This window comes from Malus domestica, chromosome 14 (assembly GCF_042453785.1).
Source record: "Malus domestica chromosome 14, GDT2T_hap1".
NCBI classification, from domain to species: domain Eukaryota; kingdom Viridiplantae; phylum Streptophyta; class Magnoliopsida; order Rosales; family Rosaceae; genus Malus; species Malus domestica.
Window position 1 is genome coordinate 20156737 of NC_091674.1, and position 140140 is coordinate 20296876.

At 38.6% G+C, this 140140-nt stretch overlaps 15 protein-coding genes, 1 long non-coding RNA gene and 2 other non-coding genes across 27 annotated transcripts in view; 11 read left to right on the plus strand and 7 right to left on the minus strand.

Moving 5' to 3' along the window:
- Positions 1 to 4905: 4905 nt before the first annotated feature.
- Positions 4906 to 8756, plus strand: LOC103404486 (UDP-glucose 4-epimerase GEPI48). 2 transcript variants are annotated; one of them, XM_008343407.4, is made up of 9 exons: positions 4906 to 5366; positions 5864 to 5913; positions 6014 to 6149; positions 6332 to 6433; positions 6564 to 6791; positions 7071 to 7149; positions 7405 to 7487; positions 8067 to 8158; positions 8237 to 8756. In XM_008343407.4, the coding sequence occupies exons 1-9, from the start codon at positions 5184 to 5186 to the stop codon at positions 8328 to 8330; spliced, it is 1047 nt and encodes a 348-aa protein (XP_008341629.1). In that variant the 5' UTR covers positions 4906 to 5183; the 3' UTR covers positions 8331 to 8756. The 2 variants fall into 2 exon arrangements, with proteins under 2 accessions (XP_008341629.1, XP_017180472.1); XM_017324983.3 differs by having other exon boundaries at positions 4919 to 5366; positions 5867 to 5913.
- Positions 8757 to 19929: 11173 nt separating this feature from the next.
- Positions 19930 to 25270, plus strand: LOC103404493 (dynamin-related protein 5A). Its single transcript, XM_008343420.4, has 16 exons — positions 19930 to 20288; positions 20676 to 20739; positions 20911 to 21018; positions 21194 to 21295; positions 21828 to 21878; positions 21964 to 22025; positions 22109 to 22199; positions 22392 to 22456; positions 23079 to 23273; positions 23409 to 23528; positions 23662 to 23732; positions 23850 to 24075; positions 24177 to 24227; positions 24355 to 24583; positions 24712 to 24851; positions 24961 to 25270. Exons 1-16 carry the CDS (start codon positions 20160 to 20162, stop codon positions 25087 to 25089), a joined length of 1833 nt encoding a protein of 610 aa, XP_008341642.1. The 5' UTR covers positions 19930 to 20159; the 3' UTR covers positions 25090 to 25270.
- An 823-nt stretch (positions 25271 to 26093) lies between these two features.
- LOC103404503 (GDSL esterase/lipase At4g10955) lies at positions 26094 to 28945 on the plus strand. Of its 4 annotated transcripts, none has more exons than XM_008343439.4 (3): positions 26094 to 26419; positions 26787 to 26891; positions 27629 to 28945. In XM_008343439.4, the coding sequence occupies exons 2-3, from the start codon at positions 26830 to 26832 to the stop codon at positions 28623 to 28625; spliced, it is 1059 nt and encodes a 352-aa protein (XP_008341661.1). In that variant the 5' UTR covers positions 26094 to 26419; positions 26787 to 26829; the 3' UTR covers positions 28626 to 28945. The 4 variants fall into 4 exon arrangements, with proteins under 4 accessions (XP_008341661.1, XP_008341651.1, XP_008341668.1 ...); XM_008343429.4 differs by having other exon boundaries at positions 26259 to 26536; XM_008343446.4 differs by having other exon boundaries at positions 26273 to 26411.
- A 262-nt stretch (positions 28946 to 29207) lies between these two features.
- LOC103404529 (uncharacterized) lies at positions 29208 to 32496 on the minus strand. 4 transcript variants are annotated; one of them, XM_070812523.1, is made up of 2 exons: positions 31730 to 32496; positions 29208 to 29483 (listed from the first exon to the last, which is right to left on the minus strand). In XM_070812523.1, exons 1-2 carry the CDS (start codon positions 32333 to 32335, stop codon positions 29406 to 29408), a joined length of 684 nt encoding a protein of 227 aa, XP_070668624.1. In that variant the 5' UTR covers positions 32336 to 32496; the 3' UTR covers positions 29208 to 29405. The 4 variants fall into 4 exon arrangements, with proteins under 4 accessions (XP_070668624.1, XP_070668625.1, XP_028948786.1 ...); XM_070812524.1 differs by lacking the exon at positions 29208 to 29483 and adding an exon at positions 30216 to 30266; XM_029092953.2 differs by lacking the exon at positions 29208 to 29483 and adding an exon at positions 30793 to 31312.
- A 3489-nt stretch (positions 32497 to 35985) lies between these two features.
- On the minus strand, positions 35986 to 39283 carry LOC103404540 (phosphatidylinositol 4-kinase gamma 2-like). The gene is made up of 2 exons (XM_008343473.4): positions 37069 to 39283; positions 35986 to 36586 (listed from the first exon to the last, which is right to left on the minus strand). The coding sequence occupies exons 1-2, from the start codon at positions 38428 to 38430 to the stop codon at positions 36209 to 36211; spliced, it is 1740 nt and encodes a 579-aa protein (XP_008341695.1). The 5' UTR covers positions 38431 to 39283; the 3' UTR covers positions 35986 to 36208.
- A 17932-nt stretch (positions 39284 to 57215) lies between these two features.
- Positions 57216 to 62089, plus strand: LOC103404813 (GDSL esterase/lipase 7). The gene is given in 7 exon segments (XM_029093187.2): positions 57216 to 57463; positions 57465 to 57589; positions 60622 to 60749; positions 60878 to 60981; positions 60983 to 61043; positions 61130 to 61385; positions 61488 to 62089. Coding segments are annotated over 7 exon segments (1119 nt in total). The 5' UTR covers positions 57216 to 57251; the 3' UTR covers positions 61721 to 62089.
- LOC103404551 (calcineurin B-like protein 7) lies at positions 61783 to 63466 on the minus strand. 2 transcript variants are annotated; one of them, XM_008343483.4, is made up of 8 exons: positions 63201 to 63466; positions 63037 to 63119; positions 62888 to 62947; positions 62666 to 62774; positions 62512 to 62564; positions 62291 to 62371; positions 62101 to 62213; positions 61783 to 61989 (listed from the first exon to the last, which is right to left on the minus strand). In XM_008343483.4, exons 1-8 carry the CDS (start codon positions 63271 to 63273, stop codon positions 61917 to 61919), a joined length of 645 nt encoding a protein of 214 aa, XP_008341705.1. In that variant the 5' UTR covers positions 63274 to 63466; the 3' UTR covers positions 61783 to 61916. The 2 variants fall into 2 exon arrangements, with proteins under 2 accessions (XP_008341705.1, XP_028949021.1); XM_029093188.2 differs by having other exon boundaries at positions 61783 to 62213; positions 63201 to 63414.
- A 2475-nt stretch (positions 63467 to 65941) lies between these two features.
- On the plus strand, positions 65942 to 79334 carry LOC103404561 (uncharacterized protein At4g10930). Its single transcript, XM_008343490.4, has 15 exons — positions 65942 to 66075; positions 66228 to 66333; positions 66619 to 66704; positions 66814 to 66904; positions 67192 to 67241; positions 67492 to 67561; positions 68246 to 68355; positions 68457 to 68522; positions 69039 to 69574; positions 69755 to 69829; positions 69955 to 70033; positions 70801 to 72082; positions 72172 to 72246; positions 77563 to 78684; positions 78855 to 79334. The coding sequence occupies exons 2-15, from the start codon at positions 66262 to 66264 to the stop codon at positions 79077 to 79079; spliced, it is 3939 nt and encodes a 1312-aa protein (XP_008341712.3). The 5' UTR covers positions 65942 to 66075; positions 66228 to 66261; the 3' UTR covers positions 79080 to 79334.
- Positions 79335 to 87352: 8018 nt separating this feature from the next.
- LOC103404576 (E3 ubiquitin-protein ligase SINAT5-like) lies at positions 87353 to 90144 on the minus strand. Of its 2 annotated transcripts, none has more exons than XM_070812564.1 (3): positions 89790 to 90144; positions 88577 to 88927; positions 87353 to 87927 (listed from the first exon to the last, which is right to left on the minus strand). In XM_070812564.1, exons 1-3 carry the CDS (start codon positions 90003 to 90005, stop codon positions 87601 to 87603), a joined length of 894 nt encoding a protein of 297 aa, XP_070668665.1. In that variant the 5' UTR covers positions 90006 to 90144; the 3' UTR covers positions 87353 to 87600. The 2 variants fall into 2 exon arrangements, with proteins under 2 accessions (XP_070668665.1, XP_017192557.1); XM_017337068.3 differs by having other exon boundaries at positions 88577 to 88963.
- Positions 90145 to 103206: 13062 nt separating this feature from the next.
- LOC103404607 (probable inactive ATP-dependent zinc metalloprotease FTSHI 1, chloroplastic) lies at positions 103207 to 109171 on the plus strand. Its single transcript, XM_008343534.4, has 15 exons — positions 103207 to 104197; positions 104291 to 104375; positions 104841 to 105275; positions 105362 to 105415; positions 105513 to 105578; positions 105717 to 105812; positions 105939 to 106067; positions 106444 to 106496; positions 106646 to 106841; positions 107142 to 107256; positions 107327 to 107601; positions 107918 to 108001; positions 108086 to 108198; positions 108293 to 108542; positions 108682 to 109171. Exons 1-15 carry the CDS (start codon positions 103503 to 103505, stop codon positions 108880 to 108882), a joined length of 2847 nt encoding a protein of 948 aa, XP_008341756.1. The 5' UTR covers positions 103207 to 103502; the 3' UTR covers positions 108883 to 109171.
- Positions 109172 to 109417: 246 nt separating this feature from the next.
- LOC103404822 (SUN domain-containing protein 5-like) lies at positions 109418 to 111936 on the plus strand. The gene is made up of 2 exons (XM_070812525.1): positions 109418 to 109592; positions 110430 to 111936. The coding sequence occupies exon 2, from the start codon at positions 110543 to 110545 to the stop codon at positions 111377 to 111379; it is 837 nt and encodes a 278-aa protein (XP_070668626.1). The 5' UTR covers positions 109418 to 109592; positions 110430 to 110542; the 3' UTR covers positions 111380 to 111936.
- Positions 111937 to 124733: 12797 nt separating this feature from the next.
- On the plus strand, positions 124734 to 127030 carry LOC103404599 (F-box protein SKIP8). The gene is made up of 3 exons (XM_008343527.4): positions 124734 to 125545; positions 126198 to 126394; positions 126597 to 127030. The coding sequence occupies exons 1-3, from the start codon at positions 125087 to 125089 to the stop codon at positions 126847 to 126849; spliced, it is 909 nt and encodes a 302-aa protein (XP_008341749.1). The 5' UTR covers positions 124734 to 125086; the 3' UTR covers positions 126850 to 127030.
- Positions 127031 to 127673: 643 nt separating this feature from the next.
- On the plus strand, positions 127674 to 127745 carry TRNAQ-CUG (transfer RNA glutamine (anticodon CUG)). The gene has a single exon. It is a non-coding gene; the product is annotated as a tRNA-Gln (tRNA).
- Positions 127746 to 130083: 2338 nt separating this feature from the next.
- LOC103404616 (RNA polymerase II transcriptional coactivator KELP) lies at positions 130084 to 131749 on the plus strand. Its single transcript, XM_008343544.4, has 3 exons — positions 130084 to 130524; positions 130653 to 130758; positions 131377 to 131749. The coding sequence occupies exons 1-3, from the start codon at positions 130237 to 130239 to the stop codon at positions 131466 to 131468; spliced, it is 486 nt and encodes a 161-aa protein (XP_008341766.1). The 5' UTR covers positions 130084 to 130236; the 3' UTR covers positions 131469 to 131749.
- Positions 131750 to 132165: 416 nt separating this feature from the next.
- On the minus strand, positions 132166 to 132909 carry LOC139191218 (uncharacterized). The gene has a single exon (XM_070811791.1). The coding sequence runs from the start codon at positions 132907 to 132909 to the stop codon at positions 132166 to 132168; it is 744 nt and encodes a 247-aa protein (XP_070667892.1).
- A 2997-nt stretch (positions 132910 to 135906) lies between these two features.
- Positions 135907 to 136940, plus strand: LOC139191523 (uncharacterized). The gene is made up of 2 exons (XR_011575580.1): positions 135907 to 136172; positions 136660 to 136940. It is a non-coding gene; the product is annotated as an uncharacterized lncRNA (long non-coding RNA).
- Positions 136941 to 137114: 174 nt separating this feature from the next.
- On the minus strand, positions 137115 to 137186 carry TRNAC-GCA (transfer RNA cysteine (anticodon GCA)). The gene has a single exon. It is a non-coding gene; the product is annotated as a tRNA-Cys (tRNA).
- A 1774-nt stretch (positions 137187 to 138960) lies between these two features.
- LOC103404624 (B2 protein-like) overlaps positions 138961 to 140140 on the minus strand; it is a 2663-nt gene continuing 1483 nt past the window's right edge. Inside the window, exons 2-4 of the mRNA XM_008343550.4 lie at positions 139994 to 140094; positions 139589 to 139783; positions 138961 to 139348 (exon numbers count right to left, since the gene is read on the minus strand). Of these exons, the coding sequence (XP_008341772.1) occupies positions 139307 to 139348; positions 139589 to 139783; positions 139994 to 140094 (338 nt within the window). The 3' untranslated portion in view covers positions 138961 to 139306. The remainder of the gene's footprint in view (positions 139349 to 139588; positions 139784 to 139993; positions 140095 to 140140) is intronic.

Sequence of the window (140140 nt, forward strand, 5' to 3'; positions counted from 1 at the left end):
GAGAGAGATGGTAGCAAAATCTTTGAGCACACCACACTCAAGCCAGTTGTCTTTCCAAAAATGAATTTGGCTTCCAGATCCGACTCTCCATCTCATACCATTAGGAAGGATTTGGGCACCAAAGAGGATTCCACGCCAAGTATGAGAACAGTTAGTGTACTTAGCAGAGCAAGCACTCACCATGTCATAGTGTTTGAGGTACTTTCCCTTTAAAACTTGCGCCCAAAGGCCCGAATCTCTTTGCATAAGTTTCCAGCCAGTTTTAGCAAGGAGGGCTTGGTTCATAACATGTGTATCTTTCAATCCTAAACCACCCATGAATTTAGGCGTGCATACTGTCTCCCACTTAACAAGGTGAACCTTGGAATTTTCCTCAGTGTGTCCCCATAAGAAATTCCTGTTCAACTTATCAATTTTATCACATATGGAAATTGGGAGGCGAGTAGATTGCATTGAGTAGATTGGAATGGCAGAGGCGACTGATTGGAGGTAAACAAGCCTACCTGCCATAGAGAGGGTATTGCTCTTCCAAGCAGAGAGTCGCCGTTGAACTTTTTCCACAATGTTGCCATAAGTCTCTTTGTTGACTCTAGAATGCAGTAACGGCACACCCAAGTAGTGACCTAAATCAGAAGTGAGAGGAGAACCACAGATGTTGGCAATTTCAATAGCCTTACTTCGAGAGATATTAGGTGAGCAATAGATACATGATTTATCAAAATTCACCTGCTGACCGGACACATCACAAAAAATATCAAGACAATCCTTCAATATTCTGGCTTGAGTTGAAGAGGCTTCCGCAAACAAAATAAGATCATCCGCAAAAAAGAGATGAGAGACAGAAGGCCCATTTCTAGATAGCTTAACTGGCTTCCATTTCTTAGTGGTGATGCATCCAGTAATGATATGAGAGAGTTTTTCCATGCAGAGCACAAATAAATAGGGAGAAAGGGGATCTCCTTGTCTGATTCCACAATGTGGGGAGAAAGAATCAGTGATCTCACCATTAACAATAGCTTGGTATTTGACTGTGGTAACGCATTGCATGATAAGTTCCAAGACTTTCCCTCTTAGCCCAATCTCCCATAGAACATCTCTAATAAAACTCCACTGAAGCCGATCATAAGCTTTGGAAAGGTCAATTTTCCAAGCAATGAACCCTTTTTTACCTTTGGTGTTTCTGTACTTATGGAGGATTTCTTGAGCAACAATGACATTATCAATAATTTGCCTACCTGGGACGAAGCTCACTTGAGTAGGGCTAACAAGTTTATGGAGAAGCGGTCGCAATTTACCCACCAAAATTTTAGAGATGACCTTGTAAAGAGTAGAACACAGACTAATAGGCCTCAACTGAGTCATGCTTGTAGGATTATCAACCTTAGGAATCAATGAGATGAAGGTATTATTGATATTGTCAGGGAGTTGGGTTGAATTGAAACAAACCTTAACCATATCGCTAATATCCTTGCCACAAAGATGCCAAAATTTTTGATAGAATCGAGCAGGGATACCATCAGGTCCAGGGGCCTTGAGACCACCAATAGCAAACATACAATCTTTAATCTCATCATCAGTGACTTCCCCATTCAGGATAGCTAAGTCTTCACCACTAAGACAAGGGAAAAGATGGGGCAAACTCTCCATATTTGTCGTCGTTATGCGAAAGGAAAAAAGATCTTTGAAGTAATTGACAACAATCGACTTTAAATTCTCTTTTTCATTTGTCCAAACTCCTTCAGAATTATTAAAGCCTTCAAGTTTATTTTTCCTTCTCCGCACCACCGCAGAGAGATGGAAAAACTTGGTATTTTTATCTCCTTCTCTAAGCCAAGTATTTCTTGATTTTTGAAGCCAAAAGAGTTCTTCTTGCTCAAGGATAGTATTATACTCATTGGTGAGCTGATTTTCTAAAGCAAACAAATACGGCACATGACGAACGCAGAGAGCCTTTTGAATTCCGCATATACGAGCTAGGAGCCTTCTTTTCTTTTGAAAAATACATCCAAATACATTGTGGTTCCAGCTTTGAAGAGCAGAAGAAAGAGTGATAGATTTGCAACTAGCATCACCTTGAGCACTATTCCAAGTATCATTAACAAAAGGTTCAAATTCCTGGTGAAGCATCCACATAGCTTGGAATCTGAAAGCTTTCAAATCAGGGTTAGGAATATGTTTAGAATGAAGGCCGATAAGCAAGGGGCAATGATCAGAATTCACTTTAGCAAGATGCCTAACATAAGCCTCAGAGTATAGGTGTCTCCAAGCTATATTACAAAGGCCTCTATCAAGTCTTTCCCAAACAATATCACCATACTCGTTTTTCTTGCTCCAAGTAAATTTAGCACCAATGAACCCAAGGTCTACCAAGCTATTCCTAGAGATCCAATTACCAAGACCACTATTTTTATTAACAGGCCTACCCCCCTTTTTCTCTGAGCTATGAATCAATTCATTGAAATCACCTGCAATAAGCCAAGGCATATTAGAGGCAGCAGAAACCCCATCTAGATAAGGCCATAAGTGGCTCCTCACTCGAGGGCAGGGAGAGGCATACACCACCGTTAACATCCACTGAGTCTGACCATCCAAAACAACAGCAGTGATTGTTTGGGAGGAGCAAGCCACAACTGTCAACTTCACAACCTCATTATTCCATAGAAGCCAAACACCACCAGAGAAACCATTGGCATCAACAACATAATAATTTGAAAAACCCAAACCTTTTATGACTTCAATTGCCCTCTCACCACTGATCCTGGGTTCTAAGATAGCAAAGATGTTCACTTTGTTCAATCTGACGAGATCTTTAGCAGTAACAGAGAAAGGTTTCCCTCCAGCACCTCTTACATTCCATACCATAATCATCATAAAATAAGTAAAGATGTAGGATACCTGGGGGATGGACCCAATCAAAATGGGGATATTGACTCCTCTACCAGAGGAGATGGGGCACCCACCAAACCAGTTTGAGCATCAATCATGGCTTCTTGAATCCTATCTTTCTCCAAGGACACAAAACCATCATTAACGAGGCTTCCATTCTCCAGCGAATTCACAACTGACATATCCGTATCATTTTGATCAATATCTGGCGGTTCATGTCCATAAATTTGAATGCTTTTGTCTGCTGCATCATAGGCAGCTTGAGGATCAGCAACATTAAAGTTAAAGCTCCCCAACTCACTTTCTTGAAAGTCCATGCCATTAACTTGGACGCCGTTGGAAGAAGTTGTGGCAAGCCTAGACTTGGCATTGATTTTCCTCAGCGAGGATTTTGGTGACTGGGATGAGGTGTTTCCAAGCTTTAAATTGGCACTAGCCGCCCCCATACTAAAACCACTAGAGCCTTCCTTCTCCTCGTTAGAGATGTCCCCTAGAGCCTTCCTAGGTCTACCTCTTTTTTGTTTCTTCTTTTCAAGCCCCTCCATTGTATGTTCCTTGCCATGTACAGACTTAGCTTTGTCAGTAGTATTCGGATCAACATCCTCCAGACCTAGCGAACAGAATCTAGAGCCAGAATTACTCAACTTCGTGGCATTTTGATCCAATTCAGATTTCTTGCTTGGCTTGGCTCGACGATTATATGTCACAATGCTCCAGGGCCCGATCAAGGGAGAATCATGAATCTTCATATCCTTCCCAACCTCAGTAGGGCAGCTCTTATCTGATTTACCAACATTTGAACTCATAACTTGGTCTTGGACTGAGACCTCATCCATAGGTTGGTTGGTCTCTATATCTGGATCCAGAGTTGTGGATTGTTTCCTGATCAGAGAGGGGCACTGTTCACGACGATGGCCATAGCAACCACAGTTGAAGCAAACAAGGTGTAACCCCTCATACTCCACAGCATACCAACAGTTCTCAACTTTGACATTAGCAATTAGGGGCTTTGTTAAGTCCAATTCAACACAAACTCTAGCATATTTGCCTCTAACTTGGGAGGCAGTGTGCGCATCAACCCGAAGAGTTGTGCCAATAAGATCCCCAATTCTTTTCATGGCTTCCGGATTGAACCACTCAATGTGTAGCCCAACAATTCTCACCCAAACAGCCATACGGTTGATCGACTCACTATGAGGGTCAAACCCAGCTCTCCATTTTTGCATAACCAAATATTGTCCTGCAATAATCCAAGGTCCTCCGCACAAAATATTTTTCATATCACTTTCTAGAGCAAATTTCACAATAAAGAAATTATTTTCCAAATCAATTAGAGAGAACCGCCCTTGGAGCATGCTCCACCGTTGTTGCAGACGACCAAGGACGAAATTGTGAGTGTGAGACTTACCCATGATCTTGATAATAATGGCATTTCTCCATGGACGAAGGAGTCGAGATTTGACTGGATCCGTGAACTTGATGCAAGGTCCACGTGGTTCCTCATAGATTTCAAAATCCCCATTACCAATTTTAAATTGGTCAGTCTCCTCACCTGGGATCCCTTCCATCTGTGGGTTAGCATCTACAAGACCCATCAATTTGGCCTTGAAGTCCATTTTTGGAAGTGGTTCCAAAGGATAGTTGATCTCAGGACCCATCGCGGACCCCTCTCTCTCAAGCTGGTTGTCGGTTCGAATTCGTTTCATACCAATCGAATCAGGTTTTTCTCTGCTACCCGAAAGACCCAGAGCAGAGAAAATAAAACTTGGGTCAAGATTCGCCACCGCAGAAGGCGGTAACGACGCACGGAGAAGAGAAGAGAGAGGGTCGGTAACGACGCACGGAGCTCTCACACTACGTTCTCTTTGTCAAATTAGAGGTTTCTCATGGTTACATGTGAGTCTTCGAACCTTCACAAATCACCACCCCACACGAGATCGCTCCACGTGTCAGATCTGGTCCACCCCAAAACTTTACGTTGTTTATTCAATTAATTATTCCAAAGTTTCAGTTACTTCCTCACTCGGGAGGAGAGAGAGAGAGAGACGTTAAACTGCTTTTGCTTCTTCTTCCTCCTTTTGGAAAATTAATTAACTAAATTAATTGGTTAATTAAAGTAACCGCTGGCGACTGGTACCATCAGCGGTTTCTATATATTGGCCTTCTTTCCATGCTTTTGCCGCGGCACCCAAAAATCTTCACACTTTCCAGGAATCCCACCACTACTTCTTATTCCTCGCCCTCCTCTGCCTCGTGTACTGCGCTGTCGTTTTGACAGCCGCATTTCGCTTGCTTCCATGGCCAAGAGCATACTAGTCACCGGCGGAGCCGGGTACGTCGGCAGCCACACCGTGCTTCAGCTTTTACTCGGCGGCTTCAAAACCGTTGTCGTTGACAATCTCGACAACTCATCTGAAGTCGCCATTAACCGTGTCAGGGAACTCGCTCGTGATTTTGGCAAAAACCTCTCCTTCCACAAGGTCTGGATTTTGGTTTTTGTGGTTAATTTTTTGTTTCATTTGCTAATTGGGTGATTATTTGTTAAATTTGATCAGTTGTAGTTTCTAATTTTTAGGGGCAGAGACCGACACTCTTGGTTTTTGAACTGAATATTTATACCCAACTCTCAGAAATTGGTATTTTAATTAGTCCAAAACAACAAAAAGTATATACAAATTGGGTTTTTTTTTTTTTGGTGGGCGTTTTTGGAGAACTGTAATTCTGCTTTCTGGGTTCCCAAGTTTGTGTTTTTATATTTTAAAATTTGGGAAATTTATGCAATTTCTTGATTTTTGTGCCTTAATAGTCATATAACGGCTGAAAAAAGTTATGCAGAATTGATGGCTGAAGTTTTGCACCCTTTTTTAGTGATGGCTGAAATTTGTTATGGGGTTGAGTTTTTCCAGTGTGTTCACTGTTTCATTGATTCATGGATGATCATGATTTCTCACAATTCTGTTTCCAATTCCACCTGCAGCAGGACCTCCGGGACAAAGCTGGACTCGATAATCTCTTTTCTTCAACACCGTAAGCATCTTCACTCGAAAAGCGCCCCCAATCATGACTTTGCCATCCAATGTATCATGTTCCAGATATAACATTTCTTGTTCATACCTCCAAATTGCAGATTTGATGCTGTCATACACTTTGGTGGACTCAAAGCGGTTGGTGAAAGTGTTCAGAAACCGTTGCTCTACTATAACAACAATATAATTGGGACAATTACTCTGTTGGAAGTCATGGCTGCCCATGGATGCAAAAAGGTTCTCTCTAATGTTCCTTCAACTTTGTTTGATATAATGTTGATTGCGCATCAGTGGTTTCTCATTTTCAAGTTCCCAAAATCTTATATGATAGTACTTCTTGGGAGAATTTTTTAAATTCAGATGTTGAATGTATCTGATCTTTCATTGACATGGGTTTCACATACTTTGAATACTTTCAGCTTGTGTTCTCATCGTCAGCAACTGTTTATGGTTGGCCGAAGGTGGTCCCATGTACAGAAGATTTCCCACTTGTTGCAGCCAATCCTTATGGACGAACTAAGGTAGAATATGGCCATAATTAGGTGTATCTAGTTCTAAATGTCTGGTTATCTTCTCAGTAAAGGTATCACTATGCATCTTCTTGGTTCAGATGATTTACCTTTTATTCATCTCCTTTATCTTCTTTTTCAGCTTTTCATTGAAGAAATTGTTCGTGATCTTTACCGCTCAGACTCTGACTGGAAAATCATATTGCTGAGATATTTTAATCCAGTTGGTGCACATCCTAGCGGCCTTATTGGTGAGGATCCTCGTGGGGTACCAAACAATCTCATGCCGTTTGTGCAGCAAGTTGCTGTAGGCAGGCGTCAAGCACTGACGGTGTTTGGAACTGACTATAATACCAAAGATGGTACTGGGGTATGTATTCATTGTAGCCTTTTTCTGTAAGCAAATTTTTTCATGTCCGCACTAACTTGTTTGGGCCCTATGCAAATTTATATAGATGCTCAGTTTACTTGATTACTTGAGATTTTCATTAATGTTTTGGTATCTGTGTTCATTAATATTTTACCTTTGTTATTGTATGGATTAATCACGAATTTTTGGGGATTTAGGTGACATCATTTGTTTTTCCTTTTCTCTTAAGCTTATAATATTGCTGGAGGATTAATTTTGATGCTGTTTATCCCATTTCAGGTACGTGATTATATTCATGTATGTGATTTAGCAGATGGGCACATCGCTGCATTGCACAAGCTAGACGAGGGTACCATAGGTAGGGGTCCTAATATCGCCATTTTCTTTGTCTGTGATACTTGACCTGTTTCTGTTAGTTTGATACGGAGATTATTTTATGCCAGACCACACCCTCAAACTATCTAATACGTCTTGCCTCACATGTGATGCTTTGGTGTTTATATATTTCATGCTAATGTGGTTCAGACAAAGTTTAATCTAGAACTTTCCCATTTTATTTTGCCTTTGTTCCACAGAGATGTTGAATGTATTTACACTCTGTATTAATTGACAGGTTGCGAGGTGTACAATTTAGGAACAGGTAAAGGAACATCAGTCTTGGAGATGGTTGCAGCATTTGAAAAGGCATCTGGAAAGGTTTGTTTTTGCAAATATTTCTATATTTTTAGTTGTTGTATTGGTTACCGGACCCTAATTCTCTGTTATGATACATCGTGCTAAATGTAAAATTGGGGTCTCATTCTGCGAAATGTTGTCTGTACATCACTTTAATTTCAGTTGTTAGGATAGAGGTGACTCCTATTTGCATAGTCAAATATTTTATATCAAATTTGGACAGAAGTGTGGATAACGTTTCAGAATTTGGACATGGTTGGAACAAGATGTTTACCACAGTGGTTTTAGCTTGGCTCATCTGACAAGAACTTTTTCATTTTCCTTTATTAGAAAGGGTCAAACCTAAGACATACCAAGTCCACGCACTAGATCACTTAACCACCCCCAGCGGCTAAAGAATGACTATTCTAATTAAGCGAATACTAGGATTTCTGTAGTTGGAGAATATTGTGTTCAATTCTGTTGATTAACTCACTAATGGAAGAATCTTGGACCTTGTTCCACTTCCACAATATATGTTCTGTTCAACATTTGCCAGTCTTTCTCTTTGACAATTTGTTATTTTGGTTAAGCTTATTTGTTTACTTGTTACTATTTCAGAAAATTCCTCTTGTCACGTCTGGGAGGCGTCCTGGTGATGCTGAAGTTGTATACGCATCAACAGAAAAGGCAGAGAGGGAACTGAACTGGAAGTGAGTACTGAGTTTTTATGAAAAATTTATGCGGTCTGACATCAAGCCTTAAATCTTACATTTGTAATTTCCTTGCAGGACAAAATATTGCATTGATGACATGTGCCGGGATCAGTGGAACTGGGCTAGCAAAAATCCATATGGCTATGAAACTTCAGACTCTAGCAGCTGAGAGCTGATAGTTTCATATGCTTTATATGTTAGTTTAGCGTTTATTGACAGTGAAACTAGACTAGCCAAATCCGTATAGCTTTGGACGTGCAGACTAAGCAACTGTAAGGTGATAGTTTCATATGCTTTATATTTAGGTTTAGTGATCGTCACCTCTCACCCTCGATGTAAAGCTTTAGCGGCCTTGCAGAGATTAGGTTCGTTCTCATGAGCTTCGTTGGCAGATCCTTAACCAGTTAGTCACTGTGGTGTTAAGATTCTGGCCAATTAATGTTATGTTTTGGTTTTACAGTTTTACTCAATCATCACAGTTTTAGTAGTACAGTTCTAACCAATTGCTGTTACTTATGCCTCCTCCATGTATTTTGAGATCAGACCGCTTTAGACCATTATTTGCAATACAGGAATTCGGAATGTCCAGAAGAAACTTTGTTGTTGGAAACATATATGCTTTTGATTTGCAGTCTGCACTTTGTTGTGTAATGGATTCCATGGGAGAAATTCTTGGTTGCGGCCGAACGTGCAACGTCGTCAGTGCCCGAGAATCTATCATGGCGCCCAAGGCCCCAGGCAGTTTGGAGCCATTGCATGTTGCGAGGCCCGAAATAGTAACTCTTGGGCTGCGTTTCACTTATAGTCTCATTCAATGTCAATTTTTGTTGTTTAGAAATATTTTATTAGAAATTTAAACTACGAAAGATATTATATCTTCCAGATTTAGGAATATAAATTCGGATAATAAGCTAGACTTTATATTTTTAAAAGAATTGATTCGGAATGCAAGAAAAGAAACTACTTCATGGGGCAGAGTCTACTATTGTCCCTTCACTTAGGGCTATGAATCAGGGCCATGCCAATTCAGTCGATCCGAAATGGATCGGTTCAACATTCTATTAGGGAGCCCGATCTTGACTCTTATGTGTAGTATTCATTCTCATTCGGCTCTTGGAATCACATCCAAATCAATATAGGGAGATTATTCTAGCATCGGACAACTCGCTTGAGTCCACCTTTCTTGGATGGAATCAGATACATATTCAAAATCAAATGGATCGGGCTTGAGTCCGATTAACAACGGCAGTGCATAAATTGGAAAAAGACTATTTTTGGTAGTACAATTCCAACCAACTGCTGTTACTGCCCATTCCTTCCAATGGGGATCGGCCTGTTTCATGATGGCACTCCCAGAGGCAACGAGACCGCAATTAACTGGCGTGTGTATTCATACACGTACTAATGGGTTGCATTCGTGGTACCCAAGTTTCTAAAAGATGTTAATCGCTAGTCGGCGGTGGGCTGAGGCTTTGCGCCTAGGCGACGGATATTATATATCATGTAAATAAGTGAATAATTATATACATAGAAAATACATAATTGCAATGGTATACATAAATTACAAAATATAATGACATCTAGATTATCAAGTATTAGAACATAATGAAAAACATGGGAACAAATATAATGTGTGCTCATCCAAGTATTCAACAAGTCTCTTACAATTTATTGAAAAAATAAAATGCAAATGATTTTCTGTCTAAGTAAGAGTCGCAAATTAAGCAGATGCCTAGGCGGGTTTGGGCAGGTTAGGTGGCCGCCTTGATGGTCTAGGCGGAGATTTTTATAACAGTGGTGCTGCCTATGCATGTGGCATCATGAACTTGTGTATGCTACATCTAATATACTAAATTTGTATTATATTTGAGTGTACATATATATATATATATCAAATTAGGATTTAGAGTTTGAGATTAATTAAAGTAATATCGCTTGTACTTCAAAAGAAACAGAGAAGCATGAACGAAAAAAACTTGAAATTATTTTTGGATTTTGGTTTGTAACTTTGTTTTGTTATACCCATCTTTATAACTTTTTTAATACAATCATTTAGTCATCTATGAAATAAAAATGAATCAAATTAAAGGTCATTTAGTCACCTTGGCATACTTATATTGATTGATTTATTTATTTTATACATATAAAGGATTATACAGTCGTTAGTTTGATTTTTCTATAGGCACAGAGGATTAAGAAAATTACCAATTTTGATTACAATATTTACACGGTCAAAATATATAAATAATCAAAATTGTGTCGAGAAGGTGGACGCAGGTATTGTCCTTTACATTATTGCTAGGAAATATTAGAGACCTGTAAACCACGTCTAAATCATTTCTTTAATAAAAATCTAACTTGTCCAGTGTTGAGTCTTACATGGTTGTCATGCATACGATGATGATGATCCCAATGTTGCCAAGACAAAAACTGAAAGAGATGTATAATGTATTTGGCTGGTCATTACCCAAATATTAAAAATTAAACTTGATCATTACCTCCTTGTCTCCTTTTCTCCATGCTTCCTGGCATAACCCCAAAAAAATAGTGAACCTTCCTTCTTTGTTGAGTGAGGATTCTCGCTGGATCCTCAAATCACATTCGTTCATCGTATATTGTAAGGTCATAAATTATTGTAATTTTTTTATTTAAAATTGAATATAAATAGTATTTGACGAAAATTGATTGCACAGTGTACGATGAATATATGTGATTAGGATCATTTCTCTTCTTTGTTGTCCAATAAGTTAACAGCCGCACTGCATGAATTGGAAAGTCAAAAGCATTCTTTCAAATTTACTCTTCTTGTACTAAGATTTTTCGACCCGCTCTATAAGTTTGATTATTATATTATTAAACCCTTTATACAAAGAGATTCCTACTTTTAAAAAAAATAGGAATTAGTTGTAAGGCCGCTTTCATATCGAACTTCAATGATCTAAATCATCAATTTTATAAGTCTCGATTCATAGATCATCCTTTCAAAAATTCAATTCAATTTGAAACCATTTGTCTATTTAATTATCACGATGAAATTTCATTGTTTCTTATATAACAAAGTATTCGTTAATTTCTTTGAACTCAATTAGATGTTTTAAATATTTTCCAAATATTTTGCAAAGATGATCTATAAGGTGCAACTTGAAAAATAAATTTGATATGGTATGGGCCTCATTACTAATCTCCATTTAAAAAAGGGAACTTTAACGAAAAGCACCCGGTACTATTCACTTTAACGAAAAACCGCATTTTTACACTAAAAAGTCAATCATGTTACTATTCACTTTACCCTTTATTTTGTCATTATCATTAAAACTCAAAGTTTTCAAGCCATTTTCATTAGTTTTCCTTTTTAAAAAAAATAGAATTCCCTTCCCTTAAAGGCCTCCGTTATATTATTAGTATATTCAAACCCATTGTGTCAACATGACAACAGAATTTAAAAAACATATAAGTATTACAAGGCTTAATTGCAATGGTCCTTGACCTTTGTCCCTAGTTTAATTTTGTTCTTGATTTCTAATATTAGGTTCTTTAGTCCTCGAACTTAACAATATGTAGTATCATTAGTCCTTTTCACTAACACAGTCTATTTTTTCCTTAAATTTAAGGATATATTAGGAATTTGATGCCACATCACTAAAAATGAATTTGAAAATGAGAAATGAGAAAGGAATTTAAAAAAAAATATATCACAACAAAAAATTGTGTAAGAAAATTGAATACATCTGAATTCTTTTTTCGTAGCTCAATATATGAGTTGTTAGCTGTTTAAGTCCAACCACAGTTTGATCTCCTACCAACTTTGAAATCACATTGTCTATTTTAAAAGTTAAAGTCCAACCATTTTCATTTTGTATTTCTAATTCAAACTTCATTTTGTTTGAAGTTTGAACAATATTTGGCTACTCAAAGATGAGTAGTAACTCCTACTCAAAACTCTTAGTGTTTTAATCACAAAACTTTGTGCTTATGATTACAATTGTTCATATTATGAATTACACTGTAAAGATCATCTCTGCAAAAATAAATAAATAAAACTAAGGTTGTTTGGTCAATCTATTATAACGAATACATAAACAGTTCGTAATACTTTTACAAATACCGTTCATTTGTTTTAAACAGTTTGATGACTAAACGACATTAGTTTAATTGATTTTTTACAGAGGCGATCTTTATAGGGTGATTTATAATATGAATGGTTCTGATTATAAACACGAAATTCTATAAATTGACCACGAACAATTTTGAGAAATTTTGGGTAGAAGTTCCTACTCATCTTTGAGTAATCAAGTATTGTCCCTTAAGCTTTAGATACAATGGTTTTTAACTTTTTTCTATTATTTTTTTAAATTTTAAGTTGAAGTTCCTAATATAGCAACTAGATCTTATTTTTTCCAACATAAGCCACATCACTAAGAGTCAAAGAGTAAATGCCAAGTGCAAGATGCGCTCCAGCTACACTTAAAAAGTCGAAGAAATTAAACTCAACACTTTATTTTGTGACTTGCTTACTTTAACGTCAATGTTTAAGCAAGGAGAAATTCTTAAAAGCGGGGAGCCGTGCCATGCCACCAGTACCTGAGTATCATGGTCACCAGTGCATGAATCGGAGATTTCAAATTTACTTTTCAACTTATTGTGTTCCGAGTTTAAATTTTGCTCTCTTCTCTAGTGTAAATTAAAATACTGATATCTCTTGTATTCAAGAAAACGAAAAAGAGACGAATGAACAAAAAAAACACTTGAAATAATTTTTTGTTTTTTATTTATAATTTTCTTTCCTTATACCCATCTTTATAAATTTTTAACACAATCATTTTAGCCATCTCATGAAAAAAAAATCAATCAAATTAGAGATGGTTTAACCATCTTGACATACTTATAACATTTAGTCATTCAATCATTTAATCATTTAATCATCTCATTAACTATCTATTTGTTTTATAATATAAACGATTATATCGTAGCTAGTTTGATTTTTCTTTTGTACGTTAGAGGATTAAGAAAATTACCAATTATGATCACAATATTTGCGTGGTCAAAACATATGTAATCAAAATTGTGTCAAGAAATTAAACTCGTGAGATGGACACATGAATTACGTTATTGCTAGAAAATATTAGGGACTTGTGTAAACCACATCTAAATCGCTTCTTTAATAAAAATGTAACTTGTCTAGAGCTGAGTCATATACAGTTGTCATGCGTACGATAATCACAAAGTTACCAAGACAAAGACTCGTAGAGATATATAATGTATTTTGGTTGGTCATTACCCAAATATTAAAAATTAATTTTGATCATTACCTCCTTGTCTCCTATTTTCCATCCTGGCATAACCCCCAAAAAAGCTGGACACCTATTCACATAGATAGAGGTGTTGTCAAATAAGTTAACGGCCGCACTGCAGAATTGGAAAGTTTTTATTTTTAAAACAAATAAGATTATTTATACTAACGAGATAGGAAAGTAAATTAAGCCTTACACTAGACTAGCCATAATAATGTAGTTCAAAATCGCCTTTGATGAGAATCGTATCTAGGTTCTCTCATTTACAAGTGAAGATGAATACTACTAGATCATAATATTAAGTGGTTGGATGAATTGGAAAGTTAAAAGTATTCTTTCAAATTTACCTTGCATTCAAATTTTTCGACCCGCTGCTAGAGTTTAAAATATTATTAGTTTAATTGTAGCAATGGTCATTGAATTTTATCCCTAGTTTAATTTTGTTCCTGAATTCTCATATTAGATTCTTTAGTCTTATAACTTAACAATGTGTTCTATCATTAGTCATTTTCACCAACACCGTCTATTTTTTTCGTAAAACTTGTGGGTATATTAGGAACTTAATCCCACATCACTAAAAATGATTTGAAAATGAGAAATGAGAAGGCAAAAAAAAAAACCTTCAAGGAAATTAACTATTGAATATTTGAGGAAAGACACAACTATTCTGAAAAGTCACTTATACATATATACAAGGGCCTCATCATGTTGAGTCATACATGTTCATGTGAGTCATATCATATCCTTGTCTCCGCCGTTATTTTTAAGTTTTTCTAATTCATTATGTCATATTCATTTACCATTGGTTGATCATTTGCACACATTACATTTGGTATTTACGTGCATGATAAATTTTGAACTTTTTTATGTAAATAATATAGCAACTAGACCCTTTTTTTTTTTTTTTTTCCAACATAAGCCACATCACAAAGAGTCCAAGAGCTAAATGCCAAGTGCACAATGTGCTGTGCTACAGCTACACTTTAAAAAGTCAAAGAAATTAAACTCAACGCCTGATAGGAGCATATTTATGCGCCTTAGTTAGCTAGTTCTTATGCATTTTCTTTATGTTTTCTAAGTTAAAATAGACTTTTAAGTTACTTTCATGTGTTTTCAGGTTTTAAGGGCATATTACATGAAAAGATGCAATTTGGAGCCTTTTGGAGCAAAATGGAGCTTGGAATGGATGTCACATATTTGGAGCCAAGGGTTTGGACGAAAATGAAGATTTGAAGATGATGATTCCTACTTGAGCAAGGATTCCTAGTTGAAGTAGGAAAGAGCCAAATTGAAGATGAAATCTTAGTCCAAGAAGGAGTCCTAATCAATCAAGGATTCCTAATTGAAGATGGATTCCTAGACGAATGAAGTTTCCTACTCAAACAAGGTTTCCTACTTGCAGTAGGAAAGTTAAATCCAAATGGCATCAAGTTTCAGCAACAAAGAAGTTTTCCAAGTCCAAGAAGGAAAAGGAATCCAAGATGATGAAGGATTGACAAAGACAAACTTTCCTAATCCTAATGTACAAAGATTTCAGCTCCAAAGAGGAGTCCTAAACACTTTAGGACACCTTATCCCTTCACAATCAGCCTTATCCCTTAGTGCCGCACCTATTCCCTTCTAGAAATCTGATTTCCTTGCCTTGCAAGGCTTTTTAGAAGCCTTATCCACCTTATCCCTTACCTGCCGCACCTAGGAGGCCTTTTCCCATTAAAAATCTGATTGTTTTAAGCCTTTTCCTGATGGGTTTTAATTATACAAGTCCATATCTGATTCCCCTAGGGTTTTAAGTGCCTATATATACTCATATTAACCCTTTGGCTGAATTCACCACCTCCCATATACATCATTCACGCCAGAAATCTGTCCCACATCTCTGCCTCAGCTTCCCACCACCATTCACCATAATTCCTACCTAAAAACAACCCTAGCCGCACCACCCATCAACCCTAAACCCTTCCATACCATTCCCCATCCATTCTACACCATAAATCCACCCAAAAACCTGTCCACAAGCTTCATGCCGTAGCAAGGAGGAAGGGAGATCCATTGATGCACCTGCTGTCCAAGTTGGAGCATTTTAGGTGTTTTCTTTCCTTTGATTTTAATGTCTAATTTTATGTATCTTTGCTTTGCAAGTATGAGGAACTAAACCCCCCTTGGCTAGGGGGGGATTCAAAACCATGTTTATGCTTGCTATATGATTTGATTACTTCTAATTGCGTTTCATAAGTTGTGAATTCAATTTGCTTATCTATGTGAATTAAAACTGATTTGTGTATGTTGGTTAAGAGGGCCCGCTTAGTTTGCATGCATGAATTTGATGCTAGGATATAAGGGAATTTCAATTAATTGTTATGAACTTATATTCACAAGTAGTAAAGGTTGTTGATCACAATCGCGTTAAGTAAATTCTTGGCATAAGTATCATGCGCTTTCATAGTTACGAGTGCCTCGTCAATGCTTATGATTTTCATAGAACTTAATGATCATTGCTTGAATCTCTATTATGCGCTTTCATGTAGGGAACTTGTGGGGAATGCTTTGGGTTGTCGTATGCAATTCATCCAATTCAATAACTTAAGGAAAATTTAAGGGTTAATTTAAGCGGACCTAATTAACTTGGGGCGTTGAGAATTCATGGTTTATTGAGAAGCAATTGGAAATCGTTTTGTATGCAAGTGTGACATGTGTGGAGAAGAGAAGAACCCCTTAGCTAGCCTTCCATCCATTCACTTTAACCAAATTCGTTTTAGAATCTGTTCAATTTACAAAGTTTTGTTTTGTTTTCAATTTTCGTCAAAACCAAATCCCCCTTTACTTTGTTAAGTCATATTAGTTAGAAATCAATTTAGTTTGTGTTTTTAAGTGTCTTGAGTCAAGTTAAAACCAATTTTCGCCCATATTCTTCCTTAGTGTTCAAAACTGCCCAGAAAGTGTTTTTAAGGTAGTTTTGAGTGTTTGTTTGCTGTTTTGAGTCTTTTGGTTTATTTTGATGTTTTATAGTTTAGTTTTGCATTCTTTGAGTCTAGTTTAGTATTTTAAACTTGTTTTTACGTATTTGAGTCAGTTTTCAAGTGATTTAGCAATCCCTCCTAATCCCCGGCCTAGAACGATCCCTACTTACATACTTTGCTACAATTGATAAAAAGAGGTTTAATTTGTGTGTCAACTTAATTTTCACATCAACGCCTTGTTTTGTCACTTGCTTACATTAACGCCAATGTTTAAACGAGAAGAAATTCTTATGAGCGGGCAGTAGGGGTGGGTTCAAAAAACCGAAAACCGAAAAAAACCGAAAACCAAACCGAACCGAAACCGAAAAAACCGAACCGAACGAAAAAACCGAACCGAATTGAAAAAACCGAACCGAACGGAATTCTTTTGGTTCGGTTCGGTTTTAGTGATCTAGAAACCGAACCAAACCGAACCAAACCGAATTAATTAAATTAGTTTTTTTATTTAATTATTTGTTTTGGGTATTATTTTCTAAACCCAATTTGTAAGTTAAAATGTGCTAACCCAATGTGTTGCCAAACTTTAAGCTCAAAATATTAAAAAAAAGCCTATAAAAACTCTAAACCCTAACCTATTATTTCTCCCCCATATAAGGTTCCGGAACCAAACCTCTTCCCGAAGTACCTACATCCATCTCCATAGCACTGTCTACTTCTGCGCCAGCTTTCTTTTCCAAATCTACTCTCATATAACATGTAACATAATCCATAAACATTTATTTCGGGTAGATTACTTGGGTAATTTGTGATGGAAAAGAATCCAACACACACTAAATAAATCCACCCACGCATTACCTTTACTAATCAAGTTGTCAACATGCAGTTACAAGCAAACAACACTGATCTTTGAACAACATCATACAAGTTAAATTTTCTAAGTCATTTGTACGATTTTTGTGTGATTTTTGTGTTGTGAGGTTGTTAGTTTGGACTTTGAAAGACTTGATTGATGATTTTAGTTCAACTTTAAATGTTTATTTTCATTATCTTTGATTCTAGTTAGAATGTTTATGTTATGATTGTGTTGGATATGTTAAAATTTAAAATTTCAATGTTTTTCATTTTTTGAAAAAAAATAAAAACAAAAAACCGAAACTGAACCGGAAAAAACCGAACCGAAAAAAACCGAAAAAAAATTGAACCAAACCGAACCGAACCGAAATTTCGGTTTGGTTTCGGTTTTAGCAAAAAACCGAACCGATTTAAACCGAACCCACCCCTAGCGGGCAGTCGTCCCATGTCACCAGAATCCGAGAATCTCCCACGTCATGGTCACCAGTGCATGAATAGAAGATTTCAAACTTAGAAAGAATCATCATTTTAAATAAACAAATTAAATTAGAGAAAGCAAATGATTGTCCGTACAAAAGTTATCCCCAACGGTTCAACGATAATATGATTAGGATACGATTCAAACTTCAAAAATGGTTTTAGCGCACTTCAATTGAAATCCTTCTTTCTTTCTTTTTTAGTGTTTGATAACCTTATAAACCTAGTAGGGATTTTGGTAGGGCAACTAAATTTCAATGTTCTTCTTCGTTATCAGTTTAAGACCTCAAGATTGTTCCGATAAAAACGACTTAAGTCCACACACATTGTTGGAAAAAAAATATGTTTAACAAAATATGAATCGAATTTAAGATCTCTCATTTCAAGTTGAATATTAAGATCCAAAAACATTTTTGGTAGGCAATAATAGTTGTTTTCAAACTTTAATATTTAAAAGGGAAAGAAGAAGACCAATCGAAGTTGACGGACAAGATGCCAAGGATGAGGCTACAAGACACCCTTCCCCCTTCTATTGAGTACCATTTTCCTCTTGTCATGACCTCCATTTGCATAAAAAAGAATGAGAGAGAGAGAGAGAAGAGAGGAGAGGATCGATTCCGATAGGTAGGAGGTGGGATAGTTCTTAGGTTTGAATATTGTGGATGTCGAGTTCGATACGAATTTATTTCAATCACCTTCATATCGTTGTATAAAAGATTATATGTAGACCGGCCTTTATTGTCCTTAGGCCTTCCAACGTCATTTAGGTAAGTTTGATTCTTATATATATAAACACTTTGAGTTTGATTCCTATAATACTATTGCTATAATGGTGTGAATTTGATAGAGTTGAGTTCTATCCATTAATTGTGCGGCTGATCTATTTATTCTTTTTACTTAATATTTTTTATTGGTTTATTCACTCTTATTTCTCTCTAATAGTTAGTCATTTGTGGTATAAGAATCAAACTCATATATTTAATATATTGAGGTATTTATCAACATCCCTCGAACCTGTAAGGAGCTACTAATTTTCTTTCTGAACTTTAATTTTAGCTGATTACCCCTTGAACTTTTATTCCCCCTGAATTTTAATTTTAGGCGATTATCCCTTTGAACTTTTATAATTAGCCAATTTCCCTCTAAACTCTAAACTCTAAAATTCAAACACAAAGTGTACGGAATGAATTAGTGGAAGATAAGAAGAAGGAAAAAAAAAACTATATGTTGTCCACATTATGGATAAAATTACCTTTTGTAATTATAAAATTAAAGTTCAGGGGGGAAATTGGCAAATTATAAATATTCAAGGGGTTATCGACTAAACTTAAAGTTCAGAGGGGCAACTGGGGGAGGGGGGGGAATTGGTCAATTATAAACGTTTAGGGAGTAATTGGCAAAAATTAAAGTTTATGAAAAAATTGACAGCTCCTTATAAGTTCGGAAAGAAAATCCACAAATACTTCTAATATATTAAACTCAAGAATTGAAATTGCTATTGTAAAACTCAATATTTTCAACTCACCTTACAATTTCTATAAAATTAGAATCACAATCACTTTTCAAACCTTATAAAAAGAGAGTTTTAACGTAACACTCTTGATATTATTCACTTTTAACGAAAAACCACATTTTTACCTTTCTCTGGTACTATTCACTATACATTTATTCATCATTTTTCATGAAAACTAAAGTTTTTTTTGGACTTTTCGTTAGTTTTCCTTATAAAAAAAAACATGAATTCCAGAAAATAAATAAAAACAAGAAGACTTTTTAGCCAAAAAGGTTTTCTGTGATTGACATAGTTCTTCATTTTGGTTCATGCCAATTAAAATCGATAGAAGTGATCCCTGAGTTTGTTCATCTTAAAATATTTTGATCATTTCGTTAAAAATCGGTCAGTATCCTCATGAAATTGTCATGTGGATGATCACGTGTCCACCTTTTTCAAAGTATTTTTACCAAACTAACCCTTGACTTAAGGAGAATAATAACAAATTTTCACTTAATGACTAACATGATTTGCAGTGGACAAACTAGAATAAAATGTCCCCGGGCACAGCAGCACGCAAGTATTGGAGAGTGACACGGAAACGCAAATCTAGCGAGTCGAGTCGAGTCGAGTCGATTCGCATCGCGTCGCGTCGAGTTCAGGTTCAATTTAAGTTTCAACGCAAGTCGTTTTGTTTCCACTCTCAAACTGCTCTTTCACCGCGTCGCACTAGCAAACATTTAACGCTCCCTTCAAAACGCAAACGCATTTCGAAATTTCAAAGCAGCTCTCCTCTCTCTCTCTCTCTCTCTCCTCTTCTCTCTGGCCGGCCCGTCGTCATCGTCTCTACGCTTCGAGGCTCGCCTCATATCCTGGCGACCTGAGTCCGAAGCCGTAGTCGCCGCCGCCACCGATAGCCGAAGCCAAGAATGGAGAACCTGATATCATTGGTGAACAAAATCCAGAGAGCTTGCACTGCTCTAGGTGACCACGGCGAAGATAGCGCATTACCGACTCTTTGGGACTCTCTTCCCGCCATCGCCGTTGTCGGTGGCCAGGTCCGCTCCCGGTCCCTCACCTTCCATCTTATCTCTACGATTGATTCATGCATATGAGTTTTGCTTGCGTTCATCGTTGTGTAGCTTAGTTATTGATTATGTACTTTCCAGTGTTAGTTATGGCGGTTCGGTTTAATTACTTTAACTCTGTTGCACAAATTGGTGCCAAATTGTAAATTCGTTTGATTTTCCACAGTTCACAAAAATTTGGATTCAAAGTTTGAAACTTTAAAGTAGCTCAATTTGGAAGGAGCCAAAATGAAAAACAAGAAAATATGACATGTCGAATACAAAAGTAAATTCGAGAAGAAAAAGTAGAGGGAATGGATATATTTTCATGTGATGGTGTTATATAATGTATGCTTATGATTTTGTTCTGTCCTTCAGAGTTCTGGCAAGTCTTCGGTTTTGGAGAGCATTGTTGGGAAGGATTTCTTACCACGCGGTTCTGGTATGTTTATTGAATCCTGGGCAATCTTAGTTGTTTGTGTGGTTTAGTTTTTCAGTATAGTGACTTCAGTTTCATAGCTATTTGTGCGGTATTTTTTTCGTGTATGTACTTGTTAATATTGATTCTTGTTCTTAGATGTTTGGGAAATAATACATGGGGAAATATTTGTAGGAATTGTTACTAGGCGTCCTCTTGTCTTGCAACTTATTAAGATTGACGAAGGAAGCAGAGAATATGCGGAGTTTCTCCACCTTCCAAGGAAGAGGTTCACTGATTTTGGTAGGTTTCTTTCTCTTCATTCTATCTTGTTTGCATTTTTGTGCAATGTTACAGTGCCACTAAATTTTATTGATATCCAGATTTTGCATTTTTGTGCAATGTTACAATGCCACTAAATTTACACACAGAACTATCTGTATTTTTATTTCATTTTAAATGTTTGTCAACTGTGCAGCTGCTGTGAGAAAGGAGATTGCAGACGAGACAGATCGAGAAACCGGCCTCAGCAAACAAATCTCTAGCGTTCCAATTCATCTTAGCATATATTCTCCTAATGGTAAGATGAGCAATCTTTGACTTGTATGCTTCTATTTATTCAAATTGGCGGTTCATAGTAACTAAAACTTGGAGCATCATGATTTTGGGAATGGGAATGAGAATGTGGTACTGCCATGTATCTTGGAACATGGACCAGTTGGGGTAGACTCAAATGAAGTTTCATAGACTGTTTGATTACTAGTTTTAATGTGATAAGACAAATCTTGGGTCAAATGTCTTTTTATGAGCCTTTCTCCCCACTAAATATAAACATCAGTCTGCTAAAGTCTTGTACATAATAGTTTCACGTTTCTTTTCAAAACGATAGACAACAGATAAAGTGGAAAGATGTTTTTACTTGGACTGCGTTTAAAATATAAAGGCCTTTGGCCTCAGCTAATAAAATTTGAATATCTAGGACTAGGGTCCAGAATTTTCCCTTCTTTAATATGTCCGCACTATAACATTTTCATGTAATGTAGTTGTCTGTATGCATATTTTGATCTTCTCTTTCACTGATGTACCAAACTTATATTGTTAATTCTTGGCAGTTGTTAACTTGACACTTGTTGACCTTCCCGGGCTTACAAAAGTGGCTGTTGGTAAGTGTCATGGATCTCATAGATTTGGCAACCATTATGCAGGCACTTGATATGCAGTTTCTAACAAGCTTTCTTGGGAATGTAGAGGGTCAGTCGGATAATATTGTGCAAGACATTGAAAATATGGTTCGCTCCTTCATTGAGAAGGTAATATCCACTGGAATCTTGTTTTCCTTCTCATTTTTCTTTTACTATTCTGAACCATATTGTCTGATCAACATTTGATGCAGCCCAACTGTATTATTCTAGCTATTTCACCTGCCAATCAAGATCTTGCCACATCTGATGCAATTAGGATCTCTCGCGAAGTGGATCCAACAGGTGAACATAATACTGTTTTCTACACATTGGAAATATTCTCTTGCCATTTTTAAGTCAAGGAATCATTATATCGATATACTGAAATGTGATATCTTGTAGTCCTGGCCACAATTGGCTACTTTATCTTGAAAAAGCACATCGGAAAACTGTAGATGTTGATGGATTCAGTATATTCCCAATTTTTTTTTGCAGGGGACAGGACACTTGGAGTTTTGACAAAGATTGATCTAATGGACAAGGGTACGGATGCAGTTGAAGTAAGTTGGCCTAGCATCTTCTTGTTTTGAGTGTTTGAGACTGGATGATTTGGTAATCAACCATTAAGCTAGAAAGTATAAAGTAGTATTCTTGGTTGAGCGCCCAAAACATCTTTCTTTGACTTTTTTTATGGTTAAGAAAAGGCGGAAGAAGGTTTAGAAAGACATTTACGTACATTGTATCATCTGATGTTATTTAAACCTACATATTTCAAGAATTGCTAATAGGATATAAGTATCTAGGCTGATTCATATCCATTGATATGAAAAGTTTTATTTAGTCATACATTTTTTTGGTTTGGTTATGAGTATTTAAATATACCATAAGTCTTTAAACTCTACCTCTCCAATTAGTCACCCTTGTTTTGGGATATTCTTTAAATGTTTTTATGGAGTAGATACTAAATTATGACATACATTCAGTAGTGTTCACTCCAGATCAGGCATGTATGTTCACATACACATGTAATCTCTTTTCAAGTCACAATGAGTAGCAAATCTTATATTTTAGTGGTCGCTTGGCAATACATACATTTTGGATACCCTTATTTTGTAGATTGAAGTTGCATAAAGTTTGCATTTTTTTTATCCTGATTTTCTTCTCCTATTTTGGGTTACTTAGATATTGGCAGGAAAGTCATACCGGCTTAAGTTTCCTTGGGTTGGGGTCGTGAATCGCTCACAAGCCGATATTAACAAGAATGTTGATATGATTGCTGCCAGGCTTAGAGAACGTGAGTATTTTTCTACCACCCCAGAATACAAGCACCTTGCTCCCAGAATGGGTTCTGAACATCTAGCTCGAATGCTTTCTAAGGTAGGCAACTGATACCCTACTTCAATCTGATTTCAGTATATTATAACAAGAAATCAAGTTAGTAACTCTTTTGTATTTACCATTGGGTTAATCTTGGTCGCTTTCACCAAATTCTTGTGATGGTTACTGTCTCAGCATTTGGAAACTGTAATTAAGTCAAAAATTCCGGGCATCCAGTCCCTAATTAGCAAGACTGTTGCTGAACTTGAAACTGAACTGAGTCTTCTTGGAAAGCCTATTTCTGCAGATGCTGGAGTAAGTTTGCTTTGTTTTTCATTGTATCCTTTTGAAATGTCTTGCTTTTTTAAAATCAAAGTGATAATGAAGATTGACCACTATTTTTAACCTTTACAAGAGTTGCTACTGATTGATTGATCTGGACTTGCAGGGTAAACTGTATATAGTCATGGAGATTTGTCGTCTTTTTGATGGGATATATAAAGAACATCTTGATGGCTTGTATGTATCAACCACAATCATCTTTTACAATATTGAACAGTGCCTCTGAGGTGCTTGGCTTTTGTCTGTTACTCTATTGATTTAGTAGTTTTAAACTATGTTCTTCGCTGTCCACAGGCGTTCAGGTGGTGATAAGATTTACAATATTTTTGATAATCAGCTTCCTGCTGCTCTGAAAAGATTGCAATTTGACAAGCAACTTTCAATGGAAAATATACGAAAGCTCATTACTGAAGCTGATGGATATCAACCTCATCTTATAGCTCCCGAACAAGGGTACCGTCGGCTCATCGAATCCTCTATAGTTAGTATGAGAGGTCCGGCTGAGGCAGCTGTTGATGCGGTATTATTATAGCTTACCTTTCCTTCTGTGCAAAATTTAGGTAATTATTTTGTCATGCTGCTTGTACTAGATGAGTTATTTTGAATTTTCCGTAATTCCAGGTTCATATCATTTTGAAGGATCTGGTTCGCAAGGCTATCAGTGAGACTCCAGTATGTTCACAACCATGTTTGATTAGTTGCTTTGTTATCTTTTGGTGTTATTCTTGTTTCACCGTCCATTTCCTCGTTTTTGTCATCTTTTTCGTCTTGGATAAACACCGCCCTTGTCGTCTCGCAGGAGCTAAAGCAGTATCCTGCTCTCAGAGTAGAGGTGACAAATGCAGCTACTGAGTCACTCGAGAGAATGAGAGAACAGAGCAAGAAGGCAACACTACAGCTAGTTGATATGGAATGTAGTTACCTGACGGCTGATTTCTTCCGTAATCTTCCCCAAGATGTTGAGAAGGGTGGAAACCCATCACATTCAATTTTTGACAGATACAACGATTCATACCTCAGGCGGATTGGTGAGTCTCGTGAATGAAAAATTAGCCTTGCATGTATTCTATGTAGGTTAAACTTTGCTTTCTCTTCTATTGAACCAATATCTAGACACCTTATTCTCTTGGTACATTCTTTTCTCTTAATAAAACAGGGACCACGGTTTTGGCTTATGTCAATATGGTATGTGTAAGTTTGCGTAACTCAATTCCTAAGTCTGTGGTCTATTGTCAAGTCCGAGAGGCAAAACGAGTCTTACTTGACCAATTCTTCATCGAATTGGGAAAACTGGAGGTAAGTACAACTTCTCCAACCCATCATTTCTTATTGTGTGGTGAAAATTGATCATTCTCGTAGAGAGCAACTGTTAGACTGTAGATTGACTCTGAATTTTTCTGCACAGACAAAGCAGTTGTCGTCATTACTGAATGAGGACCCCGCAGTAATGGAGAGGCGTGCTGCCCTCGCAAGGAGGCTGGAGCTATACAGGAGTGCGCAAGCAGAAATTGATTCAGTTGCTTGGGCGAAGTAGATGTGCAGCACATCAGTAATTTACGATTCAGTTGTAATGGCGGGAAGGAGTTTCCTGTTTATTTTTGTTCATGTAGTAACGAATTGGCGAGAGGTGATGCAATCTTTCACCTGATGTCGCTCTACTTGTTTTTGAACTGCAACATTTCTATAGTAATATATGATCTGCTTCTGATGTGCCATTTTTTTCAACTTGTTTCCGCTTGGAGCATGCTTGTGAGTTACAAATTAATCCATGCTTTTAGGTGCCAAAAATCATAAGATTGCATGTTGGGCTTTTTAGGGGATATTCATCGACAAAATGCTTTCACAAGCAAGCTAAGTTATAAGGCAGAGTTGGGCCATAAGCAGGGCCTAGAGACTAGGCGGTTTTTTTTTTTTTTTTAATTTTTTTTATAATTAATTTAGTATATAACATATAAATAAATGTTCAACTATATTTAAAAAAATACATAATTATACATACATTGCAAAATTAATTTGGTTGAAGAACTTCCGATACCGAAGTTAGAATTTAGAGAGAAAAGTATTTAGAAAATTTTTGGAGTTTTGCAAGAGTGTGGACCTAGGTTTTTAGAGAAAATGAAGTTCAATATATAGAGCATGGCCGGCCCTCTTGGGAGAGAGTGGCTGGCCTTTTGGGTAATTTTTGAGTGTAATGGGTGATTTATTTGGCAATTAATGGATTAATTAGGTAATTAATCCATTAATTGGCCAATTAACTCAATTTATATGGAATGTTTTGAAGGTTATGGAATAATTACCTTGTAGGGAATATAAGATGAGGATGAATGAAATAATTTTGAATTTGTTACCTTTTTTGGGTACTTTTGACTTGATTGAGGGATGATTGTCCACTGTTCGCGCGTAGGAAATCTGATGTGTCTCAAGGGTAATTTTGTCCTTTTCACCCAAAAATCCACACGTCGCCTTATGATTATTTTTTGCTCCATAATTTCTAACCACACGATATATAATAAACGGATGTGATTTGAGGATATTCAGAATTGTCACAAAGAGGATCGGAGAGGATTCTCATTCCATGAAAAATGCGAAAAGTCTTCGTTGGCCGTTGGGGGAGGGGGAGCGAACGACACACCGTTGAGAACATAACGGGTAGGCCCAATAGCCTAGAATCCCATAAAACATGGTTAGAAGGTAGAAAGTAGAGAGGGGATCAAGACTTCCAAAGCGGGTCGTTTTTAACAGTTTGAGGATCCAAAACCGACCCAAAGTAGTTGGGATCTCAAATTCCGATAAGCAAGAGACGCAGACGCTTTAACGTTCGAATTCACCAACCCCTCACCCTATTTAGCAACACAGGTCACCTGGTCGGATCAGCCTCTCTCATTTCTTCAACCTACTTTTTTTTCTTTTTTTCTTTTTTTAATTTCTCATTTTCCAATTATTTATCTGCCCATTTGAGTTTTAGCACATTTTGATTGAACGTAAGTTTACCTCTCTGCTTTTTTTTTCAGTCTTGCATTTTCTGGGTTTCTTTGAGAAATTGCGACAGATTTTTGTGTATATATCTTTTGAGTTTATGGCTTAGTTGATGGTTTTCATTGTCCCTAATCAGTATTAATCTCGAAATTATGAAGGTTAATGGATTGTGGTCAGATCTCAAAATTATGGGTTCATACTGTTTTTGCATCTCAATTTCTTTGGCTGACTTCCTTGTGGAATTGCGGAATGCAGAAGTGCTTTGGAGGATTATCGGGGAGAGTAGCGTATGGTGTAAATGGCGTCGGGGAGGGAAAGTTTCGACCTTTCAGGACCATTGCTCCTAACGTCCATTGACTGGTGAGACCTTAAACCCCCTCCCCCCCAACAAACACACACGCAATTTCTTTCGATAGATGAAGGTTTTTTTTTTTTTTTTACCAAAATGTTATGGAGGAAGTTAAACTAAGAAAAAAGGCGTATGAGGAATGGGTGGTGTGGAGCTGTTTCCTTGTTCTGTGGCGTTATATGCTTGTTACATTATGCAGTCATCGATTCAAGGGTTTTGTATTCCTTGTAATTTGACACAAGGTTTTTATTGGCCAAATTCGAGGGAACTTGTTTAGAAAAACACTTCCAGCATGAATCGATTGCGTCGTTATATGAATTGTGTCCCTTGCGTTATGTCTTTTCTAATTTGAATAATTGACTATGCAGTTCATATGCAGACTTGTGCAAACCAGGTTGAGACTTATCTGTTGTTCTTTTATATTCCGTTAAGTATATCTTTACGAGCTCTGCAACTAGACTCTTAGATGCACTAGTGTCAAATCTAGCAGTTATTCACATTTCCATGTGGTACGTAATATCTCGAAGTTTCTTTCTAACTTGCACGATAAACGTTACTTGTACAAAGTTCATTCACGAAATTTAAGTTGATTGTGTACTTGTCTATCCTTTGTCAATGTTGGTCAAGTTGGGAATTGTTTCTATCTGGAATTCCACTGCTTCCACTACTGTCTCTCAGCGGCTACCTTTTCCTTCTTTTTGAACTTGAAAGATGATATGGGATTTAAACTGTGTGCCATCCTATGCAGGCAGAATACTCAGCATCAAAGATCTGTTGCTGCCTGTTTGGTTCAGGGTGTCTACGTTCTTGAACGGGACCGCCAAGAGGAACGAGAAGGGCCCCAGGCCCTTGCTCCTCCTTGGTGGGAGTTCTTCCATTTTAAGCTGCTCCGTAAGCTTGTGGATGATGTTGGTTTCTCCATCTTTGGTGCCGTATATGAGTTTAAACCTCCACCCTCTCTTTGTAACCATCCATCGGAAGGAAGCCCTTGTTATGTAATTGCTTTCCGAGGCACCATAACGAAGTATGACTCAGTCTCACGAGATCTTGAGCTGGATGTTGAGGTGATCCGAAATGGACTGCACAGGACATCTCGCTTCGAGATTGCTATGCAAGCTGTCCGAAATATGGTTGCTGCATCAGGTCCTTCAAATGTTTGGTTAGCTGGCCACTCCTTGGGGTCAGCCATGGCAATGCTTGCTGGAAAAACTATGGCTAGCTCTGGCAATTATCTCAAATCTTTTCTCTTCAATCCGCCATTTGTGTCGGCCCCAATAGAGAGGATTAAGGATAAGAGAGTGAAGCATGGGCTTCGGATTGCAGGCAGTGTGATTACTGCAGGACTCACTCTTGCTATGAAGGCTAAACAACAACAACATCATCAACACAGAAGTCGACCAGAAAATGAACCATTCACTGCTCTAGCTGCATGGTTCCCTGGTCTATTTGTCAATCCATCTGATGACATCTGCTCTGAATATATCGGGTATTTCGAACACAGGAAGAAGATGGAGGACATTGGAGCAGGGGCCATTGAGAGGTTAGCAACTCAGAATTCTCTAGGGGGTCTACTGATGCATGTGATGGGAAAGAAAGCAGCGCCCGAGCCCCCATTGCACCTCATTCCTTCGGCGAACCTGACAGTTAATTTAACCCCTTCAAGGGATCTGAAAGAAGCCCATGGAATTCATCAATGGTGGAGAGACGACCTGCAATTGCTTTCCGAGGTCCACAAATACAAATAGTTTTCGGTGTTATTATTTTGCCGTGTACCAGTATCTTTGTGTGAGTAGTAAAGCAGCCTCCAAGCTTGTTTACATCAGCCATCATTTTGGAAAGAAAAAAGCAAAGAAATGAGGAAGAAGGGCAATTGGGAGGCTGTTTGGTTCTGATAGTGTGAAGCTGTTTACTAAAGTTTTCGTTGATCGGAGTATGAATGATATTGATTCGATATAAGTTGTTTATTCATTTATTTGATCAGAATGTAAATCAGGATGATTACAACCTAGTACATTATTTTGTATGCTAGTTTATCTTAAACTTTGAAAGTTTGCACTCTCGAAAAGATCCAATTCCTCCAAAATGAAGAGTTGAATTCTTTTTAAGGAAAAGAAAAGAACTTGAAAACTTTGAGTTTTAACGATAAGGATAAAATAAATGGTAAAGTAAATAGTATTATGATTGACCTTTTAATGTAAAAGTGTGATTTTTCGTTAAAGTGAACAATACCGAGAGTTTTTCGTTAAAGTTTCATTCTTTTTATCATATATGACATCAGTTGCTGTTTTGATTCCCCCGTAATTGGTAAACACAAAAATACTCTGTAAAAATGTAACTCCTAATTTTTTTTTCAACTACGAATTATTAAATTATGTCAAAACAGAATTGTTGCTATTGATTGAAGCGATATTAATAAAAACACTTTATAGAGGAACATTTTCAAACTAACCTTGAAATTGTAGAAGCGAGCTTTTAATTTTCTTGGACCACGTATGAATTCGTTACTCGATTGAACCTTCTTGTTCCTAGATGATGCTCCATAGAAATCCATGGCTACTCCCTTCATGGACCGATTGATGCCTTCCGGCGTGCTGATGGCTTCTCTGTTTTTTCCGGACACAGGTGAAATGTGAGTGACAAGGCAAATAATTTAAAGGAAAACTAATGAAAATGACTTGAAAACTTTGAGTTTTAATGATAAGGATAAAATAAAGGGTAAAGTGAATAGTACCAGGATTGACTTTTTAGTATAAAAATGTGATTTTTCGTTAAAGTAAACAGTACCGGTGCTTTTCGTTAAAGTTTCTATAATTTAATAGTTGCCTTTCTTTCTTTTTACCCTTCGTAACCGGGACAGTGTGTGAACAAATGTAGAAATAGTCAAAAAGCAGTATCGAATCCCAATGGCATGACCATGGCTGGAGTCCTGTCCACTGTTTGGGTCTCCACTCAGCCACTGCCATTTTTCTGTTTGTTTTTCTCTTTGTAACCGCCGCGAATCCCGATCATTTTGAAAGTATTTCGAAAATCTGTAAATCGTGTTCACTTATGGTATATTGTGCGAATATAAATTATTATTATTTTTATTTAAAACTAAATACAAATAGTACATACAATATGTACAATGCACAAACACAATTCACTGATTTTCGAAATTCTCACAAAAAGAATTCAGAAAAAATCTTGTTGGAACCCTCCGCGACTCCCAATTTAGTTGTTTTCTGTATTGGTAATAAATCAATCATGAATTGTTACTTGCTAAAGCATTTTCCATTCCGAATATCCCATGACTATGTTTACTCAACTACCATTTACTGGTTGGCTTAAATTTATGTTTCCATTCTCTCACACTAGCTATGGTTCACACTTATAAGGACTTTCGTGTCCTGCAAGAAGATGTTAACATAACAGTATATCAAATTAATCACACATTTTGTTCTAAAATTAAAAAAAAAGAAAAAGAAAAAGTAAACTAATCACACACTTTTCTATGTGCAGAAATTAAAATGTATGATTAGCTTTGAGCATCACGCATTTTCATCTCGTTGTAAGTTTTTTTCGACAGTCACATACAGTTTTATTATAATAGCTTTTTAACCTAATTATATACTGTATTTTGAAAGATTGAAACGCATACTGATATAATTTGAGAGCATTTTTGCTCATCACTATAACTATATTGTATGCTTATCAAACTTTTAATCATCTGCTATGTGTCATTTTACTTACCTTTAATTAACTTTCATATTAAATGTTTAAATGTATAATGAACATAGGGGGTATGCTATCATCGCACCCCTATCTACTTCCTACACACCTCTCTATTTTGGACCGTCGAATCGAATGAATTTAAAAAAAATCAAAAAATAAAAATTAACAAAAGGTGTGAAAAGTAAAAAAAAAATATGTGAATAGAACAGCCATGAACATACCTATAATTTATAGTGGTAAGCTAAATACTCTCATATAACCCGTTCCAAGTAAGTTTTTCTTAGTAAACTCATGCACTTTTCACTTATCCCTATGATTTTATTAACTCAAAGGATCCGCATTTTACGCTTCTGTACATAATTTACTGACATGAGCAGGCTCCAGTCCACAGGCACAGATAGGATCCTAAACTTGATGATTGGAACCTTGGAGTTGGGACCCATTACCTTAAATCACACCTTTAATAAATCCCTCAAGTAATTGGCCAATTATTTTTCTACTTAACCAACTGCAGCACCATAAAATTGGGATTATAGTAATATCTATCAACCTTTACTTAAACACTAATTAATCTCTAAGCCTCAGCATTCATCAAACTCCAGAAAACAAAAGGCCAAAAGCAAAAAACCACCTCTTCAACTGTTCCCACCTTCCCTCTTTTGAAGGCTCACTGCCAACAAGACTTCTAGCTAAAGGCTTCAACTTTATGAATTACAATCACCTAAACACGAAAAAAAACATACTTAGTACTACGGTCACTTGTAAATAACAGATTTTAAATTAGATTCTCGCCGATTAATTATTATTTTTAGTAAATTATGTTGCTTAATCTACCTCCCAACCGTCAGCGTAAATGATTTCGTTTGTTAAAAAACACAAAAAGAGAACCACCCAAATTCCCCCACTAAAACAAAAAACTTGATGCACAACCACATAGCTCCAGCGAACTTAATTGTCAAAAAATTACTACTTTTTTTACACTTCCATTGGTGGATTGGGGTTAACAAATTGGACACCCCAGTTACCAATTTTGGCAAAATCTACAGAAAAAAAACTACTCTTTCCAATTTCACTCACCAAGTAAATATAAGAAAAGCAACAGCTAACAGTGAAAAGCCAACACAGATCCATCACTCACAGCAATGTACACTTCACACGTAGATTTTGCCTCCACATGGTGGGTAAGAAAGTGCATGACCCGAATCCGACCCCCCATCTCCAACCGCGACTCAATCTGCATCGTGGAACCGACGGTTCCGGCGCCGGTGCCCCTCAAACCGCTCAACCCATCTCCGAAAGTGGGGCCCAGTGGGTTCTGGACCATCCCGGAAGCCCGATTGGGATCGGAGACCGGGAACGACTGGGCGGCGAAGGTGGCGGCCATGAACTGGGTCTGACCCGCTTCGATCTTGCCGGCGGGTATGAACATGAACCCGACTTGGCTGCCGGAGTAGATAAGCTGGAGAGTGCTGTCGTAGTGGCTGAAGGCGGCGCGGTTGGGGTTGTGGACGGAGACGTATTGGGAGAAAGTGAAGTTGACGGTGGAGTTTTGGATGGAGAAGGAAGGGAGCTGGACGGCGGAGACAGAGATTTTGGGGTCTTTGGGCTTGAAGACGGTGAAGTAGACGATGAGGATGACGATGACGACGAAAATTAGGAAGATGGTGGCGACGATGCAGGAGGCGAGGTTCGTACGGCCGGACGGCGGCGGTTTGGGCCGCTGTGGCCGCTGAGGCTTGCTCATGGATGATTAAATGAGCTTAATTGGGGAATTAAGAGAAGCGGTGGGATCTTAGAGAGAGAGAGAGAGAGGGAGAATTTAGGGGAGTGTTTGGATGTGGGTTTGTATTATTGTAGTGGTAAGAAAGAGTGAGGGGGTGAGGAAAAATGTGGGAAAGATGAAAGTGATGGTAACATGTCTTTGTTGAGAGTTGGGACAAAAGTCTGAAATTGTGAAAGAAAGAGAGGGAGAGAGACTTTGTCTTTTTCTTTTATGTTTTATAAATTTTGGAGGGTATTTATTTTTTTTTAAATTTACGTCTTCAAATTAAACCTGATCGATAATTTAAATTCATAATTTTGTCGTAAAAACATTTTAGGTTGTTAAATTGTTGGATTGGAGAAACATTTATGTGAGAATAGCGCTATTCATACACTCATTTTTATTTCTTATATATATTTTTTTAAATTTTTGGTCGTCAGATCGAATGAATTAAAGAAAATCAATGATAAAAAATAAAATAATATGTGAGAAGTAAAAATGAATGTCTTAATAGCACTATCCTTCTTTGAACTTGGACTCTCTATGAGCTCATTTGAATGTGTTTTTAAAATGACTGATAGCATTTTTAAAGAAAATGTTTTTTAGTTTCAAAAGCACTTAAAGTGCTTTCTAGAAAGCACTTTAAGTGCTTTTTCTATAATTTACTTGCATTTTTACTAAGGATTGATTCCAAAAACATTTTGACCAAGAGTACTTTCAATCATTTTAAAAACACATCCAAATAAGCATTATATTGTTTGGTGCAGTGTTGGTTTTACAAATTTAATATGAATAGAGATTGTAACTCCACGCATTTTAAGAAAATGTTAGAAATCTCTTTTTTGTTTCCCCAGCTCACGCCTCCAATAATTTTTAGCTAAAAGAGAATCTTCGGTAAGAGTGTCACACTATCAGATATGTAAGGTAAGTTAGTAAGACGTTGTCAAGTTGACACAAACAAAATTAACCAAAAAGCCAGACAAACTTGAGCAACAACCAATTTTGAGTTATATTCATGTTAAATTAGCCAAAGTATCAAAGTGAAGTAAAAACAAATAGGGACAAATCAAGATGGAGACTTTTTAGCCCATCTCCAACCGATCCGGCCATAGGATTATAGGGCTAAAAATAGCCCGAAATGACACGAAAATTGTCTCCAACCGAGGGCTAGGCCAAATGGCTCATGGGTCCCACCGGACCAAAATTTTGCAATCAGGCCAATCGGCTGCCTCGAACTAGCCAGCCTCGGACCCGCCCAATGGTTCAAATCCATCGGCTACTTGGCGTCAGCATGACGCCAGACATCAACATGACACCAGGCGTCAACATGACGCTAGCTAGCAACGGCTAGCTGACGCTAGGTTACCGTTGGATTTGAATTTTTTTATTATTTGGACAAGATTTAAAAAATAAAAAATAAAAAATTCTAATTTTTTTTCCTATAACTACATAAGCCATTAAACAATATTAAACAACATTAAACAATATTAAACAATATTAAACAACATTAAATAACATTAAACTTAAACAACATTAAAGAACACAATCTCCACCCTAGTACTACTTGGGGAAATTATTCAAACTTAACCAACATGAAACTTAAACAACATTAAAAAAAAAATTTGACAACATAAAACTTAAACGCATATTCCATGCTTCTTTTGGCCCAAATATGTGCAACAATATCCTGTTGTAAGTACTTGTTTGTGGCACACGAACGTATCATCCTATGGCGTCTCATGTACTCATTTAACTCTGGAGAGTTACTCACATATCAACACGTGACACTCGAAATCCTATCTGAAAAATTATTGAGATTACATATCGACAAGAAATCTAGAGAGTTACTTACTTTAGCGACACGTGTCACTCGAAATTTTATCCGAAAAATTATTGAGATAGTTTAATTTAAGTAATCATATTAATTCAATTAAAATAATAAATTATGTTTGGCCTATAACTTTTTGGCCCTCTCGGTTGGAGACGATTTTTTGTCACAAGGCTATGTTTGGCATATGACCATTTGGCCCTCTTATAATTTGGGTTGTTTTAAGAGAGTTTTAACGAAATATTCTTGATACTGTTTACTTTTAACAAAAATGACATTTTTACTCTAAAAGTCACTCCTAATACTATTCACTTACAACACTTTTTTGTCATTTTGATTAAACCTCAAAGTTTTCAAGTCCTTTTAATTAATTTTCCTTTGTTTTAATCCATGTAGTTCAAACTTAAATAACTATATCTTATAGCTTGTAGCTCAAGGGTTAACTAGTGTTTATTCCTATATCTGAAGTCTTGTGTTTTGCCAAGTGGTTAAGAGCGTTTTTTTTTGCCACTTAGTACTGCAGTCTACTGCTATTTCTCTTTACTTGTAAGTGAGAGAGTTTATATTCAATTCTCGCCAAAGACGAATATGAACTACATTATTGCAAGTTCATTGTGATGTTTAGCTCAATCCCCTCACACCCCTTAGTGTAGATAATACCGTTTGTTTAAAAAAAAAAAAAAGTGTTTATCCTCATATCAACGGTGTTGATTTTTAATTCAGTCAAAGATGTTCGTATTGAGAATAAATTGAGTGGGAACCACAAACTTATGTGGTTTTTTATTTAAAAATTTTGGATAAAATTCGGTGGACGGGTGATTATTTATTAGGATCTTAGTTTTGATAAGTTGATAATTTCTTGCAATGGGGTCCACCTAAGCACCATATTAGGAGATCATGTTCCCTTTAAGTTGATATGCTAATCTCGGTAATTAAATTTAAAAGATTGAAAATGCTTAGGAATTGAGTTCATAGCAATCATGATATGCAAGTTGAAGTCAAATCAAATTCGATGCTGCAGCTCCTGTTTCAACATAATATTCTTGATTTTATTAGAATTATTTGTAGCTCTGTAGAAAATTTTTGTTGTAATTTACTTCTGGGGTAAAAAAAGTAGATGAAACAATTCAAAATCACTTTATTCAAAAGCACTTTTCCCTGGCTTTGTACTGGTGCTCGTACAGGGCCAAAGAGTTGGTTTCAATTATCAAACTGACGAAAAACTCACATGGGTTTTGGCATCATTGAAGGTTAGCATTGCAGCAATGTTGAGTTTAGAGTATGGAGAAAAACTTGCGCAGTGGAAACCGGACCACGTGTATTGCCTGACTGCTTAGGAACCACTTGTATTTTAGGGGTTTAGCTTGAATCCTTTAACCCCACCAGGAATTGGGCAACCCTACCGAAATTTCTCTGGTTAGTTTGAGCATGTAGAGATGGTAATCATAGGCGAGAAGATGCCATGTCTTCTGGCCTCCCTTCTTTAGAGGAACAATGCCAGTACAGAAAATAATGGAAATTAGAAGAGAAGTTTCTAACTTCCTATTTTCTGATCAAACTGCAGTCTCTGGTTTTTTTTTTTTAAAAAAAAAACCTCCATTAAACAGTCTATCTAAATCACGCATCGATGAGAAAATTAGCAACTATCGACATGTCAATAGACGTGCAGTTCCGATCTTCAAATCCTTAAGCTACATATGAATGTAAACAGCAGACCCTAAACTATTTTCGTAAAGTAGTATCAGGCCAGGAAATAAATTCAATGCAGGAATTCTTGAGCTCCCTACTTGCGAAACGCTTCCTGTAAACCATAAATAGGAAATGATCTTATTCATGACCATCTTAAAAAACAGTTGACAGAAGTCTTTGTATTATCTCCATCAGTTGACAGAAATGAAAGCGAAAGTTTCAGGCTTATTGTATGAAACTACATAAGCCATCAACACTTCATACAAGCTTGCAGTCCATCCGAAAATGGACTGGTCATTCATTCAATACATACATATATGTACCTATCATATAGGAATTTACTTTGTAAGCTTGTCGAGCTGGGAATCCATGACCTCGGAGACGGCTTCAAGAAATGCAGCTTCACTCATGCCCGGGAGCAAGGAATCCTGAGCTTCACGCACTATCTCCTCAATCACTGACTCCTTGTTTATATTTTCTCTGCACATGAGGCTCCCAATGGCAAAAGGGGTGAGACCTCTCTGTACCCCTTTCTTCAGAAGCATGGTGGAGATACGGAGCGTGCGGGCACACTCAACTGGAATGTCCCACCCGTAAAATTTCAAAAGTGCAATATCTTGTTCAGCATCCATAGAATTTATGTACTCAATGGTGTCAGGAGAATAAGCCTGGCGAGCTTGTGGCCAATAAAGCCAATCGAAAGTGCAATCTTCAAACTGCAGAGACAGCGAACTGAGCTTATGAGTTAAAGAATATAACCAATCATATATACTAGAAATCTTGTTGAAAAAAACGTGTATGGAAATCATTCTGGCAGGTAAAGAAAAAACACCAAATAACGACAACGTTCACATGACCATTACTACAACTATTTAGATATGAGACTGCGGAAAACAAATAAAAAACATCTTAAGTTGAAAAACTCATTTATGCATTAGACAATCTTTCCCAACCTAAACATTAGCTATTGTTGTAGTCGAATTTTCAACCTGTTTGTCCAACATGAACCCTACTTTTGGCACACCTAAATTACATTGCATCCACACATGGAGATTGAGTGAAACTATATGTCGTATTGAAAATTCTACTGTTAGAGTTTCATGATTTGCACAAAATTATGGAAGGAAAGAGAAGGCAAAACAATGATGCGAACATTTAAAAATATCACTAAGATAGGAACGAAAGAACACGCACTTACATTCTCTGGAAGGCAGTACCCATGGTCAATAGGAATGAGCTTTATCTTACCATCTTCCCCTTTTCTAAACAAAATATTCCCAGCATGCCTGTCTGCATTTGCCATTCTTATATCAAAAACGCTAATCTTGTGCACCTCCTCTGCCGGGAAACGACTAGGACCCATGTCCTCACAACTTCCATCATTCTTCATGAAAACTTGCAATGACCCCATCTTAACATTCTTTGATGAGCAATCATACCCTTGCGGATGATTAAATGCTTTATGCAAGCACCTAACCAAAATGGTCGGAGGCACCCCAGCAAAGCCAATAGTCTCGTTTGATAAATTGCGAGGCCCGCTCTTGGGATGATCCAACAAGTATGCTGCCACTTCCCTCACGGATCCTTCTCCTACCCTTGTTCCCCTTTTCAAACCCTCACCATCCGGGGATGCGGGCAAGCCATGGGGATTGTTCACTGCATTAGGCTCCTCATCCACGGGCTTGAAAACAGAAACAAACTCCTGGAAGGAATCTTGCATGAAATAAGTTCCTCCAGTGCCTTCAGATGACCTAATAGGTTGGTTGCCCTTCCTCAAACCATTAAATGTGGAATTCAGCATGTCCCAGGCATAAGAGGGAAGCTTAACCTTGGGATTCACAACAATTGGTTCCAACAAGAAATCCGGATTGCGATAAGGTAACTGCCATGTTACAACTGGAACCCTCTCGGATCGGTGGTTGACCACTCCATTGACCTCTTCTCTGCATTCATCAGAAAGCGGTGCCACAACTGAAAGCTCCAAATCTTTATCATAATGCTTAGCCCTAACCTTGGCAGATTTCTGAACCACCAAGTGAATGACATCATCATTGTTCTTACAAATATCATCAATGAGCCTCTGGTCATCAAGCTTTTCACCATTGCAGAAAAGTTCCTGATCCTCGGGATCATAAGCCTTCCCCTTCTTTAAAACCCGTTGCTTGAGGTACCCGACATTTCGATGTCTATCAACATGGAAATCAAATTCCTTCCCACCAATGGTGCTAACAGTGATATGCAAAAGATCAGAAAGCCTAAGAACCAAATGCAACACATTCTCACCAGTGATGCCATAGTTCTTAATGAGAGAATCGTTCCGGGCCAATTCCCTGCCTTCGAAAACAAGCTTCTGCTTCTTCACCACGAAACCTTTGCACGTTTGGATCCTTAGCTTCACCGAAGCAATGGAATCGGACTCCAAAACGCGCATAGGGATCACGGAGCCAGCAACCCTGAGATACAACATGATTGATTCACTAGAGCAATGCCCCAGCTGGCTTTCGAAAAACCCAGCAGCAGCAGAATGTCCCGGGCTCAGGGCAACATCAGCAAGAGACATTTTTCAAAGATTCAAACTTTTTTGTTCTTCCTTCAAATTCAAACCCCCCCAAATCGAAAATAAAAAACCAGGACCCTCCTTTCTTTTTATTTTTATATTTGCCTACCGATATTCAAATTCAAGGCGCTTCAAACCCAAAGCCCTTTGATCACATTGATCAAAAACCCAAATGCTAAATTAATTCGAAAACAAGACCCAAAAAACCAAATTCTGTACAAACAGAACCAAACCAAACCAAAAGGGAAAAAAATCCAAAATCCCCAGAAAGAATTGAACTTTGCAAATCCAAAATTCAAAAGCCCCGGGATTCAAGAGAAACCCTCTGATTAATCAAACCCAGATCGCTAAATCAAATTAAAAATTAACAAAAAATGTAAAACTCCAACTTGTTCTTGAAAGCTCCCACAGATATTCAGTCGATTCAAAATCCAATCACGATGTGAAAGTTGGGCTCTTCAGAAATTAGGACACACAATTGGGAATTCTTCTCTCCAAATCGAAAAGTTAATCAGATGATCAATGCGCGGATAATCGAATAAACTCTCACAAAAAAGAATGGGGGCAAAGAATCGCAATTTGAGGAGAGAGTGGATTCTTACCTTAAGGGAAAGAATCAAATGAAATGGGCAAAGGATGAGAGCTTAAATTGCATGACCATTTCAGGGGTGGCGATTAATTGCCGAGTAATTCAGCCGATATTTTGCATTTTCCCAGAATGAGTCTAAGCTCCCGCGATCTTCTCTCCCGAATTTTTCTGGGTCCGATTATTTTGTCGTCGATAAGAGAGAGAGAGAGTGAAAGACTGAAGAACGAGGAGAGAGAGAGAGGGGACGAAATTATAACCGTTGGCTTTTTATAAAAGTTTGACCAGAACGACTATAACGGGAGAAGTGCTTGCCGGTTTTTAGTGTTTTGAAAAAATCCGAGATACCGACGACCGGTAACTGTTTTTTGTAACGGCCGTTTGTTTGTTTGTCTTGTGGGTCGGGGAGCACATTTAGGTGGTAAATAGTAACTTCCCGGGAAAATGAAAAGAGGGAAAGGAAAAAAACAAAAAAAAATGTTATTCTTACCCTAATATCTTATGTTCCTACCCATCTTGTTACGAATTTTTAAATTACAAATTTGTCCATATTGCAGCGACGACCGCAATTCGTCTCTCTGTTGCTACTATTCCTTTTTGCTGACAGTTCGTCGTTTCTCGGCGGGGTGGTTCTGCTGCTGCTGTATTTGAGCAGCGACATGTAGGTTAGCAGGCTTCAATGCAGCTGTTCTTTCATTGACAACATCCATGTCAAAATCTATTAGAAACATACAACATCCACATGGTTAAAGTTGAAAATAGCAGACAGATAAATTAATTGATGTTGAGTAGCTAGACAATACTATACGTCAATGACAATGCGAATTGCTATGCATCTCAAAAAGGACATTCAAATTGGAATTTGGAAAGGAAACATGGTTTTTTTTCTTTTTTTTTTCCGGTTTTTTTCCGGTTTGGTCATATTCTTTTTTTAAGAGAAATTTATCTCTAATTATATATAGGGTTATTTTAGGAATAATAGTGGGTGGAAAAATAACATTTTAATTTTTTAACTTTTTATAATGGGTGTAAATATAACGTGGGTGGGGAAATAAGACAATAGGGTGGGTTTAGCAACTCTAAAAAATCAGATTATTATTATGACAAATAATAATGGGTAAATTATACAAAACTACCTCAACTATTGGGTCAATCACAGTTTCATACCCCATATTTAAAACATTTCAATGTCATACGCTATCTTCGAATTTGTTGCAATGTCATATATTCCGTCAGTTTGTCTGTCAAACTTTCTGTTAAGTGCTGACGTGGCTTTAGGCGGGACCCACTCCCTATTAAAAATTAATTAAATATTGAAAAATAATTTTTTTATTGTAAATTACACAAAACCACCTCAACTATTGGGCCAGTCACAGTTTCATACCCCATCTTTAAAAAATTTCAATGTCATACCTCATCTACGAATTTGTTACAATTTCATACTTTTCGTCAGTTTGCCTGTCAATTCGTTCGTTAAATAGTGATGTGGCTTGAGACGGGGCCTACTCTATATTAAAAAATAAAAAAAAATCATTTAATTTTTTTTTGCATGGGGAACCCACCCCTTATCCCCCTCACCCTTCTTCCTCGCTCCCGTTTTCCCCCAACCCAAAGCCAGAAACACCCCAAACCCAGATCCCACCCACCCTTTCTTCCTTGTTACCATTCTTCGCCACATCAGCAATCCCATCCACCACTCCCATCCCTTCATTCCTCACCTCCCTCAACGCCCTCTCTCCACCGTACTTGGACAAATCAAGCAGTGCACCTACCGAATTCTCCTTGCTCATCAAGCTCGACTCGGTCGAGAGATCTAGCAAATCTGCCAAAACCTTGGCCCCAGAAACCCTCTGAAATGCTTCCTCGTTTTCCTCGCACCCGGTCACCTACACGATCACCGTCATGGCGTCTTCCGCTCTCCCTTCCTTTTCTCCCTCTCCAATCTCGCCGTGCTAGACCCCTCATCCAACCGACTATGCGGCAAAATTCCACCTTAAATTCTTAACCTCAAACAACTAAACCACCTATGTCTCACAGATAACCAGCTCTCCTATCACATCCCGACCCGGGGCGGATCACTTCCCAAGTCCGGTCCACCACCGTAGCATGATATTGTCTGCTTTAGGCTTACCATTCCCTTATGGTTTTGTTTTTTGGAAACTCATAAGCAACTTCTTAGTGGGTCACCTATCCTGAGAGTGCTCTAGCTTCTTTCTCGCTTAACTTCGGAGTTCCTACGGAACTTGAAACCAGTGAGCTCCCAAAAGGCCTCGTGCTAGGTAGGGATGAGAATATACATATAAGGCTTACATGATCCACTCACTTGGGCAATGTGAGATGTAACAATCCATCCCCCTTAGGGGCCCGACGTCCTCGTCGACACACTTTCGGCCAAGGATTGGCTCTGAGACCATATTTGTCACATCCCCGCCCAGGACGGATCACTTCCTGAGCCCGCTCCACCACCGTAGCACGGTATTGTCCGCTTTAGGCCCTGACCATGCCATCATGGTTTTGTTTCTAGGAACTCACGAGCAACTTCCTAGTGGGTCACCCATCCTAGAAGTGTTGTGGCCTCCTTCTCGCTTAACTTCGGAGTTCTTACGGAACCCGAAACCAGTGAGCTCCCAAAAGGCCTCATGTTAAGTAGGGATGAGAATATACATATAAGGCTTACAAGATCCACTCCCCTGGGCGATGTGGGATGTAACAATCCACCCCCTTAGGGGCCCGACGTCCTCGTCGGCACACTTCCGGCTAGGGATTGGCTTTGATACTAATTTGTCACATTCCGACCCGGGACATATCACTTCCGGAGCCCGCTCCACCACCGTAGCACGATATTGTCCGCTTTGGGCCCTGACCATGCCAATACATCCCACATTGCCCAGGGGAGTGGATCTTGTAAACCTTATATGTGTATTCCCATCCCTACCTGGCACAAGGCCTTTTGGGAGCTCACTGGCTTCGGGGTTTGTAGGAACTTCGAAGTTAAGCGAGAAGGAGGCCAAAACACTCTCAGGAGTTGCTTGTGAGTTCTTAAAAATAAAACCGTGAGGGAATGGTAAGCCTAAAGCAGACAATATCGTGCTACGGTGGTGGAACGGGCCCGGGATGTGGTGGACCCAGGCAGGGATGTGACAAATGGTATCAGAGCCAATCCATGGCCGAAAGTGTGCCGACGAGGACGTCGAGCCCCTAGGGGGGATGGATTGTTACATCCCACATCGCCCAGGGGAGTGGATCCTGTAAGCCTTATATGTATATTCCCATCCTTACCTAGCATAAGGCTTTTTGGGAGCTCACTGGCTTCAGGTTCCGTAGGAACTCCGAAATTAAGCGAGAATGAGGCCAGAACACTCTCAGGATAGGAGACCCACTTCGAAATTGCTCGTGAGTTCCCAAAAACAAAACCGTGAGGGAATGGTAAGCTCAAAGTGGACAATATCGTGCTACGGTGGTGTAACGAGCCCGCGATGTGGTGGACTCGGGCCGAGATGTGACAAATGGTATTAGAGCCAATCCTTGGCCGGAAGTGTGCCGACGAGGACATCGGGCCCTTAAGGGGGGTGGATTGTAAGATCCCACATCGCCCAGGGAAGTGATCCTTATATGTATATTCTCATCCCTACCTAGGACGAGGCCTTTTGGGAACTCACTGGCTTCGGGTTCCGTTAGAACTCCAAAGTTAAGCAAGTTTGCGCGAGAGTAATCTCAAGATGGGTGACCCACTGGGAAGTTCTCGTGTGAGTTCCCAGAAACAAAACCATGAGGGAATGGTAAGCCTAAAGCGGACAATATCGTGCTACGGTGGTGGAATGGGCCTGGGATGTGGTGGACCCAGGGTCGGGATGTGAAAAATTGCTATTAGAGCCAATCCTTGGTCGGAAATGTACCGATGAGGACGTCAGGCCCCCAAGGGGGGTGGATTGTTACATCCCACATCGCCAAGGGGAGTGGATCATGTAAGCCTTATATGTATATTCCCATCCCTACTTAGCACAAGGCCTTTTGGGAGCTCACTGGCTTCGAGTTCCGTAGGAACTCTAAAGTTAAGCGAGAAGGAGGCCAGAACACTCTCAAGATGGGTGACCCACTGGGAAGTTGCTCGTGAGTTCCCAAAAACAAAACCATTGAGGGAATGGTAAGCCCAAAGTGGACAATATCGTGCTACGGTGGTGGAACGGGCCCGGGATGTAATGGACCCAGGCCGGGATGTGACATTCTGGTAACCCATCTCATTGCTCTATTCCCACTCCAAGGGTTCGTTTTACAGAGCATACATAAATCTCGTCCTCTACCGCAACGACTTTTCTTATAACCTCAAATCTCTCCCTCGCTCGAACCCGACCAGATCCGCCCCGTCTTCCCCAATTTCCGTCTCGAGATCCAAACGGACCCAAAATGTAGGGCTTTTAGGTGGGTTGAGAGCTTTTTGGGTCAGATCTCCGTTGAAGAACAACTTGGCGGCACTAAGTCGCGATGATTTTGAAGTTCTGAATGTATTGGGCAAGTTGGAAAATGGTTTTGGTTGTTGATCTGGGATTCGGCGGTGAGGAATGTCGGTGATGAAGATGAAGTTCTACATTGTTTATTTTAGTTTTAAAATAAAATATTAATTTTTAATATTTTAATAATTTTTTAATAGATAGTGGGCCCTGTCTCAAGCCATGTCATTATTTAATGGAAGAATCGACAGACAAATTGACAAAATGTATGAAATTGTAACAAATTCATAGATGAGGTATGACATTGAATTTTTTTTTAGATGAGGTATAAACTGTGACTGACCCAATAGTTGAGGTAGCTTTATGTAATTTACCCTTTTTTTTAAATGGGTGACCTACCCATTCTTCCCCATCCACCCCTTTTCTCCATTCTCTTATCTGCAACCCCACCCACCATTCTCTCCTCTGCAACTCGTACCCACCCTCCATTCTTTCATCTTCATCGTTGACTCCATCCACCAACGACCATCCTCTATGGCTTTGTGCCTCCTTCTATGGCAAAGTCTAGCAAACCCTAAACTCTAATTGTCTAACCTTCAAATCAAACGATATAAAAGACTCGGCAGCGGTGGTGGGCGCGGGATTGATGCTACGTTTTGCTGGGCTTGAAGATGGTGCTAGGCTGTAGGAGCAGAGGCGGTTTGGACTTCGATTATTCGTCTTCGGCTCGATTTCAGCGGACATGGTTGCTGGTTAAGAATGGGAAAATGAGAAATTTCTCTTTTGTCGTTACCAGTGTTGCTTGGTTACCATGGTTGGATTGCTGTGGGTTGCAGAGGAGAGAATGAAGGGTGCATGTTTCAAAAGTTTGGGGTCTTCGGCAAGCTTGAAGTCGAGATCAAAGCCGAGAGAGATGTGGGAGTGGAAGAAGATGAAGTGAGAGGACTGGAGATAGTGGTCGTCAATGAGCACCATGAGCGGTGGTGGGTTGAGGACTCCAGAGAATGAGAGGCAGATGAAAGGGAGGAGTGTAAAGACACCCACTTGCTACAATGTGCCTCGACACCTTGCCCTTATTTTTACCAACCAGGTGGTGAAATGTAAAGAAGGAACTCATCTTCATGCCACCAACCATATGATGAAATGTACAATCTGTACTCTCCTTCATGCCACAAACCAGGTGATGAAATGTACAACCCGTACTCTAATATCATTTGGCAACTTGCCACTTATGCCATCAACCAGGTGAAGAAGGAACTCATCTTCATGCCACCAACCAGGTGATGAAATGTACAACCCGTACTCTCCTTCATGCCACCAACCAGGTGATGAAATGTATAACCCGTACTCTAGTATCATTTGGCAACTTGCCATTCATGCCACCAACCAGGTAATGAAATGTACAACCCGTACTCTCCTTCGTGCTACCAACCAGGTGATGAAATGTACAACCCGTACTCTAATATCATTTGGCAACTTACCACTCATGCCCTCAACCAGGTGAAAAATGAACTCATCTTCATGCCACCAACCAAGTGATGAAATGTACAACCCGTACTCTAATATCATTTGGCAACTTGCCACTCATGCCACCAACCAGGTGAAGAAGGAACTCATCTTCATACCACCAACTAGGTGATGAAATGTATAACCCGTACTCTCCTTCATGCCACAAACCAGATGATGAAATGTATAACCCGTACTCTAATATCATTTGGCAACTTGATATTCATGCCACCAACCAGGTGATGAAATGTGATGAAGGAACTCACCTTCGTACCACCAACCAAGTGATGAAAGCAACTCACCATTCATTCCACCTACTAGAAGACGAGTGGTACAACTTGTACATGTGAACTCCTAGCATTCACAAATAATAAAAAACCCTCAAGCTTAACAACTCAACTAGGGGAACACTTATGCCCAACAAGAGTTATAGTCACCAAGAGGGTTGATACCGTCGAGACGAAGCTGATCACCGCTAACGTTGATGCCCCTCAGCTTTTCCTGGAGCTTCTTCCCAACTGGAACGGTCAGGATTTCCGAGAACGGTCAGGAATTCCAGGAGCTTCGATGCCGACTGGCGGTGGAGGAATCGACGGAAAAATCCTTTCCGGGATGTGTCTGTCAAGGTCAGATATTCCCTGTGGAATTCACCTGGGTTTGTTGGTGTTCTTCAACAAAGACGTCTCCAGAAGAGCAATAGAAGCAAACCCAGAATGCGGCTCGTGCCAGAGAGGGATGTGAGTGGAGTATATGAGGATGAGGGATTTTCTTGTTGTTTCAGCTGCAAAGAGATGCAATCAGAGATTCCATGGCTTCCTTTACTACAACCTCTCCACCCACTACTTCTCTCTTTCCAGGAAGCATATAATGCGATGAACAAGACGAACTATGGCGAAGCTGTTTTTCTTGTTTTTTTGTGTGATTGAAATATACAAAGTAGATTACCCCCAAAATAAAAGAACGCAGACACATAGTAGGTTTTTTTTTTTTTTTTTTCTGGGTTTTCAAGACGAACTATGGCGAAGCTGTTTTTCTGGGTTTTTGTGATTTTGCAGATTCACAGTGGAGGTGAAAAATTAAGAGAGAACCGACATAGCTTTTCGTGTCGTTTCCCACAGACGACGCCAAATGTTGATGCACAAAACCAGAAGTCTTGGAACAATGTAAATCCGACCGTGAATCTACAAGTAATGTAAATAGCACAAGATGTATCGTGGTTCACCCCAAGGTTTGGGCTACGTCCACACTGAATATGTATTTATCTGAGTGAGAGAGAGGATGAGCTCTGTAATGTGAGAGCTTTGAGAGGGGGTGAGAGGCCTAGGAATTAGCCTCTGAGGGTGAGAATGAGCCTCTCCCAATTGTGAGGGTGAGGGGTCCTTTTATAGAATAAGGACTCCTCACTTATTACATATTCACCCCTTCCTTTATTACATAATTACATTTAAGTCTCCCGAGTATTTATACGAGGTCTAAATACGATGCCCTAAATATGGTATAAACAGTTAGGGTTTAGGGTTTAGGACAACTAAATAATTACATAATTACATTTAAGTCCCCCGAGTATTTATACGAGGTCTAAATATGAGGCCCTAAATACGAGGTCCAAAGCTTCACCAACAAAAGCTTCATCAATGGAGGACAACTATAAATTCTCAAAAGCTTCACATTATCTTGATCAAGATAGTGTGAAGCAAAATCAATTCATGGTACCCAACAAAAGCTTCAACTCCAAAGCTTGACCCACACAAGCTTCACCCACAAAAGCTTCACCTACAAAGCTTTAACACAAAAGCTTCACCTACCAAAGCTTCACACTATCTTGCTCAAGATAGTGTGAAGCAAAATCAATTCATGATGCCCAACAAAACTTCAACATCAAAGCTTCACCTACAAAGCTTCAACTCCAAAGCTTCACCTACAAAGCTTCAACTCCAAAGCTTCACCTACAAAAGCTTCAACACAAAAGCTTCACCCACAAAGCTTCAACACAAAAACTTCACCCACAAAAGCTTCAACACAAAAGCTTCACCCACAAAAACTTGACCCATAAAAGCTTGACCCACAAAAGCTTCACCTACAAAAGCTTCACCCACAAAAGCTTCACCTACAAAAGCTTCACTCTCAAAAGCTTCACCCACAAAAGCTTCACCCACAAAAGCTTGACCCATAAAAACTTGACCCACAAAAGCTTGACCCACAAAAGCTTCACCCACAAAAGCTTCACCCACAAAGCTTCAACACAAAAGCTTCACCTACAAAAGCTTCACACTATCTTGATCAAGATAGTGTGAAGCAAAATCAATTCATGGTGCCCAACAAAGCTTCAACCTCAAAGCTTCACCTACAAAGCTTTAAAAAAATATATATATATATATATATATATATATATATATTTTTTTTTTTTTCGGAAATTCAAAAATTCAAAAATTCGAAAATGAAAAAATGAAAAAAAAAAATCGAAAAATTTTTTTTTGAAAAAAATAAAAAAATTGCCTAGGCCTCATATTCTTTAGGCCTAACAACTTTCATAACAAATATATATGAAGAAGGAGTTTTGGGCTATCACTTAGAAAGGAAGTGCCTTATTCGTCAACTCCCTCGATCGGAGACTTGGGGGGACTCCTACCATATGCTACTGCACTTTGATACTCGGAAGTCTCACGACCACTCAGTGACTTGGATTTTTCAAGTTTCCAAACGAGAAGTTTTCCTCACTCGGGAAATTAAGGGAGCACTACCTCAACCTATATGCTTCACTCACAAAACCTCAACATACATGCTTCACTCTCAAAGCTTCAACATACAAGCTTCAACAAAAGAAAAAATTCAAAGAACTTAGTGAAGAAGGCCTTGGTGTATTTAACACAATACGTTGAAATGAAGCAAAGCTTGTTTATTGATATCTCTGATAAGTTACAAATATGTACATATACATGAATCAAAATAAACAAACAAGAGGGAGCCTTCACAAAGGTTGCTCATGAGAAGTCTCAGCAGTCGGCAGAGCCCCAGAAAGAGTAGGCACCGAAGGGTGATCATTCGGAGCCTCAGTACTGGGCAGAACCCCAGAAGGAGGAGGCACCGAAGGTTGATCATTTGGAGCTTCCTTACGCGGTACAGCCCTAGAAGACGAAGGCAATAAATGCCTTTGGAACAAACCCACAAACCTCTAATGATCAAGCAAAATCTGACCATCAGATTCCTGCAGCTGGTCAAGCTTCCTCTTCATGTTTGTAGCATAGTCATGTGCAAGCCTGTGCAACTGTTTATTCTCATGTTTGAGCCCTCTGATATCCTGTTTGAGACTTATCACTTTAGCCGCCAATGATTCAACTTGGCGGGTTCGAGCAAATAGACGTTGGGCCATATTAGACACAGAACCTGCACACTGAACACCGAGAGCCGGAGAATCCTTAACAGCCAACTCATTAGACCGTTTGGAAAGTAGTTTGTTATCTTTGGGAGTGAGAAGGTTCCTGGCTACCACCACAGCGGTCATATTATTCTTCATCACAGAGTCCACAACGGTAAGAGAACCAGTAGGGGATAAGAATGATGGGCGTCATATGTTGTCTTGAGAAGGCATGGTTGCCTCTTCACCAAAGTTCAAGTCAAAACGACGGTCGGATGGGCCAAACATTCTCAGAAATGATGAAGGAGAAATGAGGTGCAATAAATCTCTGAAGTAAAAGGAAAATTCCTACAAGCAATAACTCTCTGAATGTACTCCTTGCACACAATTGGTGCCCTTATAAAAGAAAGGGCAATAGGGCCGTTGGTTAAAAAATCGAAGAGGTGCCAATCTCCGGATTCCGAAGAAGCACCACTTTCCGGATTTCGAAGAGGCACCAGTTTCCATATGCAACATCAGCTTCTCGGGTACCACAAATAACTTTGCCAAAGATCTCTGACAAAGTTTAGACACATAAATTTTGAAGGTCCAGCTACCCTACTATTACTTACAAGGGTAAAGGAACAGCACCACTGCTTGATAACTAGAAAGTCCCAATGTGTGTCAACCTCTGTGCTCCGTGGCAAGGCAAACTGGCAAAAATGCCCAACCTTTACTCACATTCGAGAAAACACTCTCAACAAGATTGCTTGCTTAAAAATCGAAGAGGAACCACTCTCTGAATCTCGAGAGCCAGACTCCCAACATGATTACTTTCTAAAAAATCAAAGGGACACGGCTTTCCGAATCTCAAGAGTCAGACTCCCAACAGGATTGCTTTCTCAAAAATCGAAGAGGCACCGTTCTTTGAATCTCAAGAGCCAGATCCCTGACAGGATTGCTTGTTCGAAAACCGAAGAAGCACCGCTCTCTGAACTTCAAGAGCCAGATTTCCTTGGATAAAGCTTGTCTGCAATCTTCACACGCACCATCAGCTTTCCAGATGCCACAGACCATTTTTTCAAAGCACTCTGACAAAGTTAAAACATGTGAAACTTGCAGCTCCCACTACATTGCTATGACCAATAAGGGTAAAGGAATATCATTATTACTTGCTCAAAAATCGAAGAGGCACCGCCCTCCGAATCTCGAGAGCCATACTCCCAACAGGATTACTTTCTCAAAAATCGAAGAGGCACCGCTCTCCGAATCTTAAGAGCCAGACTCTCAATAGGATTGCTTTCTCAAAAATTGAAGATGCACCGCTCTCCGAATCTCGAGAGCCAGATCCCCAACAGGATTGCTTGTTTGAAAACCGAAGAGGCATCGTTATTTGAACTTTGATAGCCAGATTTCCTTGGATAAAGCTTGTCTGCAATCTTCACACGCAACATCAGTTTTCCAGATACCACATACCACTTTTTCAAAGTGTTCTGACAAAGTTAAAACACGTGAAGCTTGCAGCTCCAACTACATTGCTACGACCAAGAAGGGTAAAGGAATAGCACTACTACTTGTTGTTAGGAATACTCCTATATATGTCGACCTCTATCCTCCACAGCCAGGCAAACCTGCAAATAAAAAAAATGCTCAACTTTTCTTCACATCCGAGAGGGCACTTTCAGCAGAGTCTCTCGAAATACTCAGCTTCTTTTTCTCCCGATAATACCTCTACAAACAAGCCACACCAGAGCAAGAGTATCTCATATCATCAGGGTTAAAAGCAAGAGTATCTCATATCATGCTTTTTCCTTATCTTTTCCTTTGGCCTTGTTCTTACTTGCAAGACAAGGAGAAAGGGAGCAGTCAGTCAGCACTTGGAATCAAGCTTCTAGTCAGGAACTGACTGCTTGGAACCCCTTGCCTGATTACTTACCTGACATTGCTCTCGAGTACTCATCTTCAACATCTTATGCTTTCAGAGAAGATACCACATCTGCCTGAGGAACAGATAGAGCAAGTGAGAAGGATACAAGGAAGCATGTGGAGATAAGCATAACAGAACACGTGCTGATACATCCACTACTTTGTCAACATCAAAAGTATCCCATATCATCAGGGTCGAATGTACTCTAGATTTGATGGACTTGTTTTGACCCTCAAATTCTTAAGTCGGCCTTATACTCTGGAGGGAACCAGAAAACCCTCCAGCCCAGTTCAAGAATAAGCCTGTGGAAAGTTACTTCTTCAAAAGCAAAAGTATCTCATATCATCTCTTCTCCATTTGCTTCTCCTTATCCTTGGTGCTATTTACGACACAAGGAGAAAGAGAACAATCAACCGGAAGCCGAAGTCGAACCTCCAATCCAGGTTGCTTGCTTGGAAGTCTGATTGCTTACCTTGTCTGTTACCTCATTCGAAAAATCTCCTAACTCGGTGACTTGGGGGACTCCTACTATAGGGTTTGTATTGCACTTGACCAAGCCCGAAACTACAAGTAAGCTTCAAGTGAAATTGATACATTACCTTGTGCATCTTCATCGGTTAAAGATACCACCCCTAGATGGAGGAAAAATACTTCCAGAGAAGATGCCACATCTACATATGAAACAGATAAGGCAAGTGAAAATGATACCATACTTCAGTACTTAGAAGTTTCGTGATTACTCAATGGCTTTGATCTTGCAAGTCCCCAACCGAGGAGCTTCCCTCACTCGGGAACTTAGGGGAGCACTGTTTGTACCATACTTAACCAATCCCGAAACTACTGAGCACCGGTCAACGTTATACCATCGAGGACCTAGAAGAGTTTCCCTCTAACCAGGAGGCCAATCATAGCACAACACATGTCGACATCAGAAGCCAATCATAGCGCGACACGTGTCAACATCAGAAGCTAATCACAACACGACACGTGTTAATGTCAGAATGAAACTAAAAACTCTCTTCTATAAATAGAAATCATTCTCTCACAATATTTCCTAATGTCATTTGTACTAAATCATTCACTTGTACTCACTAAATGAGAGCTTGAACCTATGTACTTGTGTAAACCCTTCACAATTAATGAGAACTCCTCTACTCCGTGGACGTAGCCAATCTGGGTGAACCACGTACATCTTGTGTTTGCTTCCCTGTCTCTATCCATTTACATACTTATCCACACTAGTGACCGGAGCAATCTAGCAAAGGTTACAAACTTAATATTTTCTGTTGTACCAAAGTCCTCGCTGATTTTGTGCATCAACATAAGGTATTTGGACCTATCATTCCTACACTACCACGCGTGAAGCCCTTTGGCTACAAGTGGGTTTTCGTGAGGAAGCGTAATGAGAAGAATGAAATAGTGCGATACAAAGCACACCTCGTAGCGCAAGGCTTCTCTTAGCACCCAGAGATTGCTTACGAGGAGACGTATTCCCCCGTAATGGACGTTATAACGTTTCGCTACCTAATCAGTTTGGTAGTTTCCAAAAAACTGAATATGCAGCTTATGAACGTGTTAATCGTGTATCTCTATAGGGATCTAGATACGAAAATTTATATGAAAGTTCCAGAAAGACTTCTATTGACTGGCTTAAATAGTTCTAGACCACGGAACACTCTTTCAATTAGGTTGAGGAGGTCACTCTACAGATTAAAACAATCCGGGGGGATGTGGTATAACCGTATGAGTGAATATTTGACAAGTCAGGATTATGTGAACAACGAACTATGCCTATGCGTGTTCATAAAGAAGTCACATTCTAGATTTGCAATCGTTGCAGTTTATGTCGATGACATGAACCTCATTGGGACTCCCGCAAAGCTTGAGGAAATTGCTACACACTTGAAATCGAAATTTGAGATGAAGGATCTTGGGAAAACTCGATACTGTATCGACCTCGAAATCGAGCATTGTTCAGATGGAATCTTAGCACATCAATCGAACTACACCCAAAAGGTGTTACGACGTTTTAATAAGGATAAAACGAAGCCTTCGAGTACACCCATGGTCGTTCGGACTCTAGATGCTAAACGAGATCCCTTTCGTCCAAAGGAGGATGAGGAAGAGATTTTGGAACCCGAAGTTCCTTACCTAAGTGCAATTGGGGCTTTATTGTACTTAGCTCAGTGCACTAGACTTGACATTTCATTCGCTGTGAATCTATTGGCTAGATACAGCAATGCGCCCACACGCAGGCACTGGAATGGTGTTAAAGACATTTTCCGCTACCTCAAAGGTACTACGAATTTGGGCTTGTTCTATACCCGTGAATCTCCAAGTGTTGCCGCCCCCTATGACCCTCTGATTGATTCTCGCCTTGTTGGTTATGCAGATGCTGGATATCTGTCTGACCCACATAGAGCACGTTCTTAAACGGGTTATGTCTTTACCGTTGAAGACACCGCTATATCTTGGAGGTCTACCAAGCAAACGCTAGTTGCGACTTCGTCTAACTATGCTGAGATTATCGCCCTATATGAAGCATCACGTGAGTGCTTTTGGTTGAGAGAAGTTATGGAACATATTCGAAGCACTAGTGGTCTTACATCAGTCGTTGACCTTCCTACGACGATCTTTGAAGACAATGCAGCATGTATCGAGCAGCTGAAGAAGGGATACATCAAGAAAGACAACACCAAGCATATAGCACCAAAATTCTTTTACTCATACCAGCAGCAGCAGCATCAGAACATTGAAGTCAAACAAATCCATTCCCAGGACAACCCAGCCGATCTTTACCAAGTCATTGCCCAAGTCTACATTTCAGAAGCTCGTCCAAGGAATCGGTATGCGTAAATTATCTGAGTTGAATCGCTTGTAGTTCTCTTATTTAGAAGTTATGTCTAACTCAGAGGGAGTATATAGAAGCATACTCATATGATCTTAATGTACTATTTTTCCTACGATTAAGAGCATTTTTGCCACTGAATTTTTGCTACCTAACAAGGTTTTAATGAGTCACCCATCCTGGGATGATCATACTCCGATGAGTTCACTACCTTCGTCCAGTTTGACGAGTGTTTTAGACATTATGCATATTTTCTTACTTTTCTCCTTAGTCTATGGGTTTTCCCCATCCCTTGGGTTTTACCATAGCAAGGTTTTTGTGAGTTTTTACAAATGCATACTTCAAAGTAAATTTGAGACTCGCGATCATCCGTTGTGCCGATGACTTCATCAACTATTATACCTTATCTGCTGAAGATCTGATACGACAGTTTGTTGAGTATTTACACACTCAAAGGGGAGTGTTGCAGTCATATTTAGAATATGAATGTGATTGTGTAAATGCTAGGGAATCTGGGAATGTATCTTATATTCCTATTAGGATTTAGATTACCTATTAAATGTTGTAATCCTAAAGGGAAAGGTTTTACCCTTCCTACTACTATAAATAAAGTCACAATGGGGCGAATCAAACACACATCACAATTAAATCAATTTCTCTTCTCCCTAAAGCTCGCCGCACCCTTCTCTCTCTCTAACCCTAGATCGCTTAATCAAATAGACCTACAACAGACAGTTCTTCTTTTAAGAGGCCATATACATTTGCTCCAGCATATAATTTGAAATTAAGTGGTCGGTTTCTCTATAATTAGTCCACATGTGCACTGTCCACACACGTGTATTTGTCATCACAATAAAGCTAAAGTATACCAATTTGTCTCTAGCTAGCTTAGCACAAAGATTAGTAGGATTTTATACTTGTTTATTCAAAGTACCAAATTTCACATGTCCCCCTTCGTTTCTTAATTATTTGTTTAATTATGCTAATTAAGGTTTTGGGTCCAAGAACCAACCCGATCGCCGGTCCACCCGAGAAGGGTCCCCAATCTTTACTGCATATCTTCCAAAGTAGTCACCACTCTTTTCGTTTTTTATCAAATCGTATCTTTCTGTCTCATATTTTACAAATATTTGAAGCCATTTGTTAAGTTGGAATCCTAAATATAAAATATAATAAAATACAAATTGTTAGAAAAGTAATGATAATTTCAAGTTAATTTTGCTTACTTAGTGATGTGTTAGCTTAAGCATTGATTCATTTCATCTGGCCTTTATATATATGCTTGTAAAGTTTAAAGATCGATGGTAGGGTTCCTCGAAAGAATTGGTAGAGAGTACATTGAACATGGGATCCAATTTCTATAAGAATATTGGGATGGCTTTAAGCTACATTTGTTATCATTTTGATGTGCAGGGTGCAAGTTAATGATTTTATAAGATCACCTAGTGTGTATACATGTGATTCTAACACAATTTTAGTATTATTCTATGCCTGCATTGAGATAAGTATTGCAGAAACGGATCAAATTCCGACAAAGATATTACTAAAACACTATAAATTTGCTTCAAGTCCATATTTAATTTTTGTAATGCATTCCTAAAAAATTTAAATTAAATTTCATAAAACGTTAAAATATCTCTTATAAGCGCACTCTAAAATATATATTAAAAGCATACATTATATTGAAGAATCATTTTTAACACTTTAGAAAGCCACACACACACACACATATATATATATATATTCATGAATTGTAAAATATAAGGGAAAAAATTGCATTTTGATAAATGAAATATGACCGTCTTAAAGTGTCAATAATATCTTCTTTCTATTGGATTTTTTTAGGTTGTAGATTGTAAAAACACACATACTATGTGTTTTAAGTGTAATTCTTTCGAAGGTTGTGCTATTCACACATTTCTTTTTATTTTTCACATACATGTTATTTTTGTTCATTGATATTCTTCAATTAATTTGATCCGACGGTCAAAAATTAAGAAAAATGTATGAAAAGTAAAAATAATTGTGTGGAAAGCATCACCGTTATTTGAACGGTTCACAATTTTCATCAAAAGATGTACAGCGATTTGTTCAGTTTCTTGTGCAAACTTTTCTACCTTTAATCGTAGAACAACATTATCTGTCATATATGCAACGAAAAGCTTTATATGTACAACTTTTTATGCTCTTTAAATTTATTTTGGGCAAAGTTAATTGTAGTGGTTGCATTATTTCGATGATCACGAACAAAAATAATTGAAGGAGATTGTAGGACTATCGTGCTTTCTGAGCCGTCTGATAGCACTACATCATGGCTCTTCATGTGCCACACAACCCTACACTCCATATCTGAATCCTCTTCAGAACAGAAGCATCATTGCAACACCATGATCAACCTCCTCACCAAATTGATATCGAAAGAGTCGAGCACTGAAATACGGACCTTGAAAGTAAGACAAATGATCTTAACCGCTTGAGTTATAAGTAGATTGCCTCGTTAATTGTTAAGGGTTATTTAATAATCATTTTTTCTTCAAAAAAAAATAAAGTCATTTTGTTTTGAACGAAACTGTTGATATACAACGGTAGAAGAGGAGACCTCATGGGAAGGCTTATGAGGACGACTGCATGATAGTCCTACTCACTGGAAACTAGCGCGAAAGCGAGGGACCGACTTTCTCAGAAAGGGAGACGCTCCTCCTGAAGTGGCCGTTGGTGGAAATTGGAATACCGTTATGGTCGGCTGCCGTTGGACACGTGTTGACATCGCCTCGATCAGCAACCACATCTTCTTACCGCGCTTTGACGCGAGTTTGTCGGAGAAAAGCGGCATTTCTTGGAAGCCTTAATTTGGGAACACATGGTTCTTTCAATGCTCACGACTCATGAGATGATGATAAGTTTAGGGCTTGATTAATTCTTTAGAGCAAGTCCACCGGTGGTGGATTAGGCCAGCACTCAGCACAAAAAACAGGCTGGAACCCTGTCCATTCACCCCAGCCCACAAAACAGCCTGGCACCTAGCCCAAGTTGGTTAGATTTTTTTTTTTAAAAAAATACAGTAAAATTTTAAAAAAGTTATTATTTTTTCTATAAATACCTAACCCTCATCTTCCACCTTACACCACATTTCAATATTTTCTACACCTTCTACCAAAGCTTTCATATACTTTTTGTGTGAAAAAAAAATACCAAAAAGCTCATCCTTAATTTATTTGATGAGTTTATGTAATTTTATTTTAGTGTGTTTTTTTTAAGCTTATTTGATGAGTATGTAATTTTATTTTAGTGTGTATTTTTTTTAAGTTTATTTGAAATTTTATCCGAAATTGGTTAAAAATCTTATCCGAAATAAACTTAAAAAAAAAACACACCAAATAAATGCGTTGGGTGCCAACGTATTTTTTTAGGGGTGGAGATGCCTTGGCCTATTACTGTTCACTCCAGTCTATTACTGTTCACTTGAGTGGATAAATATGCTAGGTGCTGGTGCAAAGTCCTTAGGGGTGAACTTGCTCTTAAGCCTTACAAAATAGTACAATAAAATTATTTGATCACGAAATATTGACATACTTATTGACACACTATATAAGAGGTGGGTCATACTATTGTATATTGTCTCTATTTGTATTATAAAGCGTGTAAAAAATGTCTGTTTTGTGTTTTCAAATAACATCACCCGGAAATATATTAAGACATTTTGTTAAGTTCTTGGCTTAAAGTGTGGATATCATAAATTTAATCATTGATAGATAGCAAGACTGATACACATCCTTCTGCTCATGATAACAAAATGAGACAAGGACAAAAAGCAAATGCGCTTGACATGAAATTTTTTAGCAGGGCTACATATACTAGAAGATATGAATATTTGGGCCAATTCACGTTAAGAAAATGACTTGTTATTTTTTATACAAAAGTATATATTCATAATAAGAGAGCCAGAAGATTAAATATTAATATTAAATTTGTCATTTACGAAATTTGATTGAATTGTACTAAGATAAAAGCCCACAAAAATATTTGGGCCAGTGATGAAATTTTACGAGCCCGTGGCTTTCAACTCCAATGCCAAGATTGCAATTTGCAGTCCGTAACTGCCCCCCCCCCCCCTCCTTTTACCCGCCAAAACCCCATATTCTTCCTCTATCAATCAGTCCAAACGACCAACAACCATGGCGATCAAGCTTCTTGTTGCTTTGCTCTGCGTTCTCTTCTCCACCGCCGCTACACAACCGTGTTATCCTCCGTATCCCCAAGAGCTCATCAATTCAATGGGACCCACTCTCTCACCTTCTTCTTCTTCATTCCCTCCGACCCCAACAGCCTCAATCGAGTCAAACCCAACGACTCCCGTCGTCCCGGCGCTCTTTGTCATCGGAGACTCACTGTGGCACCAACAACTTCCTCGGAACCTTCGCCCGTGCCGACCGCCTCCCCTACGGGCGAGACTTCGATACCCACCAACCCGCCGGGAGGTTCTGCAATGGCAGAATCCCTGTCGATTATCATGGTAATGTTGCTTCTTTAACCATTTTCTTGCTTAAATTCTAGTTTTTTTCATCTGTTTTTTTTCTTTCTAAATTCTTGATTCATTTAATTGTATTTTTCTTCTAAGAAATGCAGAGGCTGCGAGGAGTTTTTTTGTTGTACTTTAGCCTGTTATCTCAACAACTTATAAACTCACAGTTGAACAATTTAAAATACAAGAAATAAAGACACCAAGAGAATTACGAGGTTCGGCAAAAACCTGCCTACGTCCCCGGAGAGATATTGCTCTTCACTATGAGAATAACTAGTACAAAATATACATGAGTTAAATTGACATAACCCAAACCCCAATCTCTTTTACACTCACATAATTTTTCCAAGAGCCTCACTCTCCCCAAGAGTTTCTCACTCTCACTCTATTTTCTTTTCCCTCTGTGTTTTCCGGATGCACTCCTACTTTTTTTTCACACTCGGAAAGCATTCCTTTTATATCCAATGCAAGCAATTCCTTGCATTTAAATAAAAGCCATCATTTTCATCCCCCAGCTATTACGGCTTCCATGATGATTATGTCTCCAAAGTAAAAAGCAAACCTTGCTTTTCCTTTATCATTCCACACGCCACCTTCACGTGAAGAATGCAAATGAAAACATAAAGTAGACCTTTTTCATGCATAGAAAGCATACATATTTACGTGCAAACAAACACAAATACAACACTTTGCTACAGCCATTTCCTTATAGCACATAAAGCTAAACTATCAAAATTGTTGCCAACTCAAACTATGAGCCAATCACAACAATCTCCACCTTGGCGAATACACCATGCAAAAATCATTGCACCCATCACCAAAGCTCATTGGCCTTACGTATCAGCATACACACCCTGAATCAACCTCGTTGGTCCTGTTCCGATTCAGTCACTGCCAATGCATGTGCAGCTGCTGCAAGCTAAAAAACACCATTTAGCTTCAGACAGGATCTCGACACATCCTCGTCTCCTCCTGTAGGATTTTCCCCTCTTTATTGTCTGCAACTTGGAAACTCGTCAGTGCACCCGTTTTCAGCAACAACCCATCGAGCCAGACAAAATTCCCCACACTTCTCTTCCTTCAGGACCATCTCATCACCTGTGAATCCCATAGCTCCACCTGCTGCAAATCCCTTGCAACACTCGAGACTAAACATCACCAAGAGAAGTGTTGCTTCGAGTACCTAGAGGGCATACTCGAAGTCTTCTGCCACAAAATTGCTACTACTCGGACCAAGATCATCCTTTCTTTTTCTCAAAGGACAATTTATCTTTTTATGCCCGAATTCTTTACAGGCGTAGCATTGTAGACCCTTACCTCCGGAGCTTGATTTGGACCTACTGTCTCTCTCAAAGCCTCCTTTCATTTTTCTTCCACCATTCCCACCTTGAACAGCTAATGCAGTCTCGTACCCATCATCAACAATGGTCTTCTTCTTTTGAGTATCATAAGACACCAAAGAAGCCTGCACCTGCTCCAAACTTACTGTATCTTTTCCATGCAGTAAAGTTGTCACAAGATTCTCATACGAATCTGGGAATGAGGTAAGAAGTAAGAGGGCTTTATCTTCTTCCTCAACCTTGACATCAACTTTCCTCAATTGATCCAAGTATCCGTTGAACACATTCATGTGGTCCATGAGATTCCCACCTTCATCCATCTTCAGCTTGTACAGCTTCCGCTTCAGATGTAACTTGTTGGTCAAACTCTTAGCAATATAGAGTTTTTCCAACTTCTCCCAAAGTGCAGGCACATAATCTTCATCCATAACATTATTGATAATGTTATCAGCTATACAGTGTCGAATCGTGCTAACACAACGCGCCTCCAGCTCCTCCCACTGGTCATCTGTCATTTCTTGAGGCTTCCCATCTTTTCCCTTCAAAGCTCTAGCCAAGCCTTGTTGAGTCAATTCATCCTTTACTCTCATCTGCCAAAGAGTAAAACTGCCTTTCCCATTAAACTTCTCAACTGAAAATGACATGTTTGTAGTCATCATGGTGAATAACAAATCTGGACCTTCGATGAACCAAAGCTTCCAACAAAGCTCTGATACCAATTGTTGTACTTTAGCCTGTTATCTCACCAACTTATAAACTCACAGTTGAACAATTTAAAATACAAGAAATAAAGACACCAAGAGAATTACGAGGTTCGGCAAAAACCTGCCTACGTCCCCGGAGAGATATTGCTCTTCACTATGAGAATAACTAGTACAAAATATACATGAGTTAAATTGACATAACCCAAACCCCAATCTCTTTTACACTCACAGAATTTTTCCAAGAGCCTCACTCTCCCCAAGAGTTTCTCACTCTCACTCTATTTTCTTTTCCCTTTGTGTTTTCCGGATGCACTCCTACTTTTTTTTCACACTCGGAAAGCATTCCTTTTATATCCAATGCAAGCAATTCCTTGCATTTAAATAAAAGCCATCATTTTCATCCCCCAGCTATTACGGCTTCCATGATGATTATGTCTCCAAAGTAAAAAGCAAACCTTGCTTTTCCTTTATCATTCCACACGCCACCTTCACGTGAAGAATGCAAATGAAAACATAAAGTAGACATTTTTCATGCATAGAAAGCATACATATTTACGTGCAAACAAACACAAAGACAACACTTTGCTACAGCCATTTCCTTGTAGCACATAAAGCTAAACTATCAAAATTGTTGCCAACTCAAACTATGAGCCAATCACAACATTTTTGATTTTCTTGGAACCCCAAATGGAAGACATCTAAAAATTTAGGGAATTTAACGAAAAACTCTGATATTGTTCACTTTAACAAAAAATCATATTTTTACACTAAAAAGTTAATCCTAATACTATTCACTTTACCCTTTATTTTGTACTTATTGTTAAAACTCAAAGTTTTCAAGCTATTTTCATTGGTTTTCCTAAAAATTTAAGGATTTTTGTCCACCAATTTTCATTTCGTGAAGGAATTTTCTGATGAAATTTTCTATCAAGATTTTCTCTCATAAGTGTTTTTCTCTCTGGATTTCTCTTTCTATCAGCACTCCGTCTCGGGCTTCCTTTCGTACCAAGTTATCTTGGACAGAACGGAAGAGTGGAAGAGATGATTCAAGGATTGAATTTTGCGTCTGCCGATGCAGGAATTATATTCACCAGCGGCTCAGAATTGGTAGTGCAGCATACTTCATTTCCCCCCAATCATGCGTTTATATGTTTAATATAATCTCTTCATTTAATATGTTTAATGTAGCATTTAAGGCTTCTTAATTCGAGTGTTGATGTAGTTTTTTCCCGCAGGGTCAACATGTTTCCTTCAGTCAGCAAGTTCAGCAGTTCACAGACACCTATCAGCAGTTTATAATAAGTTTGGGGGAGCAAGCTACAATTGATCTCGTCTCAAATTCTGTACTTGCCCTGGGGTTTCAATCAGTTTTTAGCATCCACATTGAGGCAGGAAATTAATGTGATCTTTCTAATCACGCTCAATTAGTTTCCCAATTCGGAGTTTTACCGATTACTCAGAGATTTCTGTGTATTTTGATGGTGCAGAACTTGTACAACATAAATGTGATGAAGGTGGTAGTAATGGGGCTCGCACCGATAGGCTGTGCTCCTCACTATTTATCTCAGTACGGAGTGAAGGATGGACAATGTATTGAGGAGATAAACAACATGGTAATGGAGTTCAACTTTGTGATGAGGTATATGATCGAGGAGCTCCGCGAAGAGCTTCCCGCTACCAACAGCATCTTCTGCGATGTGTTTGAAGGTTCCATGGATATCATAAAGAACTTTGTGTGTTACGGTGAGAGGTTTTCTAAACTTGTTAATTCCTATCAGTTACCGAAAAAATTCTTAGCAGGGAGTCTGCATACTAATGATGTGTGAATTTTATGATCTTGTTCAGGTTTCAATGAAACTACTGATGCTTGCTGTGGGTTGGGGGAGCACAAGGGTTTTGTTATGTGTTTATCACCGGATATGGCATGCAATGATGCTTCTAATCATGTCTGGTGGGATCAGTTCCATCCAACTGATGCGGTCAATGCCATCCTAGCTCATAATGTGTGGAATGGCCTGCACACGAAAATGTGCTATCCAATCAACTTGAGGGATATGGTAGTATCGAGCTCCTATTGATTCGATGGAGAAGCTGCAGCAATGGCCGTACTCTCTATAAAACAAAGATCAAACAGAGAAGCTCCTCGAAATTTTTGGTACTATACTTTCTGCATCAACTGCTTACAACATTAAATCGTACAATTCAGTATACAAGTGACATTACTAAAAGTGCATTGTATATGTTTTTCCTTTTGGTAATGCAATGGGATCCGATTTAGAGGTAGATGTTATTGTCGTCTTCATTGTCTGTTTTCATCACGAAACTAGGAAATGATGTCGTGATGTCCCTGCATTGAATGAAAAATTCTATCAGCTTCGACATAGCGTTTTGATGGTTGTAAGGTTTTACTTGAATTGTAATGAAACAGAAAATTAGATATTGGCAAAGGTGGAAATACTTGAGGTATGGAATTGTCATGTTCTTCAATAAGGACGGATTGCCATTCACGAGCTCATTCCACTCTTCAAGATCAATCTTTCCGTCTCCCTTTAAGTCTGCTTCCTCAAATGTCTATAGAGTTTCAAACCAAAAGATGAACTTATTCGATAACTGATTACATGCAGCCTTTTAAATCTTGCATGTCTTACCTTATCAATTATCGCTTCAACAATGTCATCAGACAGGATCAAGTCCGACTCTTTCAAAAGCGCGAGAACCATTTCTTTCACCTTTCATAACGTACCTCAAACGATTAGTACTTTATCTGTATACATCTACTAATTCAATTAAATGCTTGGAAGTAAGATTTGATACGTCTTCTCAAGGTGTTTGCTTTCATCATTTCATTAAACTTAATCATTTTGTTTACCTCTTCGCGTTCGATGAAGCCTGTCTGCCATATATCATATAGCTGATATGCAACTGCCAAATCATATGCCAACTTTTTTATGCAATCTTTCATACTCATTGCCACATGCATTCAAATGAAAGAAAGAAAGAACAAAATCTGCAGGGTTTCTTACATGCAGCCTTCTCTGCTTGGGGTGCTTCCGGGTGGAACACGCTCAGACATCGAACAAACTCTTCGAATCCTATCACCCCATCACGTTTCGTGTCAAACATATGGAAGACCTATTAGGTTAAGCAATGCAAATATGAGTTGTCCCAAAAACAAACAGAGTGTTTTCACTGGCAGTAAAAGATCAGCATTCCGAATTTAGAAAAACTGAGGCCACGAAGCTCACCCTATCTGCAAACAGACTTTGTGTTTTGCTGTTCCTGAACAATCCGAGCTGAAACTCTTCCTGGACACGACGCGTAAAATGATACTGAATCACCGGATGAAAATCTTACAACGAGTAAATTAACTTATAGAAGAGATGAAGCTTATTACTTTGCTTATAAGGCCATCATCAACTATAGAACTGCTCAACTTCCTGAACAACTCGTACAAAGATTTAACCTCATTTACCTTAACTGCAAAAAACAAAGAATGTAAATGTACACAGTAAATTCCAATTAACAAGTCAGTTTAATTAAATGAAGAAGCTTAATTACAGCAGGTTTGAGAAGCAAGAACTGCTGCTAAGTTTTCACATTCAAGTCTCTGCTTCATGCAAACACAGCCCATTCTAAACGCTTTACGTGATCGAAAAACTGTCTTCTGTTGGAAGAGATTAGTACAGAATGATCTTAAATGTTTTGAAAAAAATCTAGAGTCGAGAGAGCCTGTGCAAACGCGGACTCTGCACGTTTCTCTGACGGTTCATGAGCTTGCAACGTGAGAGCTTGTTGGGGAGGGTTTTGTAGTTGTACAATACAATGTGCCTTAGAAACGGGTAGGTCACATTATATAACCCTATAAGCGTCACACTTTGCCAGCAAGGAAGCATGTTTACCCTCACTCTTTGTTTCTATTGATTTATGGGATGGAAAACTATATGGAGTTAGTGCCAGAAACATGTTTCGAATTACTCAAGTGACAAATCTTGTTAACTTTTTTTTTTTTTTTTTTTTATAGAGGTGGCACGTTACAACTCATGTATAAGTTCACATATGAAGTTTTCTCAAAACACTAGCAGAACTTACCGTTTGTGCTTATGCTTCAAAGACTGAATTCAAATCTCATAAACGACAGTTACTGGATGACCAACGAAAGTCAAATATTTTGTATGGCTTATGTTGAAACAAGTGTTTGGCGAATGGTATGATGACGACAATATATGGGCAGATGCTAATGTGACAATTAACGAATAATTCTGTAACAGTTACATACGTTATTGGCGTGGATTTATGGAATATTATATGAAAAAAGAAGGGTAAATATAGTGTGAGGGCTTAAATATCTGAGCTCACCAATTAAATTCTAACTTGTAACTTGTAAACATTTACACATGCATTGATTGAAGACCAACAAAGAAATTCCCTAGCAATGGTCATTGTTTTCGGATTTGGAATTTTGGAATCTGGTTCTTCTCTTTAACAAGTTCTCTTGGAAAAACAATCCTTGTACAATAAATCTTAGGCTGATTTTAAGAGACGTGGACGTAAACGTCGACAATTAGTTTCTGCTGATTGATGTGAGTTTCTCGATAATTAATCATATCAAATTAGGTATCCAGTTCGAGTGTTTTCCTAAAAACATAAAATGATTGATTGATAATATCTTAGCGAAATTTGGAATCTGTTGCAAAGGCAGAGGTGTACCAAATTCGGCTATTTTCGACAATGTTTTCACCTGACAATTCCTGGCACCCTACAAGAACAATGGGTTAACGAAGACAGATCAATTCCCTTTTGTTCTTGGGTACAATTCAATTCCATTTAAAGAATGGTTAGACCAAATGGCCAGGGGGAAAAATTCTCACTCCGGCTCTAATCAAGCCTCGGCCAAGGAAGATTGTTTATTTGGCCGAAGAAGAAGTTAGGCCACCTATTCGTTCGGCTGAGACAAAAAATTTGGTTGGCTTAGAAGAACATCTTCGAAGTTTAACTCAAAAGATGATTTGTCAGAGCAATGTTTCAATGACGAATAGGGCCGAAACACGACCTCCGATGCAAACACCATGTCAATCAATATGGTTATTGGAGATAAAGCTGATGTGGAACAATTCCATTCAGCTAAACTGTTTGGGTTAAAAGCCAAATAATAGCTCAATGCGTTTGGCGTTCAAGAATAAAAAGTATTTGACCAAGTCAAGAATATTTGAAGATGATTCTTTATTCAGCCTGAAGCGAGATTGGATTGAAAACGTTGCCATAAAAAGGTCTCGACTGGTGAAAAAGTATCGTTGGCCTCCTCCTCATCATAACCTTTATTTTCATTTGCTCAAAAAATAATAACTTTTATTTCCTTTACCATTCGACTGCACAAACTGATACTCAAGAAAATAAGGGAGGCAAAACAGCATGCTCACCAGTTAAAAAAAGAAAAGAAATGACTTTAACGAAAAGTTTCCGGGTACTGTTCACTTTAACGAAAACTATATTTTTACACTAAAAAGTCAATCATGATACTATTTACTTTACCCTTTATTTTGTCCTTATCGTTAAAACTCAAAGTTTTCAAGTATTTTTTTATTAGTTTTCCTTAAAAATAAAAAAAGATGCGGTCGAACAAAAGAAAAGGGTTTTTTGTTTGGAGATGCTGTCTTCAAGAAGAGATAGTTGACTGCTAACCCATGAGGTTTTACATGAAGCATGCCTACTTTTGGGCTTCGAAATGTGAGTGAGCCTGTGTGTTAAATTTTTGGGCCCCAACACACACAAGTCATCGAGCCTCTCACACCTCTTTGAACTAAATTAAATTTTCTATTGTGGGAACATAATTCTTAGTTTATTTCTTTGACCACACCAATTGGTGATATGTGACCATACTGACAAAGTTAGTGCAACATGGAGGATGGAGGTAGGTAGAGGGCATGATGCAAGTCGTGAGAGAGTTTTTGTGTATGAAATCGGTCGGCGAACATGACTCATAGATCGAACGTCAGTACTTAAGGAGAGGTTTTCCAATGTACTCGAAACACAAGTTGATATGTGATGTGTTATAATACAAGTGAAAAAACGCTTATATTATGACACATCGTGTACTGATTTGTGTTCGTTCTGAGTACATGAAAAAATCTCTCATACCCTTGCATTCCACTCTCCTTAATTTTGCCTCCTCTCAAAAGAAAGACTTTTACGGGACAGTTGGGCCGTTGAATCATGTGGGCCTAAGAGGTTAATAATGGAGATATTTTGAGACCAGAAAATTGCTATGATTGGGCTTACAGACTTCAATTTCTTTTGGGCCTTATCATCTCGTTGGGTGGTAAGCGGTAACAAACGCTTCCAAGTATCCGAGTTGCGAACTCCCTGGCGTCGATCATGCCCCCATCGCTCTCTCCTCCCAAAAATACACAGACATGGCGGTCTCTCTCGTTCACCGGTAACCTCTCCGCTCTCGTCGCTTCCATTTCCTCCTTTCCAATTTTGACCTCTGCGATTCTAGTTATGTTCGTCGTCAAACAGCTGATCTCCAAATTATACAAAGTCGGATTTTTATTTCTTGTAATTTTTCGTAATTATTTGTTTAATTAGGTTTTAGTTAAGTTGCGAGCTCTTTGGTTGTACAATGGAGGTGGATTTAGTTGCAAGTGGCATACAAGAGGAAGAAGCTTTTGGAGTTGATGAGAATGATCACAATGTAAGCTTCAAGTTCAAATTTTTAATTTTTTTATTGAGCTGTTGCAAGTAGTTTTCATGCAATTGAAACTTTATTCATTTTTTTAAGATTTTAGGCTCCTTTTCTGGAAATTGGACGAAATTTTCATTTTTGGAATTTCAATTACTGAATTTTCATTGAGACAGTTGGAGCTAGTGTTAATCGTGACCTGCTTGTTCGTGGGTTTAGATACACAAGTTAAGTGTAGCTGCTTGGTTTCGTATCTGTAAGAGATTAACTTTTTTATTTTACTGTCATAATGTGCAGGACAATCCTAATTTCGAGGGTGAAACATGTGGGATATGCATGAATGCTATTATCGACAGGGGTGTTCTTGATTGCTGCCAGCACTGGTATGTGTTTTAGACTGTGGCTTTGTCTCTGTGGGTGAGAGAGAGAGAGAGAGAGAGAGAGAGATTAGAATTTTGTTTTATGACATGGGTTCATCTTGTGGTTTTCCAGGTTCTGTTTCGCTTGCATTGACAATTGGGCTACCATTACAAACCTCTGCCCGCTTTGCCAGAATGAATTCCAAATGATCACGTGTCTTCCAGTGAGTGGTGCAAATAAAAAGTTTTCTTCTTTTTTCTTTGTTCTCATCCTCGTTGTATTGTTTTAGTATTATTTCCGTTATGAACTTATGCGTGATATGGATAATAGAATTATATTAATGTACAACTTTTTCAAAGCACAGTTGTTTTGATTTCTAAACTGTCTGTTTTCGATAGTGTTCTTTTTGTTGCAATGGAATTTTCTTTTTTTTTTGAAGTTTTCTTGAATTAGTGAGTTGATGCTGTTTCAAAGTGGTGCTAAAGCATATGAGTTTGATTCAATGTGAAGGTATATGATACGATTGGGAGCAACAAAGTGGACGAGGACTCAACTTATAGGTACTTTGGTAATTAAGGATAATACGTATTTTGGTAATTAAGGATAATGTGTTTAAGTATACTGGTGAGGATTTGTTCACATTTTTATGTGGCTTTGTCTCTTACACATGGTTTTCTTTGGCTTACTACTCATATGTAGCGTTCATATGAAATTTGAATTCAAGGATTGTGTTATAGAATTTGCAACCAAGACATTTGTTTTGTGAACAAGCTTCAACAGAGACTAATTTTTCAATATTCATCTGTGCAGTGATGATGACTGGAGTATTGAAGGGAAGAATAACACACTCTCATTTCCATCGTACTACATTGATGAAAATGTAATTATCCTTGCATGTATTCTTTTTAAACTATTCTTGCAATCCTCATAATTTCTTTCAAAGGTTTTTTTGTTAAACTTAGTGACCACTCACACCATTGTTTCCAAGAAGATTGTACGTCTTACACTTGTGGTTTTTTGTTCTAAATTTGTTTTCCTTAAACGATTCTACATGTGAATCCCATGAGTCAGGACCCATGAGTTATGAATTTTAGTTCGTTCCCCGGGTTTCTTACGAGCCATGCATCAATATCTTTTGAAGACCCAGTGCTTTGGTCTTACAACTGAGATGTGGTGTTGTGCTTATAAGCATCATTAGGGAAATATGTAGCCGTTCCCATTACATCAAGATGCATCCGAGAGGAATTGAATTAGTACTTTATACAGGATATATGCTTTCTTATACAGGAGTGTTATGTGCTCCATGAAAAATAATCAAATAACAAAAGCAAAAAAGACGAGTTTGGAGGTTAATGTGGCTCTAAACTAAAGTAATGGTTAAAACTAAGGCTAATGCTAGGTGTTGAAAAAGACTTTTCAAGTCATTCTCATTTAGATCCGATTCAGAAACCCCCGTTGTTTCCTTTTCTTCCCAAGGCTGTATGTCTTTATTTTGTCTTCACGTTTACCTTTCAACATTTGATCAGATGATATCACATTCTTTTGTTACTTTATCATTTTCTAGGCAGTTTCCTGCTTGGATGGAGATGGCTGCAAAATTCGAAGTGGATCAGTGGCTATTGAGGGAGATTCCAATCTCGATACATCAATTGCTTGTGATTCATGTGACTTATGGTAAAGAATCAAGCAATGTGATACATTAACTCTTTCCAAACTGATAAATGATTTTGTAAAAATATTGTTTTCTAGTTGCTTTTTGACGTGACTTGAGACAGGTACCATGCTTTCTGTGTGGGATTTGATCCGGAGGGCACATCTGAGAGTACATGGTTATGCCCCAGGTAAGTTACATGGTGATCATTCCTTTGTTCATGGGTGTTGCACTGTTGCTCCTTTGCCAAGTCTAGTCCGTGGCTTTTCCTTATAGCTTCAGTTTCATTAAATTATCAATAACAACTTGTCATGCATGTGCCAAGCGTTGGTGATAATTAAAATCAATGTTAATGGAGATAATTAGGTTGTGGGTCCTTTCTATGGGGGTTTTGTTTTTGTTGTGGAGATCCCTATCTTGAGTTGTCAACCAATTAGATTAAACATTCAAATCAGGTAATGATACCATCTCATTTGTGACTCTGGGACAAAGAGAATCATTTATGTTTACAATTGCTGCCAAGTAACAATCCCTCTAGGCTTGGACTGATTAGTGAGCTTTGGTTATCTTTATTTTTGTACTCAAGATTTAGGCATAATGGATTACAAATTTCTCTTTTTTCCTAAAATTCCTAGGTCTCCTCTTTTCATCTATCTTGTCATACTGATTTTTTTTTATTATGGTTTTTTTTTTTTTCATTCTGTAGATGTGTAGCTGATGAAATGACAAAAAAATCAGATGCAGATTCAGTACAGAGGTCTAACAGACAGTATGGTCCAGAAAATGCTAATGGTAAACCTGTAGCTGAGGATAATCTTTCTAGAAAGGTATCTGTATCTGTTGCTGATAGTGGTGAGACGGCTATTGTGGTCTCAATGGTTGGAGAAAATCATTGGTTTGGAGGACCAAGTGAGAGTGTTTTGCCAACTGGTGAAGTTGGAAAGGACCCGGAAACTAAAGAATTGGTATTGTCTTCTGACAATATCCACAAATTGAGAAAACCTTCCCCAGAAAAAACTATTAACCAACCAGTTATTGTAGCTCAGCAACTAAAACTGTCCCTTTCCAGCGATACCTCTGGTTTACCTTCAAATTCTTTAGCACAAAAGCCTAGTAGTTTTGATGGCATCATGAATCCTTCCGGAAGGTCCTTTGATGAATCACAGAGTGATAACAAACAGTCTGACAGTGACTCCAATATGGGTCTTCATCTTGGGTTGTCTGTGGGCACGTTTTTGTCTGGTAATTTACATATTTTTCCTTTTTTGAGCCACCTCTATTTCATGTTAGGATAGTATATAACTGAAGTTTTCATATGCTTATTGTTGAAATGTTTCTTGTTTATGGGTCTTCATACGTTTTTGTCTGGTGGTTTACAACGGTAACTCATGTACCATTTATTTATTGTTGAAATGTTTCTAGCTGACACTCTCGTACCAAAAGAAGTGATTGAGGATGTGAAGCAGCATGATCCTTGGGAAGGATATTCACCAATAGGTATATTGAGGCATTATTTACTGTGTTTAATTTTTCTTGGAAGCGGAACCAAACAAATTTAAAAAATTAAATTGTTTATTCACCAGTCACTCATGCGCTTTGCTTAATTATGGAAATGTTTTCAGCTGATGAGATTGTACCGGATACTAGTTTGGATTCCCCTGGATCGACTGCTGGTGGAAAGAGAAAGCGAATTGATTGCAGGTCACTTGTCATTCTTATATGGTTTTCAGCAATTAGTGCTAGCTATGTAACCTCAGGTTTTGTTACTGCTATCCTCATTCATATTATGCCACCATCAGTTGTGTAATTGTCGGCATAGTATTCCTAAATTATGTTGGATGTATTTTTTTTCTACTACCCTCAACTCTGCATGTCACCAGTGTTTCTTACATTATGTTGGATGTTTTGTGCTTCCATTATCCATAGTAGTCCTTGATTCATTCAGCTGGCATGTTTCTCGTGTATTAGATTTTGGGTTCATAGGGCTTATCTCTTTTTCTTGTCTTTTGGTTTCCAGTAAGGTGGTAACTATATTTCTAAGTCCATTGTATTATGGTAGTTTGTAGATTAAACCAAACCAGCATGTTTTTGTTGCAATTATTGTCTTATAACTTATTCACATTAAAAATACGTGCATGCAACACAAATTTTCAATTTCTGCTTCCTCTTTATAGATTTCCTCAAAAGCTCTCTTTTATTTCCCTTTGATGCAATACAAGCTCATCACCAAAATATCAAAAAGCATTAAGAAAATGTTGGCAGAAGTCAATTCAACTGGTTGAACAAAAATGCAGGTTAATTTAAGTGGTTTCACTATCCTCACACTTGTATCTTAGCCTTCTTCTATTTTTATTGTCATTTTCTTGAAAAAATTGTATTTCAAATGTCGATTTGCTTGCTTCACATGCTTCGTAGCAAGTAGAACAAGGGTTCTGACTTTATTTTACCTTGACTTTTTGAAATAATAGTGATGACGTCCATATTGATTATGGTGGAGATACTGACCCTGAGATTGAGACCAAAGTTTCTGTTAAGAAACTCAGAAAGGATGAGAAAACACAACCCACAGCTTCCAATGACCAAGCCAAAGAATCTGTTCCGGATGACTCTCAAAACTGTTCTATACTGACTGTAGCTCCTAAAGATAGTACGTTATCATCTCCTCCTGTTGAGGGGAACACCACTTCCGATATAATGAGCATTGTTCGAACTACGAAGCGTAAATCTTCTAAGGGGCTTGCAAGCTCTAATCCTGCAGATAAATTATCACAAGAACAAGAAACTATGCCTGGTTTGAGAGTTAAAAAGATCATGAGGAGAGCCGCTGAGGACAAGGACTCGTCCGTGACAGTTCAGACACTGAGAAAAGAAATAAGAGAAGCTGTTGGTAAAATTTCTTCAAAAGGTATTGGCGAAAACCTTTTCAATCCAAAGCTTCTTCATGCCTTTAGGACTGCTGTAGCAGGACCTCAAACTGAACCTGTTAAGAAGGTACCAGATTTGGCACTGAAGGCAAGGAAGACAATGTTGCAGAAGGGAAAAGTACGTGAGAATCTAACAAAGAAGATTTATGGGACATCAAATGGAAGAAGAAAACATGCATGGGACCGGGACTGGCAAATTGAATTTTGGAAGCACCGCTGCATAGGAACTACAGAGCCTGAAAAGATTGAGACTTTGAAGTCCGTCCTTAACCTTCTGAAAGAGAGGTCAGAGCGTGCAGATACAGAGCAGGAGTCCGATAAGCAGTCCACAAATCCAATTCTTTCCAGGTTGTATTTAGCAGATGTATCTGTACTCCCAAGAAAAGATGATATTAAGCCTCTCTTAGCTCTTAAAACTGCTGGTAATTCAGAGCAGAATGGTAAACAGCTTACCTTGAAGGACAATTGTTCCAAGTCATCTCTTAATGATTCTACATCAAATTCCACAGAAACGAATAAGGTTTCATCAAAAGGCGGGGTTCCTTCATTGGAGAAATATGGGAATAAGAATAATGTTCCGAGCTCAGAGAATGGTGCTGCACCTAACAAAGTACATCAAGACAAACGCTTGGAAGGGTCCTTGGTTTCTTCATCTGGTGCTTCCAAATCCAAAACCACGAGTGAAGTGGTTGATAAAACTGGAGATGTAAAAACTGACAAAAGAAAATGGGCTCTAGAGATTCTTGCCAGGAAAAGTGGTGCAGGCACGAAGACGACAAATGAAAAACAGGAAGACAACACACTCAAAGCAAATTACCCTTTGCTAGTATGTAACAGCTTTACTTTTATAACCATTCCTTTATGCTGTTTGGCTCTGCAGATTATATAATATAATTTTGTGATTGCTTTGAGCAGGCTCAATTGCCGATAGACATGAGACCAGTTTTGGCATCCAGTCGTCATAATAAGATCCCCTTATCAGTAAGGCAGGTAAAAATTTCTGTGTATGCTTCTATTAACCAAGATTGGTGCGTGTTAGATATTGATATAATTAAATCTCTTGTTAGGTTACTCTTTTAAGTTCTATTTTGTAATAAAAGGTTGGGAACACGAAAAGGGTGTTCTGCCTTCTGTTGGTCTTTGAATGGAAATATTACAAAGGGGGAAATCATTTTGCCTTTCTTATGAGGAAATGGTAGAAATGAACCTCTTTGGTGTATTTAACACAATACGTTGAAATGAAGGAAAGCTTATTTATTGATATCCCCGATAAGCTACAAATATGTACATATACATGAGTCAAAATAAACACACAAGAGGGAGCCTTCACAAAGGTTGCTTAGGAGAAGTCTCAGCAGTCGGTAGAGCCCCAGAAAGAGAAGGCACCGGAGGGGGATCATTTGGAGCCTCAGTACTGGACAGAACCCTAGAAGGAGGAGGCATCAGAGGTTGATCATTCGGAGCTTCATTACGCGGTACAGCCCCAGAAGACGAAGGCAATAAATGCCTTTGGAACAAACCCACAAATCTCTGATGATCAAGTAAAACCTGACCATCAGTTTCCTTCATCTGGTCAAGCTTCCTCTTCATGTTTGTAGCATAGTCATGTGCGAGCCGGTGCAACTGTTTATTCTCATGCTTGAGCCCCCTAATCTCCTGTTTGAGACTCATCACTTCAGCCGCCAATGATTCAACTTGGCGGGTTCGAGCAAATAGGCGTTGGGCCATATTAGACACAGAACCTGCACACTGAACACTGAGAGCCAGCGAATCCTTAACAGCTAACTCATCAGACCGTTTGGAAAGTAGTCTGTTATCTTTGGGAGTGAGAAGGTTCCTGGCCACCACCGCAGCGGTCATATCATTCTTCATCACGGAATCCCCAACGGTAAGAGGACCAGTAGGGGAGACGAAGGATGGGCGCCATATGTTGTCTGGAGAAGGCGGGGCTGCCTCTTCAACAAGGTTTAAGTCAAAACGACGGTCGGAGGGGCCAGACATTTTCAAAGGTGTTGAAGAGAGAAGAGGTCGGACAAATCAAGATCTTAGAAGTGCAAGAATGAAGCTTCTACTGGTGGAGATTCAAGTGTGCTTTGGAACTTAATGCCAGCCCCTATAAAAATCTGCACTCGACGGAGCTTCAGAAATCGAAGAGGCGCCTGCTCAGAAATCGAAGAGGCGTTTGCTTTCTCAAAAGCTGGGCTGCTTAGAGATCACGAGGGTTGATCTCAGAAATCGAAGAGGCGTTTGCTTTCTCAAAAGTTGGGCTGCTCAAAGACCACGAAGGCCGATCTCAGAAATCGAAGAGGCGCTCGCTTTCTCAAAAGCTGGGCTCCCCAGAGACCACGAGGGCTGATCTCAGAAATCGAAGAGGCACCTACTTTTCCAGCCTTGTCAGCACCTGTCACACGCACACTCAGCTTTGCGGAAATTATGGGCATTTTGTCGAAGACTTCTGGGGAAGTAGAAAACACATGAATCTTACTGTTCAATCACCCACTTCCCACACGCAACAATAGCTCATGGATACCACAGATAACTTTGCCAAAGTTCTCTGCCAAAGTTGAGCACGTGAAGCTTGCAGCTCCCACTACATCGCTCTGACCAAGAAGGGTAAAAGAATAGCAAAGAAACAACACTAACAAAGTTTAGACCCATAAATTTTGAAGGTCTAGCTACCATATTATTACCCACAAGGGTAAAGGAACAGTACCACTGCTGGATAATTGGAAAGTCCCTGTGTGTCAACCTCTGTGCTTCGTGGCAAGGTAGACTAGCAAACATGCCCAACCTTTACTCACATTCGAGAAAACACTCCCAATAAGATTGCTTGCTCCAAAATCGAAGAGGCACCGTCCTCCAAATCTCGAGAGCCAGACTCCCAACATGACTACTTTCTTGAAAATCGAAGAGAGGGTAAAGGAACAGTACCATTGCTGGATAATTGGAAAGTCCCTGTGTGTCAACCTCTGTGCTTCGTGGCAAGGTAGACTAGCAAACATGCCCAACCTTTACTCACATTCGAAAAAACACTCCCAACAAGATTGCTTGCTCCAAAATCGAAGAGGCACCGTCCTCCGAATCTCGAGAGCCAGACTCCCAACATGATTACTTTCTCAAAAATCGAAGAGACACTGCTCCCCGAATCTTCGAGAGCCAGACCCCCAGCATGATTGCTTTCTCAAAAATCGATGAGGCATCGTTCTCCGAATCAATCGAAGAGGCGCTCGCTTTCTCAAAAGCTGGGCTGCTCAGAGACCACGAGGGCCGATCTCAGAAATCGAAGAGGCACCTACTTTTCTAGCCTTGTCAGCACCCGTCACACGCAACAATAGCTCATGGGTACCACAGATAACTTTGCCAAAGTTCTCTGCCAAAGTTGAGCACGTGAAGCTTGCAGCTCCCACTACATCGCTCTGACCAAGAAAGGTAAAAGAATAGCAAAGAAACAGCACTAACAAAGTTTAGACACATAAATTTTGAAGGTCTAGCTACCATATTATTACCCATAAGGGTAAAGGAACAGTACCACTGCTGGATAATTGGAAAGTCCCTGTGTGTCAACCTCTGTGCTTCGTGGCAAGGTAGACTAGCAAACATGCCCAACCTTTACTCACATTCGAGAAAACACTCCCAACAAGATTGCTTGCTCCAAAATCGAAGAGGCACCGTCCTCCGAATCTCGAGAGCCAGACTCCCAACATGACTACTTTCTCAAAAGCGAAGAGAGGGTAAAGGAACAGTACCATTGCTGGATAATTGGAAAGTCCCTGTGTGTCAACCTTTGTGCTTCGTGGCAAGGTAGACTAGCAAACATGCCCAACCTGTACTCACATTTGAGACAACACTCCCAACAGGATTGCTTGCTCCAAAATCGAAGAGGCACCGCCCTCCGAATCTCAAGAGCCAGACTCCCAACATGATTACTTCCTCAAAAATCGAAGAGACACTGCTCTCCGAATCTCGAGAGCCAGACCCCCAGCATGATTGCTTTCTCAAAAATCGAAAAGGCATCGTTTTCCGAATCTCGAGAGCCAGATACCACAGACCACTTTTTCAAAGTGCTCTGACAGAGTTAAAACATGTGAAACTGGCAGCTCCCACTACCGTGCTATGACCAAGCAGGGTAAAGGAATAGCATTACTACTTGTTGTTAGGGAGACTCCTATATATGTCGACCTCCATCCCCAACGGACAGGCAGACCTGCAAAAATGCTCAACCCTTCATCATATCTGAGAGGGCACTCCCAACGAAGCCTTTCGAAATATTCAGCTTTCTTTCCCCCCGATAATACCTCTGCAAACAAGCTATACTAGAGCAAGAATATCTCATATCATCAGGGTTAAAAGCAAGAGTATCCCATATCATGCTTTTTCCCTGTCTTTCCCTTTGGCCTTGTTTTTACCTGCAAGACAAGGAGAAAGAGCAATCAGTCAGCACTTGGAATCAGGCTTCTAGCCAGGAACTGACTGCCTGGAACCCCTTACCTGATTACTTACCTGGCATTGCTCTCGAGTACTCATCTTCAACATGTTATGTTTCCAGGGAAGATTCCGCATCTGCTTGAGGAACAGATAGGGCAAGTGCGAAGGATACAAGGAAGCATGTGGAGACAAGCGTAACAGCACACGTGCCGATACATCCATTACTCTGTCAAAAGCAAAAGTATCCCATATCAGCAGGGTGGAACGTACTCTAGATTTGATGGACTTGTTTTGACCCTCAAATTCTTCAGTCGGCCTTATACTCTGGAGGAAACCAGAAAACCCTCCAGCTCAGTTCAAGAATAAGCCTGTGGAAAGTTACTTCTTCAAAAGCAAAAGTATCTCATATCATCTCTTCTCATTTTTCTTCTCTTTATCCTTCATGCTGCTGCAAGATGGGGAGAAGGTGAACAATCAGTCGGAGCTCTGATTGCTTACCTTGTCTGTCACCTCTTTCAGCAGACCCCCTAGCTCGGCGACTTGGGGGACTCCTCCTACATGGTTTGTATCGCGCTTGACCAAGCCTGAAACTACAAGTAAGCTTCAAGTGAAATTGATACATTACCTTGTGCATCTCCACCAGTTAAAGATACCACCCCTGGATGGAGGAAGAGTACTTCCAGAGAAGATGCCACATCTACCTATGAGACAGATAAGGCAAGTCAAGACGACACCACACTCCGATACTTAGAAGTTTCGTGATTACGAGATCATTCTCCCACAATATTTCCTAATGTCATTTGTACTAAATCATTCACTTGTACTCACTAAAGGAGAGCTTGAACCTATGTACTTGTGTAAACCCTTCACCATTAATGAGAATTCTTCTATTCCGTGGACGTAGCCAATCTGGGTGAACCACGTACATCTTGTGTTTGCTTTCCTATCTCTATCCATTTATATACTTATCCACACTAATGACCGGAGCAATCTAGCGAAGATCACAAAAAGCAACCGTTTTCGCTACCTAGGATCTATCTTGCAAGAGAACGGAGAATTAGATGGAGATCTCAACCATAGAATACGAGCTGGATGGATGAAGTGTAAGAGTGCATCCGGCGTGTTGTGTGACCATCGTAGGCCACTGAAGCTCAAGAGAAAATTTTATAGGACGGCAATAAGGCCAGCGATGTTGTATGGCACAGAATGTTGGGCGGTGAAGCATCAACACGTACACAAAATGGGTGTAGCGGAGATGAGGATGCTTCGTGGGATGTGTGGGCACACGAGAAAGGATAAGATTGGGAATGAGGATATCCGAGGTAAAGTAGGAGTAGCCGAAATTGTAGGAAAGATGAGAGAAAATCGGCTCCGGTGATTTGGACATGTGCAAAGAAGGCCGACTGACGCTCCGGTTCGAAGATGTGACTACGGGACAGAGGTTCAGGGCCGAAGGGGTAGAGGAAGACCTAGGAAAACTTTGGAAGAGACTCTAAGAAAAGACTTAGAGTACTTGGATCTAACGGAGGACATGACACAAAACCGAGCGCAATGGCGTTCTAGGATTCATATAGCCGACCCCACTTAGTGGGAAAAGGCTTTGTTGTTGTTGTTGTTGTTGTTGCATGACGAATGATTCATTAAACAAACATATGCTAGGCATACAACTGCTTCCACCGCCATCTCAATCAAACCACCACGAAGTCATTACCATCGTTTCAACTGTTTACTACCACCACTCCGATGAGAGCATTAACATGAGTTTCTTAGGATATGTTGGTACGAATTAAAAAAAAATCTTTTTAGCCCCATTTATTTGTTTAATTTCATGAAACTGGAGGCTAATTGGTGGTTTGGACTTGTTAATCATCTGCCTTGCAGACACAGCTGTATCGTCTGACTGAGCACTTCTTGAAGAAAGCAAATCTGCCGGTGATCCGTAGAACTGCGGATACGGAGTTAGCTGTTGCAGATGCAATTAATATAGAAAAGGGGGTTGCTGATAGGTCAAGCAGCAAGCTAGTGTATACGAATCTATGTTCCCAAGAGATATTGCGTCGTTCAGAAAATAGGAAATCTAGTGCGGGTGCAGCCCCAATACATAGTTCATCCCCATCTTCATTCCCCCCTGATAGAGCAGAACAAGCTGCCAATGAACTTTCAACTGATCCTGTAATTGAAGCAGCACTGAGAAATGCTGGTCTTCTGTCCGATTCTCCTCCAAATAGTCCACATCCCGATATGGAAGTTCCTGCTGAAGAAGATGGCCCCGCATCAGATATCAGAGAGGAAGGGCCTCATAATATCTTTGAAATAGATTTTCAGCCTGATCTGGACATATATGGTGATTTTGAGTATAATTTGGAAGATGAAGACTACATTGGTGCCGCTGCTGCAAAAGTAACTAATCCACAACCAGACGAAGGGGCACCGAAATTGAAATTGGTGTTCTCTACACTTCAGCCTGAAAGATCTAATCATAATCTAGATCTTGAGAAGCCTGAGACAACGGTTGCAGTGCGAAAAGATTCTTCCAGCATGCTCGAGAATCATACTTGTTCAGGTTTGAAAAACTCCATCACGGAGGGTGGCACTGATGAGACTAGCGTTCCCTTGGAATCCTTATTCGGCAAAGAAGGTGAAGAGCTCACTGTTGCAGAATGTGAAGAATTATATGGACCTGATAAAGAACCGCTGATAAAAAAATTTCCAGAAGCATCAGAAAAGCTATCTGGATTGATTGACGAAGCTTTGGTTAAAGATAAAGGTTCTGAAGAGAATGAAGATTGTGTGCCAAAGCCAAACCAAGCAGTAAAAACAAATGAATTGGGTAAGGGGAACAATGCGCAAAATATGCTTGTTGCCAGTGTTGGTTGCAACTCCTCTGCTGGAGAAGATTCAGTGAACCATCCACAGCCAGGTGGAAATGTTGAAACTAAGGAGAAGAAATCGAGTACGGAGTGCAACAATCAGTCTAATAGCAACAGTACCGTGTCTAAGAAGGTTTTTCCCAGCCATTTTTCCCTAAAACTTATACTTACCTTTAGATTGCTCCTTTGGTTCTGTAAATCCGCATGAAAGGATTTTTCTGTTCATGAACTTAACGTAATTGAATTAGGAGAGTTTCTTCTCCAATACGTCATCTTGGCTGACTTGTTTCCAATCCTTCACAGGTGGAAGCCTACATTAAGGAGCACATCAGACCACTATGCAAGAGTGGCGTTATTACGGCTGAACAGTATAAGTGGGCTGTGGCGAAAACAACTGATAAGGTTATGAAATACCATTCTAAATCCAAGAATGCAAATTTCCTGATCAAGGAAGGTGAGAAGGTGAAGAAACTCGCCGAGCAGTATGTTGAGACAGCCCGACAGAAGGAAGAAGCCGATCCTCTGTAACGAAAGTCATTTTCAGCTGCTCTCAAATTATTCACTTATTCAGAACCTCCACTGATCTGTAAATAGTTTCGAGAGACCTTATATAAGCACCCCGAACCCCAAACATTGTATAAGTTGATGAAGGAACCTGTGTCCGGGCGCTTATGATATGTTCAGGTGAGTTTTCCTGCGTGAGCTTTTGGATCATATACAAGAATTGCATCAGTTATTAAATGACTCTTGAAGCAAATAAGAATCATGTCGTTAAACATGGTATTACGGCCCTCTCCACTTGTGTTCTCAGTTCGACTTGCTTGGTTGGGGGTTTATTATCATTGTTGGTTCATTGTGTGAATCAATCTAGATTCTCAACCCGTTAAATAAAATATCGTTGTATAAAAGAATAAAAGATAATTTAGCCAAAAATCAATAAAAACTTTACTATTTAAATATATCGATGACATCTTTTTGGTTTGGACTTAATCAATGATATATTTTTATTAATTTGGCCTAGATCAATGATAAATGTCACATGGGTTTTAAGTGATTATAAATACTTAGAATTTGACTTTTCTATCCGTATTTCGTTATCTCTATTTATATTTTAACACACGTTATGTCCAACCAACACTTAACTATCTCCTATTCACTATCTCTTCTCTCTCTCTCTCTCTCTCTTTCTCTCTCTCTCTCTCTCTCACAGTTTTTGAATTCATAGAACATGAAACAAACACTTCAACGCAGTGTCGGAATCACATAAACTTTCTGATATCAAAGTACAATCACAAAACATGAAACAGACACTGCAACACAATGTTTGAATCCACATAAACTATTTGAATATCAATACACAATCACAGAATATGAAACAAACACTGTAACGCAATGTCTGAATCTACATAACAGGAAATAGACATTGCAACGCAGTGTTGGAATCCCATAAACTTTTGAATATCAAAGTACAATCGCAGAACAAGAAACAAACGCTGCAACGTAGTGTCTGAATCCATGAAAACTATTTGAATATCAATGCACAAGCACAGAACATGAGACAAACACTGCAACTAAGTGTCTGAATCCACAGAACAAGAAATACAGACATTGCGTTACAATTGGTGGCTGTCACGTGCTCTTTTGAATATCAATGTACAATCATAGAACAGGAAACAGGCACTGCAACACAGTGTCTGAATTCACAAAACATTTTGAATATCAATATACAATCGTAGAACAGAAAACAGACACTGCGTTGCAATGTCTGAATCCACAAAACTTAGAATTTGAAATGGAGTACATAACCTAAGAAAAATAGCACGATGAGTGGGGATTAGACTAAACAATATAACAACCATGAATAAACATACATAAAGCCAACACATATATCCAAACAGACTAAATCTGTGATATGCCCAAACCAATTTTAACATCCAAAATTCAAAACCTAAAAAAGTGTAGTGTGCAAAATTACAGCAAATTTCTCAAAAACACAACTCAAATAACCTAAAACATAAGAATTGAAGAACAAGAAGAAAATAGGAAGAAAAAAAAAAAACTTGATCGTGATTTCTTTGGTGCAAGTGCAAATCATTCGTCGGAATCAGGGCTAAAGTATGAAATTGTTTTGAGCGGCACAAAGTTAACAAGGCAGGTGTTGTGAGGCCAAAAAATGGAGGTTGAAGGTGGTGGGAGGCGATGGAGGTTGAAGTCTGAGAGCGTTTTATGGTTGCAAGGCGATGGAGGTTGAAGTCTGAGAGTGTTTTGCACGGTTTACAATGAGGGAGTTGGAGAAGTTAGGTGTTTTAAATGACAATGGCATGAATTGTAATTTTTATTTAATTGAGGTGTTTTAATGAGCTCGAGTTCCCTCCGACTGTGGGGGTTTTTCTCTTTGGTTGTGAGAGAGTTGTAACATCTAGCTTCAATTTCTCACCCTCTCTTCCGTCTTTTCCACGCCTTTCAACAGTTTTTCCCTCCGATCACCGTTTTGAGAGTCGATGGCTGGGGATTTTTCTTTTTACTTTCTACTTTCCTTTCTCATTCTAGTCCCCATCTTGCAGCCACTTTCCCTCTGTTGAGGGTACTGCACAAATTCAAAATAAAGAACGAAGTTACCAAGAAAACAAATATTGTAGACTTCACTTTGGGTTGAATCGCGAACAATGTCGCTTTCTTTAAGACGTTTTGCGGCTCTGCCCAAGTTGTGCAAGCAGTCTAAAATACTACAACGTCCCCAGGATAAAACAGCCCAGAAAACACCTCTGTATAGACCTTCCTTTACACTGAGGAAGATCCAAAGCTTTCACCACTCTTATAATCAAAGTTCTTCTAGTTCTTCTTAGTTTTTCTCAATGTGTTTTTACGTAGCAGAAAACCCTAGTATTTATACACAATTGCAAGACTTTAACGTTGAAGTAGTTGAGCTGATCATGCCCAAGAAATCAGGCCATAAAACAAGGGAGTAAAACCACTTTGTTGAGAAAGAATAGGTCTCCCAAATCAAAATAAAATCTTGCAGTTTAAGAAAAGATTTTTTCCATAAAAATAGGAAACCAAAGTTAATCAGAAAACTAACTCTAATAATTTTAAATAAACATAAAATCCCAACAATCCCCCACTTGGTTATTTAAAGTTTGCTCTTTGAGTATATCATCATAGAGTTGTGCATAAATAATGGTGTTATGTAACTTGAACCATTACATAGTGCCTAAGCTTCAGACCAACATGACTAACACTTAGTTTTGAACTCAAACTCTGACAACAAAGCACACACAGCCCTTCTTGGGTGAAGCTCAAAGTCAGCACGATCCGGCCATGTGCTTGTATCCCAGTTTAGTGACGGTGCTAAAAGTTAGCCCCACAACTTCATAGTAGGCGACCTCACCTTCACTGTCACAAAGGTGAAACTATCACAGATACTCCTGTAACTAGGTATCTCACTCCACTAAAGTAAAGTTTTCATTAAGAGTATTATAACTCATCATTCACATATGTTACAGGATTGCATGTATCCATTCAAGTTTAACGACAACTTCTGCAAGAAGTATAGCATGAATCCATATCACTCCATGACTTGTTATTATCTATTGAACCAATTTCTTGGGATCTCCAGTCCAAAGGTTAGGTTACCATCACAAGTGACTCAACTTAACAAAGGGCTTTAACTCCATTCCATTAGAGGTTTTCCAAACTTTCTCTCGTGCTAATCCTTTCGTCAAAGGATCAGCTAGGTTATCTTTATACCTTACATGGTATAATTTGACAGTTCCTGTGGAAAGAAACCCTCTCATTGTGCTATGCTTTCGACGAATTTGTCGGCTCTTCCCATTATAATATCGATTTTCAACCTTAGCAATTGCTGCTGTGTTATCACAGTGAATAAGCACTGCAGGCAATGGTTTTTCCCATAAAGGACTATCATACAGGAGATCTCTCAATCATCATGCTTCTTCACTAGCCGTTGCTAGTGCTATTATTTCAGATTCCATCGTTGAGCAAGAATAGTCTGTTTCTTAGACTTCCACGAGACTGCAGTCCCAGCTATGTTAAAAACATAGCCACTGGTGGCTTTAGAGTCTTCTGAAAATATATTCCAATCAACGTCGCTATATCTTTCAAGGACATCGGGTAACTTTTCATAGCATAGACCAAAGTTGATGGTCCTCTTAAGGTATCTCATTACCCTTTTCAGTAGCACGCCAATGCTCAACATTTGGATTGCTCGTGAACCTGCACAAAACCCCCACTGCATAAGCTATGTTTGGCCTAATGCAATCAGTTGCATACCTTAGACATCCGATGATGCTTGCATATTTAGTTTGTCTAACACTGTCTCCAGTGTTCTTGAATAATTTCACACTAGGATCATATGGCGTACATGCAGGCTTACAATCATAATAACCAATTTTTTTTCAGAATTTTCTCTATGTAATGTGATTGATCTAAGGAAAACCCTTTCTCGGTTCTACTAACCTTAATACCAAGAATAACACTCGCATTTCCTAAGTCCTTCATGTCAAAATTAACACATATAGTGACTTTACTTCATTTACCACATGAATATTAGAGCCAAAGATAAGCATGTCATCAACATATAAGCAAATAATAGTGCACAAATTATTCACAGATTTGACATACATGCATTTATCACTTTCATTTATTTTGAAACCATTATCTATGAGTAAACTATCAAATTTAGCATGCCCTTGTTTTGGTGCTTGTTTTAAGCCATAAAGTGACTTGTCTAATTTACAAACCTTATGTTCTTGGCCAGTTATTATAAAGCCATCAAGTTGGTCCATATAAATCTCTTCCTCTAGTTCTCCATTCAAAAAAGCAGTTTAACGTCCATTTGATGCACAACTAAATCAAATAACGAGGCTAATACAAACAAAACACGTATGGAAGTGATTCTAGTGACTGGTGAGAATGTATCTAACAAATCAACATTCTCTCGTTGTCTAAACCCTTTAGCTACTAACCTGGCTTTAAACTTGTCCACAGTTCCATCAGCTTTTAGCTTCCTCTTCAGTATCCATTTGCACCCAATGGCCTTGCATCTAGGGGGAAGATCAACCAAATGTCAGGTTCTATTGGATTCTAGTAAATCCATTTCATCGTTTATGGCTTCTTGCCATGAATCTGCATCCAAAAAGATCAAGGCTTCTTAGAGTGTTTTAGGATCTTCTTCCAGTGTGTAAGTTTGGAAGTCAGTCCCAAAATCCTTGGCCACTTTGGGCCTCTTACTCATTCTTGGTTCAAAACTAGTTTCAACCGAATCACTGAGGGCATGGTTGCTCATTCCAGACAATCCCAAATTAGTGGAGGTTGAACCCCCACTATTGCTTAGCTTAAAAGGAAATTTATTTTCAAAAAAGTCAGCATCATTTGATTCAATAATAACATGACTTTTCAAGTCATAGAACCTATGTGCTTTACTATTGGATGCATAGCCAATAAAAACACATTCAAATGCCCTACTTGCTAACTTTGATCTCTTAATATCAGGTTTTCATACATATTCTAAACAGCCCCATGTTCTTAAGTAGGACACATTAGGTTTCTTATTCTTCCAAATTTCATATGGTGGAGTTTTTGTTTTTGAAGAAGGAACTCTATTGAGAACAAAACATACTGTTAATAAGATTTCCCCTCACCAATATGAGGCACTACCATTATTAAGATGCACATCCACAGTTAATTCACAAAGTGTCCTATTTTTCCTTTCAGCCTTACCATTCATCTGTGGAGTATAAGTTGCAGTTGTTTCATGTATTATACCTAGGTTTTTACAATGCTCATTGAAATCCCTAGATTCATATTCAAGTCCTCTATCACTACGTAACCTTTTTATTCTTTTATTGAACTGATTCTCTATTTTAGCTAAGTACATTTTGAACATGTCAAAAGCTTCACTCTTATTTTCATCAGATAAACATAACAATAATTAGACTGATCATTTATAAAGGTAATGAAATACCGTTTCCCATTTCTAGTAATTACCCCATCAAATTCACATATATCAGTGTGGATTAGTTTAAGTAACTCAATTTCTCTAATTATTGATTTGTGTAAAGCTCTAGTGACCTTAGCTTGACTACAAAATTCACACTTTTCAAAATTGCTTAGTGTGAGTTCAGGAAGTAGTCCTAGGTTACTCATTTGTTTCACTAATTTCGTATTCACATGACAAAGTCTAGTATGCCAAACATTAAAGGAACTAAACATATAGGCAGAAGTAACATTTTTATTCATAACATCAACATTTAACTTAAACATGCCATCAGTAGCATACCCCTTTTCCCACAAAGACACCATTCTTTGTGAGAGTATACAAATCAGCCCTAATAGTTTAAGTGAACCTAGCTTTGTTGACAAGGTATCTAGAAACCAAAATTTTCATGATTTCTGGAACATGCAACACCTTTTTCAATATTACTGTTTTTTCTGAGGTGAACTTGAGCTCAACATCCCCTACTCCAGCAACATTAGTTGAGTGAGAGTCACCCAACAAAACCCTTATGTCTTCAACCTTAGTGTATGACTTAAAAAGCCCACGATCATAGCAGACATGGCGTGTAGCACCTGTGTCTACCCACCACCCCTCGGATCCATCAACCAGACACCATTACAATGAGTTGACCCTTAGTAAGGTTGGCTTGAGGAGCAACTCTTCGTTTGTTGCGACAGTTGCGAGCAAGATGTCCAGGTTTGTCATAGTTGTAGCACAAAAATGGCTTAACTGTTTCATCTCTTGAGGGGGTAATTTTCTGGTGTTGTTTCGATATGTGTTATGTACCTTCATAGGATTTTTGTTACTAGAGTGAATCTTAGTAGCATTCTTTAGATTCTTGCTGTTAGGTTTGAGGACAACAGTTGCATGGTTCTTTGAGTGTGGTTTCTTGTTGGCATTGGAGATGACCAGAAATTCCTCTTTCATGTCTTGTTTCCTTGCCTCTTCCTCGATTCGAAGACGCGTGTTCAAGCTTTCTAGAGAAAACTCCTTTGTCTTGTGTCGCAGAAGCTTCTTGAATTCTTTCCAGCTTTGTGGTAGTTTGTCAATGATCACAGCAACCTGGAATTGTTCATCCAGGTTCATTCCCTCAGACGCGATCTCATGGGCAATCTTCTGCAACTCATGTGATTGGGTCTCCACAGGTTTGTCATCCACCATTTAGAACTTGAGATATTGGCTTACTGCAAACTTCTTTGCTTCAGCTTCTTCAGTATCATACTTATTTTGGAGAGCATCCTAAAGTTCCTTAGCAGAATCACAAGAAGAATAGTAATCATAGAGATCATCACATAAGCCATTTAATATGTAGTTTTTGCACAGAAAGTCATTTTTAGCCCAGGTTTGAAACAATTTAAATTGTTCAGTAATTGGATGTTCAGGTAATAGTGGCATCTCAGAGGTGCAATTTGAGGCAATTTTCTTGGTGGTCAGGAAAAACAACATATTTTGCCTCCAACGTTTGAAGTGAAGTCCTTCAAACTTGGTGGGTTTGTTCAAATCAGCGACAAAGGGATTGATTTCAGTGTCCATGGCAGATAAAAATCATTTTAAAACTGTTGAGGGTACTGCACAAATTCAAAATAAAGAACGAAGTTACTAGGAAAACAAATATTGCATACTTCACTATGGGTTGAGTCGTGGACAATGTCGCTTTCTTTAAGATGTTTTGTAGCTCTGCCCAAGTTGTGCAAGCAGTCTAAAATACCACAATGTCCCCAGGACAAAACATCCTAGAAAACACCTCTGTATAGACATTCCTTTGCACTAAGGAAGATCTAAAGCTTTCACTACTCTTATACTCAAAGTTCTTCTAGTTTTTCTTAGTTTTTCTCAGTGTGTTTTTACATAGCAGAAAACCCTAGTAATTATACACAATTGCAAGACTTTAACGTTGAAGTAGTTAAGCTAATCACGCCCAAGAATTCAGGCCATAAAACAAGGGAGTAAAACCACTTTGTTGAGAAAGAATAGATCTCCTAAATCAAAATAAAATCTTGCAGTTTAAGAAAAGATTTTTTTCCATAAAAATAGGAAACCAACGTTAATAGAAAACTAACTCTAATAATTTTAAATAAACATAAAATCCCAACACCCTCAACTACAGACCCTCTATATTTCCACCACCAACCTGCAGATCCGTCCATTTCAATCATTTTCTTCCATACCATCTTCCCTTAACCAAACATTAGGTCTTGAAGTTTTGGGCTGCTTCTATTTGATGTGGATTAAGATTTTATCAGCTGTTTTTACTTTTGGGACTATTGCTTTTGATGCCTTCTTGTATCCGTTTACTGCTGGTGCCGTTCTTCGACCTTACCACATTTATGGATTTCACATCTGCGGTGGTGGGTTTAGTTTAAGGGTCATGTTTGACCCATCCCTTGATCGATTGAGGATGACGCTGGTTGTTGACTCCTGTTGGATGCTACAATACCATCCTATCCAGATCTACTATTGAGGCTTTGGTCTCTTCTTTGATGTTCGGGTTTCTGACAGCAGCGATAGTAGGAAGGTTGTAGAAGTTGTTAGGGTTTTTGTGTGTTTTGATTTTTTTTGTTGTGGGTACCAATGTCTTTGGGCTCTTACTTTTGTTTATATGGAGGGTCCAACCCAATGTCTTGTGCTTATTTTTGTACTTCGGCCTTCTTTACTGTAATCTTTTTTTGTTGGTAACGAATTTACCTTTGACCAAAAAAAAAAACCTCATTGACCTATTTATAATTGAAATAAATTTGATTGACATATTGTCAATATCATAACATTTAATTGATTTTATATAAAATCACCCAAGAATAAAAAAGAACTTGTATAGAAAAATTCCATGTCCCTTCATAAAACAGCGTCCTGGACTCTCTGGTTTTTAGTACAAAACAACACCAAAATTTGCCAACGAGCTTCAAGCTTCAAGGTAAGAAAACGAAACGACGCCAAAATTTGACACAAACAGACGGACAAGTGAGCATTGAGAATAAGAGCAAAGGGCTCCAGATGCCACCAGCTGCATAGATTGGGTGCGCGCACCCCCTCCATCTAGTTGCTGTTGTCCTTCCAAATCCGGCCAGAGATCCGAAGCTTGAGCTCCTTCCTGTCTCCACCCGAGAAAAACAGTGCCATGTTATGCTGGATTATGAGACCGTCATGGTTATTCCTGACCTTCTGATGGCTGTCACGGATGCTCCGAGGGGTTCCTTCCCATATTAGTTTCCTGCCGTTGTTGCCCACCTCCAGTCTGTAGCTGAAGCTTCGTGCCTCAGCTGCGTCGCCCATGAAGCGAAGGAATGCAATGTAGACCGGAGCTATGCCGAGGTGGAAGGCTTCAAAGTGCAGACAGAAGTACTTGTTGTAACAGTTAAACACCTAATAAAACATGAAGAACATGGAAGGTGAGCATCTAGGAAAACAATCGCATTGTTCTGGTTACCAATTTACCATAGATTCCACGAAGTAGGGCCAACCTATTTGGTTAAAGGCTTCGGGCTCGTTTGGGGAGGTTTTTCTTGGAAATGTATATGCTCATAAGTGCTTTTATTAGAAGCAGAACAAAGTTCTTAGGGTCTGTTTGCAATTGTTTTTGGAATGGCCATAAGTGCTTTATGACAACTAAAAGCGCTTCTGGTTGCATTGGCAGGGAATTTTAAAAGTATTTTGGGGTCATAAAAATGCTTTCTGGAGAAGCACTTGTCAGATGTTTCCTCAATAAACACTCACAAGTGCTTTTCTTCCTGCTCAATTTTTTATTGAAAATTTCAACATGCTTCTAACAACATTTTTAGTAGAAGTAATTCTACAAAAGCAATCCTAAACGACAAATCGCTTTTGGAAGTGCTTTTTTAAAGTACTTCTCCATAAAGCATCCACAAAAAAAATTACTTTTATAATCCTTATGATTTTGCCAAACATCTAAAAGCAGTGTCAAACGAGCCTTTCAATATCACTTACTCTAAACTACTCTAAATTCATTCTCAATTTCAACAAATCAAAATTTAAACAACGAAACAACACTTACCATTAGCATCCTTGCTGCACACTCCACTTCGAGGCTATTCGACTTAACATAGAGGTGATTAAACGTTGGCCCAATGTGTAAGTCAACCTTGTGATCTTCTCTCAGATGGTCAACCAAAAAAGGAACATCCCCAACCTCTGAGCACTCATCACATCCAGGATAAGGGCAACTGTATGGTCTGTAGTTGCAGTGAGCCTCATGCCTGAGTTTGATGTAGTAAGGGAAGATCTCCATGCACCCCAAAGAACAATACTTGCTTGGAAGTTCTAGTGACTCTGCCACCTTCTCCAACGCCAGACATCGAATGTCTCCGAGTTTTTCTAGACACGCCGGGCACCGGTTCACTGTCAACTTGCAGATTGAGCAAAGAATGTGACCATTAGGGCACTGCAGAACAGACTTTTGGGATCAACTAGTTTTAAGTTCTAACACACGTAATGTAAGTAGTCAATCTGAATGAAAGTATAGTAGCTACTGAGTACTGAAGATAAAACCTCACACCAGCAAGAAAGTGGGAAGCAAGGGGTGAATATCAGTATTAGACCAATTAATAGTGGTTACTGGTCCATCTTTGTGAAATATCTAACCTTGTGTTTTGAACGAGGGACTTTTAAAAATAATAGAGGGACCTTTAAAAATAATGGAGGGACTTGAAAATAACCTAGATCCAAAACATTTGAGAGAACTTTCTAATGACACCTATCAATGTGTCATCTTGAAAGTCGTTTGTAGTGACACATTGAGTAATTCATTGTGCACATTTTGTAGTGTATTTTGTAGTATTTTATGATGGTTTTATAGTGATTGAGTAATTCATTAATTGTCTTTGTAGTGCATTAGGAAATACCCTCATCTAGATTTGCATTTCCTAAACCAATCAAAACTCATCATAGCCACCAAAATCAATCATAATACTACCAAAAAAAAAAAAGGAAATTTTGAAAAGTAATCACACTTGACTCTTTATAGACTTCTAACCACTTATTTAGATTCAGAATTTTAACCACATGCACTAGAAAGATTCAACCGTTACTCTCAAGCAAAGCAAGTATCTGATGATACGCTCGGGGAAGTCTTGAGTGGTTAGATTTCTAAATCCCAAGAAAAAAAAGGCTAAAAATCTTCAATGTGTTAAATATATTTGACTAATTTCCAACAAAAAAAAAAAAAATTAATGTCACCACATTATGGTAAATGATATAACTAAACACACCTGGTGGATTGGTGGGAACATGGACTTTGAGCAGACAGGGCATTCAAGAAGCTCATGAACTGTTGTGGCTGGACTCAATGCTCTATTGTTGGACTTGGCCGGTGCCAAGAAACGGCAGCGGTGGTGGCAAGAGCGTCGGCAGCGGTGATAAGTGTCTTCTCCCTCATAGATCCCATCATATGTCGTCAAACTATCAACAAAACTGTCCTCCTCCATTGTAAAGGTATTTCATGCAGGTTTTGAACAAACCAAAAAAACTAAAAAAACAAGTCCTTGATGTCTGTCTTGTCTCTTGTTTTGGTCCCTTCTGTAAAGTGAAGGAGAAAGAGAGAGAGAGAGAGAGGCAAAGGATACAAAGAAGTTGGCTTTCTTGGGAGCATTTGGTGAAGGAGACAGAGTAGTCTCCATCGGTCCTCCCCAATATATAATGTTCACTTCTACCAAATGCCAAAAGGAGTTAATGCTGAAAACCAAGGACCAACTGTACCTTCTTCAAAATTTGCTTCCTAACAAGGTAATTTAAGGTGTGATTCCTTTATATGTTTTCAAAATCAATTTTGGTTGATGATGTTATCAATTTTAGTCCAAATCAAACTTTTACTTTTAATTTTGACCGATGTTATCTATGTGGATATCAAGTGCAAAGGTAAACTTGTCATTTTAAAACATTGAAGTCTATTTGATCCTTAAATCAAGTGAGAAATAACATTTTCACCCACATTGTCTAGAGCGAGTGTGCATCCTCTAATTACTCAAATTTACCACTTAGTACTACGGTATAATAGTATTCATCTTCACTTGTAAGCGAGAGGTCTTATGTTTAATTTTTGCTAAAGGCGAATTTGAATTCCATTATTGTTAGTCCATTGTTAGGCTTAGCTCAAACCATCACCCTTTTAATGTAGATAATATCGTTTATTAAAAAAATAATAATAATAATCAAATTTGGATATCATTGCCCTCAGTTTAGAGTACAAGTATAATATCTCTCTTGTATTAAAACAAGTGTAGAGAATCACATTAATTAAGAATAAAAATTAATAAATGAAAACACGAGATTAAAAAATTGGGCCCTCTTCCATTACAAATGGTATCCATTAAGGGACAAGGATTGTCTGCCCTCGTTGTTCCCGTGCCCTCCCATGCCCTCCTGTTTGTGTGGTCACGGTTAAGCCACGTCAACATTTTATATTACTATTTATTTTTGTCTTATTATCTCTATAAAAAATAATATAAAATGTTGACGTGGCTTAACCGTGACCACACAAAATAGAAGAACAAGGAACAACGAGGGCAAAAATCCTTGTCCTCCATTAAGATTGGTAATGTATGTAATTACTATGGTAAACTACTCCCTTTAACAAAGGTCTTTCTCTCTCTTTCGGTGAGAGTTCTTCTCTCAGACTGAGAATGCTTCTCATCTTCTGTGTGAGTGACCGAAGATACTGATTTCGATCAGCCACCGGCCCTAGCAGGGCCTGGGTCGGTGGTAGCTCATTCTTTTTCTTCCTTCTTTGTTTTCTTTTGATCCTTTTTCCTCTGCTTCAGCCTGTTTCCGACCGCTCTTTCTCCTTCCTCTTGCATCGGATCTAACGGCACCTTGGCTTCCATTGGAAATTTCTCAATTCATACCATCTTTTTTCTCTTCCCATGCTGCCTTCCAACATCCATGATTCTTTTCACCCCATCTTTTACCTACCCCCGTGAATTCTGGCTTCTCTCTATCCCACTATTTCTCAGATCTGCAACCGTGTTTCCTAACCGCGTTTTGCGGCTTTTCTGGAAGGTGTGTAGAGCATCTGCTCAGGTGGTCACACCACCACCTTCAATCTGTGTGCCTTTTTTGGCACGATTACTTGTGGGATGTTTCTTCCACGAGTTTCATTTACATGATGGCTGTGGATTTGGATCTTATGGGATGATGGATGAGGGTGGAATCTTCTTGATTTCCGATTTGGAGGCTTCGTTTGTTTGGATTCCAGTGATTGCAAAAGGCGGTCGTGGTTCGTGGTTGGCTGTGTTCTTAGGGTTCTTGTTTTTTTGTTTGTTTTTGCTCAATCTTTGGATTGTGCCTTTCGTTTTGGGAATCGTTTTGTAGTTCTGGGCTTTATCTGTATTTGAATCCCTGTTTGTAAATGTGTTGCTGTGTTGGTAATGAAAATTTACCTTTGGTAAAAAAAAAAAAGTACTCACTTTAACAGCCATGATAAACTCTTCATTTGTGAGGATATGAGATTTTTCTACAATGTGAGTTCCCATTAAATTGGTTAAAATTATGATTGAGTTATTCTTGTGAAGCTAAAGTCGTTGAATAAACATATTCACCTGTTTATTTGTCATATCAGCACATAACAAAAGTTTTGACAAAATTATGGCGGAGGACCACATTGATTTGAGAAGCCTATTTCTAAGACTACATTGATTGATTTTCAATTTCAAAGATCATCATGATGGTATGGGTCAATTTCAGAGATCATTTATGATTAAAAAAAAGAACTTATGGGACCCATTATGTGCCACATCAGCATATTACAGAATTTTTGACAGAATTATGACAGAATGACTACATTGATTTGAAACACCTATTTTCAGGAATTACATTGATCGATTTTCAATTTCAAAGACCATCTTACTGGTGTGGGTCAATTTCAAGAACCATTTGTGATAAAAACCCCCCAAAAAATGAAAAGATCAGGAAAAAGAAAAGATGGAAAAAGATAGGGAAAAAAGAAAAACAATTTTGTTGACCAGAGTTGCTGAAGTAAAAAAGAATTTGTTTTTTTGCTGCAATTGGCATATGGAAATCTTGTTTGTCTAGTGACAGGGAGCACTCAAATGTTTTCTTTCCGTACTTTCAACGTCAGCCAATCAGAATACGAATCAGTTTGCCAATCCAATTAAGATTGCAAGTCAAGTCAAGTTCGCCATTTCAAGTGAAATCTAGTTTGCTTACATGTTCGCTTACCAGAGCCTATCTGCCTGATTGCTTAATTAAGTTTGCATCCGCATAGCTTGTTGGCAACCTGTTTGGATCCAAAATTACACCATCAGCCTGTGCAATCAAGACCGTTGAGTGAGCATAGCTCCACACCATCGGATGGAAAAGTGAAGATAATTTTATTATTGTTAAAGAATATTTTATGATTTGTTATCATAATAATGATATTTTAATAACAAATTATCTTGATATTCTCTTATATGGGATAATAAGATGCGAATTATCCAAACAAGCAGTACAGTTCAAATGGACTTGGGATTCTTGTTATCGGATTGGAATGGCATGGTACATTAAGATGAGGGTTAATCAGAATAGTTTGGATAGACATCACTGCAGCCGTAGAATCAGCCGATCGAAGAGCATATTTAATTTGGATATATAACACTGCTTCGAGACCGACAGGTTATTTATCCAAGTCTCGGTCAACAAGGATTTCCAAGTCCTTGTTGGTAGAGGTCATCTCATCAGCCTTTTCGGCGAAGTGAGGTGTTACCAGGTTACTAGTCTCGGTACATTGAAAGTTAGGTTTTATTTTATGATTGGATATTCGCAAGTACAATTTAAAGTTCGGCATTCTGACGGCCGAACCACATTTACAATCAAAACATTTATCTCTTTCGAGTATTTGTGTCCGTACAGTCTAGTACCAGTTCGGCATACTTATACTCTCACGAATATAATTACCGAGACCGAACCCGGTGCAGACGATTTGTGAACTTCACAGAACTAGCAACCTTGTCTTCAGGTTCTAGAACCCGAAGGCCGAGACGTGTTCTTTCCTTGGCCGCAGTCGCAAGATTAAGAAGTCAACAATGCACCTAACGCTACATCAACATATTTTACTCCTCGGCCGAACTCGGCTGACGAGTTGGCGAGCCCCGCATACAACCGAATGACGTAGTTAGCTTATTAATTACTCGGCCTGTGCGACACTGTTGACCCTAAAAACTACCAAGCCTACGTGGTGCGCAGCTGAGTAATCTATGAGCTAACTACGTTCTTCGGTTGAATGCGCGACGTGCCAACTCATCAACCGAGCTCGACCGAGGAGTAAAATATGCTGATGTTGTGTTGAGTGCGCGGTCGACTCCTACGTCTTGCGATTGCGACCGAGGAATGAACACGTCTCGGCCTCTTGGGTTCGCGAACCTGAAGACAAGGCTACTATTCTTACGAAGTTCACATAACGTCGTCATCGGATTCGATCACAGTGATGGTATTTGTTAGAGTAAACTCAAGCCGAATCGACACCAAAGTGTAAGAGCACAAATACTCAAAGCAGATATATGTCTTAACAATAAACGTGGTTCGGCCGTCGGAATGTCGAACTCTAAATCCCACTTGACAGTATCCAATCATAAACTAACTCGGCGTGCAATGTGCCGAGCCTAATAAACTGTAACACCTCACTTCGCCGAGCAAGCTAATGAGATGACCTCGACCAATAAGGATTCAGAAATCTTTTTCGACTGAGACTTGGATAGATAACCAGTCACCCTCGACACAGTGCTATCTATGCCGATTGAAGATATCATCGGTTGCCTTCACATTGCTGTTTATCCAAACTGAAAGTGTGTTGGCGAAAAAAGAAAAGGAAAAAATCTCAAGGTTGTTGAGAGAATTTGCACATGGCAGTTGTGTGTTGAATTGAAAGGGGCCATTTCCGTTGCCATTGCATCTGTATTTATAAGACTTAAGTACTTGGCTTGCACGGTCATATAATGTTGCAGAGTCCAACTGCAACTCTACCTCGCAGAATGAAATCTAATCCGTGGCATAGGCTGGCTGACTTTTCAAACAAAATATAAAACTATCTAGGCTTATCCCATCATGACCAAAGACCTAGCTTACCTAGGCTTCTCTCTCCACCATCAAATCCTAGGGCCAAAAGCAAAGCCTATCTAGGCTTCTATAAGATCTATCCGTGCATGCATTAGTCCATTTGCAGTTGTATGACAATCATCTGCATGCTTCACTATCTGATGCCACGCATATCCCAATATTCCATAGGTTCTTCAATTGGGATTTAGACAAATATTAGGTTTAAAATAATTTAATATATTATTAAGAGATAATATCATGATTATCACAATATTTTAATATATTATTAAGAGATAATATCATGATTATCACAATATTCTTTCTCAATAATAATTAAAAATTATTTCAACCACTTTATCATCCAATAGTTTAAAATTTTGTTCATTTAACGGCCTTGATCACTTGGGCTGATAGTGTAAAATCGGGCCCAAACAGATACGTAGGCTTGGAAGCTTTTAGGGTTGTTGATGCACAAAATCAGTGAGGACTTTGGTACAACAGAAAGTGTTAAGTTTGTGACCTTCGCTAGATTGCTCCGGTCACTAGTGTGGATAAGTATGTAAATGGATAGGGACAGGGAAGCAAACACAAGATGTACGTGGTTCACCCAGATTGGCTACGTCCACGGAGTAGAGGAGTTCTCATTAATTGTGAAAGATTTACACAAGTACATAGGTTCAAGCTCTCCTTTAGTGAGTACTAGTGAATGATTTAGTACAAATGACATTAGGAAATATTGTGAGAGAATGATCTCTATTTATAGAAGAGAGTTTCTAGTTTCATTTTGCCATTGACACGTGGTGTGTTGTGATTGGCTTTTGATGTTGACACGTGTCGCGCTATGATTGGCTTCTGATGTCGACACATGTCGCGTTGTGATTGACCTCCTGGTTGGAAGGAAACTCTTCTGGGTCCTTGATGGTATAACGTTGACCGGTGCTCAGTAGTTTTGGGATTGGTCAAGTATGGTACAAACAGTGCTCCCCTAAGTTTCCGAGTGAGGGAAGCTCCTCGGTTGGGGACTTGCAAGATCCAAGTCATTGAGTAATCACGAAACTTCTAAGTACCGAAGTGTGGTATCATTTTCACTTGCTTTATCTGTCTCATATGTAGATGTGGCATATTCTCTAGAAATCTTTCATTTTGCCCTAAGATTGATATGTCTGTTGACTTAGCCAAATATTAAGTAAGGCAGGGGGAGGCACCGCTGCCGTTTGGAAGGTCGAGGTCTTCTCATTTGGTTGGATCTGGCTTCCACTCCCTACTTGCTGATAAGGGGTGGTTGTAGGGGGTTTCCCTTGATATGTCCTTGCCTCGACGGAGGCATGGTTGTAAGCATGTGCCATCACCTCAGAGTAAGTCTTCCAAGTGTTGGCATTGATCATGTACTTGAAGAAACAGTCACGTAGGCCTGTCGTGAAGGCCTTGAGGGCAGTCTTGTCATCTGCCTCAGCGCAGCGAGATTATTCATGGCTGAAACGACCGGCATACTCTTGTAGTGACTTGTCCGGCTTCTGGCGAATAGTGTACAAGTCATTTGCAGAATGTAAGCGATCGGTCTGGAAGATGTGTTGAGAGATAAACAGTTTCCTCAGTTCCTCAAATGAGTCTACTGTCTCAGGTGGAAGACAGCAATACCAGTTTAGAGCTCCGCCAGAGAGGGTGGAGGGGAAGAGAAGACTCAAAGAGGTTAAGGTGTTCAATTGGGTCTTCCCTTCCAGTATAGAGTTGTAAACCAAGCTTTTGTTTTGTCTTTACTTGAAGGGGGTGCCCAGGATCCTCCTTGTGAGAGGGCCAGGCCTGGGTTGGTTCCAATCAGGTATCTTAGCCTGACGTTCGGCCTTCAACTTGTTTACTTCCTTAAGGAGCTGTAGGACAAGGGGGTCCTGAGTGGAGTCATGTACCACTGGGATTTTCTTTCGTAAGTCTCCATCGCCTCTTGGAAGTAGGAAAGTTTGAGCAAAGGCGTGTGAATTTTCCTTGGACTCGCTGTACTGACTTCTAGGGCGAGTCTGTTGGAATACCTCAGAGTCACTTGTACCTTCATGTCCCTCTGAGACCTGTCATTCCTTCCCTAGATTGGCAGATGACCTGGGTCGTAGGAGGGGACCGAGTCTTTCAGAAACCCTTGGGTCATTGACCTTCGAGTATATGTGGAGGGGATTCTCTCGACGTTGCTTTAGGAAGTCTCAGCAGTCGTGATAAACGGCTTTCGATCCTTCCAACCCTTCTGCAAGGAGGTGTCTTCCTCCACTTCTCATATTTCAGGTCGAAGCAGCTGGGTTGAGAGATGTCTCATGTTGATCAATGTTTTGATGATTAGCTCACTCTTCATCAGGGATACCCATGTCGAAGAAAGGTAACCCTCCGTGTTGGAAGACACCCAGATGATGGTTGATGTCCACAGGGGCAACAAGCTCGCGTGTTTGAGTATGCCTAGTTTCGTGGAGTGTCTCAAATAGCTTTTCATACTGCTCCTGGAGGACCTCATTCTTCATTGCTATCTTGTTGTTCTGAGCTTCTAGCTCATCGACTTTAGCTTGAAGAGCAACCCTATTTCCTTCTTTCTTTTGTTGCTTTGCACTAGGTGCAAGAGGGGTGTCATTCTGTGTGCTGTGGCTTCCTTCGCTCCTCATGTTGGAGAGGGATGCCTGGTCAAAAGAGAGTGTACGAATGGTGGAAATCAGCTTGACAAAGCTGAAGAGAGTGGGAATAAGTGTCGTTCCCACAGACGGTGCCAAATGTTGATGCCCAAAATCAGTGAGGACTTTGGTACAACAGAAAGTGTTAAGTTTGTGACCTTCGCTAGATTGCTCCGGTCACTAGTGTGGATAAGTATGTAAATGGATAGGGACAGGGAAGCAAACACAAGATGTACGTGGTTCACTCAGATTGGCTATGTCCACGGAGTAGAGGAGTTCTCATTAATTGTGAAAGGTTTACACAAGTACATAGGTTCAAGCTCTCCTTTAGTGAGTACTAGTGAATGATTTAGTACAAATGACATTAGGAAATATTGTGAGAGAATGATCTCTATTTATAGAAGAGAGTTTCTAGTTTCATTCTGACATTGACACGTGTCGTGTTGTGATTGGCTTCTGATGTTGACATGTGTCGCGCTATGATTGGCTTCCTGGTTGGAGGGAAACTCTATTGGGTCCTTGACGGTATAACGGTGACCGGTGCTCAGTAGTTTAGGGATTGGTCAAGTATGGTACAAACAAGGGTCAACACAACCTCATGTCGTGTACTGCCATTAAGCTAGTCATGACGTAACATTTTTTATTTATGTCATTTTATATATTTTTTTGTATGACTATAAGAGCATTTCCACCATTCTTTAAGTGGATAGTGGATTTATTCCTCTCACTCCCCCTTCCCCCAGCCCCAAAAACACCTCCAGCCTTCTAAGTCCATTGGGCTCTGAGGTAGCTAGTTAAATATCAACTCGCCCAGCCCTAGGCCATGTGACACAAGGCTAACGTAAAACCATGTTTTGAATTTTTTTTGTGTCAGGCAAGTGGAAAACACGCACGAGTGGGCACATGTTTTTGATAGGCTGTAGCCCGTGGGGCCCTCGTTGGTAGTGTATTGATGAAGTCCGCATAAAGGGTGATGTAGCACAACCTTGGCCTGTTGGATTTCCAACGGCTAGTTTTCTGGAGGAAAAATTAGAAACATTATCATTGCCCACATGTCCAAATGTAGGCTGTTGGATTTCAATTTTTTGAAACCCAACGATCTAGATTAATTAAGTTAATACAAAATTATTTAAAAATATTGAAAATAAAAAAAAAAAATTTATTTTTATTTTTTTATAAATATCTAATCATTATCTTCCAACTTACACCACATTTTAATATTGTCAATACTTTCAATTGCATTTCTATAAATACCTAACCATTATTTAATTTCGTATTTATCTATCCACAAAAATTGTTCTTTCGGATTATGACACGTGGCCTAACGAGATTCATTAAAATTCTATCCTAAATTAAAAATAAAATTATTTTTTATTATTTTATTAAAATATTTAATACTATTTCAAATAGGGGTGGCTACTTGGAATCGAAAACCGAAAACCGAAAATCGAAACACGAACGGTTCAGTTTTGTGATTTTGAGACAGTTGCGGTTTCGAAACCCAACCGCGGCTAAGAAAACGGTTTGGTTTCTGTTTTGGGTTTTCAAAACCGTACCATATATTGAATGTTATGTCTAATTGGTTCTTTATTAGAGTCCATACATTTATAGTATGGACTCAAGTACACTAGAATAGAATGTCATCCAATTTTGCACCTCTATTTGAGTCCATATTGTGGAGCCAAAAATAATCGAGAAAAATGTGGAGGCGACACATGGATTCTAGGGTGAAAAATATAAAATTACCCTTGAGGCACACCGAAGCTTCTACGCTCGAGCAGTGAACAATCATAATTCGATCAAGGTCAAAGGTGATCAAAATAGGTAATTATTCAAAACCTATTTCATCTATCCTCATTAAATCCTCCCCACAAGGTAACTTGCAAATTATTTCTTTCAAATTATATTAATTGGATAATTAATTGTAAATTACACCTAAAAAACCACTAAAGTGTCTGGTTCCCATCTCTCCCAAAGGGGTTGGCCACACCCCAATAAATACCACCTCATTTTCTCCAAAAACCTAAGTTGAATCCTCTTGCAAAATTCTCTAAATTCTCCAAACAATTTTCCCTCAAAATTCTAACTTTGACATCGGAGGTTCTTCGGCCAAAGCTCCCTCATTTATCGTGTGTGAGGCTCTTGGCCTTGACCTAAGATGTTAATTATTTTTGCAGGTGCATTTTCGTCCAAGAACAAGAAGGAAGAAATTTGCATCCACACATACATCTCTCTCTCTCTCAAAACTCATGTTCATCTATTTGGCCACACACAAGAAGCTGTGCAGCCAATAGTACTCATATTACAGTAGAATTACTAATTCCAACCCTTGATCACAACACTTCACTCGATCTAAATAACGCACAGAGTTCATAGACGTGCTAGAAGCTTGAACCTAATTAATGCAGCACACATGTAATTAGCAACATTCTTTCGCTTGAGAAATGTGCTTCATAACAGGGCTTAGCTTGATATCTCTATATATAAAGCCAATGGAAAATGTGAATAGTGATTTTAGTGTCACCAAACTTCAAAAAAAATATTCAGACAAAAATACCCTCAAGACAAAACTTCACAGGCATCCCAAAATAATGCATCAAATAAGGTAGGGGCATTTTCGCCATTTTAACAGTATTTTTTTAATAATTAATTTTTTTGTGGTTTTTTTTTTATTTTTTATTTGTACCTCACAATAGGCTAGCAATAATATGATTCAATTTCTTTATTTTTAAACCAAGGTTTCTAAAAAACGCTAGGCGCTAGTCGGGCGACGGGCTAGCGCCTAGTGCCTAGGCGGCTAGGCGGGGTCTAGGCGGGCGCCTAGGCGGATTTAGGTAAATTTCTTGTATATCTTGTAAATAAGTGCATATTGAAACTTTAAAAAAAATTAATTCTTGTATATCTTGTAACCAAATTCCAATTAATTATTGTAAAACATAAATTTAAGATAATTGATTTTATATTCTACTTTAATAAAAACGAACGCCTAAGACAAAGAAACTAAAAGAAAGGAAAAACATAAAAGAAACAAATAAATTAAAATAAACAAATAATAAAACAAAAAGAAAAAAAAAGGAAAAAGGAGACCTGGAGCCATGGGAAAGGCGCATCAAAAAGAAAGAAAAATTTGATGGACGCAAGGGTTCGAACTGGAAACCTGGGATTGTGAGGATATGCTGACCAACACGTCCAAGTCCACACTAGTGTCAATCTTTAGCAACATCTATATATGTGCTAATTTAGCAGCTTCATGTTCATTTAAAAAAAAAAACCCTAGCACTCTCTATCTTGCCTCGAGCCCAGAGCCCCAAACGGCTCTCTGTCTCTCCGTGTCAGAATGTCCCTTTCAACAGACATGGCATGCACACATGTGCCCCCATTTCTCTCATTTCTGATTACTTTTTAGAAACCCTACGCATCTATCTCTAGAATATGAGAGTTATCTCTCAATAATAGAATGACCTTCCTTCATTTCACTCGCCCCTCTCTCCCATTTCTCTCAAACGCCTCTCTCTCTTTAAGATTAAAAAAAAAAACAAATAGCTCTCATTTCCCTAAATGAAGAACCCTAGCTGCTCCTCATCTACCATTTTAGCTCAAATGCTTGACCCTCATCTCTCATTTCAACACAACCACCCACCTTTAGCTGCTCACAATAGTCAATCTTCTCTGCAAAAACCAAAACCAGTGAGTCCTACCATGGAAATGGTGGCACATTGAAGCTCCAATCTACCTATAGAGGTAAGCATCGCTCCTGCCATTGTTGAATATGTGTTCATTTAATGGTTTGAGATAGTAAAAAAACGAAGACTAACACATGATTTTATTATTATTATTATTATTATTATTATTATTATTATTATTTTTATTTTTATGTATGAGGGTGAGGATCCGCCTAGCCGCCTAGCACAGTCGAGCACCGCCTAGAGCCCAGTCGATTTTTCCAACCAATTTGTAAGAAAACACCTCGGGTCACCACCGCCCAACGCCTAGGTGCCGCCTAGGCCGTTTTTTAGAACATTATTTTAAACACGTTCAAAACATCTTAAGAGACGTGTAATGCCGGTTATAAAAAAGGCCATTCGCACGCGGATAATAATGTGATTAAATTAGTTGTCAAATGATTTTTTTTAACAAATGATATTATCTACACTAATAGGGAGAGGGTGTGCTTAACCTCATAATGGGCTAGCAATAATGTGATTCAATCAGTTGTTTATTAAATATTATTTTCGCTATTTTAAACACGTTCAAAACATCTTAAGAGGCGTGTAATGCCTGTTATAAAAAAAAATCTTTCACACACGGATAATAATATGATTAAATTAGTTGTCAAATGATTGTTTTTTGTTTTTGTTTTTACAAACGATATTATCTATACTAAGAGGGAGGGGATGGACTTAGCCTCATAATGGGTTATCAATAATGTGATTCAATCAGTTGTTTATTAAATATTATTTTCTCTATTTTTAAACACGTTCAAAACATCTTAAGAGGCGTGTAATGCTGCACGCGGATAATAGTGTGATTAAATTACATTAAATTAGTTGTCAAATTATTGTTTTTTTTTTCTTCTAACAAACGATATTATCTATATTAAGGAGGAGAGGATGAGCTTACCTCACAATGAGCTATCAATAATGTGATTCAATCAATTGTTTATTAAATATTATTTTCTATATTCTTAATGTAAATTCTATAAAAATCGATTTTATTATGTTTCAACTGTTTTAATTGGTTTATGAGGGGTTTCTTCTAGTATAATCTAAGATTATTCATTTACTTCAAATATTTGACTTTCCTTTTGTCAATTGATGCATATAAATACATTTAAAATGTGTAAGCCGCGCATAGCATGCCATGATTCAAAAAATGTCTTCTGCATGAACGTGAGCGCGTGCATGAATACTAGTATAACTTAAACAAATTTTGCAGTATGAAAGACTTTCTTTAATGCTTGTGTGTTGTACAATGGTGCTATTGTTGCATATGGTTAGACAAATCTCTCTATCTCTGACTTCCTTTACTGCAGTTTTTTTTAGTGAACTTTTTTTCTGTAGGTTTGTTGCTTTTTTAGCTGCAATTTTTCTTTTGATGTTATTTTTCGCTGGAGGTTCATTGATTAATGTACGAGGAAAATGAGATTGGCTTATGCGTAAATATGTGTAAATTTAAAATTATAATTACCGAATCAAACGGTTTAATTTCATTTTGGTTTTGGCTTCAAAACCATATCGAACAACACTGCAAAAAGTTTCGATTTCGATTGCGGTTTCACTCTAAACCGCACTGTGCCCACCCCTAATTTTAAAACGAATTGTCTAGGCTATTTAGATTAAAAGTGTAAATCTACTTAGACAATTACTATTCACTTGGGTGGATGAAATTGACTATAGCCGAGGCTTTTTTAGGAGTGGAATTGATAAAGAAAATAAAAATTCAATTTTTATTTTGTGAATCAAATGATATTATCTACACTAAAAATAAGAATGTGAGTTTAACCTCATAAGACCATCTCCAACCCTGGGCTAAAAGCCAAATTACCCCCCCAAACACTCTCCAACCCATGCTAAAATTTTAGGCTAAATGCCAAATGCTATTTCTGGGCCAAATACCCCCCAGCTTTCCCCCCGGGCTAAATGCGAAATGTTTATCGGAATTTAAATTTTTTTAGATTAAAATGTTCATAAAATTAATTTACAATAATCTACATATTTATTTTAAAAAAAAAAATTGATTTAAGAAAAAAATTTTGGCTAATTTCATTCTTTAATAATTTCGGGCTAAAATTTTAGGGTAGAAGGGTTGGAGCAGAAAAGATGCTTCTGGGCTAAAAGCTAAATTTTCCGGGCTAAAAAATTTGGCTTTTAGCCCAAGGGTTGGAGATGGTCTAATAGACTAGCAAAAAATAAAAATTTATTTGAAAAAAAGATAAGGTAAAGAAACACCGAACTTTGTAGTAGTGGAGAAACCAGGACCCAAAGGTTGATCGAATTCGGACCCTGAATCTGAACCCGCCTGAAAAAACTTGACCCGGATAATATGAAACAGAACTCATACATCTCTCAAATTCTCAAAGTTTCAAACTTTCCAGTTTCCAACTCAAAATTCATGCAACAAAATTGCATAATAAAAAATGAAGAATCTTAAACCCTAAAAATAGATAAACGCCCAAAAATTATGAGCACAAATTGCCGCATTTCCCTCCAAAATTAAACCCCAATTGCTCAAATTTCTTCGTTTTCCCCAGCAATGGCATCCATTGACATTCTCAATCCACCCAAAATTTACATTCCCAAACCACACACCCACTTCAAACCCCCAGCTCAGTCGAAGCGTTTCGGTTTGATTCGGAAAGTTCAACCGCAGCTGCCTATCCGCCACCGGTCACTCACCCTCCTCTGCCAATCGTCTTCCTGGCCGTCGTCAAGGTCCGGTGACAATAGCAAAGCCCCCCAGGACGATTATGTGACCAGGGTCTTGAAGGAGAACCCTAGCCAGATTGAACCCAGGTACTTGGTAGGCGACAAGTTTTATACTTTGAAAGAAAAAGAGAGTTTGGGGAAGAATTCCAATGTGGGTTTTGCTGAACTCTTTGCGAAAAGGCTGAATTTTTCGAAGGCGAAAAATGAGAGAACTGAGGGGCTAAGTGATGGTGGAGTGAAGGATGACGCTGTACATTTGAAGGACATTTTGAGGGAGTACAAGGGGAAGCTCTATGTGCCTGAGCAGATTTTCGGGACAGAGTTGCCGGAGGAAGAGCAATTTGAGAAGAGTTTGGAGGAATTGCCCAGAATGAGCTATGAGGAGTTTCTGAAAGTTGTGAAGAGTGATAAGGTTAAGTTGTTAATTTCCAAGGAAGTTGCAGGGACTTCTTATGGTGTCTGTGATTACATTGTTGATTTGAAGGAGATACCGGGTGAAAAGAGCTTGCATCGAACCAAATGGTAAAAATGACTAACCAGTTTGTTGCTTAGGGAGTAGTGATTTTTGTGGACGTTTTTGGCAGCTTATTGATATATGTTTTTGCAATTTTTCAGGGCAATGAGGCTGGATGAGGGTGAAGCTCAAGCTCTTTTGGAGGATTACACAGGCCCGAGATATATGATTGAGGGGCATACTACGGTGATCAATCATTTAACTCATTTCTACTAAGTTAAATATAACTTATGAATGAAATGGAAATTGGTTTTAAGAAAATGCAAACTAGTTATCGATGAATTATCTTGTGGTAAAATTAGAGTGTTTGGTATGTAGTCCCATTTTATTCGGAGGTTCTGGTTTGAGTGCTTAAAAAGTAAAGGTGGCTGTGTTAACTTTACTTTAGTTATTTGTAGTATCAGTGATTAGAAAATATTTGGGCTCAATGAAAATAATCAGGTTCAAGAATTAACTTCAGATTTCATTTTTTTGCAGCCATATCTTGTACTATATATCTAGACTTGAGGTTTTGGACCTAGAACACATGCACTGGTGTCATAGAATTGGAACCATATGTTTAAAGAGTCAGGAAACCCGTTTGGTTTTTCTTTTTCTTTTTATTCCTATAGAAGGTTAATCTTTCCTTACTGTTTGATTCCTTTGCTGTAGTCGTGGGTTGGAAAGGTACCACAGTACCCTCATCCGGTGGCATCTTCCATATCTAGCAGAATGATGGTGGAGCTTGGAATGGTAACAGCTGTAATGGCTGCTGCAGCAGTTTTTATTGGAGGATTCCTGGCTTCTGCTGTATTTGCTGTTACCAGCTTCGTTTTTGCTTCAACTGTATATGTTGTATTACCTATAGTCAAACCATTTTTGAGACTTTTTCTTGGTCTCGTCTTGGGTATTTTGGAGAGAGTATGGGACAACCTTGTTGACTTTTTCAGTGATGGAGGCATTTTCTCTAAATTTTCTGAATTTTACACATTTGGTGGTCTATCTGCCAGCATTGAGATGTTAAAACCGATAACAATTGTCCTTATGACCATGGTCATTCTTGTCCGTTTCACACTTTCAAGAAGACCTAAGAACTTCCGGAAGTGGGTAATGCTGCATCATTTCTACAGTTTCATGCCTTGTATTATTATGCCATGGATTTGATCACCATGTGTTGCACTTAATATATGTAGGACCTGTGGCAAGGGATTGATTTTTCACGATCCAAAGCTGAAGCCCGTGTTGATGTTAGTTTTCTAATAGTTACTCATTTTGCAACTTCCTAGCTTATTGAAGTTGTTCATAAGATTTTTTGAATTCTATTTTGTCTTGGCATGTGTTCAGGGGTCAACTGGAGTTAAGTTTGGTGATGTGGCAGGGATTGATGAAGCAGTAGAGGAACTCCTGGAGGTATTCATTATCACTATTCTTTGAGAATGAATTGCTTATATATTGTAATTCGTTCATGGTCTTATGTTGTTATAATTCTTAATGCTACATTCCTAATTAAGGGAAACTTATTAGTATCTTTCATATTCTGCTGATTAGTTGGTGAGGTACTTGAAGAACCCAGAACTATTTGACAAAATGGGAATAAAACCACCGCATGGGGTTCTTTTAGAGGGTCCACCTGGATGTGGCAAGGTTTGTTATTTGTGTAGATCTTCAATCCGTGTCCAATACATGAAAGCATTACTAACTTTTCAGTTTTCTGTGTACAACACTTAAGTTAAGCATTACTAACTTTTCAGTTTACTCACCTTTTTCCAGACCCTGGTTGCAAAGGCCATAGCTGGTGAGGCTGGTGTTCCGTTTTACCAAATGGCTGGATCTGAATTTGTTGAAGTCTTAGTTGGTGTTGGTTCAGCTCGTATTAGGGATCTATTCAAAAGAGCCAAGGTGATTATACTTCCCATTTTGTAGTTGAATTCTGTTAATTCTGATTGATCTCCTTTAGATTTACTTTACAATTTACGCCATTTTTAATTCTAAACATATAAACCTGGACATATTTTTGGAGGCACCGTGCGGCTAACAAATTTGGTTCTCGCCATATTATCCCACTGTCACCCTGAAGGGGAAGTGAGGACACAAACAAGTCACGCTCTGCTATCAGTTTCATAGTTTCGACTTTAAAATCTACTTTCCTCTTTAAAAGTGGTTCTGACTTCTGACTTCTGAGAGAGTATTTTAATCAATTATAGCGACATATTCACTTTCTTGAAGTCTTTATTGGGATTGTTATGCTATGTATTTGTTTATTTTTTTGGTGCAGGTAAACAAACCATCTGTTATTTTCATCGATGAGATTGATGCGTTGGCTACGAGGTATGCATATTTCTCTTGGTGAACTTTAATGATTTGTGGTTTTAATTTTTTTAACATACAGTTATTACCTTTATGACATATCATTAGTGTTTAACTTTGAACTGGATGCTAATACACTTACGGGTATTTGTTTTCTATCCTATGCTCAGGCGTCAAGGAATTTTCAAGGAAACTAGCGACCACCTGTATAATGCAGCCACTCAAGAGAGAGAAACTACTCTGAACCAGCTCTTAATTGAGCTTGATGGATTTGATACCGGTAAAGGTGTTATATTCTTAGCTGCTACAAATCGCAGGGATTTGCTAGACCCTGCACTTCTTCGACCAGGTCGTTTTGACCGGAAGGTTTGTTCTCTTTCTAAAGTAAACGACTGTTGGACCTAGGCTACTGTGTTAGATTCATGGAATTTGACTCTGTTTAAAGTTGAGATGACATACTTCAGTCATATTATACATCTGTATCTGATTCTAAATGAGCCATTCAACCATTCTCCAATCATTGGTTGGATTTGCGCAGGTTGATATCAGATTATTCACTGAAACTGATATTTTCTGCTTGGTTATCTATAAATTCATTAAATTGTATATGCTAGCTTTGTTGAATGTAATTTAGTGGCTCATTATTATTTGGGTTGCATCCTGCAGATTAAAATTCGTCCTCCTGCTGCGAAGGGGAGATTGGATATTTTGAAAATCCATGCAAGCAAAGTGAAAATGTCACCATCTGTTGATTTGTCCAGCTATGCACAGAACTTACCTGGTATGCATCTGTCTTTGGCGTTCCACTGGATTTGCAAATTGAAGGCCTGAGGCCAATTTCTATTTATCAGGATGGACGGGAGCAAAGTTGGCTCAGCTGGTCCAAGAGGCTGCACTTGTAGCAGTGAGGAAGGGGCATGATTCAATTTTTCAGTCAGACTTGGATGATGCTGTTGATAGACTCACTGTAGGACCAAAGCGGGTTGGAATAGAGTTGGGCCATCAGGGTCAATGTCGTCGAGCCACTACTGAAGTTGGAGTGGCAATGGCTTCTCATCTGCTTAGGCAATATGAGAATGCAGAAGTTGAACGATGTGATCGCATTTCAATCATCCCTCGTGGTCAGGTGTTCTTTCTGCTCCTTTATCTTCTTTTTCCTCCATAGGCTAATTTGTCCTTCTTCTTTGCTTTGCATGTTTTTGACACTGTCTTGTGAAATAGTCACTGTTATGTGGTTCATCCTTGTCGTGCTGTTGCATACTTAGGTAACCTGAATGATTTTATAGACAACCAACTATCTTCTTAGATTATGGTGTAACCTTGTCATGTTAATTTTGCAGTTGATGGCTACTTTGATATCAATAATAGAATTATTTGACTCTGGTATTTCCTTTTCTATCACTTGTTAATTATGGTGTAACCTTGTCAAGTAATTTGTACAGACATTGTCACAAGTTGTATTTCATCGACTTGATGATGAATCATACATGTTTGAACGCCGGCCACAATTACTGCATCGCCTTCAGGTTTGCTTCTTTTTGTTCTTATAGTTTCTTTTAATACTGTATCCTATCTTTTATCTGAAGGTTTTCTTTCTTTCTTTTGTGCAGGTTTTACTTGGTGGGAGGGCTGCTGAAGAGGTCATATATGGACGAGACACATCAAGGGCATCGGTTGACTACCTTGCTGATGCATCTTGGCTTGCTCGTAAAATTTTAACCATGTGAGGCCCTTATTCACTACTGTTTTTCTACCTCCTTGCTTTCTGTGTGGTTGACAGGTTGTAATGATCTGATTTGATTAATCTCTCCTTACAGTTGGAATTTGGAGAATCCGATGGTCATACACGGAGAGCCACCACCCTGGAGGAAGAAACTTGAATTTGTAGGCCCTCGGCTGGACTTCGAGGGATCACTGTACCACGACTATGATCTGATTGAACCACCAGTGAACTTCAATTTAGATGATGATGTTGCAAAAAGGGCGGAAGAGCTGATACATAAAATGTATGACAAAACACTTTCTCTGCTTAAGAAGCATCACACGGCCTTGCTTAAAACTGTGAAGGTAATTGGTCTGAATGCAAATTGGTATCTTAATATCTTGAATGCAAATTGAGATTACGTATGTGTAGATGAGCTGACTGCATTTAACCTCGAAGCTGTTCAATGACTTGGTGGGATTCATTGGCTTTCTTTCATTTCAGGTTCTTCTTGAACGCAAGGAAATTAGCGGTGAAGAAATTGATTTTATCTTGAACAAGTACCCTCCACAAACACCCTTAAAGCTTCTTTTAGAGGAGGAAAATCCTGGCAGCCTTAAGTTTGTCACACAAGAACAAGAACAGGAACAGGAACGTCAGTTAGAGTACGCCCTTCTATCACAATCCAAAGGGGAAACCCTATGATTAAGCGAATGGGGCCTCTCCGCAGACTTGGCATATCGTGCATGGATCGAGGACTGCATTGAAAGCTTCAGTTCCATCAAGAGCATGAAGAGCGCGAATGAGATTGTATCTTGTAATTTTGGTGTAATCTGTCTCTCCTGTATTTCAAAAGAAGGGCCAATTTTTTCATTTTGTTGGGCTTTATTATTATTATTTTTTTGGGGGGTTTGTTCATAGATAATGTAGAAATATGCACTTTCTTTTTCCATTTACACATGAATGAGATTACTACTCAGATAGTTGGATGCCATGATCTCATTATAAACTTCTTTTTCATCATATTGAAAATCTCATGTCACACAATTCTTTTTCTTTATTTAGTTGCTGAGATGACTTGCATAAAACTGAGATGTCAAGATGGTAGTGTCCTAAACCCCTCATGCAATGCCATGTGGCAATGCGTGATAAGTTTGGACACAGCCTTGGGCGTCCATGTTTCATGTCAGTCTTTTCCTTGTTTACCAGTTTTTTACTCGTTATGATCTGTCAACGTCTCATATATTCAAATTTCGTTTCACTTTTTTACTCAAACAACAATTTGATCTAAATAAAGAAATGCTACAACAACAAGAGCAAGAGCTTCTACGAGCTCTCTCTCTCTTTGATCTTCTCTCTCTGGTGCCTTGTCTTCCCATTCTACTCTAAGCTTGGTCTCGGCCATGGCAATGGAGGTATCTATAATTTATATTTTTTTTCTTTTGTGTTTGGTTTGTTTGGTTTTCTGGATTTGGATTTTTTTGTAAAGTTTGCCCCTTTTTACCTGTAAATTCTAATGCCTTGATGCCCATTTCTCAGTTTTGTATTTTCTAGCAAACCCATTTCCCCAATCTGTATTTTGTATCAATGGATTGGAGAGAAAAGGATGGAATGCTAATCAGTTTCTCAAAGAAAAGATATCCAAATGCTTACTAAAATAATGAGTTGAGAAAAAGATAACTTTGTTTTGGACACTGCTATTGGTGAAATGAATTCCAAATTTCCTTCATGGGCATGAAAAAATGTCAATAGGTTCCAATTTCTTTTTCATTCAACAACCTCCGGTGGAGATGGAAGTAGAGCAAGGGCTTCTCCGCCCATTTCCGATTGGTTTTGGGTTGGATGCTGACGTTTTAACATTAAGGGGGTTTGTTTCTTATTACCCGCAGTTCGGTTTTGAATGATTTTGTTTCTTGGTTAAAGAATGTTCATATCTTAAGACTGGATTCTGGGAAAATCCATGTAGGTTTTCTATTTCTTCTTCTTTTGAATAATATGTTCCTTTGCTCAAGTGTAATGTTGGGAAAATTTCTTCTGCTCTTACTCTTATATTCTTCGTCGTGACTCGTGAATGAAAACGTTTCTGTGATTTACCAAATCTTATCTTCATCTGGAGCCAAGAGGACATTTCTGCTATTTTCGGATTCATGCTTTTAGGATAAGCTATTTGGATGGCATTTTAGCTTTTACCTTTGCCTATTTATTTATTTCTTTCAGGTTTGCTCTTTTAACATGAGCTATATTTTCTTCAGGGACTTCAGCTCCTGATAACAGATCTACACATTGTCCTAGTGTTCACAGTGGTAAGCAAGGTGACGATGCATGCTCATTTATAGAAAATGGAAGCAGAAAGCAGACAAATGGAATGGTATTAGATTTTACTTCATCTCAAAACTGTTACGATTCTGGAGTTTGTGACAACTATGCAATTTCCAAGTACTCACTTCCAGAGACGAATAGATTAGTTTGGAGTATTTTAGGCTATGGTGATTTGGTTTGTGAACTACATCAAGCACCAGATCACAACACAAATCATTCAGGACAACTGAATGGAAGAACTTCTCATCCCTCCTATCTCAATTTTGACGAATTTCGAAACATAACAAAGCAGGAAAAAGGTCAGGATATCCCTAGTCTGCTAGTTAACGTAACCCACGGGCTTGAATCTGATGGAACAGAGTGCAACTATGCCTCTGCATCCAAGGGTGCAAAAGCGGTGGCTCACAATAAAGAAGCAAAAGGAGCAAGCAACATATTGGGAAAGGATCACGATAAGTGCCTTAGAAACCTTTGCTCTGTTGGGGGAAAGTTCGTCATAGTTGAGCTTGCAGAAGAGACTTTGGTAGATGCTGTCAAGATTGCAAACTTTGAGCACTACTCTTCTAACTTCAAGGAATTTGAATTGTCTGGAAGCTTAAGCTATCCGGCAGAAGCGTGGTCGCCATTGGGAAACTTTGAGGACTACTCTGCAGAACATGCAGCCAATAAATTGCCAGACCCTAATTCAACTGTAAAATCCTCTCCAAAAGAAGAGGTTGGTTCAACTGACTGGAAAACAAGTAGTGTTGGTCAAACTGGGGTTCAAACAGCTGGTGTAGGGACAGAAAGCGTTGAAGATACACAAAAAGTCAATGTAGACATTACCAACAATCCAGTAACTGCAAGCAAGATTCCAGAGCCGGTTATGAAGGTAAGACAGTAGCCAAACGGAAGAATTCCTGGTGACTCAGTTCTGAAGATTTTGATGCAAAAAGTGAGGTCACTCGAGCTGAACTTAACTGTGCTGGAGGAGTATATCAAAGAATTAAATCGAAGACAAGGGGGTATCTTGCCGGAGGTTGGTAAAGAGCTGTTGAGAATATCATTGCTTCTGGATGAAAGCAAAACAGAGATTAAAGATCTCTTGCAATGGAAGGAAATTGTGGTACTCCGTTGTTTTTTCTTAACATTTACTACACATTTTGTGTTTATGCATATAATTTTCGGGACAGTAAGCATATAATTTTGGGTTTTGATGATTATTAGCAGAAGTATGACAATATTCATCACTTTAATCTATAGTTAGAAATTCCTCTTAATTTTCTTCTAGTGCCAATCCAGCTTTAGCATTAGGTTTTTGGCCACTTTTTAATTTAGAGTTGTTTTTTGGTATAATAGAAAGAAAGGGTGTTGTAGAAAAAGAAAGAAGTTTATATGTCATCGATGGATCACAATTTATGTGGTCAATAAGAAAATAATCCGAAGTTTGGTTCTTTGTTTCTTTTCGTTTTAAAGTCGTGAAATTAACAATATTAACAAATATGAATTATGTCAGTCGATTAGAACAGTATGATGATCACTAACTTGCAAATTTGATTCCCACTTACTCAGCAAAGTTGAAGAGGAATAAAAAAAGATCCTTGGCTTGAGCTGAAAGGGAGAGAAGAAGCGTCACACAGAAGAAAAAAAATTGAGATGAGTTAACGCCGTCACTTTGGGGCCATTGTGAGGGAGACATGTGGGAGTTGTCGTGAATACATTAAGTTGACGATGTCGATTCAGAGTCGGATTATAATTTTTTTTTTCTTTTCAATTTTTCTGTTATTTATGTTTGCCGACGTGGCAAAATATGATTTGACAATATGTAGGGCCTTAATTGTCATTTTCAAAGAGAGTAAGTTTGTCATTAAATTTTTTATTATATTGTGGGTGGAAAGTCAGGATAATTGAGTTCAGTTGCACTAAAATAATAATTTGAATAAGGATTTTAAGTGATTCTTTGAAATTCAATCAAGATTTTAAAATATTTTATTAAAATTCTTAGAAATTCGGGTGTATTCAATTAGGATTTTAAAGAAGTTTATAACATTCCAATTGTATTCAATTAGAATTTGATTTAAAAGAAGGAAATTATTATTAGCACTCTAAAAATTTCATTCTACACTTCTCACAAATGTATTTTTCTCTTTAATTATAGAAAGTTTGGAGTACCAAATGAGATTTTTGGAGTGTTAATAACAATTCCCTTAAAGAATTTGAAAAAAAAAATTTGAGTAATTAGAGGAAATTGGAGAGAATTCGTAATGTATTTTAAGCATCTACAGATCTCACATCTTCCCATGAGATTTCTAGGGAATTGAATCAAAATTTTACATGGAATCTCTACATATCAATTAAACTCCATAAAAAGGGTAATGCAAGGGAGACTAAATTTGTAGACAAAGTTTTAAAAACAAAAGGACATGGAAGTTGATGATTAATTTATTTTTTAAACATTGATAAACATATTTATTTCTATTGGTAACACATTATTTAGTTTGCAAATTTAGTTTTTCCAAATTTAGTCTCCCTAACATTACTCCCATAAAAATCCATGAATTCATAAATGCATATTGAATACATCCCCTTAAGTAAACGTCCCTAATAATTTTTTTTTTAAAGAATAAAGAGCATTTAATATTTTTATTTGGGTAATATTAGGGAGACTCAATTTGTAGATAAAATATTGCAAACTAAATGACATGTAAGTTGATGATTTTATTACTTAAGCATTGATAAACGTGTTTATTCTTATTGGTGGCACATTATTTAGTTTGCAAAATTTGTCTACAAATTTAATCTCCTTAGCATTACACTTTGGGTAATTGACTTTAGGGTAATACTAGGGAGACTAAATGACACACCCCAACCGAGATCAAGGCATGTTGGCCGTCACGTGAGAGTGACGTAGCCATGTGCACAGTGCGGAAGCAATAATGATAAGAAATATAAGAATAATTAAAAACCAAATTACTATAGTGCACTACTAAACAGGAAATGATAAGACTTAGTTACAACAGTAAACACTCCTAATTAGAGCATAATAAGTCAAGGTGCAGTCCAGTAGGACAAGTACTGGTTATACAGTACCAGGAATGTCCTACTATTATTTAGATAGGTCAGAACTGCCGACGTCCTCAAGCCACCAACAGCAAACTTACTTAAAACCTGGAGGGGCGCAAAACAGAAAACGTGAGTGGGCAAAAACAAATGTTTTACAAAATCATTTCATTTATCAACATATCTAACCCCACGCTATAAAACATGTATAATTTTTTCCAAAATCAAGATATAAGCATATACATACATACATACATATATATATAATCATATTAATTCAATTCATACTTCACATAATCATTTTCATATATATGTCATGCCAAGATATAATAGAAGAAGCAATTCATGTAAGAATAATTTCATAGAAATATAACAAGGTATGTACGACAAGGCTATGCACCTAAATTGGATCCAATATGAGCATATGATGCGGGATGTGACATAATAAACAGGCATGTGCCATATCTATGGCTAAATCACAATCACCCTAAGTGCAGTTTTATGAGCTCAACATCATTCAATCACATATCACATCATCGATGATTCATATAACCAAACATAACTTACCTGGGCTTACCTGAGCGTCCACAGCACCACAATTATATATATAACGTTTCACATACCAATTCATGTATGAATTGTAAACTTATATGCATGGCATTATGGCATAATATCATTTAAACACATTTCTGGGAAAATATCAAGTATATAAATATATACTGAAAACCAAAAGCCCACTCACTGGTATGTCCAAGGGTCGTAGCCCCTGAGTTGCCCGTGGATACATTCGTCCTCGGAATAAGTCTCACCTATATGCGAATTAACTATAAAAACGTTATTTTAAAGCACATACACAAAACTAGTTAATAACTTCTCATACAAAGCTTAATTTTGGTATATGAATATATCATAGTGACCTACACAACCTCAGGATCATTCCCAAATTTTTAGATAAATTTTTGGAAGCCTCATGCGCCCCCATGCGCCGATAATGGCACGGTCAGACGCGCCCCCCACGTGTGGCCATGTGCCAGGCACACTGACGATGTCAGTTAACGGCGTTAGGAATATTCCGTTTAATCCTAACGGTAACCGTCCAAACTAACTGACGGCATCAGCATATTCCATCCAAACTGACGAAATATTCTGTCTTCGTCTCCGACGAGTTTCCAATCGCCGGAAAACTGGGTAAAACTTCAAAACCTTTGTTCTCACTCGATTCTTCACCAAAACTTATGAAATTTGAACCATTGGAAAGCTAACAACATGTAGAATCACGTTATACCATTTTTAAGCATTGAAATCCACTAGAATTTACCTGAGGAAGCTCGATAATCCGATCAACTTCAAAACTAGATATCCCGAGGTCCAAATTTATCTAATGAACCACCCCGAGCCTCCTTAGGACCTCCTAAAGCTCTCTATGAGCTTGGAATTCCCTGAAACCAACATATTTACGTCCATATGAATAGTGACCAAAATCGGGGCTAGGGTTTCTATGTGAAATCGAAGGTTTCCTTACCTGAAATTGATACCTTTGAACTTGTAGGGTCCTCACGAACACAATGGTACCATTTTCTTCCTCGATCTATGAGGTTTGAGAGCTCCTTGGTGTTTGTCCGTACAAGAAGAAGAAGGAGAGAGATAGAGTTTGAGAAAGGAAAGAGAGAGCACAGGAAGAAGAGAGAATGAGTAAGTGTGGTATGTGTGTGTGATCCACGTGGTCACCAATTCAAGACCACATAACAACCTCTAAGTCTCAATATGTCACACATACACACTGCCAGTTTCCCATTCAAGGATAAAGCTGTCATTTTACATTACTGATAAATGAATTTCGGGACGGGCTGTGACAATCTCCCCACCTTATAAAATTTCATCCTCGAATTTATACATAACAAATACATCAACTAATAATCATAAAATAAGCGTGGATACATCTCTCTCATCCGATCCTTTGTCTCCCAAGTAGCTTCTTCCATTGAATGATTTCTCCATAATACTTTCACCAAGCGTACAGTCTTATTCCTTAATTTCTTATCCTTCCAATCCAAAAGAGTCACTGGTTCCTCATCATAAGTCAAGTTCGAATTGATTTCCAAAGGTTGAGGAGGAATCACATGTGAAGGATCTGAAACATAATGTCGAAGCATCGAAACATGAAACACATCGTGCACCTTGGACAACTCTGGAGGCAACTCAAGCCTGTAAGCAACCTCACCGACTCGTTCGGTGATCATATATGGTCCAATGTACCTAGGACTCAATTTTCCTTTCTTTCCAAATCGTACAACACCTTTCCAAGGTGATAGCTTCAGAAATACCCAATCACCTTCATTATACTTCCGATCAGTGGCATGCTTGTCTGCTAAGCTCTTTTGTCGATCATGGGCCGCTTTCAGGTTAGACTTAATTACCTGAATATTTTGAGTAGTCACATCCACAATCTCAGGGCCCACTAAAACTCTTTCGCCAACCTCTGACCAACATAGAGGCGTACGACAAGATTTCCCGTAAAGTGCCTCAAATGGTGCCATACCAATACTCGAATGATAACTGTTGTTGTAGGCGAACTCCATCAAATCCAAACAATCATGCCAACTATCTCCAAACTACAGCACTGAAGATCTCAACATATCCTCTAATGTTTGAATAGTCATCTCAGATTGTCTATCAGTCTGAGGGTGATATGCCATACTAAAGCAATCTCGTACCAAGGGCTTCCTGGAATGTTGTCTAGAGCTTGGAAGTAAATCTAGGATCCCAATCTGAAATAATATTAACTGGCACACCATGGTACTTCACAATCTGTGATATAAACAACTTAGCTAATCAGCTTAACGAATACTTCTCCCTCACTGGAATAAAATGCACTGACTTAGTACGCCGATCAACTATCACCCAAATGCCGTCATAACCATTATGTGTACGAGGAAGCTTGTACACAAAATCCATAGTAATATTTTCCCATTTCCACTGTGGAACGGGAAGTGGCTGCATCAACCCAAACGACCTTTTCCTTTCAGCTTTAACCTGTTGACAAATGACACACCTACTCACATATTCGGCAATTTCCCTTTTCATAGCCGGCCAATAATAATGGTCTAATGGTATATAATCAACTAGCTTAGCCTAGCTAGCTAATTGCACAAATGATAGACTTTGTGAGCAGGAAAAAGCACCCCAAATGGAATGTTGTGGCTTATTATTTGAAAGATTGAAGAGGCCAAGCTTGATGAGGGTTATAACTTGGGAAAAATAATTAACATGTACATATATATAAATGTATCTTCATTAAACAAATCAGCTTTCTAGTTTTTGCAGAAAGCTGATGTGATCATTTAATTAAGCATTTTGCATGTTAGGGTTTGGAAACTATTATGTATTTTTCCCATAAATGTCATTGTGTTTGATCACCAGTGGTTGTTGCTCTGTCTCCAGTTCGGGTCAAAGTGACCCAACACCAGAGTTACTAAGTGGCACCAAGTCGGCCCATGCCGAGTCGGTGGCTGACCTCACTACAACTTTTTCATCAAGTCGGGTGCCCTGATCTACCAGGCGTGTTAATAGCCAAGAACGACACGAGGCTATGCCAACCTCCTGTTGATGCCCCTGAGGCCATTGTCGATTTGGCCACCATGAGCCCGGAGGGAGACAGAGAACTCCCAGTCGAGAAAAAGATCGCGGTGCAAGGGATCTGTAGAGATTTTTCCTCGAAATGGATCACATGCATAACGCAAAACAAGATTGTAGTCGACTACAACCCATTCCATCGGCAAGCAAGCCTGAAAGTCCACAGCTTGTTCACTCCCGGCATAGGTGCCATCATCCGCACTATGTGCCCCATGCTCGCCCCTTCATGACAAAAGTTATCCCTTAATGTGTAGGAGGAGATGATGAGATAGATCTCAGTAAGTACGAAAATTTTTTAATTTATTATTTTTATTACTTTTACTTGTTTAATGTATTTTTTATACTAATACACTTATTTTTTGTGTATTTTATGTTAACTTCTCCATCAACATGGAGCGCCCGGGTATATCCGAGTATATAAACTGAGTATGGACTTGATGGTATAAGGAGTGGAAGTACAAACTGCCCATGTACTCCCAAACTTTTTCATCTTCTGCTAAAGCTCTTAGTGATCCACCTTCCCCGGGCACGGGTCTGCTGTCCCCAAAATAAATGTCTCCTTGGTGTCTCTTCGGTAATTTTGCGACACCTGTCCAACACTTAACAGAGAATTAACATTGTTAAGTCCCCTTAACAAACCTCCCCCTCTATTATTTCTTCGTTTGCAACCACAGGTTAAAGCAAAACCACTTTTTCAGTTTTCATTCTTGCCGTCTCCTTTAGAAATTGATATATATTGGAAACTCAAATTCCACAATTTCAGATTCAAACAGAATGTTTTCCAATCTTTCCAGTTGACCCAACCCATCCTGAGTTGCTTGACTTATTGCATCTTAATTTTATGTCAATTCTGATAACAAATTTTTTTATTCCCTTCCAATTTGCGAAAATGTGTGTTGCTTGAGAGAGATTAACGATAACTGAAAAATTGATTGATGGAGAGATAAAACGAGTTTGAAATTGAAATATTGAAAGATACAATGACTTGTTTTGACAAGTTCGTTGAGATTAGCATAGTGGATGTTCCTGGTGGCGTGTGCTCGTAGTTGGTGGCCAAGCCATTTGAATTGAAATTGTCGTTTTGAATTGTGGGCTCTCGCTGGCGGCAATGAAGTGTGGAGGAGTAGGTGGGGTCACATAGGTATATAAACACAACACTGTTTTGTTGATGATACGAAGAACAAGGCGGCTGGAAGATATGGAGGATGAGTTCATCGAAATGGTTCTGGTACCAGTGGGTGCCTTCATAAGAGAGGACTTAAATGTTCGAACAAAAAAAAAAAGATTTAACAGTGGTAATTATCTGGTAAGTGTTGGACAGGTGTCGTAATATTAAATAAGAGACATGAAGGAGACCTATATTTTAGGGATAGCAGACCTATGCCCACCTTCCCCACCCTCTCCCCCCCTGCGAGTTTGTGGAGAGGAAGGTCGAATGGGAATGGTTGTGCGATCATTTTCAAAGCCCTGAGTTTCAGGTAATTAAGTTTCTTTTAAAATTTAATTCGAATCTTATGTTTTTTTAATTTTAATTTTTTTAAATTTAATTAATTTTTTTAATTCACTGAGGAAATCAGCACGAAATAAGGCTAACCGAGAAGCAAAGTCGTACTTTCATCACTATGGTTCTCGACCCCTCATTTTCAGGGTTAAGGAACGACATGAGAATGGCTCCCTTTTCAGGAAGTCGAGGCTTGGGGAATACACATTTCAATTATGGAAACAAGGTGGTTAACAACATTTAAGTATTCCGTTCAAAATATAATTTCAAAATTCAGTACATTTAAAAATTTTAAAATTATGATCGATAAAATTAATTTTTTTTTCTATTGGCTTCTATGTCGTAGAAGAAGGACGAGTACCTCGCCAACCTTTCCCATAAACAACTGGATACATGATTCAATGAAGGAGCTGATACCTAATCCAAAGATATCTCTACAATTGCTCATGAACGAGGTTGGGTGACAGAAACGCAAAGAGATGCACAGCTTAGGAGTGGGTCGAGTTTGAGACCTCGAGGATCTTCTACATCTAGCTCTCAGACTTCAAACGAGACGTATTCCAAACTCCAGCAGCTAGTGTTGGAGTTAGTGGCCTTCGGTTAGTAAGAAGAAGAAACTTGGAAGGAAGAGCACCATCAAGAAGTTGCACACCTGTGAGACGAAGCGCAACGCTAGGAGATGGGGAGTTGAAGCGTTACATTGCTGGGATAGTCCAAGCAATAATAGCTTCTAAAATTAGCTTCCTTAATCCTTTAAGTGACCTTCAGCCGCCATCTCACCAACCACCCAGTAGTAGTTAGCAATGTCTGAAATTTCAATATTATCGATAATATCGTTTTTGTGAGACACCGATATTTTCACACGTATCCACTGAAATATCGTCCAAATATCACGATATTAACGATAATATCGATAATATCGCAATATTAGCGATAATATCATGATATTTTAGGCTGGTGCGAATCGGAGACGAACGCCGGAGCTTCTACAGCTCCGGCCGACTGTAAAAGAGCACCCTAGACTCCGATCTAGGTATCAGAATGAAATACAAGACGAGATGAATGTTTTTATAACTTTCGTTTGCCGTGAAACGGTCGGAGGTGTTCGGAAAATTCCTCAACACTCATGGCCTCGCCGGAAAGTTCCTGGGTTCCACAGTCCTAGCTGAACCAAGAGAAAGGGAGAGAAAAACGAGGTTTAGATGGTGATGATGATGCCGTTGACGGAGTACTACGAAGGGCGTAGAGGGCGTAGAGGTCACGGAAGATGGAGACGGCGCTGACTAGGCGAAAGACGCAGACGAGGAGGAAGGTGGGGGAGGAGCAGAAGGCCATGTGGGAGAAGGATCGAGAGACTGAGGTCTCTGTGCGTGTGTATGGGAGAAGGGAGAAGAGAGAAGGATCGAGAGATCTCTATGTGTGTGTGTGGGAGCAGGAAGAAGGGAGAAGAGATAATGATAGAGAAAGAGAGACTGAGGTCTCTGTGTGCATGTGTGGTAGCGTGTGATGTGAGAGTCTCTGACTCTGTGTGTGTGTGTGTGGTGGGTGGCATGTGAGAAAAAAAGAGCATCCAAATAATTCAAAACCCTGACAACTTTTACAACTTGTACAATTTTTTACAAGACAAAAATAATGGTGGTTTCATCAAGATTCAAAACTGTGTGCCACGCATGATATTCTTTCACATTCTTAGAGGTGGAGTATCAGATCATCACACATTTTTTGACCCTTCGAAAATTGAAAAACCTCTATTACACGTTTTCGTTTCTTCTTCTTCCCTTAGCCCTTTCAGAGCCATTCCAGATTCATTCCAGAGCCATTTCAGAGCTTCAAATTGAATAAATGGATCTGTAGCTCGCGCCACTCCAAATTAAATGTTAAATACCTTCTTTCTCTCTCATTTATTCACAGACGGCAAGCTTCAAAGGATCGTCGAGGTTTTCCTGCTACGTACGACATCAAAAGTTCCAGATTTGTTACATTTGTGTAATTATTATTTTATTGTTGCTTCACGCAGATTCTACTTGGCCTTTACACAAAGGGTTCCATGTTTAAGGTAAGTTTACGAACTTATATTTATATTATTGTAATTTATACAACAACAAAAAAAATTTGTGTGGACCCGTGCATGTGATCTAAGAACCAAATAATACTTGCATGTTAATTTTTTGAAGTAATTAAGTAATGTTGTATAATTATTCCCTAGAATAATTTTAATATGTTTAATGTTATTTATATTTTATTATCAAATTGGATTATTATTCATTAATATTAGGTTTTATTATTCCATATTATTTTTATAATTACTTAAATTCTTACAATTATTTTCTTTACTTCCTATTTAATACTTCCTATTTAATTCTTCTATAGAATAATTTTACTTCCTATTTTCTTTACTTCCTATTTAATATGTTTCCGTCACTACTATATTTTTTGGCCAAAAAATAATTGCCTAATTTTCATGAAAATAGGTACGTTTAAGATGTCCAGTGGAGTTACTAAACGTGATCCAGCTTGGGAACATGGAGACCCAATAGACGGAAACAAACATAACACAATTTGCAAATATTGTGGTTGGGTAATGAAGAGTGGCGAAGTGACACGACTTAAGTACCATCTTAGTGGATTAGATCCAGGAAATAATGTCCAACGATGCAATAATGTCACCCTATAAGTGAAGGCATTCATCACCACATTATTAAAAAAAATAAAAAACAGCATAAGGAAAAGATAACACATGGAATGGAAAATATTCGAGCTGGGCTATGAGGAGAAGTCATTGACCAAGCGGTTGACAGTGATAATGATGACGATGAGGACGGATGTGATGATGACATGAGACCTGAAGAACGACGCAGTTTCAAACAAGCATTACGTACCTCCAAACAGTCAGCATGGGAAAGAGAACACCTTCATAAAATTCCTAATAGAGCACAAGGTTCCGGGACAGTGGTGGTGCACAAATGAGATGGGGAGCAAGTGTTAGAGAATCACAACCAACACCACTAATAACCCCAAGTTTATATAAGTCATCCAAAGCACGTCAAAAAAGTGTTTGGAGTTATTTCACTGGAGGTAATGTGAAGGAGGGAATGTGGCGTCTAATTACCAAGTTCTTTATCTATGAAAATGTCCATGCTGAGAAGGCATCATCACATCATTTCAAAAATATGGTATTGGGATGTCAATAGGCCAGTGTTGGAGTACAACCTCCCACTCCCTATTAGGTAAGAAACAAATATTTGGAAATGGAGTATAAAGACATTGGCGAGTATGTTAACAAGTTCAAGTCAAAGTGGGAAACTAATGGTTGCACAATCATGTGTGACAGATGGACTTGCCCGACCAAATTGTCTATCATAAACTTCATGGTATAATTCAAGGGAAAGATAATTTTTTTTGAAGTCTGTTGATGCTTCAGACCATATAAAGAACTACAAGTATATTTACAAATTATTGAGGGATGTAATCATGGAGGTGGGATAGCATAATGTTGTCTAAGTCGTGACCGACAATGGTTCTGCATTTGTCAAAGCTGGAAAAAAGTTAATGAAGCATCATAATGTGTTTTGGACATCATGTGCAGCACATTGTATTGATCTCATGTTTGAGGCAATGAGGAAGAAAAAGAATATTGCTACTGTCGTAAAAAGAGCTAGAATGATCACAAATTATATTTACAATCACGGTTGGTTGTTGGCAAAGATGCGTGAATTTTGCAAAGGATAAATTATTCGTCCAGCTACCACTCGATTCGCCACCAACTATATTGCATTAGACAGCATACTTAAGAAGAAAGCAGGGTTGAAGCAATTATTCACTAGTGACGATTGAGCTAACCACAATTTAAACCGCTCAAATGCAGGTCATATGGTGGAAAGTATAGTGCTTGATCATGCTTTTTGGACTTAATCAGAACATGTGTGCCAAGTGTTTGAACCTCTTTACAAAGTTTTACAGATCGTTGACATAGAAGTGTATCCTACTATGGGGGTAATATATGAGTTGATGCGTGTAGTGAAGGATGACTTGGAAAGAAAACATGGTGCAAGGTGGGTCATAAAGATAATTGATGACCGATGGTATAAAACATTATACCACGATTTGCATGCAGCAGGTATAAATTATGTCATAATTTGCAATTCATTTCTTTAGTTGCATAAGTATTATTTCTCTTATTAAAGTATGTGTTTCTTTGAACATCATATTATTTGAATCCTCGATACCAATACAAACCTGGGTGTTGGAAATGATGGTACCCTTATACATGATGTACATAATATATACTCTAAATTAGACCTTGCATCACCAGCAGTTCGCCAATTTGGAAAAGAGGTTCACAATTACTTAAATTATAATAATTACATTGTTGGATTAAACTAACACGATTTATTGAATTCAGCTAACATGGTTTAAAGATGCAAGAAGAACTTTTGGAGAACCAACATCAGTTGCTGCTTGAACAAAAATGTCTCCTAGTGAGTGTAAACATATTTCATTATCAGTTTATAATAGAATTTGTTGGAGTTATTAGGCTTATCAACATTGTTTTTCATTATAGCTGAATGGTGGATCATGTATGAGACTGATGCACCAATTGTGAGAAAGTTAGCAATTAATGTATTATCACAAACAGCTTCCTTATCTGCTTGTGAAAAAAAATTGGAGTACATTTGCACTCATACACACAAAGCAAAGAAATAGGTTGGCTCATAGTCGGTTGGAAAAATTAGTTTATTGCTACTACAATATGAAGCTTCAAATTCGAGATAAGGAAGCATAAATAGATCATGTCGACCGTGGTGACCCACGAGATGTGTTTGATATTGTTGTTGAATATGATGATACAGAGGGTAACCAACTTTATCAATGGATTAGACCTCTTCATTTAAATGATGATGAAGGCAACCCAGCTCCCAAAGTTGCTGAATAAGCACGTAATGAAGGGATAAATGTAGAAATAGTATTAGATGAGGAGGTTGGATCTAGCAGCACTGACTATTTGGAATAACTTTTGCACCCAAGACCAAGAAACACTGGAATTCCACCTTCTTCCAATCCTACACAACCACAAGATCATGCTGATACTAATGATAGCTCTACTACAAGATTAGGAGACTCACCTACCACCGGAGGTAGGAATGATGAAGGATACAGTGGAGCTGGAGGTAGTGGTGGATATGGAAACTATGTTGGACCACCTCCTGGATTTATGAGCCTCTTCACTGGTGAGGCAAACTTCATGCATGCAACACAGGATGAGGACCATGGCAGTAAGCGGGCAGGACTAGGAATTGGTGCCATAGAGAAGGTCTATACTTATAAAGAAAAAGGCAAGGGGATTTTGTCAAGTCAAGAAGATGACTCGTTATTTATAACTTCGGACTCTGTTGGAGTGGAAAGTAGTAACTATGGTTATACTCATAACCAACCATTTCCCTACCCTTCATATCTCATTCTTGTTGGGATGGAATTGAGCGACTCATAGAAAGAATCCGAGACTCAATCTTCAAATGATTTTGCTAATAGACAACGTTAACCAATCTCAGATCCATATGGGTGGCATGTTAACAATTACATGCAAAACTATTTTGGGAATTTATCATTTGATGACTACTCTTCACAATGCACTTACTATACACATAGAGATGATGAAGATAGTGAAAATTTTGAACCTTATAGGAACTCTATGTGGTACTAAGTCACTCATGTATTTTACCATGCAATGTATAAAGTGTAAAATATTGTACTAATTCATTATATATAAATGATTATGGTGTGTTTAAACTTCTTTAATTAGTTACTACATATTTTCTACACTTACAATGTTTACCAGCTCGCTATATAATCAACTTAAATTAGTTAAATTCATCATGCAATGCATTTCCTTTCAATTTTTTGTGATAAACTAATAGATAATTGACTAAATAAACATCCTGCAAAGTTTCAATAAATTTTTTTAAGTTTTTCTTACAATTCCCGTGGTTTTTATTCAATTTTTATCGATATTTCCATGTTTTTAGACTACCAATATTTTCGATATCATCGATATTTTATAGTTTGATTCTTACCAATCCATTTTCATCACAGGGCTAAATATAGCAAATTTCCCATTTTCTTTTAATATTTGACCCGGTACTCACGGTTCGAGTTCATTCTCCAGAGCTCAGTCCGTTACGACTCGCGACTCACCAACTCACCAACTCACAACCAACCCCTCTTTCTCTCTTTCCACACTTTATCTCTGCAAAACTTCAATCTCCTCGGAATTTTCTAGGGTTTTTCAAACCTGAACCCGGCGAGCCAAAACGGCGCAGTTTCGCCCCCACCAGCAGACGGAGCACACCCTTTTCGTGGACCTCGCACCACCAGATTTCTAGGGTTTTTCATGTTCTGCAGAGCTTTCATGTCTTATGAATGGAGATTATTTCCCTCACTCTCTCGTCTCCTCAAACCTTCTTTGTAGCCCTAATTTTCACTCTTCTCTCATTTTTCCTTGCCCTCCTCGCCGTCCGATTACTCCCCGACAAATCCAAATCGGGCGGCGCTGCCTCTGCCACCTCGTCGTCGAGTGGAAGCGGGAAGGTCTGCACTTGCTCTGCTCGTCACCGGGAAGAGGTCTCCGATTCGGGGGCCGTAAGCGCGCCGCACTTGAACGGCGGGACGGGTACGGACGTGACGGAGAAGCCGACGACGACGGCGGCCGTACTGGAACGGCAGACGGGCGCGTCGATGATGGAGCAGCTGGTTCCGGAGATTACGACGCATGCCCTTAGCTATCTGGACTACCCGAGCCTATGTAGGCTTTCGATGACCAATTCGCTCATGCGGAAGGCCGCCAATGACGATAATGCTTGGAAGGCACTTTACCATAAGGTATGTGATTACTGAATTTGAATTGCATTTGAAGTATTTGAATTTGGGTGTTTGTTGGAATTTGATTTGAAGGCAAGGTGGTTGCCAATTGAAGGGATTAGTGTGTTTGGTTGCCGAGAAAATGTGGGAAAATTGGGACCCTTTATGCATCTCTATCAATCGAAAATCCATTGTGATTGTGTTTATAGTATTGGAACAATGGAATTGGGTCCCTGCATGTTACTTATGATACATTTTCTAACTTGGGAATGTGGTTTGACATGTGGGATGAGATTATGCTCTTGTATGGCCACTTTTGGTACATTATGGGTGCCTGAGAGATTACAAGATTAAACCATTTTATTTTCTTTTGGTGTCAGTTTCGGTTAATGGATATCCTTGGATTCAGTCTCCATATTATGGACGCATGATTCTTTAAATGATGAAATTCCTTCAATTTAAGCTTCCTAATGTGCAACCGTTTTGGTTTATGGATAACATGGGATTTAGCCCGAGAGATTGCTCGTCGAGACAGGTGCTGAGTTTAATTTGGAAGCAGCAATTTTGTCCGTCTTTGAAACCCTAATCCATGCCCCTTTTTTTATTTTTGGCATCCGATACCAAAAACATTTTGTAAGAATATTTTGTTATGGGTTTTCAAATTTTCTTTCAGGACTTCACATTGGAACAGGATAGCGTGACACCAGTTAATGGATGGAAAGCTTACTACGCTGCTACAAGAGTGATTGTGAATATCAATACCGAATTCTTTAACCATATCCGAGGAAGGTCACTTCCAGAAATGAGTCGTTTATGGTTGAATGCAGATTATGTGAAGTGTGTTCATGCCTCTGGAGAACTCTTTTCAGGGTAAGATGCCTCATTTGTGTGCAACGCTGTACAACAGCTGCATTTCTTTTATGACTGTTTTCTTCTGTTAAGTTCGTCCAAGTGATTGTGAAATTTTGTTTCTTCTTTCGTGTTAAGTTCGTCCAAGGAAGGAAACTTTGGTTTGTAGTTTGCACCTTATTAATATGACACCAGAGCTAAGTCGTTTTTGCTTCCTATTTAGGTATAATGCTGTTATACAGAGTTGGCAACTAGCATTTAATTGGGAGCAAGGGGTGAACTTTCAGATTCGAGATGTGTGTGCCCGGGTTCTGACAGATATGGCTTGGGTTACCATGAAAACCTTTGTTGAAATCGACACTGGGCTATTCAGTGTGACTAACGTCTATGAGTTCCATAACGGGCGATGGTACATGGTGCATCATCATAGCTCTGTGATGGATGGAGAGGGAGAACAGCAGATTGTGCAGGGGTAACAAAGAAGGGAAGATACGATGATACCGATTATATAACATAATACTAGTTTTAAGAAAATAGTGGTTTCGATTGCGGTAGAAAGTCGATTTAACTTTCGCTATATTTTCTCTGGAAAGATGCTTTCAATTTTTCCAACCTCAGTTTTGGTTGTTTTCTGGTCAAGAGGTTACCATTTCCTTTTCTCTTTCTGTTATTGCTATTATCATAATTGTTCATAATTTGTTTTTGCGAAATTAATTAGTTGGGTATGAAAATGAGTTTGTGCGAGTGAGACGCTGAGATGCATATACATGAGGATTTCCCAAGATTTCCGTCTTGGGGCATCCTAGTATTTTTCAGTTCTTTGTCAATGAAAGATGATCCATAATCCGATGTTTTCTTAACAAAAAAAGGGCTAATGAAAGGTTGAGAGAATTTAGAATTAGAGAAAGCAAGGAAAGCTAGTGAATTTAAAATGAAAGTTAAGAGGTGGAATGATTCTTGCGCATGTTTAAACGCATGCAACTAAAAAAATTAAGCAATTCTAATACCTATTCCCTGTAATGGTCTGTGAATGTTGAAAACATGGACTGGAGATATGTGTTGAGTGTCAAGACCTGATTAATTAGTAACGAGTTTTGCAGCTTAAAACGAGGATGATCAATTAAAGCTCAATCGAAACACTATTTTTTCTGTGCGTGCTTCTGTTGAGTTACCATGTTGTATTGTTGTGCGTGATTTTGTCAGGTTTTGGTGAATTTAACCATGATTCCGAAAAGCAAGATAAAAGGGGTTGTCAGAGTAAATGAATAAATATAATAAGGTGAAGTAAAGAAGCATCTGAGGTTCCATGGTCTAGCGGTTAGGACATTAGACTCTGAATCTAGTAACCCGAGTTCAAATCTCGGTGGAACCTCCATTCTTTTTTTTTTTCCCACTTTTTCTAATATCAAATATTTTTGGTCCGAAAACAAAAAATGAAAGAGTGGGAAGGAAATTATCCAGCCCTCTCACTTCCCTCACACCACCACCACCACCACCACCACCAAGACATGGCTGCAATTCCATCCCTCCACAGCAACAATTCTCATCATAACCTCCTCCCCATTTTTAAATCTTCCATCCTTCCGTATTCACCTTCCTCACCTTCCTCAGTTGCAGAAGATCATGATTCCCTACAGCTGCCCAATCACCATCCCCCACTCAACAGCTGCCCCTCAGGTACTCCAAATCTTTCACCTCATTTTATCACAAACCCACCAATTTTAACTTTTATTTCTTCCACTACCTCATGTAATGACACTACTCTCTTCTCGCACCATCCCATGGCTCACAACTTCCGGATTCCTCGCACAAGAATCTCTCCTAAAAAAGGAAAAACTTTTCTTTTCATAGTAGCTAACATATTTTGGATGTGGTTTATATAAATGAGATTAATACTTTTACCACTTTGAGGTGAGAACATCACAACCAAGGAAGAAAATATCGGTAATATCGGAAATATCGGTAGTCCGAAAACACGGAAATATCAATGGAAATATCGGGATAATATCGATATCGATAAAAATTACATGGAAACCACAGAAATTGTAAGAAAAACTTGGAAATTTTTATTGAAACTTTGCAGGATGTTTATTTAGTCAATTATCTATTAGTTTATCACAAAAAAATGGAAGTAAATGCATTGCATGATGGATTTAACATTATCAAGTTGATTATATAGCGAGCTGACAAACATTGTGAGTGTAGAAAACATGTAGTAATTAATGAAAGAAGTCTAAACACACCATAATCATTTATATATAATGAATTAGTACAATATTTTACACTTTATACATTGCATGGTAAGATACATGAGTGACTTAGTACCACATAGAGTTCCTGTGAGGTTCAAAATTTTCACTATCTTCATCATCTCTATGTGTAGAGTGAGTGTATTGTGAAGAGTAGTTATCAAATGATAAATCCCCAAAATAGTTTTGCATGTAATTGTTAACATGCCACCCATATGGATCCGAGATTGGTTGACGTTGTCTATAAGCAAAATCATTTGAAGATTGAGTCTCGGATTGTTTCCATGAGTCGCTCGATTCCATCCCAACAGGAATAGGATATGAATGGTAGGGAAATGGTTGGTTATGAGTATTACCATAGTTACTACTTCCCACTCCAACAGAGTCCGAAGTTCTAGATAACGAGTCATCTTCTTGACTTGAGAAAATCCCCTTGCCTCTTTCTCTGCGAGTATAGTCCTTCCCTATGGCACCAATTCCTGGTCCTGCCCGCCTACTGCCATGGTCATCATCCTGTGTTGCATGCGTGAAGTTTGCCTCACCAGTGAAGGGGCTCATAAATTCGGGAGGTGGTCCATAATAGTTTCCATATCCACCACCACTACCTCCAGCTCCACTACCTCCAGCTCCACTATGTCCTTCATCATTCCCACCTCTGGTGGTAGGTAAGTCTCCTGATCTTGTACTAAAGCTATCATTAGTATCAGCACGATGTTGTGGCTGTGTAGGATTGGAAGAAGGTGGAATTCCAATGTTTCTTGGTCTTGGGCGCAAAAGTTCTTCCAAAGAGTCAGCGCTGCTAGATCCCACCTACAGCTGCCCAATCACCATCCCCCACTCAACAGCTGCCCCTCAGGTACTCCAAATCTTTCACCTCATTTTATCACAAACCCACCAGTTTTAACTTTTATTTCTTCCACTACCTCATGTAATGACACTACTCTCTTCTCTCACCATCCCATGGCTCACAACTTCCGGATTCCTCGCACAAGAATCTCTCCTAAAAAAGGAAAAACTTTTTTTTTCATAGTAGCTAACATATTTTGGATGTGGTTTATATAAATGAGATTAATACTTTTACCACTTTGAGGTGAGAACATCACAACAATGTGATGAAAGTAAGCATATGATCCACTCAGTGTATCCTAATTTCATATTTTTGTGAGGACATCCTATTGATGACAAGACCACTCGTTCCTACCCAAATTTTTCTTCAAAGTAAAAAGTCGTAAAATGCTATCATTTAATATTACGGTCTAGTAGTATTCTTCTTCACTTGTAAGTGAGAAGCCTTAGTTCGATTTTTGTCGAATGAGAATTTGAACCACATTATTGCTAACTCATTGTAAGGCTAAACCCATCCCCTTCGCCTTAGTGTAGAAAATATCGTCTGTTTAGAAGAAGAAAAAAAAAAGGTCAGTAAAATGCTTTTACACTTGGACCAGTAAAATAGTGAAACGTGGGTGCATAACTGTACTCCATTGCGCACGGATAAAACGGCACCCCCAAATATACAAGAACACGGGCCCACAATGACACAGAGCTTCCCCAATTAAGCCAAAAAGAAGAAAACTCATAGATTTTTCTGCGCCACAACCGAAAATAAAATTAAAAATGGAAGCCGAAACGGAGCAGAAAATCGAGGAAACGGTGCGGAGAATCCTGGAGGAATCGGACATGGACGAGATGACGGAGTTCAAGATTCGGAAGCAGGCGTCCCAAGAGCTGGAGCTCGACCTCTCCAAGCCCCCATACAAGGCGTTCGTCAAGCAGGTCGTCCAGTCCTTCCTCGACGAGCAGAATCAGAAGGAACAAGAAGCAGCGCAGAAGGACCAAAACCCAGAAGCCGATGGTGCACAGGAACGGGAGTACGATGATAACGGCGATCTCGTGATTTGCAGGGTCAGCTTTTTCTGTTTGTTTTCGGAGAAAATTTGAATGGAATGGATTTTCTGTTGTTGGGTTTTTATTTTTTTGTGTTTTTGTTTAATGGGGTTTTGTGGTTTCTGGGTTATGATTGTGATATGCAGCTCTCGGCAAAGAGGAAGGTGACGCTTCAGGAATTCAGGGGGAAGAATTTGGTGTCGATTAGGGAGTTTTACTTTAAAGATGGGAAAGAGCTTCCTACTGCCAAAGGTGATTTACTTAACTTTAATCCGATTATTAGCAGCTTCTAATTCTCTGTATTTATATCAGGAAATGATTTGAGTTTGTAGCTGCAAGTTCTGATTGTAGAGGTTAATTACTATTCATTTGTATGGACTTGTTGATGGATGATGCAATGCCATCATTTTCGCATCATATTGAGTAATCGTGTTGTGATTAGCTTTTGTTTCGTGTTTACATTACTTTTGAATGCATTCCTGGGCTTCATTTTGTACAATCTGACTCGAGAATGTGTTCCTTTTGGCTAACATAAGTTATGGGTTTGCTCGTCGACTTGGTAGTAAAGGATCAGTGAGGGAATATGAAGAAAGAGGCCGAGTATCAAACTGGTCATAGTAAACTACCAATGCTAATTGCTCTACTTCGTTTTGTGCATTGTTTGTTTACAGTCAGTGATGGTAGCAGTAGAGTGGCTTTCAGTCACTTTTTTTCCTTATATTTTTCATACCCCTTTCTCCCTGATTACCTTTGCACCGAAATTGAGCGAAATATTGCTTGTTTCTAGATTTCTTAAGCGTTGGATGTATGGATACCGGTGACGGTCTTTAGTTTGTCTACCGTGGTATTTATGTAAACTTCTGTCTGCAGGAATAAGCTTGACAGAGGAGCAATGGTCAGTCTTCAAGAAGAATGTACCTGCTATAGAGAAGGCCATTAGTAAGATGGAGTCAAGAATCTAGTGAGAATATAGCATCTGGAAATTTCAAAATCCTTTTTAATCTATATTACGTTGTTTGTTGTGATGAAATGACTTGGCTTAGGCTTTGGGGCTTCAAATTGGTCACTTGATGTCAGAATATGTTGTTTAGAACTCAAATACTGCTGTCATGTTTCTAATTAGCCCATCATGTTACGAAAACAACCTGTTGTGATCTCTGTTATCTACCGAAAGTTTGTAGTTTATCTTTGAAACCCTAAGTAGAATGTCCTAGCTGATATGAAGTGTGTTGTTCAATTGTTATATGCTATCTCCCCTGTTTAGTTCAAGCATTCCAACAAGGAAGAAAAGCTAGGAGGAAATAAGTAAAACATAAATGGAGGATGCTTTTTTCCTTCGTCTTTTCGAGGATTAAGGAGTTATCTGAAAAAAAAAAAGAAAAAAAAAAGAAAAACACAGACAGCAATACTCATACACATCGAACCGTTCATAAATCCCTTGCCTTCGTCATATGTACAGAATACTAATACAAAGTTCACAAGGTAATCGAACATAATAACTAAATTGATGTTCTCAATCAAGCCAAAAAGTAGTTTTTTTAGCCCTCTAAAACATTGATTTGCCCTTAAAAATCTGAAAAATACTGGGTCAGAGAAGTATGATGTTTCATATGACCCAGCCTTTGTCCTTTCCAGGACCAGGGTCAGTGGGAGGCACCCTTAAAACAAGTTGGAGAAGTTAGACTTCCTCCAACCACCACCTCCTCCCCAAGGGCTCTTTGTCTTCTTTGGAGTGCTTGCCCAGCCTCCACTTGCAGCCATCCTCATCGTCTCAATCAACGCCCCAGCATCGCCATTTTCGGAAAATAACTCCTCCAATTGCTTAGTCTCGATCACCAGCTTCACCCTCCAAACCCCGTCTCCACCAGAAGGCAGCACCTCAAGAGCCGATGACCCTTTCGCCAAATTCTCCACGAAATCTGATCCTGCACAAAATGACTTCTTCACTGGCTCAGCTTCAGCAGCCTCCATGACTCCAACTTCTGATCCTGCACCACATGACATCTTCACAGGCTCACGTTCTGCAGCCTTCTCCAGGACTTCAACTCCAAGACCTGATAACCCGTTCACCAAATTCTCCATGAAATCGGATTCTGCACCAAATGACTTCTCCACAGGCTCAGCTTCTGCAGCCACCGGTTTCTCAGCAACCCGATTTCGGCAAAAGGGTTGGTCTGCCTTCAGTGGAAGAAGGTAGTACTGGCCACTAGTAAGGGTTTCTTGGTCAGACATTGGCAAGGCGGCCTTGCCTTGTTGGAAAATGCCATAGCGTGGAAAACCAGTGAGGATTTCAGCAGCTAGTATAGGGCCTTTAAATTCTAGGACACCCCCAGAATCTGTAAGAACCCTAATAGATTTAGGACACTCCCCAGTGGTTCCTTTGAGAGAAGAACAATTCCCCATTTGTGAAATTATTTTTCCCACCTATGGCCACAATTTCAGTGCCCGTATATATTTAAGGTTTTGGAATCTTTTGGCAAGATATTAGTGGACAAACATTGGATTGGAGGGTTGTCAGAAGAGATACAGATTGTGTTTTTGTTCAAAATATGTAAATGGATGCATGTGAAATTTTGGACCGTTGGGACAATTATTTTAGGGTCAAATTTCGAGTTGATCCAAGGCGAAGGAACCGAGTAAGAGGTAGAGTCGTGAGTTAAAATAATAGTAGGAAAATACACACACACACATGTAATATATGTAGCATCTCTTGAAATTAGGTTGTCAATTTTGCAAATATGTTCAATGTATCAGCATCACGGGTTGAATAGAAGGGTGCATCTATTTAGCATCTCCGAAAGAAGCTCTAAATTTCTATTAAATTAGTTTGAGTAGTGATTCACACACTTTTTCATTTGTTTGAATAATACTTGACTACTCAAAGAATAAGTAGAAGATCCTACTCAAAACTTTTCGTTTTTTATTCATAAACCTCCATGTTTATATAAGAGCAGTTTATATTATAAATCACTTTCTAAAGATCTTGTCTACAAAAAATCAATTAAAACTAAAATTATTTAGTCATCCAATTGTATAAGAACCAATGGATGGAAATGGTAACAACAATACGAATTGTCTATCTATTTGTTACAGTTGATTGAATTAACGACCTTAGTTTTAATTCATTGTTTGCAGAGATGATATTTACAAAGTAATTTATAATATGAACAACTTCGATTTTTAGCACAAAGTTCTGTAAATCAGACACGAAAATTTTTGAGTAGAAGTTCTTACTCATTCTTAAGTAGCCAAACATTGCTCCTTTTGTTTATCTGCATACCATGAAAAAACATAAACATATTCATCTATATGTTGGAGCTGAAGAGGTAAAACAATAAATAGACAAATTTAGGTTAAAGATATATAGCTCATGTTTTCGAGTTTCAATTTTTTTTTTTTTAAACAAACGATATTATCTACATTAAGGGAGAGGAGATGAACATAACCTCACAATGAATCAGCAATAATGTAATTCAAATTCGCTTTTGGTGAGAATCAAGATGAACTTTAAGTTTTAAAATAAAAACGAGTAAAGCATGCAAAGAGAATAGTAATAAGTACCAGAGCTGTATTTGGCACAGTGGCGAAGTGAACAACCAAGTTTGCAGAAATGAATAGTCTGATCCACAACGGTTGCAGCCTCAGCCGTTCCACTCATGTTTTAACTTTTCTTCAACGCATTCTGCAGTGAGAGGCAAACCGCAATCTCGAAGACATCTTTCGAGACATTTTCCGTCCACTGCTAGTGTAGGTCTGGTGCTTAAGAGAGAGATTATCATCATAATCACCACAAAGCTTGTATGGGCGACGCCATTCAACTTTATTTTGATAAATTTCGAACTTAAAAGTCAATATTTGACGGTTTACTATAATTTTCAAAAAGTTAGTGTGCCAATCCAGGAGCCCAGGGACACCTTTATACAGGTTTCACTGTCTTGACAATATGTAATTTTAATCCCTTCATGTGTATAAGGAAGCTACTTAAAGTTTACATATTAACAGAAAGATTAGGTAAACAAGTAAAAATTTATTTTGAAATTCGTAGTAACATCTTTGAACGGATATGTTTAAGATAATGCTAAGATCACATTTTTGCACCACACCACCGTATGTGACAGTATATGTGAACATGCCACATCAATTTTTTGCACCACACAACCTTAGATTTGTATTAATTGGTGCATGATACCGAATAATTTCTCTCAAATCTCAATATTGTTGTCGAACTACGGAAGCAAATCGAAAAGATAGTGAACTGTATAAGTCACAGACCCATGCCGGGCTTGCCGTGGAAGCAGGGATTTGTAAGTCGTCATTTACTGATGACATTCTGAAAGCTAAAAAACCTAGCAAATTCACTCAACCAAAGTTCAAACTGTTTGAAGGCATGACTGACCATGTCAAACACATTTACGATTTCCGGCAACAAATGGTTCTCAAAGGGGATGATGAAGCTCTTCTATGCAAGTTTTTCGCCTCAAGCCTTTCGGGATCACTCCTAATTTAGTTCAGGCAGTTGAAACTAAAATCCATTGCAATTTCACAGAACTTTACAAGGGCGTTAATATCTCAATATAGCGAAAAAAGGATGCCACAGTTTTGTTCAGCACAAAGCAGGATATGTAAACGGTTGCATGTGAAATGTTGGACATTGGTACCAATTATTTATTTTAGGGTCAAATTTTAGTTGATCCAAGGCAAAGGAATAGAATAAGAGTTTGATTTGTGGATTTGTTTTTGCCTACAAATGTTAGGTGTTTGGTTTTTAGTCCGTATAAATTATAGGCATCTGTTTGGCTCTTCAATTTGACGAACATGTTCAATGTATCAGTATCACAAGGAAAATAGTGAGAAGTTTCGATAATTTAACGTGCAGTTTTGACCTGAGTTTTGATTAACTAAAATGAGGAATCAAATTTGAGACTTATGTAAAAGTGAATGCTAATATAATAACCAATTCAATTTCAAGTACTTTTATACAGAGATAAAATTTGTTATAGGAGTTTTGAGCACACAAGAGTAAAGAGTTTGAGGTCCCCCAAGTAAATGGAGCGACAACGCAATGAAGTGAATGCATTCAATTAGGGGTGGGTACGGGCAGGCCCTAAATTTAGAGACACTGTACCAAACTCATTTGGGAAGAAAAAAAAAAAGGTCGGGGCAGAACAGATCGTATTATTTTGAAAATAGGACTGGACTTAACCCAAACGGACCAGTTCCTACGGGTCCACAGGTCTTTGAAATACACGTTTTTCTAAAGTGCAGATCTTATGTGCCGACCAAATATGGTCCATTGAATATAATTTGAATGGTGGAAAACGATTTTTTTCCAACTTAAACTCTTCCTCTCCCCAACAGCAATTACCATTCTTAAAGATGTTGTCCCCCTTGCCCAAAACTCTCTCGAAAACGATTCCAAAAAAATTTCAGACTTCCTCCCTGTTCGAAACTCAATCGAAGTTGTCTCGTGCTTGTCGTTTCCAGCCGGCGTTCAAAACTCAGTCAACTTCATCACCACACGGTTGAAACTCAAGCGAAGTTTGTTCGAACTTTTTTCCAGTCGGTTCAACCGAAAGGAAATGGTGCTTGCTTCCTTCGAGTCGCATTTAGAGTCCTTGCACAATACTCGACGTCATACTTTTTCCTCAAAGTCAATTTGAAATTTGGTGAGTTTGGAAATTTGATACCCTATAAATAAACATTGCTACTTCCGTTGAACTTGATTAATTAGTTAAGTGTTTAGGGTTAATTATGCATGTCCGTTGATGAAATTAGTTGAAATTTGGGGAGATATTTGGAATTTTTGGAAAATTTGGGTGCGATATGTGGTTATGAAGTGTTGTTGATAGGTTGTGTATAGGGGCTATTCGTTAACTTTTGTTTTGTTGAATGAGTCGGGCACATTTGAGAGGATGATGAAGCTGTCACATGTGGAGAGAGGGGTGGGGTGGAAAGCGTGCGACGGGTGTGGTGGGACCAGGTTTGTGCCATGTATAGAGTGTGGTGGGAGTTATAGGGTGGTGGTTGGGGATAAGGGAGTAGGATTCTCTCCCCTTCCCTCTCTTGTTCTCACACTTTCCTTTTTGTGTTTTTCTCTTGATAAAAAATTCAAAATAAGATGTTGACGTGACTTAATTCATACCGTTTAAATAGGAGGGAAATGAAGGGAAGAGAAATTAGACGGAGAGAGAATCCTACTATGGGGATAAGAGGGAGAGGTGCCCCCAAGTGTAACGAGGATGGGTTGGTCCACTACGCAGCTTGACTGTCCTCTTACTCCAATTCGTAATGTGGTTTGACACGAGAAAAGCATACTCACGATGGGAATTCTCATTGTGGTCAATTATATACAATTTGATATTTCTAGCGTTATTGGCATAACGCGTGATTGCATGAGATATAATCATAATGACATTTGTTGTAATTTCTCATCTACATAGTGTTGTGTATGTTGGAGTTTAAACTATCTTTTTCTCCTAATGCTGTCTTAGGTTTTGTATTGGTGTTAATAAATATACAATTTCTCGTAAATTGATTTGTAAATTATGGCAAAAACAACTAAAGAAAGATGATGACTAAATACAAAAAAAAAAAGTATAAACCAAAGGAGGGCCCAACCGGGTTCGAACCGGTGACCTCTTGATCTGCAGTCAAATGCTCTACCACTGAGCTATGGACCCTTGTTGATCTAACTGTTCCAATTAACTCTATTTACCCAAAACCACTAATTGACCTATTGTTGGTTCCGACTAGAGGAAAAAGAGAGAGGAGAGTGACGCGTGCGACTATGAACACCGAAGAAATGGACAGCCTTCCAATTTGTAGCCATCTGTTCCAAGAATCCATGACAAAATTTAAGGTCTTAAACGTGAAGTTGTGTCTACGAATTCAATATGCTAAAATTTACCAACATTAATCCATATGATTGGACGATAATTAACGGGTGACAAGGTGACGCATAATAACCGACTCATGTAATATAATGTTTGATAAAAGTCTTATTTAATAGAAAAGATTAACCGGCCCGCGTGAAACAATCAACATTCTGGACGTTCAACTTCAAGGTAGCGCACCCCTTTGGACTTTAGAATCTGGATTATCAACTATCAATATATCCAAGCCTATTCAATCGTTTCTGTCACGTTTTGGAGTCAATATTTTTGTTTTTCCAGAGCAGAGACTCGAGAGCCAGTCAAATTACTACATAAATTACGTTATCATAGTAACGTTCACGATACCAACTAAAGAAATAACAAGGATTCAAGAATAGAGAAAGAAAATGGGATAAGATGGGGCGAGTGTGAGAATACGAGGAAAAAGTTTCATGTCGGTGAATGATCAAACTATGCAAGTGCTTATAAGAAATTGAGCAACTCTTCACATTTCAACTTCATTCATGGTATCAGAGCAGGTTAGCCTATATATGAAGTCTAATGGTCACATGTGATCCATGCCACTTCATTTGCGTTGCTTACATATTAGGTTTGAAAATTTCTCACAAGTTTTAATCATCTAACGCAATCTAGAGATAGGCCGACACTTACTCTGGATCCAAAGTGAATATAACAGTACATCTGACCTTACACATGAAACTGATCCTGGCTCGAACAGTACAAATAAAGGAAACGTCATATAGACATTCATGATGAGCAGATATAACACAAGTATGAACATGTCATAGTTTGTAAACGCAACTAATAATAAAATGATAAGGTACAAGACCTTTATTGTTTCTTAAGTAAGATATGACATTACATACCTTCAATCATAACGCAACTAAAAAAACTAATTAACATATTATTAAGGCAAAGACTCACTCACAGATACTAAGTTCGAAATGTTGCTCAAACTAGGGAGGACTAGGTCGCCGATAACAACCGTACCTAAACATATATAGAGAACTAACCATACAATAGAGTAAACTGACTTATTATTTTAGCATATTCCCGCAGTGCTCGTAGTTACATACGATTAAACGCAAACGAAACGTCGTGTATTGAACAAGTTATGCACGTTTCAAGACAAGAGACAGAATTGTAATGCCGCGCTACATTTTTCTTCCAAAAATTTCTAGGCTGTCAGCTTTGCAGCATACTACAGACTTCGCCACTGGTTCGGACTGGTTGCAAGTTGCAACAGGCAAGTGGCGCATTTGTTTAATATGTGTCTATGAGCTTATAATGTGTGTCAATGTGTCTACAAGCTTTAGGTGCCTCATCTCGCGAAACTAACGAGTAGTCATTGTTCTGTCCCAGCATAAGGATGTTGCTGATAAAGATCAAGGGGATTAAAGTGCATCATAGTGCAGCTCGGATTGAAGCAAAGTGTTCTTAGTTTAAATGTTGAGGCTTATAAGCCATTTGTAATGGACGGTCTAGATTAAAATCATTACATTCAAATTTATTAAAAACAACATGATCTTGCTAAGTAAAAAATGCAGTAACACAGGTAGTATTTCGATAATCCAAGTTCTTTCCATCCCTCATATTCCATCATAAGGATTCCGTTCTCATCATCTGGACTTGCTTATACATTGCAAGAGAAAAACAATAAGGACAAAAGCATAATTATATATGGGCTCCTTGCAAAGGATTATACATATAGTTATATTATTATACACACTATTTTTATATGTATATATTCACCATCTTCTGATTGATTCTTCTAAAACTCTTCCCAGATTCTCAACGCACTATATCCATATTTGGTGCCAAGTAAGCCCTATGGTTCACTATTCTCTCTTTTCTTCACTAACTTCATATCTTGTATTTTATGTGCGGCCTTTGTATTTTGTTGTTGTTCAAGGGTTTTGGTCTGCAAATATATCCAACAGAGACAGTGCCTGCAGAATTGTACAAACATACATTAATACATGCAACTCGCTATATAATCCGACGACAATCAATGTGCAACATTCTATGGTGAGAAGTGGTGTTACTAATCCAAACACGTGTATATTCGTTAATACGAAAAACACACATAAAATCGTTGTCAACCCGTACTGTAATACATGGATTGGCAACAAGAGTGTTATCATCACACAAATGTGCCAAGTAGTAAGTTTTGGTTATGTGGGCATTACCTCGGGTACGCTAAGTTCAAGTCGGAATTTAGGGCCGTCGTAGTGGTGAAGAATTGGCCTGAACGAGTCCTCTTCGAGTGGCTCACAAACTTTCCGAGTAAAAACTCGAACCTGAGCTGGAAAGCGTGACTCGCCGGGACACTTCTTGTCCTCCCAGGCCGATGGATCAAAGTTGGTCCCTCCAAAACTCGCAGCCTAAACATTAACACGCAAGAAAGGTTGTTAGGTTTTATAGCAAATATTGGGTAAAACTAGTGGTTGGTACGTTTTTTCCAAACAAAGAATATAAACCTCCGTCTAGAAGTTTGGCCAAAAGTTGAATAGAACAGGTAAATTCCACTCCAACTACTTCAAGAAAAAATAAAAAGTCCAATGGGCAGATGTCAGCTGCAGAGGAATACAAACCTCAAAAATTCCATGGAGTTGGTGGGTGGAGTAGTTGTAGAGGAACAGGGGCAACCCCGGAGTTATCGCCCTTACTGAATCACGATATCGTGGAGGCAATCCTGCAAATTCACAATAATTTTTAGATCCAAACCCTACCTAATAATA

Coding starts and splice junctions, on each gene's coding strand:
- LOC103404561 (XM_008343490.4), top strand. CDS start 66,262: ATGGAGGTGGATTTAGTTGCAAGTGGCATACAAGAGGAAGAAGCTTTT. Junction 67,242..67,491: donor GACGAGGACTCAACTTATAG/GTACTTTGGTAA, acceptor TCATCTGTGCAG/TGATGATGACTGGAGTATTG. Junction 68,356..68,456: donor TGTGATTCATGTGACTTATG/GTAAAGAATCAA, acceptor GACTTGAGACAG/GTACCATGCTTTCTGTGTGG.
- LOC139191218 (XM_070811791.1), bottom strand. CDS start 132,909: ATGGGGAATTGTTCTTCTCTCAAAGGAACCACTGGGGAGTGTCCTAAA.
- LOC103404822 (XM_070812525.1), top strand. CDS start 110,543: ATGGTATTAGATTTTACTTCATCTCAAAACTGTTACGATTCTGGAGTT.
- LOC103404607 (XM_008343534.4), top strand. CDS start 103,503: ATGGCATCCATTGACATTCTCAATCCACCCAAAATTTACATTCCCAAA. Junction 107,602..107,917: donor CAATCATCCCTCGTGGTCAG/GTGTTCTTTCTG, acceptor TAATTTGTACAG/ACATTGTCACAAGTTGTATT. Junction 108,002..108,085: donor AATTACTGCATCGCCTTCAG/GTTTGCTTCTTT, acceptor TCTTTTGTGCAG/GTTTTACTTGGTGGGAGGGC.
- LOC103404576 (XM_017337068.3), bottom strand. CDS start 90,005: ATGGAGGAGGACAGTTTTGTTGATAGTTTGACGACATATGATGGGATC. Junction 88,964..89,789: donor TGTTCCCACCAATCCACCAG/GTGTGTTTAGTT, acceptor TCTGTTCTGCAG/TGCCCTAATGGTCACATTCT. Junction 87,928..88,576: donor GTGCAGCAAGGATGCTAATG/GTAAGTGTTGTT, acceptor ATGTTTTATTAG/GTGTTTAACTGTTACAACAA.
- LOC103404503 (XM_008343439.4), top strand. CDS start 26,830: ATGGCGTCGGGGAGGGAAAGTTTCGACCTTTCAGGACCATTGCTCCTA. Junction 26,892..27,628: donor CTCCTAACGTCCATTGACTG/GTGAGACCTTAA, acceptor CATCCTATGCAG/GCAGAATACTCAGCATCAAA.
- LOC103404486 (XM_008343407.4), top strand. CDS start 5,184: ATGGCCAAGAGCATACTAGTCACCGGCGGAGCCGGGTACGTCGGCAGC. Junction 5,367..5,863: donor AAAACCTCTCCTTCCACAAG/GTCTGGATTTTG, acceptor TTCCACCTGCAG/CAGGACCTCCGGGACAAAGC. Junction 7,488..8,066: donor TTGAAAAGGCATCTGGAAAG/GTTTGTTTTTGC, acceptor TTACTATTTCAG/AAAATTCCTCTTGTCACGTC.
- LOC103404599 (XM_008343527.4), top strand. CDS start 125,087: ATGGAGATTATTTCCCTCACTCTCTCGTCTCCTCAAACCTTCTTTGTA. Junction 125,546..126,197: donor GGAAGGCACTTTACCATAAG/GTATGTGATTAC, acceptor ATTTTCTTTCAG/GACTTCACATTGGAACAGGA. Junction 126,395..126,596: donor TCTGGAGAACTCTTTTCAGG/GTAAGATGCCTC, acceptor CTTCCTATTTAG/GTATAATGCTGTTATACAGA.
- LOC103404540 (XM_008343473.4), bottom strand. CDS start 38,430: ATGTCTCTTGCTGATGTTGCCCTGAGCCCGGGACATTCTGCTGCTGCT. Junction 36,587..37,068: donor GGTACTGCCTTCCAGAGAAT/GTAAGTGCGTGT, acceptor CTGTCTCTGCAG/TTTGAAGATTGCACTTTCGA.
- LOC103404529 (XM_070812523.1), bottom strand. CDS start 32,335: ATGAGCAAGCCTCAGCGGCCACAGCGGCCCAAACCGCCGCCGTCCGGC. Junction 29,484..31,729: donor CGTGTGAAGTGTACATTGCT/GTGAGTGATGGA, acceptor CGGAAAAAACAG/AGAAGCCATCAGCACGCCGG.
- LOC103404551 (XM_029093188.2), bottom strand. CDS start 63,273: ATGGGCTGTGTTTGCATGAAGCAGAGACTTGAATGTGAAAACTTAGCA. Junction 63,120..63,200: donor TCTTGCTTCTCAAACCTGCT/GTAATTAAGCTT, acceptor TGTTTTTTGCAG/TTAAGGTAAATGAGGTTAAA. Junction 62,948..63,036: donor ATGATGGCCTTATAAGCAAA/GTAATAAGCTTC, acceptor CGTCGTGTCCAG/GAAGAGTTTCAGCTCGGATT.
- LOC103404616 (XM_008343544.4), top strand. CDS start 130,237: ATGGAAGCCGAAACGGAGCAGAAAATCGAGGAAACGGTGCGGAGAATC. Junction 130,525..130,652: donor GCGATCTCGTGATTTGCAGG/GTCAGCTTTTTC, acceptor TGTGATATGCAG/CTCTCGGCAAAGAGGAAGGT. Junction 130,759..131,376: donor AGAGCTTCCTACTGCCAAAG/GTGATTTACTTA, acceptor TTCTGTCTGCAG/GAATAAGCTTGACAGAGGAG.
- LOC103404493 (XM_008343420.4), top strand. CDS start 20,160: ATGGAGAACCTGATATCATTGGTGAACAAAATCCAGAGAGCTTGCACT. Junction 21,296..21,827: donor TAGCATATATTCTCCTAATG/GTAAGATGAGCA, acceptor AATTCTTGGCAG/TTGTTAACTTGACACTTGTT. Junction 24,852..24,960: donor TCGAATTGGGAAAACTGGAG/GTAAGTACAACT, acceptor TTTTCTGCACAG/ACAAAGCAGTTGTCGTCATT.